General features: G+C 51.1%; 3 protein-coding genes, 2 long non-coding RNA genes and 1 pseudogene across 10 annotated transcripts in view; 5 read left to right on the top strand and 1 right to left on the bottom strand.

Moving 5' to 3' along the window:
* The window catches only part of CCM2L (CCM2 like scaffold protein), a 15823-nt gene extending 8712 nt beyond the window's left edge, over positions 1-7111 (top strand). The window contains exons 8-10 of the mRNA XM_017341701.4: positions 2885-3014; positions 3588-3726; positions 4510-7111. Of these exons, the coding sequence (XP_017197190.2) occupies positions 2885-3014; positions 3588-3726; positions 4510-4799 (559 nt within the window). The 3' untranslated portion in view covers positions 4800-7111. The remainder of the gene's footprint in view (positions 1-2884; positions 3015-3587; positions 3727-4509) is intronic.
* A 14583-nt stretch (positions 7112-21694) lies between these two features.
* On the top strand, positions 21695-63279 carry HCK (HCK proto-oncogene, Src family tyrosine kinase). Its single transcript, XM_008256153.5, has 13 exons — positions 21695-21916; positions 34631-34748; positions 37426-37468; positions 38184-38283; positions 39033-39131; positions 41897-42000; positions 44363-44512; positions 44837-44989; positions 46104-46283; positions 48764-48840; positions 56529-56682; positions 59073-59204; positions 62795-63279. The coding sequence occupies exons 2-13, from the start codon at positions 34632-34634 to the stop codon at positions 62995-62997; spliced, it is 1512 nt and encodes a 503-aa protein (XP_008254375.1). The 5' UTR covers positions 21695-21916; position 34631; the 3' UTR covers positions 62998-63279.
* Positions 47055-68966, bottom strand: LOC103348205 (uncharacterized). Of its 3 annotated transcripts, none has more exons than XR_016215884.1 (3): positions 68830-68966; positions 63690-63849; positions 47055-47248 (listed from the first exon to the last, which is right to left on the bottom strand). It is a non-coding gene; the product is annotated as an uncharacterized LOC103348205 (long non-coding RNA). The 3 variants fall into 3 exon arrangements; XR_016215885.1 differs by lacking the exon at positions 68830-68966 and adding an exon at positions 68662-68759; XR_007919331.3 differs by lacking the exon at positions 47055-47248 and adding an exon at positions 63091-63225.
* Positions 68967-68998: 32 nt separating this feature from the next.
* Positions 68999-122120, top strand: TM9SF4 (transmembrane 9 superfamily member 4). 3 transcript variants are annotated; one of them, XM_070051964.2, is made up of 18 exons: positions 68999-69040; positions 87451-87564; positions 88630-88729; positions 98266-98390; positions 98491-98620; positions 99662-99785; positions 101063-101181; positions 101265-101376; positions 102789-102859; positions 106658-106790; positions 107588-107669; positions 107758-107833; positions 110169-110252; positions 112338-112513; positions 112985-113048; positions 115938-116057; positions 116845-116934; positions 120205-122120. In XM_070051964.2, exons 4-18 carry the CDS (start codon positions 98272-98274, stop codon positions 120352-120354), a joined length of 1650 nt encoding a protein of 549 aa, XP_069908065.1. In that variant the 5' UTR covers positions 68999-69040; positions 87451-87564; positions 88630-88729; positions 98266-98271; the 3' UTR covers positions 120355-122120. The 3 variants fall into 3 exon arrangements, with proteins under 3 accessions (XP_069908065.1, XP_008254376.1, XP_069908064.1); XM_008256154.5 differs by having other exon boundaries at positions 98222-98390; XM_070051963.2 differs by having other exon boundaries at positions 68999-69091; positions 98222-98390.
* LOC149123384 (uncharacterized) lies at positions 71923-73708 on the top strand. The gene is made up of 2 exons (XR_016215886.1): positions 71923-72040; positions 73479-73708. It is a non-coding gene; the product is annotated as an uncharacterized LOC149123384 (long non-coding RNA).
* Positions 83976-85200, top strand: LOC127490961 (non-histone chromosomal protein HMG-14 pseudogene; annotated as a pseudogene). The gene has a single exon (XR_016215883.1). The product of XR_016215883.1 is annotated as a non-histone chromosomal protein HMG-14 pseudogene (transcript).
* Positions 122121-139992: the final 17872 nt, after the last annotated feature.

The raw sequence follows: 139992 nt of genomic DNA, 5'->3' as shown, positions 1-139992 counted from the left end.
GGGTAGCAGGGAAGGACCGAACTGGCCCTGTGCTGAGACGTGGGCACTGCGGGTGGGAGGTAAGCGGGGTCCCGGACTCTGGGGAGCTTCCAGACCCCTGAGAGACGGACGCAGGGGTCACCAGAACCCAGCCCTGGGTCCACATGGCCCAGTCATCCTGGCAAGGGGCCTGCAGAGTCCAAGTCGCAACTGACGTCAAAAAATTGCGCCGGTTGGCTCTTGTTTGGGTCCCATGTAATAGAAAACCATGGAAAAGGGTAGCTTATTCAAGAAAGGGCAGGCGTTCCGGGCCACTTTAAAGCGCTTTGCTGGAATTCCCACCACTGACGTCTGCTTCCACCTCATTGGTTGGAACTTGGTCACGTGCCCAGCATGTAGGGCTGGAAAATGTAGGATTTTTTTTTTTTTTTGGATGTGGTTTTTTTTTTTTTTTTTTTTTTTTTTTTTTTAATTTTTGACAGGCAGAGTGGACAGTGAGAGAGAGAGACAGAGAGAGAAAGGTCTTCCTTTGCCGTTGGTTCACCCTCCAATGGCCGCCGCTGCAGCCGGCACACCGTGCTGATCCGATGGCAGGAGCCAGGAGCCAGGTGCTTTTCCTGGTCTCCCATGGGGTGCAGGGCCCAAGCACCTGGGCCATCCTCCACTGCACTCCCTGGCCATAGCAGAGAGCTGGCCTGGAAGAGGGGCAACCGGGACAGAATCCGGCGCCCCAACCGGGACTAGAACCCGGTGTGCCGGCGCCGCAAGGCGGAGGATTAGCCTATTGAGCCACGGCGCCGGCTGAAAATGTAGGATTTTAAACTGTCCAGGTGGGAACATGGCCGGGCACTGGTTAGGTGACCATCCCCCTGGGCGGCGCAGGGCTTCCCGGGATGCAGGATTTTCTGTGCTAAACTAAAATGTCCAGGACAAATCAGCACAAGAGGTTACCCTTGTGGGTCTAAGGACTTGGGGTTGGAAAACAACCTACTCTGTCAGTGATATAAGCCCTATTATCTTTTTAGTGGCAACAGAATTACCCTTTTTTTAAAAAAAAAAAAAAGCATAAACATATATGTACGTATGTATTTGAAAAGCAGAAAGAGATCTTCCATCCACTGGTTCACTCCCCAAATGGCCACAGTGGCCAGGGCTGGGCCAGGCAGGAGCCGGGAGCTTCTTTCAGGTCCCTCACATGGGTGCAGGGGCCCAAGGACTTGAGCCATCCTCTGCTGCTTTCCCAGGCGCATTAGCAGGGAGTTGGATCAGAAGTGAAGCAGTGGGGACTCGAACCGGTGCTCATGCGAGACGCTGGCATCACAGGCAGCGGCTTAACCCGCTGCGCCACAACACCGCCCCTAGCCTTCCTTCTTAGTCCCATGTGCCCTAGTCTGTGAACAACCTGGTGCCTGTGGAGAGAGGGACGCCGTGAGGGGGCTGATGCCCAGCTTGTGTGTGCCGGGTGCTGCTCCTTAGGCACCGCGTTTCAGAAACCAACATGGCGGTGGCAGCAGCGGCAGCATGCCAGCGGTTCCCGTTTACTGCCTGCGTGGCAGGACTCCATGCGATTCCCAAAGATGAACGCTTCTCATTCCCACAGTGACACCAAGTTTTACCATCCGTTTTCAGATTGAGGAATAGAGAAACAAGCATTAAGTTTCCCTAGGACCAGTGGCTCGTGAGTTGTAGGATTGAACACAAACAGGCTGGCTTCAGGGCCCACACCCGGAATCACGAAGCTACATGGAGAGGGTTCTGGAACAACGCCGGCACCAGGAGGCGTGAGCCCACGGCGGACTCGTTTTCTTAAGATTTGTTTATTTATTTGAAAGAGAGAGACGGAGAGACAGAGACAGAGAAAGATCTTCTGTCCTCTGGTTCACTCCCCAGATGGCTGAAGCCAACAGCCAAGAACTCCTTCCCAGTCTCCCACGGGAAGGAACCCAAGCACTTGGGCCATCACCTGCTGCCTACCCTGGCACATGTGCAGGAAGCTGGATCAGAAGCAGAGCAGCTGGGACTCGAACCAGCAACTCTGGTATGGGAAGCCAGCGTCTCAAGTGGCGACTTAGCCCACTGTGCCACGATGACGCCTCCCCACCCCGCCCAGCTAAGGCTAATGTGTAACTAAGCAATATTTCTTGAGTTCCTTCTACCTGCCTGGCACTGAGCTGTGTGCCGGGGCTACAGCAGGAAAGACAGAGGCCAAGGCCTGTGCTTGGCACACAGTATGTTCTCAGGAAACAAAACTCTGTAGCCAAGTTCACCGTCTAGAGCAGGAAGCCACAAAGTCACTATTTAATGGTTACCAACCCTAATGGTCATGTGCACTCCAGAGAAGTTCGGGGTGCTGCCAGAGGGGCTGAGGGAGACCCCACCTCATCTGACACTTGAGCCAAGACCTGGAGGATGAAAGAGGGAAGAGCACTCCCGGCAGAGGGGACGGCATGGGCAAGGACCCGAGGCGTTTGACGCGCAGGCAGGTGGCCGCTGTGGCTGCGGCAGAGGCTGTTAGGGCCGGAGGGCCGGGAAGGCCTTGCATGTCGTGGGTTCCCTGCCAGGCTCCGTGAGCACACTGAGCCAGTCTCAGGGGGGTCAGGGAACGCTTTCCTGGGGAGAGGACGTTTAGGGGCAAATGATGAGCAAGGGTTGGCTTAAGCAAAAGGTGAGGGGAGAGCATGTGCAAAGGCCCAGAGGTGAGGAGGTGGGCGGAGTATTAGAGCGAAAAGGAGAAGGTGGCACCAGAGCAGGGGGAGGCCTGGGAGGTGGCCAGGGGCCAGTCATGCAGGGGTGCGGGAGGCCAGAATGGGAGCAGCAGTAGCCGTGGCCATCCACCTTCAGCTGGCTCAGGGCAGGGGGTGGGAGGGAGGGGCGAGTGAGGGCTCCTTTCCTCCTGTCCCCGCAGCAACGGCTCCCAGGACACGTTTGAAGCCTGTTACAGCGGCACGTCCACACCCTCCTTCCACGGCTCCCATTGCAGCAGCAGTGACCACAGCGGTCTGGGCCTGGAGCAGCTGCAGGATTACATGGTCACGGTGAGCTGGGGCAGGCAGTGGGAACAGCGTGGGCAAAGGCCCAGAGGTGGGAGTGCCCCTGGGCGCATCCAGGAGTCAGGCATCGTCCTGGACAAACCAGAGCGGAAGACTTCAGACAGAGCTCAGGGCAGAGATGAGGTGAGGCGGTCACCGAGCCCGCTGGGAGAGGACCTGAGATGGCTGCTGGGAGAGGACCCGAGGTGGCCGCTGGGAGGAGACCTGAGCGCTGGCCACTGGCATGGGCTGCATGCTTGCCGTCCAGCAGACCCTGTGCAAGCACCTTCCGTGCGTCCCCAGCAGCCCTATCACGGGCCCCACTTTGCAGCTGGGGCGGGCAGGGGCCAGGGAGGCCGTCACCTGCCCAGGAGTGCAGAGCTGGCTGATGACGGGCCAGGATCTGAACTAGGCAGCTTGAGTCCACACCCCAGCGCGTCTGGGTGTGCCTCGAGCCGGCTGTGTGGCGAGGAGGATCGGGCCAGAGCTGCCCCCTCGTGAGGGCTCCGGCCAGGTCTGGTGGGCAGAGGTCGGGCGTGGTGCCTCCCTGGGCTTGACTGCCAGTGGTGTCGTCTGCAGCTGCGGAGCAAGCTGGGGCCCCCCGAGATCCAGCAGTTTGCTGTGCTGCTGCGGGAGTACCGGCTGGGGCTGCCCATCCAGGACTACTGTGCCGGCCTGCTGAAGCTGTACGGGGACCGGCGCAAGTTCCTCCTCCTTGGTGAGCCCCCGCCCCCAGGGTCAGCAGAGGCCCCTCCTCCTCCTCCGGGCCTGTCCCAGCCAAGGTCCTTATCCTGCAGCCTGTGGTGAGGGCGAGAGCATATGATCCCTGGGGCAGGTGAGGCTGGGGTGCACAGAACCAGGCGGCTGAGAAAGCACCGGGCAGTCATTTCCTCTTCACAGCGAAGCCAGGAGACCAGGGATTCTCCCCATCTCACCCCACGAGGAAGCTGAGGCTCAGAGAGGCTGGGGAACTTGCCCGAGGTCACACAGCCAGCAACAGCAGGAACGCTAACGGTCCTAAGCTAGCGTGTGTGTGGCAGTCACTGCGTCATCTCACTGAGTGTCCCCAGTTCTGGGAAGCAGATGCGAGAATTGTCCCTTGACCCCCTTGTGCACCAGGAAACCGAGGCCTGGAGCAGTCACACAGCTGGGAAGCAGGGACAGAGAGAGCACCTACTGTGTATGGCTCCCCTGTGCTAGCACCTTGCTGTGTAATCCCCGGATGCCCTGCAGCCCTGCCCTCCTGGAACAGGTGCAGGTACCCTCACAGCTGCAGGCAGTGAGGCTCAAAGCAGTTCACAGAGCTAGAAAATGGGGCCAGGGCGGCCGTAGTTAATAACCCGTGGGCGCGAGTGAGCATTGACCGCCTGCCCAGCGCTTCCTCGCTGTCCACCGCTCCGACCGAGGGGCCCTGGGCAGAGCACACAGCAGCGGGGACTGGAACTGGGGGCTCGCGAGGGGCCGCAGGCCCCCGGGGAATCAGCCTGCCTTGTGGCTGCAGGGATGCGGCCCTTCATCCCCGACCAGGACATTGGCTACTTCGAGGGCTTCCTGGAGGGCGTGGGCATCCGCGAGGGCGGCATCCTCACCGACAGCTTCGGCCGCATCAAGCGCAGCATGAGCTCCACGTCGGCGTCGGCCGTGCGCAGCTACGACGAGGCGGCGCAGAGGCCCGAGGCGCAGGCCTTCCACCGGCTGCTGGTAGACATCACGCACGACATCGAGGCGCTGGCCCCCGACGACGACGACGCCCAGGGCGCGGGCGACGCGGCTGAAGACAACTACCTGTAGTCGCCTTCCAAGAAGAGAGCTCGCAAGGGGAGCGGCCCTGCAGCCTGCCTGTCCGAGTCGCAGTCATTATTGCCCTGGGGTCCCCGGCCCCAGGATCCCTCCCCTCAGTCCTACCCCGGCTGGCCGGGACCTCCGTCTCTGTGCTGGGACTCGGGTCCCTGCAGTACCGAGAGTGTCCTGCAGGGGGCGGACGAGGCCGGACTCTTAACGCCCAGGCGCGGGTCCCTCTGCCAACTTCGCCCTACTTTGGTCTTCACAGTCCCAGATCCCAGGAGCCCCCCTCCTCCCCGATACCCCCAGGGAGAGGGCTGAGGAGTGGGCTCCAGCTGCTGGCAGATGGAGAAAAGAATTTTCAGAGCCGAGGGCACCCTTGTCCTAATTTCAGGAGGGGACTTCAAAAAGTTTGTGGAAAATGGAATTAAAAGATATTTATTTTGGAGCAAAAGAATTTTGAGATTCATGAATGCTCTTTTAACAATGTGCATTTTCCCTGAACTCTTTGAAGACCTGTCACATGCACAGATTTTTTTTTTTTAATTTTGCACCAAAGTAAACTTAATCTTTTAATTCCATTTTCCATGTACTTTTTGAAGTTACCCTCATTATAGACTGGGAAACTCAGGTTCAAGAACAGAGAAACAGACATGAGGGAATCTCAGGATTGCCCTTAGATACTGCCCTAAACTGCCCAGCTAAATGGCGGGTCTTTATAAGGTGCTGGTAGCAGGCTCTCCCCTGGCTGCTGGCAGGAGTTGTCAGTGTGGAGCAGAGCTTTGCCTCCAGTGGGGCCTGACTCAGGGAGTGTGGGGTCCCCGTCTTGGCCCTGAGACTGAGCCAGTTGCTTGTTCAGATCTTGGATCTGGAGCCGGGATTTGGGGATTTGGGGATCTCAGGTTTGGAGCCAGGCAGGTCCAGGGCTCCTGTCCTCTGGGAGCTTCCTATTTCTTCATGTGTCCAGTGAGGGCAGCCCCACCTGCCACATGGGGTGGTCACGGGGGTTAATGAAGATTGAGACCACAGTGTTCAATAAATGTTGCTCCCTTCCACGTTGAACACTTTCAGACTCAGTTTACCTGATCTGCCCGGGAGAAATAGGATGGGAACTTGGGCATTAAGGAGATGGTCAGGGGAGAAGAAACAGAAGTCAGCCATCCTTACCGCCTGGCTCTGTGTCCAGCCCTAAGCTGAAAATCCCCAAGGCCCCACAGCCTGCTGCCCTGGGCCTAGGTAACCAAAGAAATCTGATGACGGGGTCGGAGAGGACGAAGCCAGGGCCAGGACAGCAGCTGCACAGCCAGAATAAAGCCTGGGAGGGTTAAAGGGACAAGACCTCGGAGGGGGCCAGACACACAGAGGAGACAGGATTCACCTGTAAAGCTGTGAGAGGCTTTCATGGCCAGGGGCGGGGTACTGGGCCTGAGGCAGGTCCTGTTCGCGTCGATTTTGCAAGAAGACTTCAGGTCCAACGAGTCCCACGAGTCATTCTCAGATTGTGGCAAGTGATCACCGCAGCATCGTTGGTCCATGCAAAGCCCTTCTGATGTTGTTTATTGTATGTCTGAAAGGCAGACAGAGACAGATGGAGCTCTTCCATCCACTGGTTCACTCCCCAAGTGTCCTCAACAGACAGGGCCGGGCCAGCCCAAAACCAGGAGCCAGCAGCTCAGTCTGGGTCTTCCATGTGGGTGGCAGCAACTTAGCTGTCTGAGCCAGCCCCCTCACATTATCAGGGAGCTGGATCGGAAGTCGAGACTTGAACCCAGGCCCTCCAGTGAGGGTATTCCAAGGGGTATATTTTCTTTAAAAATCTATTAAGTTGAAAGATTTACAGAGAAAAGGGGATATATACACACACACATGGTGTGGGGGAAGGGAGAGGGAGAGAGAGAATCTTCCCCAGATGGCCACAACAGCCAGTGCTGTACAGGCCAAAGCCAGGAGCCAGGAGCCTCATCCAAGTCTCCCACACAGGTAGCAGGGGCCCAAGTGCTTGGGCCATCTTCTGCTTTCCCAGGCCACTAGCAGAGAGCTGGATTGGAAGTGGAGCAGCCAGGACATGAACTGGCACCTGTATGGGACGCTAGTGTCACAGGCAGTGGCTTTACCCACCACACCACAAAGCCGGCCCCAACCAGGCGGCATCTTGAGTTGAGTGCATGTTGAGTGTCCACCAAATGCCTGCTACTGGTGCTTAGTCCACTGCCCCCTCCCGCTCACAGCTTCCTCACGCTCCTTCCCCCATCACCATAAGCACTCGCCCCTATGTGTTGATGGCTGTCCCTGCTCATAAAATACACGATGCTGTGTAAGAATTTCGTTCATTGCTTTTTTTCACTCTGTAATGTTTTTAAGATCTATCCACATCACTGTGGCAAAAATCTAGCTTATTGCATCCAACCTAGCAGAATGTTCTGTGTGGGCATTGGCTGCCAGCTCTCTCCATTTCTCCAGTGAAGGGCAACCAGGTTGCCTCCAACTCCCCGTTACCGCTGCCAACACTGTGATGGACATCCCTGCTCATGCCCTGTGGGCCTATGTGGAAATGTCACTGGGCTCTGTACCCAGGAGGGCATATGCATTGTACATTTCACTAAGTCCTTCCAGAATGGCACCTGCAGCCTGTGAAAGAGGCTGTTTCCCCGCAGCTTCGTCAGCTTTTGCGTCACCTGACTTTATAATGTTTGCCCATCAGTTCTGGTGTAAGGTGGCTTCGCAACATCAATTTAACTTACATTTCTCTGTTAATGCTGAAATTCGGTGCTTCCTCCTGTACTTGGCAGGCTTCTGGGGTTCCCCTGCTGTGAATTGCCTGTTCTTGTGTTTTGCTCAATTCCTATTGGGTTTCCTGATGAGTAGCTTAAAAAATCTCGATATTAATCCCTTGTGGGTGTTGACGTTCCAAGTATCTTCTCCCAACATGTTGCCCCTTCACTAGTTTACCTACAGAATAGGTTCTCACACATCAGCCTGCAGCAGAAACTCCTGGAAGGTTTGCTAAAACACAACTTCCTGAGCCCCGCCTCTGGTTTCTGGCTCAGCAGGACAGGAAGGGGTGGGGGCGAGAATTTGCATTTCTAACATGTATCCAGTTGATGCTGCTGGTCCAAGGACCACACTCTGAGAGCGACCAGTCCGTGGTGGCTTGCGTCGAACAAATCCCTTAATTTTCATGTTGTCCAGCTTGTCATCTTCTAGAGGAGAGAACTTGGGCTCAGGCAGGGGAGGCAGATGAGCCGAGGTGGAGCTGGGATTGGCACTCACACTGCCTAACTCCAGCGCCTCTGCATTCTCCTCTCACCCCACCTGGGGATGTAGTGGTCCTAAGTGGAGGCTGTAGGGAGGCTCAGCAAGTTCCCCGAGAAGGGGAACTGGGTTGGGTAGAGGCAGGTGCCAAAGAGCGAGGTCTGGGGGCTGTGCAAGAGAACCAAGCTCAGAAATGGCCCGCGGGCACGGGGATACCGCTGAGAAACACTGGGACGGTTCTTGCCCCACAGCTCTAGGGATGAGGCAATTTTTCTCAGACCGCAAGAAAGTCCCCACCCACCCCAGAACTACTGTCTTACCAAGGCCGTGTAACGCCTGGGCTTCTGAGGCCTGACGTGCTCTGGCTAGGGTGGCCCAGGCACTGAGCTTAGCAATTCTGGCCACACATCTTCCAGTAGCATCCAGAGACCCTGCCAGGGTCATTTCCCATCACAGTTTAGCTGCTGGCTGAACCTGCTGGGAAAACCCCCGGGTGTGGGCTGGCACAAGTGTGGGACTTCCTCATCAGCTGGTTCCCCCAGGGACAGGCCTGGCCCAACAGCTGCCCTCTGGGGCTCTCCCAGCTGTCAGCGGGAGCTTCTTAGTGGTCCTCTCCAGCTGTGTGCCCGGCGGGTGGGGTGGGGTGGGGGTGGGTGGGTCCTGGGACCCCAGTCATGCCATCAGCAAGCATCGCGAGAGCGCCCAGGCTGTGACCCGTCTTGTGCTGGACACTAGGGGGCAACACAGCACAATCCCTGACTTCCCGGGGCCGGGGAGGTGCAGGGGGCGGGGCGGGGGGAGGGGCCTGGGACAAGCAGGGCACAGCATTCTCAGTTGTAAAATCCAAGAGTCAGGAAGCAGTTCTTTCTGGGAATCTGGGACGGCTTCACAGAGGAGGGGCTCTATGAGCAAGAGCTTGAAGCGGGTTTGTGATCAGGCGCTCTGGCCAGGGGGTCCGTGAGTGAATCTGAATCCCAGCTCCATCATCTGTCAGCTGGGTGGGCCGCAGGCGAGCCCCTGATGGTGTGGGGCCTGGATTTCCTCCCGGGGATCATATCAGCATCACCCTCATAGACTCGTGGAACCTGGTGAGGGTTCAACACGGGGGGTCCACGCAGCAGTGCACGCAGTGAGCACGGGAGAGCCGTGAGCATCATCATCCCTGGAGGATGGGCCAAGCGGCTTGTGCGGGACTTGTAGGAGAGGAAACAGAGAAGTGAGCCTGTTGAGGAGACCCTCGAAGGAGCTGCGGGGGAGGAGGCTGAGGAGGGAGCGGGGGAGAGTCTGGGAACCCGCTGGAAGGAGAACCAGATGGGGGGTTGGGGAGCTGGCTCAGAGGGGAAGAGACAGCAAGAGGAGAGGTCAGGTGGCCAGGGAAGGGAGAGGAAGTTCACTGTCTCTCAGCTCAGAAACAGCAGCCTCTCCCATCCTTTCATCAGACTCATTCACTTATGCATTCATTCATTCCACCTACACCCCAGCCTCTTTTTTTATTTATTTTTTATTTTTTGACAGGCAGAGTGGACAGTGAGAGAGAGAGACAGAGAGAAAGGTCTTCCTTTGCCGTTGGTTCATCCTCCAATGGCTGCTGCGGCCGGCGAGCTGCAGCCAGTGCACCGTGCTGATCCGATGGCAGGAGCCAGGTGCTTCTCCTGGTCTCCCATGGGGTGCAGGGCCCAAGCACTTGGGCCATCCTCCACTGCACTCCCAGGCCACAGCAGAGGGCTGGCCTGGAAGAGGGGCAACTGGGACTAGAACCCGGTGTGCCAGCGCCGCAAGGCAGAGGATTAGCCTAGTGAGCCGCGGCGCCGGCCCACTCCAGCCTCTTAGAATTCATGATCTAGACATTTTCATTGCTGTTAAATAAGTTTCCTTGGAGCGTCCAGAGGCAGTGAGCACTCCAGCAGATCTCAGTGGCCGGAAGCTGATAGCCCTGCTGCCGGCTCCTCCCCGCTGGTATTTCGGAAGAGGGATAGAGAGGGGTCTTAGAGCCAGGCCAGCACATTTTGCCCACTTTCTACGAGGGAGGGAGTTCACTGACTTCTGTGGCAGCCCCTTCCATGTGGAGTAGGAGCTGACAAAGCCCTCCGCCCCTTCCACCTGGGTGGCAGGGACATGGGGGCAGCTTCTGGGACATTAGCAGGAAGCTGGATGGGAAGTGGAGCAGCTGGGACTCGAACTCGCCTTCCCACATGGGATGGCAGTATGGCAGGTGGTGGCTTAACCCACAGCACTACAACCCCAGCTCCCTCTCCACCCTCCTCGTTCTAGCTTCCCCTCCCAGAGTGCTGTGCAGCTCAGCCTCAGCCAGTGAGTACAAAATGGTGCAACCTGCAGAAATGCCTCATTGCTGTCTGAACGCAACCTGCTTATATGTTAAAAACTGGGGGCTACCCTGTGGTGCAGCAGGTAAAGCTGCCGCCTGCAGTATCAGCATCCCACATGGGCGCTGGTTTGAGTCCCAGTTGCTCCATTTCTGATCCAGCTCTCTGCTGTGGCCTGGAAAGGAAGTAGAAGATGGTGCAAGTCCTTAGGCCCCTGCACCCATGTGAGAGACCCAGAAGAAGCTCCTGGCTCCTGGCTTCAGATTGGCACAGCTCAAGCCTTTGCAGCCATTTGGGGAGTGAATCATTGGATGGAAGACCTCTCTCTCCATGCCTCTCCTTCTCTCTCTGTGTAACTCTGACTGTCAAGTAAATAAATAATCTTTTTTAAAAAAATTGGCCTTGAAGCTTATTATGCAAAGCAATGGTGCCTTTGGGGGATACTGATGATCTAGAAATAAACAAGAAGGACCCGCAGGCTCATAGGAAAAAAGGCACATTATTTGTAGAGTTCACAGAAGGGAAAATACAAGTGACAGTGACACAGTGACAAGATGTTCAACCTCATTCATAGCGAGAGGAATGCAAATTCACTCTACTCCTAGAAACCATTATTCAATGGCTAGATTGGCAGAGTTCAGGGAGTTTGCTATCTCACCGTGTGGGTGTAGGTGTGAGGAAACAGGCATCCTCACATATTCCGGGTGGGAGAGTGAGTGAGCGTAAATGCCACCGAGCAACGTGTACCAGGAGTTTAAATGCGTGGACCCTTTGAGGCGACGATTCCCCTGCCAGGAATTCCACCCACATTCAAACCCACACAAATAGCGGTGAGTGTACGAGGAGAATCATTGCAGCTTTGTCCCTAATAGCACGAGGTTAGAAGTGAACCCAAGGCAGGGTGACAGGGGACGGGTTAGCTGATCGCTGGCTTAGGCAAACAGTAGCATACCATCCGCAGCCACAAGTCAGGATGAGGTGGCTTTCTGTGGGCTGAGAGAGAATGATTTTCAGAGCTAGTAAATGAAAACAGAAAGAAAGAGAAGTGAGGTACGTGTCTTTGGATGGTGCTGTCTCTTTGCTTAAAGAGACAGGCAACATCTTTGTGTGTATGGATGGAACAGTTCTAGAAGGAGACACAAGGCAAGCCAGGGGTGCCGCCTGCAGCTGAGGGGATGTGTGTCTGTAGCCCCAGGGTAGAAGGAGACTTTTTTCCTGATGTGTCCCAGGGCGGTGCCATGATGATGGGTGACAGCAACGCAATCTTTTCCAAGCCGCTCCTCCACTATCGTGATATTTACCTAACTCTGAAGACAACATCTGTTTCCACATCTGTCTGACCCCCTCACGCCCACTCCCAGCACACACATGCACAGAACTTGTAGGGAGAGGGCTGGCTGTGACTCTTTCCTGTACTCCCTGCGACTCATCATGGCATCTAGCACCCAGCAGGTGCTGGGAAAATTGGAATGAATTTTCACCATGCTCACCCTCTCCAAGAAGGCCCCCAGGTCGTCCCCTCTGCGTACTCATGCTTCTGGGCAGACCCCTCCTACACGGAAGAGGGCGACCTGTGCAGTCACTGTGACGTGTCCCCTTGCCCTCCTAGGGGAAGCCAGCCACTGCGTCATAGCACACTCATGCAGTGCCCTGGGGTTCACCAGGCGAGGAACGGAGGCCTCCTGCCAACACCCATGCTGTGATCCACCTGGGAACAGATCCCGCAGTCCCAGCCAGGCCTTCGGAAGGCAGTGAGCATGGGAGAGTCGCCCCACCCCCACCAGCCAGAGCTGCTGAGCTAAACTCCTTCCCAGTTTGTGAACCACCAAGACTGTGAGCTAATAAATGCTCACAACATTTTCCATTGCTAACTCTGGAGTAATTGTGTGCACAGCAATGTATAATTAATATAATCAACAAATTAAGCACTTTCTGTATACCAGTTCTTCGGGGGAACACCAGAGAAAAGGCCAGGGTCCTTCCCTCAGTGGGGTAAGCCAAGTCCACGTTCATTCCCAGACTCATTCATTCCTTTAACCAGTGTTTTCTGAGCACTCGCTGCATACATACCTGGCCCTGTGCTGAGTACTGAGTCACGGCGTGTTGGCAGCCAAATGCACAGTAGGACGAAGGAGGACTCCCTGGATTATGTGCACTTCAGACAGTCAGCAAACGAACCTGTGCTCTTGTGGGTTCGCTGCATGGAAATCCCACGTGGAAAGAAAAGCACGGTAAACACTGGACCGCAGCCGGTGACACGCGTGCTGCGGTCGTCTGCTTGGAAATGCGTGTATAAAGATGAGTTGACAGAGAATTGTTAACAGCAGTGTGTCAGTGGTGAGTATAGCAATTTTGCTGTCAAATTCTTTCAAATGTGCTATGTGTTTGAAAATTTTCATGATAAAATGGAGGAAAAGGACACTGGATAACCATATACAACTAGTTCCATCTTTTATTATTATTGGAATCACACAAGCAAAAACAAATGCATTGGAGTTAAAAAAATATATAGAAAAACCACCCTTCCTCTCTCCCTTATTCTTATGTTCCTTTCCTCTTTAGGGACAAAGTAGCTTCCAGAACTTTCTCTACCCATTTACAAGTATGTGAGTCTAGCTAAATACAAAACTATGATTTGTGTGGTTTTTTAAAGGAATATACTCTCTGTACTATTCTGAAGCTATGTCTCAGGGATCTCTGTTAATCCACGCCCATCACCGCAGTCTTACAGTGCTGAGTATGTGCTTCTCCACACGTGAGGCGCAAGTGCAGGGGCTCAGCCCAGCCGGCAGGATGCTGATCAAGACTCCGCGTCCTCCACCCAAGTGCCTGGCTCTGACTCCGGCTCCAGCTCTGGCTCCGGCTCCAGCTTCCTACTAATGCAGACCCCAGGAGGCAGAGGTGGTGGTTCAAGTAGTTGGCTTCTTGCCACCCACATGGAAGGCCTGGATTGAGTTCCTGGCTCCGAGGAGGCAGGGCCTTGTTCAGGAACTGACAGCAGGTTGGAAGAGCTGGGGCTGGAAGCCACCCTCCCAGCCCCAGGCCCGGGTGGCCACTGCTGGAGTGCATGGCATCAGGGACTGAAGAGGCCCAACTGTGACCGCAGCACGGCCCAGGCCCCAGTGCTCCCGGGCCCAGGAGGAAGTCCACACAGCTTCCTCTTTTCTTGGCCTCCGGGGACTCCGGGGGAAGGGAGGGGTGTATTGTGAAATGGAACAGTTCCCTGACACCCTTAGGGGGACCATCAGCTGGAGGTGACCACACAGCTGGGGACAGAAAAACAGTTTGTTGGGTTCCCTCGGCATCCTCCAGTCCCACCCGGTCCCTGAACGAGAGGCCAGCCTCCCCCAGGGCTGCCTGGGGTAGGGAGTGTGTGGCCCCATCACCCACAATAGGAAGCCCCAGCTCCCTGTCAGCTGCTGCCAGCCACCTCCTCTGGCTCCGATCTCTCAAGCTGTCCAAGCCCAGGACTTCAGGCACCAGTGGCACGGAAACATTTGGGGTTCCTGGGGAGGGCCAGGCTGTTCCCCCTCAACCCTTTGTCCAGCTGCCCTTTCTGTCTGGGATGCCCTTTGCCCTGATCTTCTATCAGCAGCATCATTTAAGCCCCAACCTGTGTATCACCTCCCTCAAGAAGTCCTCCTTGATGCACCCTGGCTGGACACTGTGTTCTTCCTCCTTGGTCCTACAGCGTCACACGTCTCTTTCACTTTCTCCCTCTCCCTGTATCTGCCCCCACTTCCTCCTCTGTAATTTAATTAATAGCTTAAGTGTTTGCCTCCCTAAGTTTTCTTTAAGATATATTTTGTTTGAAAGGCCAAGTTAGAGAGAGAGAGAGAGAGAGAGAGAGATCTTTCATCCACCATCCACTGGTGCATTCCCCCAACAGCTGCAACAGCCAGGCTGAAGCCAGGAGCCAGGAGCTTCAGCCGAGTCTCTCAAGGACTTGTGCCATCTTCCGCTGCTTTCCCAGGCCCAACAGCAGGGAGCTGGATCGGAAGTGGAGCAGCCAGGACTTGAACCAGCGCCCATATGTGATGCCGGCATTGCAGGCAGCAGCTTTACCCACTACGCCACAGCACCAGCCCTGTTGCCTCCCTAATTGAATGGGAAGTTGTTTGAGAGCCAAGGCTATCTGTCTGCTTCTGTGTTCCCAGACTGTGTCAGAAATGTACACAGCAAACTCTTAACAAATATGAATAGAATTAGTCGAAGAACAAAGGGTCTGAATCTCAACACCTGCCTCACTGGCTGTCCTTAATCCTCAGGCCTCATTTCTTTATCTATATAATGGGCATGGGTATGGTACTTGCGTGGCACTGGCGAAAAAGCAGAAAAAACAATCAACTGGCTAAACACGAACCCTTGAACGTGCTTGTCCTGCAGCCCCTGGTGGGAACAAGTTCTCTGTGGAGAATGAAGGCCGCACGGGGCCTGGACGAGGGAGCACCCTCCTAGGACGGGACAGTCAGGGACCAGCAGGGGCTGAGGCACAGTCCCGAGGCTGCTCTGCTTGGGTTCTCATTGGCCTGTCTTGGACAAGGAAGGCAGCACTGGCCTGCCTGGGACCGCAGGGCTGTGATGCGAGCACTGGCTGTTTTGTACATGAAAGGGGAAATGTCTGAACCCTGAAATAATGCTGACTCTCTCCTGTTCCCCAGCCTGCTTTGAATATGGACCAGTCACAGTGGCCCCCGGAATCTGCAATCTGATAGGCAAACACCCCCACCCCCACCCCGAAATAGGAAAATGCATTCTGGAGGGATAGCATCTAACTCAGTGCCAAGCCAAGCCCCTCGTGTCTCCTTGCTCCCAGCCTCCCTCCAGCTCTGAGCCCCGCCCTCTCTCTCCTCCTCAGTCCCCACCAGGCCCTTACTCTGTGTGGTGAGGCACTGCGACGTGGGTTTTGAATGCCGGGCGTTACTTATTGCCTCTGTGACCTTGGGCAAGTGTCTTTACGATCCATTTATAATCATCTCTATTTTTTAATGTTCATCTATTTTCATCTACTTGAAAGGCGAGTGACAGAGAAAGAAGTGGCTTCTGGGCCGGCGGCACCGCGGCTTACTAGGCTAATCCTCTGCTTTGCGGCGCCAGCACACTGGGTTCTAGTCCCGGTCGGGGCGCTGGATTCTGTCCCGGTTGCCCCTCTTCCAGGCCAGCTCTCTGCTGTGGCCAGGGAAGTGCAGTGCCAGGGAAGTGCAGTGGAGGATGGCCCAAGTCCTTGGGCCCTGCACCCCATGGGAGACCAGGAGAAGCACCTGGCTCCTGCCTTCAGATCAGCGCGGTGCGCTGGCTGAAGCACGCCGGCCACGGCGGCCAATGGAGGGTGAACCAACGGCAAAGGAAGACCTTTCCCTCTGTCTCTCTCTCTCACTGTCCACTCTGCCTGTCAAAAAAAAAAAAAAAAAAAAAAAAAAGAAGTGGTTTCTATTCACTGGTTCACTCCCCATCCTATTTTATATGACGTAATGTCAGTGAAGGTAATGGCCTGATGAGGTAGATACTCTCTTCCACCCCGCAGAGAGGACTCAGCCAAAGTCACCTGGGTGACAGCCACCCACTTACTGAGCCAGCACCTGCTGCCTCTCAGAGCTGCATGGGTGGGAAGCTGGAATCCAGAGCCAGAGGCAGGAACTGAGCACACACCCCCGGGCATGAGAGGCAGCGTCTTAACCAGAGTCATTGTTGCTAGGACAAACACCTGCCCCACTTGTGGGGTTTTGATAGGGATTGTGTTGGGGCGCGGCATATAAAGCCACCACCCATGATGCCGGCATCCCATATAGGCACGGGTTCGAGTCCCGGCTGCTCCACTTCTGATCCAGTTCCCTGTTAATACACCTAGGAAAGTAATGGAAGATGGCTTAAGTCCTTGGGCCCCTGCTGCCATGTGAGAGACCCAGAAGAATCTCCTGGCTCCTGGCTTTGGCCTGACCCAGCCCTGGTCACTGTAGCCATTTGCAGAGTAAACCAGCAGATGTAAAATATCTCTCTCTCTCTCTCTCTCTCTGTAACTCTGCTTTCAAATAAGTTGATGAATCTTTATATATATATAAAATGTTTTGTACATTTCAGAGTATCTTGCACTTTTTGTTAAATCAACTATTTTTGCTGATATAAGTAGAATCGTTTTCATAACTTCATTTTCAGATCATGCATTGCTAGTATATAGAAATACTATTGATTTGTATATCTTCTTACTCTTTTAAAATATTTATTTATTTATTTGAGTGGCACAGAGAGAAGGAGAAACAGAGATGGGGGAGAGACAGAGACAGACAGAGAGAGAGGGAGAGACAGATAGAGAGAAAGAGAGAGAGAAAGAGAGAGAGAGAGAGAGAGAGAGAGAGAGAGAGAGACTTCCATCTGCTTACTCTCCCAAATGCCTGTAACACGCAAACCTGGCCAAGCCGAAGCCAGGAGCCAGGAACTCCATCTGGGTTTCCCCTGCGAGTGACAGGGACCCGGGCACTTGAGCCATCATCTGCTGGTCCCAGGGTGCATACTGGTGGATTGGAATGGAAGAAGAGGCAGGCTCCACCCCAGGCACTCCAGTGTGGGATGTGGCATCCCAATCGTGTCCTTACCGCTGTGCCACAGGCCTGCCCCTCCTTACTCTTTCTTTCTTTTTTTAAAATTTATTTTATTTATTTGAAAGATAGCATTACAGGGAGAGGTAGAGGACAGAAAGAGAGGTCTTCCATCTGCTGGTTCACTCCCCAGATGGCTGCAACAACTGGAGCTACGCCAATCCAAAGCCAGGAGCTTCTTCTGGGTCTCCCAGGTGGGTGCAGCGGTCCAAGCACTTGGGCCATCTTCTACTGCTTTCCCAGGCCACAACAGGGAGCTGGATCGGAAGTGGAGCAGCTGGGACTAGAACGGGTCCCATATGGGATGCCGGTGCTCCAGGCCAGGGCTTTGACCTGCTGCGCCACAGTGCTGACCCCCCTCCTTACTCTTTCTAACACTGCTTAATATTCCATTGTTGTCTTAATATTTACACTCCTATTCCTTCATTCATGGGCACTTGGGTTGTTTCCATCTTTCCCTGGTAGATGGTAAACAGCAGTGCCAGGGTGTGAGCTCCGGTTTGACCCCAAAGATGCAGTGCGCAGCACCCCTTCTGTGGTCAGCTCTGTTTCCCACGACAAAAGGCCTGTGACCTCAAGGCCTGGTAAAGCATTTCTTTAGAATAGAATGTGCGGTTGTAGATGTTCTCTCTGATGCACATATAAAAGTTGTTAAATAAAACATGGTAACACCAGACGTGGGCGAGGAAATCAGCCAGCACTGGAGACGTGCAAAGGAGCAAAACCACTCTGAAAGCCAGTGTGGCAGTTCACCGCACAGCTAACCATACACGACTCCAGTCCTAAGTATGTACCCAGGAGAAATAAAAACACATCCACGCAGAGACCTGTGCCTGAACGCCCGTAGCTGCTTTACTTACATGGCTGACAACTGAAAGTAACCCACACAGCCATCAACAAGTAGATGGATGAACAAATACTGGGACACGTGTGCAATGGAATAGTATTCAGCAGTGAGAAGGGATGGACCAATGGAACGTGTCATAACTTGTAAGAGAAGACAGCAAAAAAATACTGTATGATTGCACTTATGTGAAATTCCAGAAAATACAAGGCTAATCTGCAGTGACAAAAGGACAGCCCATGGTTACCAAGACCACCTAAGGGCAAAAAGATGAAATGCCAAAAACAGAACATAAGGGAATTGGGGGGTGGGGTGATAGAAATGCTCTTCATCTTGATGGGGGTGGCAGCCACACAAGTGCAGGCTCTATTTGCCCAAACTCATCAAGCTGACAATTGTAATATCACATTTTGTTTATCAAAGCATTCCACAGTGATGTTTGAGGCAGCTTTGGGTACACAAGGACTTTATCACAGTGTCACTCTAATAGCAGAAACATTGGTAGAGTAGAAGAATGCTTCAGCTCCCCAGGTATCAGAATGCTAAAGTTTTGCAAGGAGAGGGATTGCTACTGCTAATGGCCCTTTAAGGTGCCCTGGGCCTTTACCAAGACATGCATTTCTCTCCTTGGAGGCTCCTGGGTGGCTGGAACAAGTAGAGGGCAGGCCAGAGGTGCAGGAGGATTCACACCCTCCAGGGCATCCCTCTTCTAACTGGAGGACTTGGTGCACAGGTGTGCAAGGGTATGGTGCAGCTGCCTCCATAACCCCGTGGCAGACTTGAACTCCTGTTGCACACCGTGGTCACTTGATTGACAATGCTCCCCTCGCTGCTTCCTTCCTTCCCCCGTGTCATTCACCGGCTTCCCTACCAATGTTGTCTGCATCTCCTAAATGAGCTATTTTCACTGGAATCCATGTCCGTGGGCTGCTTCTGGGGAACTCGAATAACACTGGCAATGATGCTGAGGGACAGTAAAGATGCGGCAAGTGACAGAAGAGAGAGCAGGGTGATGACCATTCTGGAAACACCTGTCATTCTTGGCAAATGAAGTTTTTTTTAAAGATTTTATTTATTTATTTATTTATTTGTAAGGCAGAGTTACAGACAGAGAAAGGTTGTCCATCTGCTGGTTCACCCCCCAAATGGCCACAATGGCTGGAGCTGAGTTGATCCAAAGCCAGCAGCCAGGAGCTTCTTCCAGGTCTCCCACACAGGTGCAGGGGCCCAAGCACCTTGGCCATCTTCTACTGCTTTCCCAGGCCATAGCAGAGAGCTGGATCAGAAGAGGAGCAGCCAGGACTTGAACTGGCACCCATATGGAATGCTGGCACTGCAGGCAGAGGCTTAGTCCACTACACCACAGAGCCAGCCCCAAGATTTATTTATTTATTTGAAAGTCAGAGTTAAGGGGGGCGGGGGGGTCTTCCACACCCTGGTTCACTCCCAAGTGGCTGCACTGGTGATGGCTGAGCTATGCCAAATCAGAGTCAGGAGCTCCATCCAGGTCTCCCGTGTGGGCGGCAGGGGCCCAAGTACTTGGCCATCCTCCACTGCTTTTGTCCCAGGCCATTAGCAGAAAGCTGGATCAGATGTGGAGAAGCCAGGACTCAACCCAGCACCCGTGTGGGACGCTGGGGCCACAGGCAGCAGCTTCACCTGCTACACCACAGCGTCAGGCCTGAAGTCTTTATAACGGCCTCACACAAGTCCATAGGGAAGGTGCCTGAGGATGTCCATTGTGGTATTGTCGACAGTGGTGGGAAACTGTGCAGTCTAAATGTCCATGAACAAGAGAGTGAGAAATTAGAGGTGGAGGATATGAAAGATGACCGCATGGCAGTTACCTTCTGCAATCTGGCTACGGTGTCAGTTTTCTATACTATAATGAGCCTGAGGCAGGCTAGCTTTACAAGCAAAAGAGGCTTATCTTCACTCATGGTTCTGGAGGGTCAAGGTCCAGAGTAGACTGGCCCACTGGTTTGCCCTCTGATGATGGTGTCCTTGCTGGCAGGGTCCTGGAGCAGCACGTAGCAAGACAGGGAGCTCACTTGTCTCTGCATCTCCCCTCCTTGCAAAGCTACCGGTGCCCTAACGACCTAATCCAGTCTAATCAGGTCCCTGAGACCCCCGGCTCTGAACGCAATTGGATGAAGTCTCGAACCTCTTGGTGCAGTGCCATTAGTGTGCGACTTTGGCGAGTAAACTCCTGAAGCTTCCTTTTTCTCGGTTAGTGGGTGATATTCAAACTCTATATGTATTTTTTTAAAGATTTGTTTATTTAAAAGGCAGAGAGAGAGAGACAGAGAGACTCTTTCATCCTCTGCTTCACTTTCCAAATGACCACAAAGCCAGGAAGGAGCCTAGAACTCCTTCAGGTCTCCCATGTGGGTGGCAGGGGCTCAAGCACTTGGGCCATTTTCTGCTGCTTTCCCATGTGCATTAGCAGGGAGCTGGATCAGAAGCAGAGCAGCCAGGACTTGAACTGATGCTGTGTTATGGGATGCCGGCATTGCAGGCAGTGGCTGAACCTGCAGCACCACAACACCGACCCCAGCAGCCAGATTTTTAACAATAGCCATGGAATAAGAAAAAGAAAGTACAACACTGAAATGGTGCCATTCAAGTACATTAAACCCACAGCACACATAGTTGGAACACACCAACTATGGAAGGCCAGGTTCATTGTCTTTTTCATTCTTGGTTGCATGTCCCCCTCTCATGCCCCGGGGGGCACGGGGCTGTGTCAGGACACAGCTGCAGGTGTCTAGAGGGCAGAGCACAGCAATGCTGCTAGACATCCCAAACAGGACAGTCCAGGGCAAGGAACTATGCGGCCGACAGCCCCAGCACAGTGCCCGCCGGGAAAGGGCAAGTGTGGGGTGATGGCGTGAATGAGTGATGGCTGTGCTGAGCCTCAGGATGGGGTGCGGTAGGGATTCCGCAGAAGTCCAGGTCAGCCCCTGCGGGTTCCAGGAGCTGGCGTGCCTCGCCCTCACCCGTCCCGTGCTGGCCTTGGTCGCCTCCAGCCCGACTTCTCGCTGCTGCCCGGAAGCCGACCCAGGGCGAGCCAGGGAGATCCCCATGGGCCAGTGGATTTGCATGGTCAGTCCAGGGGAAACTGCTGACCATGACAGGGCAGAGGAGGTTCAGGACACAGTATGGGGGGATGGGCAGGGCATGGAGGCAGCGTGGGCTGGAAAAGGATCAGACTGGGAGAGAGGGGAGAGAGCCAGGGGACCCTTCCCGGCCTGTTTGGTTACTTGAAGGCGGCATGGATGCCCTGGAGGCCAGAAGTTGGCATTTTTGGTGTCTGCGATTGAAGTCCTGGGGGTTAAGCACTTGGAGTAGGAGGATGACCTAGGGGCAATGTGGGAACCCCGGGTTGGGGTTATAAATCTAGGAGTGGGGTCAGGGATAGAACCCTTTGAAGAGGGGTTGTTAGGACCCAGCAGGCTAAACACTGCTGGCAGTTCCAGTATCCCATATGGACACCTGTTTGAGCCCTGGCTGCTCCACTTCCGATCCAGCTCTCTGCTTGGGCCCCTGCACCCGTCCAGGAGACCTAGAAGAAGCTCCTGGCTCCTGGCTTCGGATCAGCCCAGCTCTTGCCATTGTGGCCATCTGGGGAGTGAACCAGCAAATGAAACTCTCTCTCTCTCTCTCTCCCCTCTTCCCTCCCTCTCTCTCCCTCTCTAATTCCACCTTTCGAATAAATCAATCTTAAAAAAAAAAAGAACGCATTGGGAAGGTGTTGGGGCAGTGGCAGGAGGGACGCGCCCCCAGGGATGGTGGATCCTGGGAAGAGCTGGAGGCCTCTGCCGGATGGTGACCGCGTTCAGGATGACCGGGGCGGTGTTCGGCCCCTTGGGGGCGGGGTTAGCCTCTCCCGAGCGCGGCCGGGGCGTCACTGCGCCCCCGGTGCCAGCAGGGGAGCTTGGCAGTGCTTTGCGCGCAGGAGGAGTCCTCGAAGACCGGCACGCCACCCAGAGGTCTCCCAAGTCCGTCTTCCTCTCTGCGGGCGGGCCCCCGAGGCCCGGGGGCTGCTGAGCTGGGGGGGCGCTCGAGCTGCGAGGATCCGGGCTGCCCGCCAAGCGAAGAGCGGGCGCCTAGGTGAGTACCGCGGGCGCGTCCTGGGGTCACCTGGCCAGGGAGGTGGAGGAGCTCCGGCTCGTGGGCAGGGCCGGCCGCAGATGGCAGCGAGGGGAGCAGGGGTGGGCAGTAGGTCCCCAGGGGACGAGCGGGAGTAGGGGGGCCGGGGAAGAACTCGTGCGGCGGAGGGAAGGGAGCCGCGCCCACGGAGACGCTGCTGGGGCTGCGCTTCTCTGCGCCGTCCGGGTTCCCCTTCTGCGGGGCAGGGGGAGTTATCACCCCGAGAAGGAAGGGACGCGGCCGCAGGGAGCGCGGGAGGGAAAAGCCCTTCGGGTTCCCGGTGCGGGTGTGTGACGGTCACGCCAGGCGGGCAGCGGCGCGGGCAGAGGGGCGGCTGGGCGGAGCGTGACGCGCGCCACACCCAGGCCAGCTGCAGCTGGGTCGCCGGCTGGGCTGGAGCCCGACCTTAGGAGGTCTGGGTCACCACCGGAAGCTCCTGGACAGCGACCAGGGGACGCGTGCCCAGTCCCGCGTGGCAGTCCTTGGGCAAGTCAGCCTCTCCAAAACGCGGCCACTGAGTCTTCCTTCCCAGGCCGCGCCGCTCTGTGAGACGTGACAGGGCAGTGCAATGGTTAGGGCCGGTGAGGCAGACTGCCTGCTGGGCCTTGGAGAAGAGGTCTGGCCTTTCTGTGCCTGGGTTTCCAAAACCCAGGATGGGGGCACACAGGGCAATCCAGGAGGAGCAACCTTCATCGAAACACACAGGATCAGACGGGATTTGGATTTCAGATTTTTTTGTTTAGGAATATTTGCGTTTACATATATGGGACGGAAGTCTGAGCACCAAGCTCATTTACATTTCATAAATACATTAAGAAAGCCGCCCACTTGGGGCAGGCGTTGGGCAGAGTGGTTCAGTCGTCCCTTGGGACAACCATGTCCCACATTCAAGTGTGTGGCTGAGTCTGGGTTCTGCTTCCAATCCCACTTCCTGATAATGTGGACCCTGGCAGGCAACAGTGATGGCACGAGTCCTTAAGTCCCTGTCACTTCTGCGGGAGACCTGGATTAAGTTCCTGGCTCCCAGCTTTGGCCTGATGCAGGCATCTGAGGGGTGAACCAGCAGATGAAAGATCTCTCTCTCTCTCTCTCTCTCTGCTTCTCAAATGACAAAAAAAAAAAAAAAAAAAAAAAAAAAACAAACCTAAAAATAAAAATAACAAATAAAACTGAAGCACCCCCCCACACACACACTTTGTCCTCTTTCTCTTTCTCTCCTTGCCCAGAAGGAAATGCTGTCATGGATTAATCCTTCCGTCTGTGTCTTTATTTTTTAAAAAGATTAATTTATTTATTTGAAAGAGTAACAGACAGAAAAAGAGAGGTCTTCCATCTGTTGGTTCACTCCACAAATGGCCACAACAGCCGAAGCTGGGCCAGTCCAAAGCCGGGAGCCAGAAGCTTCTTCTGGGTCTCCCACATGGGTGGCAGGGGCCCAAGCATTTGGGCCATCTTCCTCTGCTTTCCCAGGAGCATTAGCAGAGAGCTGGAGCAGAAGTGGGGCAGCCAGGACTCGAACCAGCACCCATGTGGGATCCTGGCACTGCAGGGGACAGCGTAACATGCTTCACCACGCCGCCGGCCCCCGGTCTGTGCCTTTATACATTTGGTGTACATCTCTGCATAAGCAATCCAGAGTGATTTCCAGTGTCTTCAAGAGCTACAGTATCTCCCCGTTACCCCCCGGAGTATGTTCTGAGGCCTAGGGGCTGCCTGAGCCTGCTTTCCTCATACCCAGCACTGTATGGCATCTCTCTGGCATCCCCAGACGCCAGCGCCATGCACCTGTGCTTGGAGGCCACAGTAAAATGTGAACATAAGCACTGTGATATCGTAGCAGTGTACCTGAGAGCCGAGACAGCTACCGAGTGGCAAGTCCGGTACACAGCCTGGACACGTTGGGTGATTCATATCCCAGGCAGGCTGGCGTGGGACAGACAAGGTGGGATTTCAACACGCTGCTCAGAACAGCTGGCAGTTTGAACCGTAAGACTTTCTTATTTCTAGAATTTTCCCATTTAGTACTTTCAGACCACGATTGACCATGGGTAACTGAAACCAGGCAAAGTGAGATCGTGGATAAGGGAGACTGCTGTACACGCCCTCCCGGTGAGAGCCTCCCACCCACACGCACTTCTCACGGCTGCGCTGTCCATGTCTTTCCAGGATGAGCCACAGAGGTGTCATTCTTCCCCTCTAACCACCGTGGCGCATCCAGCAGGCGGCCAGCTTACATGCTCATTCCCTGCAGATGGGCATTCAGGTCGCTCCCAGGTGTTCCCCACGACAAACAGCATTGCCGGGACTACCCTGGACAGGGGACCTGGGACCCTTGTGCAGCTGTTTCAGAGGAAAACACCAGGGCTCGGCGGCTTTCCACCCTTCCCATCACGTGAGAAGACCGAAGGCTCTGCCCCAGAGAGGGGGGAGAACCCGGCTCTGCTGGCCTCCCGCTGTCTCTAGACCCGTGGCCATGTGCCTGGCGTTTGGTAGGGACTCAAAAAATGGAAGCATGAGTTTTTTTTTGTGACAAACATGTTAGTATATAGTGCTGAATATATCATTTTTATCCTATGCATTTGCTTAGCGTTATATTGGAAGCATTTTTCTCCATCATTGAAATATTATTACATTTTAATGACTCTATAATATTCCATTGTTTGAAAACACCATAATTTGTTTAACCTTTCTAGCAGAGCACTCTTACGTAGTTTGTGATTTTAAAATATCCTAATTGAGCTGAAACGCACATATCTGTATTAAAATCAACCATTTAGTGCAGCACGTTAGGCCTCGCTTGTGACACTGGCATCTCATACTGGAGTACTTCCTATTAATGCACCTGGGAAAGCAGCAGAAGGCGGCCCAAGCACTTGGGCCCCTGCACCCACGCGGGAGACCAGGGATGCATTCCTGGCTCCTGGCCTCAGCCAGCTATGCCAGCTATAAGCTATGAAAAGAGCAGAGTGTGTGGGCATTGTGGCTTCAAGGACTCCATTTGTGGAGGACAGTTTTGGGGGCCGTTGAGCTTGGAGCACCCAGCAGGTCGGCATGGATGTTGCTTCAGCTGGCAACTGGCCCTGTCTCCTGTTCCTATATGCAGGCGGCTACCTCTGCACAGAGAAGCTTTGTGCCTCCAAGCATGAGCTACTCCAACGGCATCCCTCCCTTCGTTTTTTTTTTTTTTAATTTTTTTAAAGATTTATTTTATTTATTTGAAAGAATTACAGAGAGAGGTAGAGATGAGAGAGAGAGAGAGAGGTCTTCCATCCGCTGGTTCACTCCCCAATTGGCTGCAATGGCCAGAGCCGAGCTGATCTGAAGCCAGGAGCCAGGAGCTTCTTCCAGGTCTCCCACGTGGGTGGCCATCTTCCACTGCTTTCCTAGGCAACATCGGAGAGCTGGACTGGAAGTGGAGCAGCTGGGACCAGAACTGGTGCCCATACGGCATCCCTCCCTTTAAACACACGCTCCGGGGTGTCCAGGAGGCCAAAGGGCACTTCACTGAATTATTCAGCAGGAATTTATTGAGCAATTACTGTGTCCTGGTTTTACCCCCACGGATGGATCCGTGAGCAGAACAGAGTCCGCGCCGTCCTGTGTCTTAAACCGCAGTGGGGGAGATGAGCCATCAATCGATGGGGTGACATTCGGTGTGTTAGCTCAGGGCCTTTGAGAAGCAGACTCCCACAGATTAACTGCGCTAGAAATATATCACAGGAAGCCCCCAAGAGAATACGGGGAGAAACCACGAGAGGCTCGGAGAGCCGTCAGGTGGCAAGGCACAGCTGATGCCTGAAGAAGAGGAAACGGACAGAGAGAGTGGAGAAGGAGGGAGAGAAGGAAGAAAGGAGGTGTGGGGAGAGGGAAGGGGGAGGCACAAGTGTCCCAGGCCACGAGGGAGGTCTAAGGAGAGCCGGTCACAGACCCCTCCATGCGGGGCTGCCCCAGTGTCCCTGCCGTGCTCTGTGGCTGGCTGGAGCAGTCTGTGGGACAGTGCTGAGAGGGTCAGAGCACAGCTGTGGCCTCGGGTCGGTTATGCTCCCTGCAGTTGACCGCCGAGAGGTGCGGCCCCAGAAGGCCACAGTAAGATGCTGTGGGCCAAGAATGCGGGGAATGACGGGGACAGAAAGTAATGGGAGTGGGGGCAGCGGCTGAGGACAGGCCTCTAGGAAACTGAGATCTGCACAGAGATCCGCCGTGAACAAGCGTTTCTGGGTGAAGAATATTCCAGAAGGCAGCACATGCACTGGCCCTGCAGTAGAAGCGTGGTTCGCATGTTGGGAAAAAGCAAGGCGAGAGGTGTGCGTATGGAGAGGAATGATCTGGAGCGAGCTGGTGGGGACAGGTCTGCGAGGGTGAGCGGCCGTCTGAGCACAGAGGCCTGCCCCACTGGAGAGGGGTCGTGCTCAGGGGCCCAGCAAGGGTTCGAGCAGAGGGGTGTGGCCTGGTTGACATCTTTGAAGGTTCACTTATTTGTAGGAGGCAAAGTGTGGCTGCAAACCCAACTCCTTCAGACTTCAAAGTCACATCCCCTGTTCCCCAAACTGCCCTGGCCCCTGTCCACTCTAGAGAGAAAATTCTTCCCAGGAGGCTCACAGCTGCCCTGGAATTCTGGACTTGACTGGGTGGCCCCAGGGTAGTGAGCAGGCTAAGAATTCACTATGTGGTTGCAATCCTGCACCTCAGAGCTCACCTCCAGCTGAGCCAGGCAAATGGCCGGAGGCCTTGAGTTTGTCCTCAGTGTGTTGTTCTGTCATTCAGCGCCGTGTGAGCCCGGGCACACCCCTCCCCCTCCCTGGGGCTGTTCCTCCGTGTGTATAATGAAGGCAGTGATCGCCCGACTCTCCTGTTGTAAAATCAAAGTTCTGAGCCCTATAGAAAGAACGGAGGCCCCGAGAAGGGGAGGGCTGGGGTGGGAGTTCGGCATGAGAGCTAAGATATGAGATATAAGATATGAGAGCTTGGGATACTTGTGTCCCAAATCAGAGTTCCTGGGATTGAGTCCCAGCTCGGCTTCTGATCCAGCTTCCTGCTAACACACACCCTGGGAGGCAGCAGATGATGGTTCAGGTTGGGTTCCTGCCACCCACATGGGAGACCCAGATTCAGTTCTAACCTCCTGGCTTCGGCCTGGTCCAGGCCTGGCTATTGTGAGCCTATGGGGAGTGAACCAGTGGTATTAGGGACAACAGTCACTGGAGGAGGAGATGCTGTACTCAGAAGACGGGGAGCCGAGAAGAGCTGCAGTGCTCTGTACCCCGAAAGTGGTCTTGTTGGGGAAGACTCCCCCCCGGCCCCGCACGCCGTGGCTGAGCTGTTCTGAGAAGGGAAATTTCCTGTAACCCGACGGTCGTGAGCTGCAACAGTCTGCCTTCCTGAGCCTCCTGTTCCAGTTCCTCATTCCCCTTCCCCTTCATCGCCTGCAGCCTCTGGGGCTGACCCCAGGGCCTGCTGAGAGGCAGGAGAGCCGGTGGCCCACTCTGTGCCGTGGACCTCCATGCTCCCCTCTGAAAAATGGGATCATAACTCTGGTCTGCTCATTTCAGCCAGGCACGCTGAGGATTCTGGGAAGCAGAACCCAGTGTATTCCCTGCACAGATGTCTGTGGAGGGCCTGTGACGCGCTGGGCACCGGGTAGGCACAGCCACAGGACCACCGGCTTGACAGAACCCACCCGTCCCTGCCTACTAGAACGGCTCCAGTAGCATTTTTTTTAAAGAACTGTGCTATTTATTTGAAAGGCAGAGTTACAGAGAGAGAGATGCTCCATCTGCTGGTTCACTGCCCAAACGGCCACAACAGCCAGGACTGGGCCGATCTGAAGCCAGGAGCCAGGAGTCTCCTCCAGGTCTCCCACGTCAGTGCAGGGGCCCAAGCACTTGGGCCATCCTCCACTGCCCTCCCGGGCCACAGCAGAGAGCTGGACTGGAAGAGGGGCAACCGGGACAGAATCTGGCGCCCCAACCAGGACTAGAACCCGGGGTACCGGTGCTGCAGGCAGGGGATTAGCCAAGTGAGCCACGGCACTGGCTACCCATCACCATCTTAACCTCTTCTACCCATCGCTGTCATGGGGTAAGTGTTGCGGTGCAGCAGGTTAAGCCACATCCCTTATCAGAGTGCCTGGTTTGAGTTCTGACTGCTCCACTTCTGATTCACCTTCCTGCTAATGCATCCTGGGAGACAGTGGATGATGGCTCAACTGCTTGGGCCCCTGCCGTCCACATGGGAAACCCGGATAGAGTTCTTGTCTCCTGGCTTCAGCTTGACACAGTCCCAGCCATTGCAGGCATTTGGGGAGTGAACAGCAGATGGAAGAACTCTCTCCCTCTCTCTCCACTCTGCCTTTCAAGTAGATGAAAATAAATAAATAGACATTGTGTTAAACACCTGCCATCAAGGAAGTCTTTGTTATTAGTCATTTATGCTTAGGTATGAATTGCAGTCCCTCAGAGGAATCTCCTCTGCGTGGGACAGGACTCCTTGATGTTAAGGGGGCAGCAATCCAACTCAGACTGGCTCCAGCAGAGAGAACGGTTGTTGGAGAGTCCACGAGAGATCAGCGTCAGCCAGGCTGAGGTCTGGGTCTCTGATTCTGCGGTTCCTGGCTCTGCCTGGCTGCTGCAAGCCTCTTTGCTAGCCAAAGGCCAAGGGTGGAGTCTCATTGGCCAGGACTGAGTCACGTGCTCATCCCTGGTTCCATCACTGCAACCCTGGCTCACCCTACAGCCGGGGGTGCAATCGGTGCTACCCCGACCCGAAAACTGAGCCTGGGGAGGGAGCGTTCCCAAAGGACGACGGTGGCTGGTGGCACCGCAGGCGGAGACGTGGGAGTGGCAGCGAGGCGGGAAGAAGGGCAGCTGTCCCTTTCAGAGAGCGTCTCATCCCACATCCGACTTCACGTGTGGAGGCTGCAGGGCCCCACAGAGCCTGGGACTCGGCTGAGCTCACACAGTGAACTTGCGGCAGAGTGGAGCCCTGGATCCTATCCTTCACAGGCCTCGTGGAAGCTCCCAGAAAACCCTCTCGGGCCCACTCCACAGCTGCTCAGGCAGGCCCTGGCCTCTTCCCCTTGGACTTGACTATGACAGTGCAGGAGGAACCCTGGAGGCCTCCGCCGCCCGCATGGTGACCGTGGGAAGCAGCCAGGGCAGGCAAGCTGACCTTTCTCGTTTCCCTCCCACGCCGTGCCTGCAGAAGCCGGGGAGGCCAAGAAGAAGGTTTCGGGTTCTCAGAATCGCAGTGACCTGAGGAAGTGTCTTTACCCGTGCTCAGTAGTTCTGAACCCAGCAGCCAGAAGGGCTACTTCTGCCTTGGAGCCTGGTTTAGAACCACACAGGACAAACACGTGTGTGCAGATGATTCAAAAAGTCTTTCACATCCCTTGTTACACAGACTTCGGGCCAGGCCTGAGAAGCGAGCATCGCCTATCTTACAGGAAAGAAAAGGAGACCCCGAGAGGGGAGGTGACTTGCCCAAGGTCACGATGCCAGGAGGTGGCAGGACCAGGATCCAAACGCAGTATCTGACTGCCACATTCAGCCTTCATACCATTAGCTCGGTGGGTCTCAAATTTTGCGGTGCGTAAGAATTTCCTGCCAGACTGTAAGAGGTCCTCACTCGCAGAGCCGCTGGTGCATGCAGTCCAGAGTGTGGCTCAGGAATACAGAAGAGTCAGTGAAGTCGCTTTGGGTGCGAGTGGCAGAAACCCCGTTCAGGTTGGCTGGGGCAGAGTGAGAATGTATTTGCTCGGGAACTGGAAGCAGTCCCGGGGGTTTATAAGCTTCAGGCATAGCTGGATCCAGGTGCTCACACATACCTTCAGGAACTGCTTGGTCTGCATCCCGCAGCTCCGGTGTCTTCTGTGGTGGCCTCACTCTACAGCAGCCTCCTGCCTTCAAGATGTCAAGGCGGTGCCCAACAGCTCCAGGTTCCTGAATCTCAGTAACGGTTCTAGAAAGCTTTTTCCTAATGTTTCCAGAAAATTCCCAGGGCACAGACTCTGTGAGGCTCACACACCGTGCTTCCCTGTAGCTGAAGCAATCTTTGCGACCGGGGGTCGGGGGCCAGGACCCTCGGGTCAGCCAGGCCTGGATCCAGTTGCCAATCCTGCCCAGAAGGCTGGTTCCCCAAAGGAAAATCCAGGAGCTGGCACCAGAGGAGGGAAGGATGTCCCCTAGGCCGTGCCTCAGGCACCTGGAGACCTGGACGTCCCTGCCACCTGTTCTGGATTATTCCTCAGCGCGCTGTACTCGGCTGCCAGATCCAGCGGGAGAAACTGGATCCTGCCTGCCCTTCGGCCACCTTTTTATGAGAGCGTCCATGTAATAAGCCCTCTTCTGAATTTAGGGTTCAAAAATACTTGTTTCTGTCAACAAACTGCCATATTTCCTGGGATCTTATGGGGGTCGGTGTTCAAGTTTCCATTTTTAACTTTGCTACTAGGAGGCTCAGAGAGAAATCTGGTAGCAGGCCCACCCTGGGCTTGTGTTTGGGAATGTTTCCTTTCTGATTGGTAGAGTAACCCCTTCTGAGACTTGAAGGGCTCTGTCTGTGGTTTAAGGTTTTAGCTCCTTCAAATCCTTTTTGGAAATCAGATCTTGGAATGTTCTCGGGTCTCCCCAAATATTTATCTTTATTGGAAGCTCCCTCGTCTTCAAAAACCAACTTCTTATTCTTCTGCTGAATTGTTATAATCAGCAAGTTGCTTTGTCTATGAGCATATCAACAAGGATTTCAAGATGTTTTGCACTGAAATTAATCCTTTCATTCCATTTTCCATGAACTTGGCAAGCACCCTGCGAGACTCTCATGTGACAAAAACGAGTCGGTAGTCTTCGTGTTTGGCAGTTTGCTTTTTCACCCACTAAGAACCTCCACAACTGCTGCATGGCCCAGCTATCTCTCCTGTTCCCTTAGAACTTTCCATAGGACACAAAACGCACTACTGGGGCCACTGTTGAGGCCCAGCTCGGGAGAGTACGTGCACTCATAACACTGTGCGGCCGTCACCACCACCACCTGTCTCCACAGCTCTCATCTTGTAAAACTGAAGCTCCACCCATTAGGCAGTAGCTCCCCATTGCCCCTGCCCCCAGCTCCTGGTGACCGCCATTATACTTTCTTTCTTTTTTTTAATGTACTTATTTTATTGAAGGATATATATATATATATATAGAGAGAGAGAGAGAGAGAGAGAGAGAGATCACCCATCCATTGGTTCACTTCCCAAATGACTGCAATGCAAGGGCTAATCCAGGCAGAAACCAGGTGCCTGGAACTCCATCCTGGTCCCCCACACGGGTGGCAGGGACTCAAGCACTTGGGCCATCTTCTGATGTTTTCCCCGCATGTTAGCAGGGAGCTGGATCAGAAGTGGAGCAGCTGGGACTCGAACTGGCACTCTGATATTGGGTGCTGGCATCACAGGTGATTGCTTAGCTCACTGTGCCACAGCTCCGGCCTCTCACGATTCTACTTTCTGCACCTCCTAAGGGCCTCTTTGATTGTGGCTTTGGGAAGTAATTTCGTATGTCCAACCTTCCCTTCTCAACTTGGTCCCTGGAGCACAAACCACATGCTGACATTTTTACTTCCCAGCACAGTGGGAGTGGGCTGGGCGCGCATTCACCACCTCTCTGTGCGTGCGCTCCCACTGTGCACTGGGCCGGCACCAGGGGACATGGTCATGAGCAAAGTAGCCTTTCCCGTGCAGTGATGAGGGAGCCGTCCTGTGTCTGCACTGCCTGATCAGGAGCTTTGAGCCACACACTGCTACCACGCCTGCTTGGCGAGGCATAACGGCCATGGGCTGTATGTGTAAAATATGCTGCAGTGGGGTTTGAAGACCTGGGACCAAAAAAAATGCATTGGGAAAGGCTTTGGCCTAGCAGTTAGGATGGTTAAGGCTCCTGTGCCCATACTGGAGTACCTGAGTTCAATTCCCAGCTCCAACTCCTGGCTCCAGATTCCTGCTAATACAGCAGTGATGGCTCAAGTAATGGGATTCCTGCCATCCAGATGGGAGACCCGAATTGAGTTCCCAGCTTCTGGTTCCAGCCTGGCCTGGTTCCAGCCTGGCCCATCTCCAGCCATCGTGGGCATTTTGGGAATAAACCAGTGGATGGGTACACTCTCTCTCTCTCTCTCTCTCTGTTTCTCAAATAAACAAATTAATTAATAAGGTAAACAGAAATGGTTGTGGTCAACATTTATGTAGAGCTTCCTGTGTGCTGGGCACTTGGACATTCTGCAGCTCACCTGGTGCCCACCACCCCCTGGGATAGAACCACCACCACAAGGCCACTGGGAACATGTAATTCAGTAACAGACTGATACTTCATGGGTGCTCCATATGCATGGATTGGGAATCCTGTAGCTCACAGCTACAGATCAGTGGCTGCTCAGGGAGGCAGGTGAAGCTGCCCTACATCACAGAGCAATGCTCTTCCCAGAACACATTTCCATTGATAATTATAGATAGATAGAGAGAGAGAGAGATAAATAGAGAGATGGATTTATTTTATTTGAAAGGCAGAGTGGGGGTGGGATATGAGAATCTTGCATCCATTGGTGTGTTTTCCAAATGGCTGCAATGGTTGGGCCAGGCCAGAACCAGGAGCCAGGAACCCCATCTGGGTCTCCTATTTGGGTGGCAGGGGTCCAAGCACTTAGGTCGTCTTCCACTGCCTTCCCAGCGCATTAGTGAGGATCTGGCTCAGAAGCGAGGCAGCCAGGACTTGAGCTGGTGCTCCTACTCATATAGGATGCCAGCGTCACAGGCTGTGGTTTAACCCTCCGTGCCACAATGCTGGGGCCTGAGCAAATATATGAAGTGTGTTATAATCGTATGTCATGTAAACCTACACCAGATGTTATTTAATTTTCCCAGAACTGTGATACATATTTCATACAAATCAAAGGGAGATGTTGGTTTCAGATTCAAACGCAGGCAAGTACATTATGAAACAGTGGTTCATGGTGATAATGCCCAGATTAATGGACAGCACCCCAGCAGCCTGAGCGTGTCCCTTACTCTATTCACTAAGTGCAAGCGAAGCAAAGGCCACTCAAGTCTTGAGGTGGGAAATCATCCCGCTCCCTGCCAGGAAGCACAAATCCTGGCAAAGGAAAGGAATCCATTTTCTTCTTCCAAGTAACTCTCCTAAGCTTAGGAACTTGGGATTTTTTTTTTCTTAAACCATAAACACATGCTTTTTTAAATTTTTGAAACTTTACTTATTTGAAAGGCAGAGCGATAGTGTGCTCACACATGTGTGAGAGAGAGACTGATCAACCTTCCATCTACTGGTTCACTCCCCACATACCCATCGCAGCCAGGGCTTGGCCAGGCCAAAGCCAGGAACCAGGAACTCCACTAGGGTTTCCCATGTGAGTGTCAGGGGCTCAAATACTTGAATCATCATCCTCTGTCTTCCCAGGATCGCATTAGCAGGAAGCTGGATCAGAAGCAAAGGAGCCAGAACCTGAACCAGGCACTCCTACTAGGGACGTGGGCTTCTCAGGCAGTGTAACCCACCGTACCCTCCTGTGCTTTTCAGAAACAGGATAAGTATAGCTGAGTGGTAACTGCTTTAGGAGAACATGGCCGTCGTGCCGAGATGAGGGAAGCAGCCACCTCCTTACCTAGGTGCTCAGAACCTGCCTCCCCCGCCGATCCCTGCGCCTATCTGGAGGACAGACGTGAAACAGTTCTGCCGCTTTGGCAATGCGCTTTGACTCTCATCAGGCAAACGTGTTTTCCTTACGCATCTGAAGTTAGTGCAACTGCAGTGTGTGAGTTCCACCTGCACAACGTCCCCCAACCCACCCTCTTCCCGCCTCCTCTCACCGCCTGCACCAGGCCACTGTCATCTGACTCCTGGACAGCTGAGGCAGACACACACACACACACACACACACACACACACACGCTGCTGGGTTCTCTGCCTTGCTCCCTACAGTCTGTCCTTCCCCTGGCTACCAGCGGGATTAAAGTGCAAACTGAACCCTGTCATTCTCTGGCCAAAACCTTCCCATGCTTTTCCACTATCCTTAGGATAAAATCTACAGGCCAGCATTGTGGTGTAGCAGGTAAAGTCACCACCTGCAACACTGGCATCCCATATGGGTACAGGTTCGAGTCCCAGCTGTCCCAGTCCGATCCAGCACCCTGCTAATGCATCTGGAAAGGCAGCGGAGAATAGCCCAAGTGCTTGGGTTCCTGCACCCACTTGGGAGACCCCAAAGAAGCTCCTGACTCCTGGCTTCGGTCTGGCCCAGGCCTGGCCCTTGCAGCCATTTGAGGAGTGAACCAGTGGATGGAAGCCCTCTCTCTCTATCTCTCCCTCTCTCTCCCCTGGCTCTTTCCTGGTGTTTCCATCATCCTCATGACTTCTTCAAATAAACTCCCCTTCCCACAGGTCCTCATACCCATGGCTAGGACAATTTATCAGCTCTGGGCCAGCCCTGGGGCAGGTGTGGACATGGGGAAGCCTGGAGGGAGCCAGGGTGCATGAGCTCTGGGTGGGCGGAGTGTGTGTGTGTGTGTGTGTGTGCGTGCAGGGGGCTGGAAGGGGCAGTCAAGCCAGGGGCCTCCAGTGCCAGCCTCACAAGACTCCCGTGTGTGGGGCTCTGGGCAGCCAGGGCTCACTTCCCTTCTGTCTGCCACAGGATGGGGTGCATGAAGTCCAAGTTCCTCCAGGGTGGACGCAAAATCTCAAAAACCGAGCCCAGCACGAACCTGCACACAACTGTGTATGTGCCGGATCCCACATCCTCCATCAAGCCGGTGAGTAGAGGAGGAGCCTGGCGTCCTCCCCGGCCCTGACACTGCCCCAGCATTGCTCTTACAGCCTCTTGCCCGCCCACGCTGGGCAGGATGAAATGGAGCCAAGTAGCCACCGGCAGAGCCCTCACTCTCCAGGCAACATCTCCAGGATGCTTCCAGGGCCAGGAAGCCACTTCCCCTTGTCCTGCCTGCAGCCCAGGCCTTGGTCCATCTGCCTGGGCTCCACCAACTGGGTCTCAGGGAACATCACAGGCCTCCAGCTGGGGCAGTAGCAAAAGCGGTGCTTAGCGTAGAGAGTGGCCAGACAGGTGGAAACCACAGCTGAAATAACGGCGGTAATGGTAGCATCAGCATCACAGTGAGAACAGCAGCAGCTGCAGTGAGAGCAGTAACGACAGTAAGGAGACGCCATCAGTGGACTACCACACCGTGCGCTCTACATCAGCTTGGCAGCAGGTGCACGGCAAGAGCAGAAAATGAGATGTAGCGATGTTAGTAAAATTTCTTTGTGTTTTTATTTTTTTTAAAGATTTACTAGGGCCAGCTTTGTAGAGTAGTAAATGGGTAAAGCTGCCACCTGCTACGCTCCACTGACCATCTGGCCCCCTCCTGAGGCGCCTGGGAGGGCAGCGGAAGATGGCCCAAGTATTTGGGCCCCTGCCACCCATGTGGGAGACCCGGATGGGATTCCTGGCTCTTGGCTTTGGCCTGGCCCAGCCTTAGCCCCTGAGGCCACTTGAGGAGTGAACCAATGGGTAGAAGACCTCTCTCTCTTTCTCTCCTTTTCTTTCTCTCTCCTTTCTCTTCTCTCTCCTCTCTCTCAATCTCTCTCTCTGTCACTCTGACTTTCAAATAACTAAAATAATCCCCCTGCCCCCGTGTCCCCCGTGACCTGGGCTTCTGGCCTCTGATCTTCCTGCTCTCTCCTAGGTCTGATGCCTAAAACAGGACTAATTCTGGAGGACAAGGGAAAGGTCACCTCCTCCGTCTAACACTGGGCCTCTGGGAAGACGGCCTGAGATTCCTGACCGTCCCAGTGGGCGGTGTCCCGAGTGGGCTGCAGCCTGTGGACCTGCAGTCACTCTCTCTGCTCCACTACTCACCTCTGTGGCCCTGGGCCTTTCTGTGGTGGGGACCCCAGGTTCTCAGAGGTCCCCTGGTTAGTCACCAGGGGTTTCTTCCCTGTTTCTGTTTTTTTTTCTGAACATCCGATTGAAGTGATGTAGTTGTGTGCTCCTCAGAGAAAGGGATTCCAGACCAAATCCGTTTGAGAGGGGTGAGCTTTTAGCCCAGTGGTTATGACACTAGCTAAGATGTCTGCATCCCACACAGAGGACCTGGATTCCACTCCCGGCTCCAGCTCCTGACTCCAGCTTGCTGCTAATCCAGACCCTGGGAGGCAGCAGCTGATGGCTCAATTATTTGGGTCCCTGCCACCCACCAATGGCAATGTCATGGGAGACGCAACTGGAATTCTAGGTTCTTGGCTTCAGCCTGGCCAAGACCTGGCTGTTGCAAGTATTTAGGAGTGAACTAGCAGATGGAAGATATCGCTCTCACACTCTCTCTCCTCTCTCCCTTTCAAGTAAAATGAAATAATTCTTATTTCTTTAAAGACGTATTTATTTGAAAATAATTTTTAAATAAAAAATTCCAATTACAGTTAAAGCTACAGTATCCATTGACCGGTGCTTCCCTCCCCAAAGGCATCACCTGTTGTCAGTCTGGTGTGGACCCTTGCAAACCTTTCTCCGTAAATTTACACGTGAAAAATATTTAGGGCAGGTGTATGCGTGTTTTATGTAAATGTGTTGAACGTATCATTCTGTATAAGGTGCTTTCTTCACCCAACAGCGAGCCACTGGGGACAGCTGTGATGGCAATGAGCCTCAGCCTCCCCTTTACAGCAGCCACTTCAAGCGCCACTGTTGACATGGCCACTCCCATTTGGATGACATTTTGGTTCACGTACATGATGGAGTCTTTAGTCATGGCTCATGTGCATGGACCTACAGTTTCTTCAAACACACCTTAAAAACACTGGTCTGGCCCAACCCTCTCACTGTGTGTCGACGGAAAGGGTCCAGCCAGCATCTCCCAGGATGTCCAAGGCCAAAGGCAGAGGCCACTCCTCAAGAAAGCCAGATCCCGGGGGGTGGGGGGTGGGGGTGGTGTTTGGCTTGGGGTCCAGACACCAGCTAAGAAGCCCACGTTCCGCCTCCGAGTCCTCAGCGCTGGCTCCTGACTCCAGCTTCCTGCTAGTGGGGATCCTGGCAGGCGGTGGTGACAGTCAGGTAACAGAGCTCCTGCCACCCACGTGGGAGCCCTGGCCTGAGTTCCTGGCTCCCAGCTGTTGCAGGCACTTGGGGAGTGAACCCCTGAGTGGGAGTTCTCTTTGTCTCTGTGCCAGAAAGGAAGGGAAGAAGGGGAGAAGGAGGGGAGGTGGGGAGGGAGGAAAGGGGGAAGGAACAACCACAATCAGAGCTGCGTGGGTCTTTGGGCTGGCTCTTTCTTTAACTGTGCTGGGCAGCCTCAGGCATGTCCCCGGCCCTCTGTGAACCTCCCACCGAGGTGTGCAGGACCGGCGTAAGATGCCCCTGGGCTTCCTAGTCAACAGAGACCTTCCACGGCCTCTCACGTGGCCACGTTCACTCCCTGCCCCCTCTCTTCCCCGCAGGGGTCCAGCAGCAGCCATGACAAACCCCCGGGACTTGCAGAGGGTGAGTATCCAGGCCCCAGGAGCCATGCGGCTGCAGGGCGTTCACTCAAGTTCTTGGTCTGAGACCGAGGCAAACTCCCAGTCACAACCACCCCGAAGACCCCCCTAATTTATCCCTAACGTGCTTTGCACGGGCTACTGTGTGCCTATAACACGGTTTAGTCACATGAACAAAACACAGTTAACTCTTGGGCCGGTGCTGTGGCTCAACAGGCTAATCCTCTGCCTTGCGGCGCCGGCACACCGGGTTCTAGTCCCCGTCAGGGCACTGGATTCTGTCCCAATTGCCCCTCTTCCAGGCCAGCTCTCTGCTATGGCCCGGGAGTGCAGTGGAGGATGGCCCAAGTCCTTGGGCCCTGAACCTCATGGGAGACCAGGAAAAGCACCTGGCTCCTGCCATCGGATCAGCGTGATGCGCTGGCCGCAGTGGCCATTGGAGGGTGAACCAATGGCAAAAGGAAGAATGGCAAAAGGAAGACCTTTCTCTCTGTCTCTCTCTCTCTCTCTCTCACTGTCCACTCTGCCTGTCCAAAAAAAAAAAAAAAAAAAAAAAAAAAAAAAAAAAAAGCACACAGAACACACAGTTAACTCTCAATTCCACCCTCATGTCGAGTGTGGGGAAGCCTTCTGTGTCTGTGTACCAGTGGGTCCCGAGCTGGGTGCCAGGGACCGGGGTGCTGTGGGCTCACCATCCTATGTGTGTCCCTTGTCACCAGGTTCTGAGGACATCATTGTGGTTGCCTTGTTTGACTACGAGGCCATTCACCGCGAAGACCTCAGCTTCCAGAAGGGAGACCAGCTCGTGGTCCTGGAGGAGTGAGTCCCACCCCCCCACCACCACCACCAGGACACAGCCACCCCCAGGGCTCCACTACACTCCCTCTTGCACTTCAGTGGGGAACCTGGTGGACCGGCTGTCTTACTCTGGGTGTTGACGACCAACAAGAACCCAGTGAGACTGGAGGAGGAAAGGTCTGTGTGCGTACCAGGGGTGCGTCCAGGCAGGGAGGAAGAGTGAACGCACGTCCCCAGGATGTCTTCCCGAGGGCTCCATGGTCACGCTGCAGGTGCGCCTGCGAGCCGGGCGCTACCAGAGTGGCTGCGCAGTCAGACACCCTGGGATCTCTGAGTGTGCCACCTCCAGTCTCCCACAGCCCTCACCATCCGTGGGTTTCGTGTCCAGGAGCACTGGGGCCCAAGAATGGGAGTAGCCATGCCTGGCCCTTGAGCCCCCTCACCCCACTCCTACTCTGGGCTGAGCTGAACCACAGGTCTCCCACGGGCACAGGGCCCTGCCTTGGGTTTGGCTGGTAGGGCCAGAGCTGCAAGTACGGAGGATGGGACTGGGAGATCAGGGCCAGGGCTTGACCGCAGACCCTCTGGTGTGCAGATGGGGCTGCTGCTGAGACCCTGCCCCTGGTCGTGGGCACACACTGGGGCTGAGAAAGCCTTGGCCCTGCCCCTCACCCAGTGGCTTCCTGGGCATAGGTGGTTTTCTGGGCCCAGGCTATGGAACTGGAGAGGGCCCTTGGTCCCTGACCCTGTCTCTTCCTCCCGTCCCTCAGGTCTGGGGAGTGGTGGAAGGCTCGTTCCCTGGCCACCCAGGAAGAGGGCTACATCCCGAGCAACTACGTGGCCCGCGTTAACTCTCTGGAGACGGAGGAGTAAGTAGTGCACTTCCTGCCTTCCAGAAGCGTGAGCAAAGCCAGCCTTGTTCCCGCCTCAGGACCTTTGCACACACTGTCTGGGCACTCTTCCTATCCCAACGGGTGGTTCTCAAACTGGAGCAGGCGTCAGCGTCACTGGAGAGCTGGTCAAGACGCTGGTTTCCAGTGCTGCTGCCTGGTTGAGAAGGTGTGTTTCTAATGAGTCCTCGGGAGAGGCCGCTGGCCCAGGCCCTCGTCCTGGGAGCGGCTGACCTAAACGCACACGTCAGTCCTCACGATGCACACACAGCTCGGGGATCAGGGTGGGATGGACTCGCCCTGCCTCCCACCCTAAGAAATAGACAATACTTGCAAGTGTTCCTAAATAGGAGTGGCATGGAAGGACACAGGCTGAGGAGCGGAAGTCTTCCTCCCAGCCTGTCCCCAGCTGGCCACTTCCCCTCCCCAGAAGCGACCAGTTTCTAGAGCCCCCAAGTGCTGTATACTTGTACAAGAAGGTCAAGTTTGCACACGTGGTGGGCGCTGTCCACACCGCTGCCTCGCACCTCTGTGCAGCTCTCCCACACTGCACTTTTTCCTCTGCCTTCTGCAGTGTCCATCCCTGTGCTGGTCCCCGCGTCAGCCACTCCTGGTCCCGTGCTCCTTGTGTGCACGTTGTTTCTTCCCTGTGCTAGGCGTGTGAGATGATCTACTTCCTGGGGTGGGATTTCCAGGGGCACAGTTGTTCCTAGCTGAGGGGTCTTCAAAAAGTTCATGGAAAAGATGTATTGCATGGATTTCAAATTTTTTGCACCAAAATAAGTTTATATTTTAATTCCATCTTTCCACAAATTTTTAAATTCAGTTTTTAAATTGTTATTGATTGATTTGAGGGAAATAGAGGGAGAGTGGGAGAGAGTGGGACAGAGAGCAAGCTCCCATCCTCTGGTTAACAGGGCCAGGCCAAAGCCAGGTGCTGAGAACAGAACCCAGGTTTCCCACGTGCGTAACAGGTACCCGGCTACATACGTGAGCCTTCGCCGCTGCCTCCCGGAATCCAGTCAGCAGAAAGCTGGAGTCAGGAGCCAGTGCCAGGAGTCAAACCCAGGCACTCGGGCCTGACGTGAACATGGGAGTCTACTGTGCATCTCCACTAGGCCAGAGCAGCCCCCTCCACAAACTTTCCGAAGTAGTATTGTGTACTTTCACACCGCGGACTACTTTACCAGAGCAGGGATCACCTGACAACACGAAACCAAGGGTGGCAGGTGTGCAGCACAGCCCCGCGGTTGAGCTCGGGCTCCGAACTTAGCCTACCTAAACTTGAATCCTGCCTCTACGACTTCCCAGCTGTGTGGCTCCAGGCAGGTTACTTGTCCTCTCTGTTCTCAGCTCCCTCTCTATACAACGGGAATAACAAAGGTGACAATTCCCTGTTGTTGAGTGGATTAATGAGATCTTGATGGATAGTAGCTGTGTTTGTCTCCGTTTGATCACAGAGGAAGTAAGTGCTCTGGAGAGCAAGCGACTTGCTCAGAGTCACACAGCAGGCGGACAGACACCCAGACAGAACAAACGAAAGTTTCCAGGAGGGGCTGGCACTATGGTGTAGCAAAGCCGCGACCTGCAGCACTGGCATCCCATATGGGTGCCAGTTCGAGTCCCGGCTGCTCCACTTCCAACCTGGCTCTCTGCCACGGCCTGGGAATGCAGTGGAGGATGGCCCAAGCCCTTGGGCCCCTGTACCTGCATGGGAGACCTGGAAGAAGCTCCTGGCTCCTGGCTTCAGATCAGCGCGGCTGCAGCCATTGCAGCCAGTTGGGGAGTGACCCAGCAGATGGAAGATTCTCTCTCTCTCTCTCTCTCTCTCTCTCTCACTGCCTCTCTGTAACTCTGAGTTTCAGATACATAAATAAATCTTAAAAAAAAAGTGTCCAAGCATTTTTTATTAATTTTTTGAATATATAATTTTTATTTTTGTATTAATTTCTTTTCATTTTATTTGAAGACAGAGAGGCAGGAGAGAGAGAGAGAGAGATCTTCCATCTGCTGACTCACTCCCCAAATGCCTGCAGCAGCCAGGAGCTGAAGAAACCAGGAGCCTGGAACTCAGTCCTGGTCTCCCCCATGGGGGGCAGATAGCCAGCTGCTTGAGCCGTCACCTTCTGCCTTCCAGGGCGCACACTGGCCAGAAGCCAGATTGGAAGTGGAACTGAGACGTGAACCAGGCACTCTGAGGTCACCTAGGCAGTGACCTCACAGCTGCACCAAATGTCCACCACCCTCGCTCCCAAGGTTAAACTTCTTCGCAATCTTGCATTTTAGCTGAAATTCATGCCGACTTTTTCTTTGTCTTTGTGTGTGCAGGGGATCGATCGTGAGGCTAATGGAGCCCAGGCCTACACTCCCAGGGACCCCCAAGGCCCTGACATGGAGCCTTCTGGCCATGCATATGCTTGTGAAATTGGCAGCAGGTTTATGGCCACGTGTTGAGACCTCCATCTCTTCCTGTCTGTCTCCCTACTGCTCACCCTGAGCGGCACCCTGCCATTGTAATGCTGTGCTGTTCGTCTTAAGGACAGCCCTGCCCCTCAATCTGTGTAGGCTTCAGTTTCAGCCAACTGGATGTGCCTCTGCTACAACATCTGTTTCAATATGTAAAGAGTGGCTGTCTTCCCCAGTCACTTGGAGTTAAGTGATGCCTCGGGAAGCCGGGCCCCCAGTGCCCTGTGCCAGCTGCCCAGCCCTCGGCACCCCAAGTTAATGCCTGTGCTTGCCCCCAGGTGGTTCTTCAAGGGCATCAGCCGCAAGGATGCAGAGCGCCACCTCCTGGCTGCCGGTAACATGCTGGGCTCCTTCATGATCCGAGACAGTGAGACCACCAAAGGTGACAGCACCCGCCCGCCTCCTCCTGCCCCCTCCTACCCCCTCCCACCCAGAGAAGGCTAACAACTCCAGCAGGCTCCTGCTCTCACCGCCCTGACATTCTGTGCCTGGCATGGCTCTTCCCAGCTCCTGTAGCTGTTCTGGTTAACGGAAGCAGTCCCTGGACTGCTTGTGTTTTTCAAAAAGACCCATCACCATAGCTCTTGTCCGGCCGCCTGCTTCCTCCCTCCCTCCCTGAGGACACAGGGCGGGGTGAGGCTGCAGGAGGAGACCCACGCCAGCCCAGTCTCTGTGACTCTGCCTAAAGTGCTCCTGGGAGGCTTCTGGAAACTTGGCTGCCAGGGGACGCTTCCTGGAACTCCCAGGTGGCTTCATGCTGGGTGGCTGCACGGGAGGCAAGAGCAGGGCCTGAGAAGAGCACAGTGCACCCGGGTGTCGGCTGAGGCCTGCTGTACCGAGCGGTGGGCATCAGTGGGCTTCTGACCTCACAGGCAGAGTGCCCCATACCGAGATGTTTGGATGCAGACAAATCAGGGATGTTGTACAAAGTCTGACCTCCCAGCACCTTGAAGCGCACGGTCTGGGGGAGGTTGACTAGAGGCCTCTTTGGACCCCAGCCTTCCGATCTGGCAAAGCCTGCGTGTGGCCAGGATGATGCCACTCACAGCGAGTGTCGCAGGTCAGCGAATGCTCAGCCTTTACTTCCTCCCACCCAACAAGCCCCCGGGGAAAAGAAATGAGACAAAAAGGGGAAGCCACGCGCAGCCCAGCACTGGGGCAGCCTGGACACTGGGATGGAGAAACCACTGCAGCTCTATAGGGTGGGAGGGGCCCTGGTCCACCTCCGTGGCCCTCTGTGGTGGCAGGTGTGGCTGATTTCACAGCACTCGCTGTTGCGTCAGGTCCCTGCATGCCATCCTGCTGCTTCCCGGATTCTGCCTCACCCCCACCCAGCATCGGCTGCATCAGCCTCTCCTGGACCAGGGCTCAGTGGCAAAGGGGGCCCTGGAGCCAGCTGCCTGGGCTATAGGTGAACTACTCACCTCTCTGCCCCTCGGTTCCCTCGTCTAGAAAATGAGGGTAGTTATATTCTAAAGCCTCTACTTCATGAGGAAAGTCATTGTATAGAAGCAACCTATTTCCTACAATTATAATTCATTACGGTAAATATTAATGCTATTCACTCATTGTTCATTTGTGCAGGGTGCTCAGGACCGTGCCTGGCACAGTACTCATTCAACAATTTAAACCTCTCCCAAAGCCAGGGACATCTGCTAGTACAGTGGCCGAAACTGAGGGACAGAGGCTAGTAACTCGCCCGAGGACACACGGCCGTGGTCCCGGGTGGACAGATCCGTGTGCTGCTGGTCTGGGTGGTAGCAAGTGCACTGGGTTGCTGTCACCACTGGCTCAATGGAGTCAGACGGCGTATGTCTGTGATTTTACAGCGGCAGAGCTCAGCGGCCTGACCTCACAGGCTCAAGTCGAGGAGTCGGCAGGGCTGCTTCCTTCTGGAGGCTTCGGGAGAGAATCCATCCTTTGTCTTTGCAGCCCCCAGAGGCCACCTGCACACCTTGGCTTGTGCCCCCTTCCGGTTACTCCCACAACCCTTGTCTCCGGCTTCATATGTGCTATCTCTAACTTTGACCTTGCTCCTTCCAATAAAGGTTAGGTTCAGGATAGGCTCCCACCTCCAGATCCTTCATCCCATCTCACAGTCCCCTTGACCACGGGAGCTAACACAGTCTCAGTTCCGTGGGTTAGGGCACGGAACGGCCTTGGAGGACTGTTATGCAGCTGGCCACAGCACATCCACATTTCAGTAACTGGATTGGATTTGTTGTTGCTTATGTGTCTATTTGTTTCTGAATAGTCTGACTTTTTACCTAACTTGTGTGGTATCCTGGCTGTCTCTTAGATAGATGATGATGATAGATGATAGACAGATGATGGATCAATAGGTGGTAGATGGTGATGTTCATAATAATAATGAAAAAGATGATGATGATGGCTAACAGTTACCTAGAAGCTATGTCCCAACTACCTTCCATTCCTTCCATTACCTCTTTAATGATCGGGCAGTGTGACGGGTGTGGAGGCGTGATAATACCTACTCCCACTTCACAGATGAGGAAACTGGGCAGAGAAGGGACTTAGTCACGTGCCCGGAATCTCACAGGTGGACCCAGATGAGGACCCAAGAGCCCGACTCCTCAGCCACTCCTAGCTTCCTGCGCTCTTGCCCGGGTGCCCAGATGGCGGCGGCTGTGGCCGCCCGGGGTGTTGGGGGAGGGTGTCGAGCTCAGGCGAGATGGCAGGCCTCTCAGGTGCCACTCTGAAGGGCTTCTCCCGGTCCGCTGCAGGGAGCTACTCCTTGTCCGTGCGAGACTACGACCCGCAGCAAGGGGACACAGTGAAGCACTACAAGATCCGCACCCTGGACAGCGGGGGCTTCTACGTCTCCCCGCGGAGCACCTTCGGCACCCTGCAGGAGCTGGTGGCCCACTATCAGAGTGAGTGCGGCCCAGCCACATCCCCACACCGTGGGCCTGGCTCTCGGGGATCCCGGTGCCCCACGGCCACGAGGCCTGCTGAGCTCTTCCCAACCCTCCCTGAATGAAGAGTCACTTTGGCTTCTCCGGAAGGGAGTGGGGAGGCAGCCAGAGGCAGAGGCCGCCTCCCGTGATGCTCTGCTCTCTTGGAACTGGCCCTGATGGTGGCAGTCAGGGAACAGTGACAGATGTGGGGGACCAGACTCAGCAGCCTCGGCGGGGGGGAGGGGGGCCCTGCCTGGCTCGGAGCTCTCTGCCCGTAGCTGACCGGGGACTCTGTTGCAGAGCAGAGAGACGGGCTCTGCCAGCAGCTGTCAGTGCCCTGCGTGGCCGCAAAGCCACAGAAGCCATGGGAGAAAGACGCCTGGGAAATCCCACGGGACTCCCTCAAGCTGGAGAAGAAGCTTGGAGCTGGGCAGTTTGGGGAGGTCTGGATGGGTAAGGACCCAGGGCCAGAGCGGGAGGGGAGGGGAGGGAGGGGCTGTGGTACTGTGGAAGGCTGTGCAGGGCAGAAGGGGCCATCTGAGCCTAGCCACGGAGGCATCCAATAGCAAACCACCCAGTGTAGACCCTGATTGGCCTTTGAGGTCAGCCCAGCTGGGGTCAGATCCTCCTCTGGGAAGCTGGAGTCCCAGATGAGGAATCCTGTCCCGCACACGGCGTTGGAACCGTCCACCCGCTGGGGGTGCAGCTAACCAGAGGCCTCTGGGGATGATGCAAATACAGAGTGGGGGACAATGGCTTGGAGGCCTCCGGGTGAACTCAACGCTGGCAGCTGGTGGACAAGCTCCTCCGAGCCCCTGCCACGGGCCAGCACTGTGCTAGGACATTGTGGGCACCAGGAAGGCACTGTACACACCCACTGTCTGTCCCCTAATCTCTTGGGAACAGCAGTGTCTGCTTCCCAGGGTTGTGGGACAGACAGTGTGGCTGGTTTGGGCCTGGGGCTCCCCTCTGGGTTAATACTCCACTGGGCCCATATGGGAATGAAGACATTGCTTCCGGGGACACACAGTTTGGCCTCATAAAGTAAGCTTGAAACTCATGCCTTGACATTGAGAGAGCTCTCCCATGCGTTGGCTCACTCCTCGAGTGCCTGCAGCAGGTGGGGCTTAGCCAAGCTGCAGCCACCTTGATCTTCACACTGCTCTTGACATAACGCCAGACTCATTGTGCCCCGTAAGGTCCGACAAGGCCTGGCTTTGCCCGCTTTTCCACCTCTTCATCTACCTACCTCACCCTTGCAAGATCAAAGTGAGGGGAGGGGTGACTTAAGTGGTGTTTTGAGGTCATTTTTAGATCTGGCAACAGCCCCTCACAGGGAGCGCTTATCATCTCCACTGTGTAGATAAAGTGTGCGCAGCTAGGAGGTTGTGAACCAGCCTTCCAACCACATCTGTCCAAGCCAAAGCCCATCCGCCCTTCCCTCTCTAAGGCTGAGGTGGGCAAGGAAGGCTTCCTGGAGGAGGCGCGTCTGCAGCAGGGCCTTCCAGGGCTGTGGGAGGGGACCACTGGGCTCTGACCCCCTTTACCTGCTCCCTGCCCCCTCCAGCCACCTACAACAAGCACACCAAGGTGGCAGTGAAGACCATGAAGCCGGGGAGCATGTCGGTGGAGGCCTTCCTGGCAGAGGCCAACCTGATGAAAACTCTGCAGCATGACAAGCTGGTGAGGCTGCACGCGGTGGTCACCCAGGAGCCCATCTACATCATCACGGAGTTCATGGCCAAAGGTGCTGGGGCCGGGGGCTGGGGCTGGGGGCTGGCCCGCTGCAGGCCGAGGTGCCTTCGAGATGCCCCCAGCGTGGCTGGAGGCTTTTCTGACGAGGACTCAGTGAGCATTTGACTCTGCAGCATGGAGTGAAATCAGGCCATCGGCCCTGAGGGGCAGGGAGTACTGGGGCCCCAGGGGAAGGGGTCCCTCTGGAAGATGAGGGGAGAGGCCTCCAGGCTGCTCCCCGGGGCCATGGGCGCTTTCGTGGCCGGGGTGACTCTCTTCCTCTGCGGCCACCATCCCTGGGTGCACCAGTGCTCTGGGAAAGTCGCTGAGGCAGCAGGTCCAGGCCACCGCGCCCTCGCCACAATTCAGCCTGGCCCAGGGGTGGTTTTAGGAGCCCCCTCCACGTTCACCACTGTTTTCAACTCCTGCCCATTTTCAGATAAACAGAAACATCTCACACAGCCTCATTTAGTGTGATCTGAAATCTCAAAGCTTTTCTGCACCTTCCAAATGCAGCCGCCCTGTGTTCAGAACACCAGGGACGCCCCTGGTAGAGACCAAAACCCTCAGGGGCTCACGTCCCGCACACACAAGGATGTGGGATCCACCTGCTCATGACTCACACACATCCCTCTGCACACTTGAGCCACCTCTGGATGACCTGTAATGCCTAACACAATGGACATGCTATCTAGGTGAACAGTTGCTACCCCGGGTTGGTTAGGGAATTACGACAAGGAGAAAAGTCTGTACGTGTTCAGTACAGATGCAGCTTTTAAAACAATTTTCTTTTTAAAGATTTGTTTTATTTATGTGAAAGAGTTACGGGGTGGGGGTGGGGGAGAGAGTCTTGCATATGCTGGTTCACTCCTCAGATGACCGCAATGGCCAGATCCGAAGCCAGGAGCCAGGAGTTTCTTCTGGGTCTCCCACGTGGGTGCAGGGGCCCAGGGACTTGAGTCATCTTCTGCTGCTTTCCTAGGCCACAGCAGAGAGCTGGATTGAAAATGGAGCAGCTGGAACTAGAACCGGTGTCCATATGGGGTGCTGGCACTGCAGGCAGCTTCAAGGGCCACAGCACTGGCCCCTTAAAACTATTTTCCATCTGTAGTTTAGGAGAGCCAACAGCATACAATTTTTTTAAAGGTTTATTTCAAAGTCAGAGTTACACAGAGAGAGAAGGAGAGGCAGAGAGAAAGAGAGAGACAGAGAGAGAGGCCTTCTATCCGCTGGTTCACTCCCCAATTGGCCGCAACGGCCGGAGCTGCACAGATCCGAAGCCAGGAGCCAGGATCTTCCTCCAGGTCTCCTATGTGAGCGCAGCCATCTTCTACTGCTTTCCTAGGTCACAGCAGCCAGGACTCGAACCAGCACCCATATGTGATGCCAGCATTGTAGGCAGCAGCTTTACCCAACGGTATACAATTTTGTCAGCCTTCTAAAGCCATGGCTCCGGTCCTCAGGCTCACAGGCTGTTCCATCAAAAAAACCCCTCTGGTGACCAAAAACTCATTTTAAATAAAGACCCTCAAGAGGCTGGTGCTATGGCTCAGCAGGTTAAAGCCCTGGCCTGCAGCATAGGCATCACATATGGGTGCCAGTTTGTGTCCTGGCTGCTTCTCTTCTAGTTCAGCTCTCTGCTAATGTTGATGCACCTGGGAAAGCAGTGGAAGATGGCCCAACTACCTGGGCCCCTGCACCCACACGGGAGACCTGGAAGAAGCTCCTGGCTCCTGGCTTCAAATCGGCCCAACTCTGGTTGTTGCAGCCATCTGGGGAGTGAACCAGCAGATGGAAAATCCATCTCTCTCTCTCTCTCTCTCTCTCTCTTTCTCTCTCTCAGTTCGGGTCTCCCATGTGGGCAGCCAGGACCCAAGTATCTGAGCCATCACCTTCTGCCTCCCAGCTTGCACGTTAGCAGGAAGCTGGAATGAGGAGCAGAGCTGGGACTCGAACCCACACTCCCATGTAGAATGCAGAAGTCCCGGTCAGGGTTTTAACTGCTGTGCCAAAGGCCAGTCCTAACAGACCTTTTCATTAAACCTGTTGCTACGGAAAACTTTAACCACATACTGAAGCAGTAAGAGCAGGAATGTGCGCCTGGTGTGGTGATGCAGTGGACTGAGCTGCTGCTGGCGACATCCTGTATCAGAGGCCTGGATCGAGTCCCAGCTACTCTGCTTCTGGCCCAACTTCCCGCTGACAGACCCCAGGGGGCAGCAGGTGACGGGGCAAGGAGCTGAGACCCTGTCACCCACCGGGGAAACCCAAGTGGAGTTCCCAGCTCCTGGCTTCAGTGGCTCAGTCCTGGCTGTCGCAGCCATTCAGGGAGTGGACCAATGGGCGAAAGATTCTCCTCTCTCTCTCTCTCTCTCCCTCTCCCTCTCTCTCTACTTCTCTCTGTCACTCTACCTTTCAAATAAATAAAATCTTTCTTCTTCCTCTTCAAAAAAAAAAAAAAAAAAGTAGTAATCCTCCCCCCTTCCCCTGCAGGAAGCCTGCTGGACTTCCTGAAGAGTGAAGACGGCAGCCAGCAGCCCTTGCCGAAGCTCATTGACTTTGCAGCCCAGGTGAGAGCCGGGGGGAGAGATGAGGAAGCTGGGGGGAGGGGCACAGGCCTTCAGTTCCGAAGCCCAGAGGCAGGGATGGACCTCGTACTGTAACACTAGCAATGCTCATGGGGAGCCCAGTGTGAACGCACACCTTTGCACAAACCCTGTAGGTACCAACTTATTCAGTCCTCACTGGAGTGTCCCAGATGACCTGTCACCCTCTGGGTATCTGTCCACGTAACCTCTCATCACACAGGTATCCAACCAAGGGCGGGCGGTTGGCCCAGCAGTTAAGGTGGCCGCATCCGTATCAGAATGCCGGGGTTCAAGTCCTGGCTCCTTTCCCAATTCCAGCTTCCTGTTGTACACTCTAGGGGGCAGCACATGATGCCTAAGTAACTGGGTTGCTGACACCCACAGGGGAGGCCCAGGCTGAATTCTGGGCTCCTGGCTTCGATCTAGCCCAGCCTAGGCTGTTGGAGGCATTTGGGAAGTGAACCAGTGAATGGAAGCATACAAATAAAATGAGGAAAAAAGTAGCCTGACCAAACAGACTTCAGAGCATAGTGATGAGGTTTCAAGAAGAGCAGGCCTAAGTCTCAGCCTGCGTCATGCTAGCTGGTGTCCTTTTGGCCAAAGCAAGTCATGCGGCCACGCCCAGTCAGGTGGTTCATTGCACCCAATATTACAGCCTGGCCATAGCCGGGTAATCATGACCCCATTTTACAGACTAGGAAATTGAGGTATAGAGCTAAGTACAGGTGGGGACACAGGGCTAGTGAGCCTATAAATTGCTGCACTAATGACAGGGAATACAGCCATGTATGAAGTGGGAAACATTGCTGTCATGGAAGTGACTGTCCTGGTGGACAGACAGGTGTTAAACACCTGAGTCTCTTAGACAGCCGGGACCCAGGCAGCCTGGGCTCAGAGTCAGAAGAGGGGTAGGCATTCTGTGTGGCAGGCTAAGCCGCCACTTGGGATGCCCACATCCCCATGGGATTAGCAGGTCAAGTCCCAGTTGCTCTGCTTCCAATCCAAGTTCCTGCTAACGCATCATGGAGGCAGCAGATGGAGGCTCAAGTGCCTGGGCCCCTGCACCCCTGTGGGAGACCAGATGGAGTTCTGGGCTTCCGGCTTTGCTCGGGCCCAGCCCCAGCTGTTGCAGGCCTGTGGGGAGTGAACCAGGGGACAGAGACCTCTCTCTCTGTTTCTCTCTCTCTCTGGCTTGCTCACTCTTTCTCTTTCAAGTAGACGAAAATATTGGTTTTAAAAGAGCACAGAAACCTCTGAAGAACATAGTACAGAAGTCACAGAAATGCTTCTTTCAAACCCATTTTCTTCCCATTTCCCACTCACTGCCTGCAGTTCCTCACTCAGCCTGTTTTCCACTTTTGTCTTCCTGAGTATCTCTCCTATTTCTATGAAAACAGGGAGGACAGGGGTATTTCTGGGAGTGCACAGCTAGGACTTTTTTTTTTTTTTTTTTTGACAGGCAGAGTTAGACAGTGAGAGAGAGAGATAGAGAGAGACAGAGAGAAAGGTCTTCCTTCCGTTGGCTCACCCCCCAAATGGCCGCTACGCTATACTGCGCTGATCCGAAACCAGGAGCCAGGTGCTTCCTCCTGGTCTCCCATGTGGGTGCAGGGCCCAAGCACTTGGGCCATCCTCCACTGCCTTCCCGGGTCACAACATAGAGCTGGACTGGAAGAGGAGCAACCAGGACAGAACCGGCGCCCCAACCGGGACTAGAACCCGGGATGCTGGCGCCGCAGGCAGAGAATTAGCCTAGTGAGCTGCAGCACCAGCTGACAGCTGGAACTTTTATCCTGGTCCAGGAGCAATCAGAGAAGGCTTCCCAGAAGAGGTAGCCCCTGGGCTGAGCCCTGAGGATGGGTAGAATTCAGCAGATGAGGAGGAATGAGAAGGGTGTTCCACGCAGAAGGCACAGCCCGTGCACGCATCCAACAGTCCTGTCAGCTGGGCCTAGAGTGGGACATGGATGAAGGAGTAACGGTTTGCAGCCTGATGAGAGCAAGGGACACCTGTGGCTGGGGGGCCTGAGGCTGGGCCTCCAGAGCTGTGGTGGGCAGAGTTCCTTTCAATATGCAAATCCCAGAGGCCCAGAGACTGCTGACAGTGGGTAACGAAAGGCTCTGCTTTCAGAGCCTGGCATGCCAGGGGCAAGCGGAAACCAAGGCCTGGCGTCTCCAGTCCAGGGGACCCTGTCATCTGGCCCGGTGCTCTGGCTTGCTGCTGAATTCCAGCCGCTGGTCTGGCAGCAGCCTTGCTGGGCAGGGCCGTGCTCTGGGACAAGACCACGCTCCCATCTCCCATAAGGGGAGACAAACCCGAGGGGGGAAAGAGGTTCTGGGCCTCGGTACAGCCAGAAGCAGAGGTTGACTCTGAGCCCAGGGACTGGGTCCCACCTCCAGTCCTAGAGAGGCAGACGAGTGCAGTGGGGTGTGGGGGTGCCCCAGCCCTGTCGCTCTTAGACCTGGACCTATTCTGAGTCTGTCTCCCCATTCATCAAAGGAGGGGACTGGACCATGCCTGAGATTTCCAAACTTGAAAACTTTGTTTAGTGACAACTCTGTTGGTCAAAGGAAATTGTATATCGTAGCTAAATGTATAAAAATATAGATCACTACAGCTGCTCTGATTGAAGAGGACACAGCAGCCTTGTATGTGGTCTTTCTTTGTCTCTCTACCCCCAAATTTTAAAGATTTATGTATTTATCTGAAAGGTATTTACAAAAGCGAAGGAGACACACACACACACACACGCACACACACACACACACACACACAATCTTCCATCTGCTGGTTCACGCTCCACATGGCTGCAACAGTCAGGGCTGGGCCAGGCCAGCTGCTTTCCCAGGCACATTAGCAGCAGGGAGCTGGATGGGAAGTGGAGCAGCCGGGACTTGAACTGGCAGACTTGTGGGGTATGGGCATCACTGGCAGTGGCTTGACCCACTGCGCCACAGCACTGCCCCACACACCCTGCCCCACCTTGAGGCATCAGTAGGCTTCAATTGGAAAAGCCCTGGCCTGGAATGTCCCTACAAGTCCTTCCAGCTCGGATGCTGCGATGTTCTGATGCTCTTGGAAACAAACTCAAGCTCCAGGGCTTGACTTCCTGGCACCCACGTGGTGGACACCTTATCAAACCCCCATTCTTAGGCCAGTCCTGAGCTCAGTAAACCCGTCCATTATCCATTCACAAACCAAGTCCTTGAGAAGCACTCTCTGCAAGCACATGGACTTAGTAGTCACACAGAGTTTTGGTTTGGATCCCAGCTCTCCCTGTGTAGCATCAAGCAGTAGCTTAAGCTCTCTGCGTGCCACTTTCTTGAACTGGGAGCAGAGAGGCACCACTGAAGTGTATGCCATGTCCTTGGTGTAGGCTTAGAGGATTTCTCTTTGCAGGAGTCCTGGAGGCAGGTGCTACAGTTGTCCCACTTTACAGAGAAGACAAGAGAGGCACAGAGGGGTGCAGTAGCTTGCTTGAGGTCCCAGAGATATGAGGTTCAAGCTGAGTCAGTCCAACTCCAGAGCCATTTAACCATCACCCTCTACAGCCTCTCAGTCGCACCTCTCCCGTGGAGCGCCAGTGGGTGCTAAAAATGAAACCGCCCGCATGCCCACTCCATAAGAAATGCAAGCCTGGAAGGTCTGAAGGAGTAGAAGATAGGTGTGTGGACCCTGAGTAGGGCTGTTGGAGTTCCAGACCCGGCCCTGCAACCTGCAAGCTGTGCACTCAGGGGTCAAGTGTTTGTTTGTTTGATTTCAGTTTTCTCATGTGTGAAATAGGGCTGAGAGCAAAGTCACCTCCCCTTAGTGTCAGCTCACGATAAGCTGCTGTACCTGCCGTGCACTTAATAACTTTTGCTAACTGTTCATCTAAGGACTCCTTGTAAACTCCCCACACTCCTCAGACCAAGACACTGTCTCACCTTCCTCCGCTCCCCCCAGTAGGCACTCCATTCCCTCTAACCCCCCAAATAAAATCAGTCTTTGAAGTTTATGTTCAAAAGTCTGGATCTCGGTTCCAATGGCCTTGGATGCCCCCTGCTGTCCACTCCCTGCAAATGCACCATGCCTCACACCCAGAGCCAGCTGCTAAGGTCTGGTCTGATCAGAAGAACCCCGACCCCTCCTAAATCATCCTCAGCTTGGGCCCAGCTACCGTCCTCCATCGCGTGGGATTCTAGAGGCAGGAATCTAGAGACAGTTCGAGTGTGACATTCAGAATCGTCTTGGTGGTGTGGTCAGGAACCAGCGTCCTCTCCTGTGTAAGACCGAGATCTGACAATTTCGGCCTCAGAGGGCCCAGAGGAGTTTGCAGACTCTAAGAAGTGCTTTCTGGGAATCCGAGGGTTCATCTTGAACCTCCTTAGCTCAGACTCGTCTAAGTAAAACTGTCTCTAAGACACACACCCGACTGTTGCCATCAGAGGCTCCCAGGCCCTCACAGTGAGAACCACCACTGCAGCAGACGGCTACTCAGTCATCTAACGTGAGGGTGCTCCAAAACCTTAGTGCACACGGAGTTAAAAAGTAAGTGTACTTTGGTGCACGCATTTGAAATCCACACATAGTGGTTCATAATATGCATTTTCCACGTGCTCGCTGAAGATCCCACATATCTTTCCATTATATTCAAAAGAAAATCCAGCCTCCTGTCCCTGCCTACGAGGTTGCTTGTAACTCATGGCCTCCCTCAACCAGCTCTCCCCATCTTCCGCTCAGCCACCCTGGCCTCTGGGCTGTCTCGTGAGCTCCTGGGCTCATTCCTACTCCTGGGCATTGGCTCCTGACATCCTCCCTGCCTTTTTTTTTTTTTTTTAAACATACTTGCTATAATCATCATTCCAAACTTTGCTGAAATTTCACCTTTTTTTAAGATTTATTTATTTGCATACATTTCATAAATACAACTTTAGGAACACAGTAATTCTTCCCACTGTACCCGCCCTCCCATCTCTCTTCCTCCTCCCTCGCCTATTCCCAGTCTTATTTTTTACTAAGATCTATTTTCAATTAACTTTAAAGATTTACTTATTTATTGGAAAGGCAGAGTTAGAGAGAGAGAGAGGTCTTCCATCTGCTGGTTCACTCCCCAGATGGCTGCAATGGCAGGCGCTGGGCCTATCAGAAGCCAGGAGCCAGGAGCTTCTTCCAGGTCTCCCACAGGGGTGCAGGGGCCCAAGGACTTGGGCCATCTTCTTCTGCTTTCCCAGGCTATAGCAGGGAGCTGGATCAAAAGTGGAGCAGCTGGGTCTCAAACTGGCATCCATATGAGAGCAGGCAGCAACTTTACTCCCTATGCCATGGCACCAGCCCCTCAGCTAACTTTATACACAGAAGGTTAACTCTATTCTAGGTAAAGAGTTTAATACTTTGTATGTGAAAGAAAAAGAAAAAAAACAAAACTATTCCTCAACAGTCCAGACAAGGACTGTTCAAAGTCACTGCATCTTGAAGTTAATTTTGCTTTTTTTAATAGCATTTTTTGAGAAACTTAATTATCTTTAAAGATGAACCCAAGAATGATATATCTTTTGTGAGAACTTAGACATGACTATAACTCATGACACATATAAGAATATACTCCACTTATTATTCTAAAATGAAGTAATTCTTTGAGAACAAGTTTTACTAATTAACTCTCATAATCATATGTGTATAAAGTTATTTTTAATTGAAAATAGATCTTAGGGGCCAGCGCTGTGGCGTAGCATGTAAAGCTGCAGCCTGCTATGCTGGCATCCCATAATGGGCACCGGTTCTTGTCCCAGCTGCTCCACTTCCAATCTGGCTCTCTGCTATGGTCTGGAAAAGCAGAAGAAGATGTCCCAAGTTCTTGGGCCCCTGCACCCACATGGGAGACCTGGAAGAAACTCCTGGCTCCTGGCTTCGGATCAGTGCAGTTCCAACCATTGTGGCCAACTAGGGAGTGAACCAGCGGATGGAAGAACTCTCTCTCTCTCTCTCTCTCTCTCTCTCTCTCTGCCTCTCCTTCTCTTTCTGTGTAACTGACTTTCAAATAAATAAATAAATAAATATTTATTAAAAAAAAGAAGAAGAAAAGGCCAGCACTGTGGTGCAATGGGTTAACGCCCTGGCCTGAAGTGCCAGCATCCCATATGGGCGCCGGTTCGAGACTTGGCTATCCCACTTCTGATCCAGCTCTCTGCTGTGGCCTGGGAAAGCAGTGGAAGATGGCTCAAGTTCTTGGGCCCCTGCACCCCTGGCTTCAGATCAGTGCAGCTCTGGCCATTGTGGCCAATTGGGGAGTGAACCATCAGATGGAAGACCTCTCTCTCTCTCTCTCTCTCTCTCTGCCTCTCCTCTCCCTGTGTAACTCTTTCAAATAAATAAATAAATCTTTAAAAAAAGAAAATAGGTCTTAGTAAAAAATAAGAGTGAGAATACGAGAGGGAGGAGGAAGAGGGGTGGGAGTGTGGGTGGGAGGGCGGGCACGGTGGGAAGAATCACCATGTTCCTAAAGTAGTAATTGTGAAATTTATGAGGTTTGCAACTGTAAAGCAGTATAGTTCTGCCTTTATTCCTACAGACTTACTTCTATAGGCACAGCTTAAAACCTTGCCATGGGACCCCAAATCTCCTTCAGCTGGGCAGTTAAAAATAGCATTTTAAGGCCGGCGCCGCGGCTCACTAGGCTAATCCTCCGCCTAGCGGCGCCGGCACACCGGGTTCTAGTCCCGGTCGGGGCGCCGGATTCTGTCCCGGTTGCCCCTCTTCCAGGCCAGCCCTCTGCTGTGGCCAGGGAGTGCAGTGGAGGATGGCCCAGGTGCTTGGGCCCTGCACCCCATGGGAGACCAGGAAAAGCACCTGGCTCCTGGCTCCTGCCATCGGATCAGCGCGGTGCGCCGGCTGCGGCGGCCATTGGAGGGTGAACCAACGGCAAAGGAAGACCTTTCTCTCTGTCTCTCTCTCTCACTGTCCACTCTGCCTGTCAAAAAATAAAAAAAATAAAAAATAAAATAAAAAATAAAAATAGCATTTTAAGTGATACAGTGATCATATGGACAGGATTGTGTTAAAGTGATCATACAAATAGGACTGAGTGTTTGGTAATAATAATCATAGATATAATTAAAAGGGAGTGAAGGCTCCAACATGGGAAGCAGTACATACAGCAGACTCAGAAAACTTTACCTTCTCAGAGCAGCCCTTCCCTGACCACCCGAATAGCCCTAAACACTTCGTGTACTGTCATCTGCTCTGTCTTCTCTTTCCGGAACTTACTGCTACCTGTAAGGGCTTTCCCTGGCTCACCACCTGTCCAGGGAACACATCTTGCTTTTGTTGAATGAGTAAACGAATTTTTCCTGCCCAGACTTAAGGATGAAGAAAATGTAAAGAGATACAGCAGAGGATGGCATGAGCCTAGGTTGTCCTGAGAAAGAAGACTGGGGATAAACGCTCTTCACAGTATGCTGGTGTGGGGTGTGTGTGTGTGTGTGTGTGTGTGTGTGTGTGTGAAGGTTTCTGTTTCTGTTGCTTTTTCCCTGAGAACATTTCAAAGTGCCTTCTGGAAGTTCTGGAACCCTGAGAGGCCCCCAGAATGATCCAGGCCTTGCGGACCCCCCTGACCTAGGTGAGAGACAGAGAAATGCCAGGCTGGGGCTGGGCCAGGTCTGAGGAGGAGGGCGCCTCTGTTTCGGGTGCAGATTGCAGAAGGCATGGCCTACATCGAGCAGAGGAACTACATCCACCGAGACCTCCGAGCTGCCAACATCCTGGTGTCTGCGTCACTGGTGTGTAAGATTGCTGACTTCGGCCTGGCACGGGTCATCGAGGACACGGAGTACACGGCTCGGGAAGGTAGGGAACACCGCTGCAGGCCCGCACGCCCACGGGGGCTGTGAGCGCGGAAAACCGACACCTGTGAGAGGGACTGGGGAAAGGGGAAGGTCTGTCCAGCACCAAGCTTGGCGGAGTCCTGCTGAATGGCACCCGAGACTTCCGAATGAGAGGGAAATCTGAGACCAGGTAGAGAAGGGTCGATTGCTTTAAGACTTAGGCGAGTACCACTGAAATGAAGGTGGAGGAACTTTGTGTGTAACAGGCAAAAACTGGGGGGACTCAAAACGTCCACAAACGGCAAGATGGAGGTAAGCTGTGATCTGTTCACACAATATCATATCACACAGCAGCGAGAAAGCACAGCCCAGCACAAGTCTGCACGGAATGGTGACTCTTGCAGCACAATATCCCAATGAAAGAAGCTGGACAGAAAAGCATAGATGTTGAATGGTTCCGTTTATTTGGAATTCAAAAACAGACAGAAGCAAGCATCTGGCCTAGCAGTTAAGCCACCCATCAGGATACGCCTGTCCCGCACTGGAGTGCAGGTCTGGGTCCTCACTGCTCCTGATTCCTGCTCCCTAGTGCATGCCTTGGGAGGCAGCCAGTGGCGGCTCAAGTGGCTGGGCTCCTGCCACTCACAAGAGTGATCTGGGCTGGGCATCTGGCTCCTGGCTTTGACCTGGCCCAGACTTGGGAAGGGAACCAGTGGACGGCAATGCACACGCTCTCTCTCTCAAACAAATTTTTTAATTTAGAAGCACACAAATATATATAGAAGAAAGTTTATAGTATTATTCATGATAGCCTAAAAATGGAAACGACCCACGTGTCCATCAACTGATGAACTGAGAAACAAAACGTGGTGCACAGGAATGTTTTTCAGCCACAACACTGACCATATCTGATGTGGATGAGCCTTGAAAATATGTTAAAAGAAAGCCAGATGCAAAGCCCCATGCTGTACAACTCCCTTTTTTTTTTTTTTTTTGACAGGCAGAGTGGACAGTGAGAGAGAGAGACAAAGAGAAAGGTCTTTCTTTGCCGTTGGTTCACCCCCCAACGGCCGCTGCGGCCGGCACGCTGCCACTGGCGTGCTGTAGCCAGCACACCGCACTGATCTGAAGCCAGGAGCCAGGTGCTTCTCCTGGTCTCCCATGGGGTGCAGGGCCCAAGCACTTGGGCCATCCTCCACTGCACTCCCGGGCCACAGCAGAGAGCTGGACAGGAAGAGGAGCAACCGGGACAGAATCTGGCACCCTGACCGGGACTAGAACCCGGTATGCCAGCGCCGCAGGCAGAGGATTAGCCTAGTGAGCCACGGCACCAGCCTACAACTCCCTTTTCATGAAAAGGTGGATGGGATGTGGCAAAAAACATTCTGAAGTTCACAACTTTGTGAATACTCTAAAACTCATTGAAATGTACACTCTGTAAGTGGGTGAATTGTTTGGTCAGTGAGTCATATCTCAAAGCTGTTGGAAAAACAGACAAAATTCATTTATAACCATAGAGATGAGAATGGTGGTTGTCTACATGAGGAGGCACGGAGTGAGTGGGAGCAGGAGGGAACCCTCTGCAGAGGCGAAAACGTCCTCTATCTTGGTCCCACAGCGAGTCCAAGGGCAACTATGTAGCCACAGGTGCATCCAGTTGTACATTAACGATTTGCACACTCTGTTTCATGTTTATGACTCAATGAAAAAATTTAAACTCAAGATTTAAACCACTGAAAGAATAAATGTACAGTGCATAAGAGGATAAGCAGGAAATAAAGAAAACTCTCTAGAGCCAAAAGAAAGACGGGAAAGAGAAAAACACACACCCACCAAGAACACTGTTAAAACCTGACCTTACAAAGGCCTCAGCAGATGCCAGTGAACATAGATTCTTGTAGACCTTGTGGGCTAGCCATAATACAATGACTGTAAACACTATCAAAGGCTAACTAGCCAGGGGAGGGGAGGAGAGAAGGGAAGCAGAGACCCCCACTCCTCTAGGGGCCAGGAGCCCAACTGCCCCCCAAGACACAAGCTGCCAACCTGGACTCCAAGCCTCTGAAGCCCTTTTGCTCCAGTCTCTGTGACCTCTCGGACCCCATTCTCCAGGGCTGGACTTCCCTGGCTATCAGCTGAGTTGGGGTGGGGGTGGCTCCCAGAATGAGCTCCCACACCACAGCCCAGGCCTCTGTGCCCACTCCTCCCCAACACACACCCCAACTTCTGCCATCTGTCCTAGGATGGGTGTCCCTTGCTTCTACTAGGAGGCCACAGTCCGGGAAGCTGCAGTTCTGCAGGGGCCAGATGTTGGCGGCTGTGGCCCCTGGCATGTTCCCGCACCTGAGCCAGGAAGCAGGCCTGCCTGTTCTCCAACCCCTCACCCCAACTCTGCTCTGTCCAACCGCACAGGGGCGAAGTTCCCCATCAAGTGGACGGCTCCCGAAGCCATCAACTTTGGCTCCTTCACCATCAAGTCTGACGTCTGGTCCTTTGGCATCCTGCTGATGGAGATCATCACCTACGGCCGCATCCCTTACCCAGGTAAGGAAGGCGGCACCAGCCTGGGGCTGCTCCCGGAAGCAGCCTGCTGAGGGGTCCAGCTTGTCCGTGTGTCCATTCAAAGGGTGCTCCTGACCATCGCCCCAGCCTTCTCTTGTTGCTCCCATCTCCGTTACAGTCACTGCCACTGCCCAGCAGGCTGCAGGCTTCCCTGGCCCCCTCTTCTCCCACACCCCTTACCACATCCCAGTGGTCACGAGCTTCTAGCTACTCAACTCCACGTCTCCCAAGTCTGCACACTTCTCACCGCACAGCCTCCACCCAGGTCCAGGCCACTGCCGGTGCCCACGGGGCTGTGCACGGCCTCGGCATCAGCCTCAGCGCTGCCTGCCATCTCTCTCCTGTGGGCTGGTTTCCTAAATTGTGAATCAGGGTTCATCACTTCTCCACTCCTCTTGAGTGATCTCCCATTACAAGCAAGATAGATTCCCAAACTCCTCATCTGGCCTGATGGTGCCAGGCGATCCAGCCCCTGCCTAATTCTCCAGCTGTAACTCCTGCTGCACCCCTCACCCCATCACCTAAAGCTCCAGGCTCCTGCCCCGTGAGTCTCTTCCTAACAGCCTATCCCGCTTCTTTGGTAGCACTCACCCACTTGACAACTGTGTATCTGCTTCCTATTTTCTCCATCAGACTCAGGTTCCAGGGGGCCAGAAATCATGTCTGTATTCCTCACTCGTGCGTCCGCACTGCCCACCTCTGACTTGGCATGTAGTGCGTACTTAACAATTATTTGTTGAGTGGCTGGACGTATCCTTGTGTCCATGAGCAGTACTCTACACTGAGTGGGCCATGTGGATATTCAAAGATGTATCCAGCGTATAGATGGCCTGGTACTCAGTACATAATGTTGTTCTCTGTTCCTTTTTCCATTGGGTTGTCTCTGGGTGTCTATAGTCAGAACACTGGGACAACACTGATAGAAAGAGTCCCCATGGCCGGCGCCACAGCTCACTTGGCTAGTCCTCCACCTGTGGTGTCGGCACACCAGTTCTAGTCCTAGTTGGGGCGCCAGATTATGTCCCGGTTGTCCCTCTTCCAGGCCAGCTCTCTGCTGTGGCCCGGGAGTGCAGTGGAGGATGGCCCAAGTGCTTGGGCCCTGCACCCGCATGGGAGACCAGAAGGAAGTACCTGGCTCCTGGCTTCAGATTGGCGCAGCACGCTGGCTGTAGCAGCCATTTGGGGGGGGGGGGGTGAACCAATGGAAGGAAGACCTTTCTCTCTGTCTCTCTCTCTCACTGTCTAACTCTGCCTGTCAAAAAAAAAAGCCCCTGACTTTCTCTATAAATAGTACTGAATTTGAATCTTCTCACCATCAGCTATTAAATTATGATAAATTCACTGCACTCCTCCTGCCCCAGGGTCTTCACCTTTAAAATACACAGGTAATGATGTCTACCTTCAGTGGTGGTTGTAGGTATCAGCAATAAAAGAGGTAGACACTGGGTTCCTTCAGGAATATTTACCGAATTCCTACCGTGTGCCAGGCACCGCAGGTACCGTGAGAGACATGACCCCTGCTCATCCAGAGCACCTGTCATCAGGAGCCCACATTCTAGCCGGAGGAACACACACGGAGCAACCACTGTCGGATGGAGGGAGAGAAGGCAGGGGGTGTGAGAGGGAGCGGTGTGGGCTCCTGCAGACAGACCAGCTCTCAGAGCAGGTCATAGCTGAGCCGGGAGCTGAGGGACTATCTGGAGAAGGGATTCTGGGCAGATGGCACTGCTGGCTTGCAGGGCCTTTAGGTGTGTCTGCATACTAGCAAGGAAGCCAAGTAATCAGAGACAAGGAACGAAAGCAGATGCAGATGATATGGTCAGCAGGGCCGACAGCCATGGTGAAGAGTGTGGGTGTTGGTCTAACTGTGCAGGAAACCACTGGAGAATTTGAGGCTGGGAAGTAACATTATGCAGTTTCCACTTTTTAATTTATTTTTATAAAGATCTTTAAAAATTTATTTGAGGGGCTGGCACTGTGGTGTAGCAGGTAAAGCTGCCGCCTGCAGAGCCAGCATCCCATATGGGCACTGGTTCAAGTCCCAGCTGCTCCGCTTCTGATCTAGCTCCCTGCTAATGTGCCTGGGAAAGCAGCAGAAGATGGCCCAAGTGCTTTCACCCACATGAGAGACTCAGAAGAAGAGCCCGACTCCTGGCTTTGGCCTGGCTCAGCCATGACCATTGCAGCCATTTGGAGAGTGAACCAGCAGAACCAGCAGATGAAAGATCTCTCTCTCTCTCTCTCTGCTTCTGCCTCTCTGTAATTCTGATTTCAAATAAATAAATAAATCTTTTAAAAAATTATTTGAAAGGCAGAGTTACAGAGAGGGAGTGGGAGAGAAAGAGGGGGAGAGCTTCCATCTGCAATGGCCAGGGCTGGGCCAGACTGAAGCCAGGAGCTTCTTCCAGGTCTCCCATGTGGGTGAGGGGCCCAAGCACTTGGGCCATACTATGCTACTTTTCCAGGCACATTAGCAGGGAGCTGGATTGAAAGTAGAGCAGCCAGGATACAAACTGCTGCCCGTATGGGATGCCAGCATTGCAGGTGGCGGCCTAACCCACCGCTCTACAATGCTGGCCCCTGGTTTTAAGGGGAGTGTGTGGGAGGGAAGGGGAATAGGGTGGCAGCCTGTGAGGCAGCTACAGCAATGGCCCAGACAGAGGTGGTGACGGCCAGAACAGAGTGGCTTCACTGGCAACACAGAAGAAGTTGATGAGGTGGTATTATCTTCCAAAGGAGAAACTATATGACTTGCTGCTGCAGAGGTGAAGGAGGGAGAACCAAGGATGATTATCTTGGCTTTAACTGAGCAACAGGTGGGTAAGGGTTTGGGAGCAGAAATTCAAGGTATGTTTTAGCCCTGTTAAACTTGAGTGATTCAGACAGCCAAGCAAGGATGTTTAATGGAGCACTGAAATATGAATTTGGCATTCCAGACCGATCATATAAAATTTGTGATCATAGACATTCAATGACTATTCTGATGTATAATTAATATAAACATTGAACAAGGAAATGGTCCCACTCATAAGGTGGCATTGAGTATGGCCACCTGGCTGTTTTGTCTCAAGTGTACACCAGTAAAAACCACGCAATGGTTTATAGGATGCATTAGGCTGTCAGTAACAAGACGACAGCCTGAGGACAGCTGGAACAACAGACAAGTTATCCTCCCATCACAGGAAGCTGGCACTAGGGCTGGTTAGGCAGGGGCCCAGCGGCGATCAGGACTCTGGGCTAGTTTCTCTCTCATGGTTACATGACTGCTGCAGCTGCCAGTGCTCTCCTGCCGTGGAGAGTCAGAGGAAGGGAGGGAGGCAGTGCATGACCTTCCCCAAAGTCTCTCTTCCATCAGGGAGGAAATCTCCCAGCAGCTCCCATTGGCCAAAACTGGGGCCCGGGCCCATGCCTTAGCTGCAAGGGAGGCTGGGAAACAGAATGAATGGCTTTCACAGGCGGAGAAGCGCAGCTCGCAAGAGGAGATGGGGAGGGACGGCTGTCATGGAAACCACTGTCTACCCTGGGCCCCATTTCCTAAGCCTTCCCTTTTTACCTCCCCGGCTCCTTCTCAGGGATGTCCAACCCCGAGGTGATCCGGGCGCTGGAACACGGGTACCGGATGCCGCGACCAGAGCACTGCCCCGAGGAGCTCTACAGCATCATGATGCGCTGCTGGAAGAACCGCCCGGAGGAGCGGCCCACCTTCGAGTACATCCAGAGTGTGCTGGATGACTTCTACACGGCCACAGAGAGCCAGTACCAGCAGCAGCCGTGACGGGCGGCACCGGGGCAGAGCCACCGCCCCCCAGGGCCCACTCACCCGCCCCAGGCCCATTCACCCGCCCCGGGCCCACTCTTCCTCGCTCCAGCCAGGTTCTTCACCTGCCAAGTGCAGGGCTGGACTGCACAATGTCTTTCCACTCCAGTGATGCACAATCTGCCATTCTCAGGAGACCCCACGTTGATATTTCTATTGCCAGGGGCTCGGGGAGTCCAGTTACAGCTATGGTTGGGATGGGAAAAGGTTGAAAATAAAGAAATAAATATTTAAATAAAAGATATGGGTGCCTGTCCTTGCAGTGCCTGAGTATCTGTTTGCTTTCTTGCTGTACGAGTCAGAAGAACTCCCCAGCGAGCGAATGCGTGAAGAGGTGCAGAGTTCCACGCTCACTGAAACAGTCACTACCTGCATTCGTGTCCAGAGGCGGCTGTAACAGACTACCACACACTTGGCGGCACAGAACAACACACACAGCCACCTCGCGCTTCCGGAGGCCACAAGTGGGAAGCGGCCGGCAGGGTTTTTCCTCCTTCTCTGCTCACCTTTCCCAGCACCCGCAGCCTGCCCGCACTCTGCACATGGCTCCACACTCTGCCTGCCCGCACTCTGCACATGGCTCCACACTCTGCCTGCACCATGGAATCTCTGACCCACCTGTAAGGAACCTGTCATTACCTCGAACCCACCTGAATAATCCAGAGTCACCTTTCCACCTCGAGAGCCTCGAGCACATTGCCAAATTCCTCTTTCCACAGCAGGTGACGTGTTCATGGGTCCTCAGGGTAAGGACATGTACATCTTGGGGGACGCGTTATTCTTCCAACCATTGCTGTCCGGTTGCCGGGCCTGCCAGGGAGCAAACAAGGACTTCTCATGATCCAAGATGCTCACTCTCCTCCCAGACCATGTTGCTATGAGGGTTGGTTGGTGATTTCCCCCAGGACTGGGGGCTGCCTGAAGCCTGGCATTTCCCACTGCCAAGCAACCATCATGGTTATTAAGGTGGTCTCCACCATTGCAAGAATGCTGGGGACTGGAGATTTGGTTGCATGGGAAGCTGTCGGTGGAGGGCAAGGGAGAGAGAAGACAAGGAGGGGATGGGCATGTCCTACATGTTGTCTCAGCAGACAGTGCCTGATGCTTAGCTTTTGCCACAAGCAACAAGGTAAGAGGTGCACAGTGCCAGGGAGAGAGGCGGAGGATGATACTTTTATGTAAGAGTGTTACTGTAGCCTCTGAGGCATCTACATCATAGAGCCTCACACTGAATTAATTCTGTATCCCTGAGTAGCACAGAGGTCTCATCTAGCTGCCTACTCAGTAATTTCTCTCTGGACCATGTCTGAGTACCTGAGAGCAAAGCCTAGGCTCCTGTGACAGCAATTCGCCCTTGTGACTCATGGTACACGGGATGGCTATTCAGTGATCCACGGGAAAAGCACAAACCCCTGCCACCTTGATGTCGTCTGAGGATATGTGGAACAGATCAAGACCCAACCAAGGGGCCAGTGCTGTGGCGTAGTAGGTTAAGCCTCAGCCTGTGGTGCCAGCATCCCATAGGGCACCAGTTCCGAGTCCCAGCTGCTTCACGTCCCATTCAGCTCCCTGTTAATGTCCTGGGGAAGCAGCGGAAGATGGCCCAAGTGCCTGGGCCCCTGCACCCGCATAGGAGACTCAGAAGAAGCTCCTTGCTCCTGGCTTCGGATTGGCTCAGCTCTAGCCATTGTGACCATTTGGAGAGTGAACAAGCAGATGGAAGACCTCTCTGTCTCTCCCTCTCTCTCTCTCTCACTCTCTGTCTGTAACTCTGTCTCTCAAATAAATAAATAAATCTTAAAAAAGGGCGGGGGGACTCAACCTGTAGGTAGAGCTAAACCCTGCTGAGCCCAGCGTAGGTCAGCTGAGTCCCAGCTGACTTGTGGACATGTGGAGTTACATTCTATGGTTGTTACACAGAACTATTATAGCAATAGCTAACTGAGACCTTATCTCAGGGGAGTCTATTACTATATGGACAAGGTCAAGAGGTCAATTCCCACTCTCCTGATCCTCTAAACCCCATTACCTAACACCCTACTTTATCCCTCCAGTCCCAGGAAACAGAGATGAAAACGGATAAAGAGACAACACCAAAAGCATAATCCATGAAAGAAATAGCTGATAAAGTGAGGCTGGCATTGTGGCACAGTGGTCTGAGCCATAGCCTGCAATGCCAGCATCCCATAAAAGTGCCAATTTGAGTCCCAGCTGCTCCACTTCCAATCCAGCTCCCTGCTTATGCACCTGGAAAAGCAGCAGAAGATAGCCCAAGTGCTTGGCCCCTGTACCCACATGGGAAACCAGGATGGACCTTCTGGCTCCTGGTTTTAGGCTGAACCAACTCTGGCTATTGGCCACTTGGAGAGTGAACCAGCAGATGGAAGATCTCTCTCTCTCTCTCTCTCTCTCTCTCTGCATTTCAAATGAATAAATAAATCTTTTTTAAAGTTAATAAATTGATCTTCATTAAAATTTACACCTCTGTTCTGCAAAGATGCTGTTAAGATGCTGAGAAAACGAGCCTCAGTTTTGGAGAAAATATTTGCAAACATACTCAGTTAACCTTTCGTATCTATGGGGTCTGCATCTGTGGATTCAACAAACCATGGATCAAAAATATTTGAAAAAAAAAAAAACCTTAGTACTAAACTCACACATTTTTTTCTTGTCATCATTGCCTAAGCAATACAGACTGACTTATTTGCATGGCATTCACATTGCACTTGGAGTGGTAAGTAACAGAGATGATTTAGAGCATAGATCCTATGCAAATCTCACACCATTACATTAGGGACTGGAGCACCTGCAGATTTTGGTATGCTTGAGGAGGAGGTGTCCTGGAACCAATCTCCTGAAATACTGAGGAGCCGTAATCAAGCTAATTCATACATCCATCACCTCACATGATTATAATTTTGTGTGTGTGCTAAGAGAACTCAAGGCCAACTCTCTCGGTAAATTTCAAGCAGAGAATACAGTGCAGCTGACGACAGTAATTCTGCTGTACAGTTTACTAAATCTCCATAGCTTCTCCATCCCACAGAACTGAACCTTTGTCCTCCTCAACCAGTACCTTCCACCCCTTCCTCCCCTCCAGTCCCAGAGACCCCCATTCCACTCTGAGATGATGCAGCGTTTGTCTGTCTGTGTCTGACTTAACTTCCCTTAGCATAATGCCCTCCAGATTCAGCCATGTTGTGGCAAATCGTAGGATTTTCATATTTTTTAAGTTGAATAATATTCCACTGTGTATAAGAGCTAAGGAATAATGGAAATAGGATCAGAACCCAAGCTGCTTAGCTGCAGGATTCTGACTTATGTCAGCCAAGGAGACTGGAACGTATCACCCAAGCAGACCAGGCAAACATACAAAGCATGAGCACAGGGAAAACAAAAATACTGAGGAATGATCTGCCGTTGGTGGAGCTTTGCACAGCAAAACTGGTGGGAAACTTCCAGGACCCAAGCTCCAGGAGAAGTGATGGCAAGTCTGGAACCCAGTTCCACCGTCTGTGAGAATCTAGCAAACCTTCTGGCTCTCTCAAGTGTTCTTGCCCTTGGTAATAATATCGGATCTGCTCTTGAGCGTGGGGGTGTGGTCACAAGAGCTGAAGGCTATGTCAGTGATCCACTGCCTGACAAGTCACCCGAACTACAAGTCACCGAACTACAACACCTGGGCCGTTATTTCCCCACGTGGCGCTGATGAGGTTACTCACAAGGCTACGTTTGGCCGGCAATTCAGCGAGAGTTAGATTGTCCCCAACGGCTGTGCTTACATGGAAAGCGCTCAGCTGGAGTTTCCAGAACACCCTGAGGAGCTGCCTGGGCCTCCCTCTCTCCGTGCAGCTCTCCAGCAGGGTAATCAAACTTCTTTACCTCCAATGGAGTGGAAACAGAAGCTGCTACGTCTCTCAACCCATCATGTCCTGATATTCTAAATATAGGACACTGTAAAAATTTAATTTGGGCAATAAGTAAATGATGTATGGTAACTTTGAAATAAATATTATGTCACTGAAATATTCACAAAATTGAAAACTTGGGACTTAATGGGTTAAGGCCCAGACTTAGAACTGAAAGTTAGTTTTCCCACATTCTACTAGTCAAAGCAAGTGATGTGACCAGCCAGTTTCAACAGGAGAAACAGTCTACTCTCTGCAGGAAAAATGTTCCTGCAAACATGGGAGTAGTTGTGGGCAGCTATCTTCACAGAAAATCCACCACAAGGGCGTCCATAGTTGGAGATCAGAGCTCAACTGTCCCCTGCCAAGAGGCAGAATTAGGTAAGACTCTTATGAGGGGGCCGGTGCTGTGGCGTAGCAGGTAAAGCCGCCTTCTGCGGTGCTAGCATCCCATATGAGAGCTGGTTCAAGTCCCGGCTGCCCCACTTCTGATCCAGCTCTCTGCTATGGCCTGGGAAAGCAGAAGACGGCCCAAGTCCTTGGGCCCCTGCACCCTGTGGGAGACCCAGAAGCTCCTGTCTCCTGGCTTTGGATCAGCTAGCTCTGGCTGCCGCAGCCACCTTGGGAATGAACCAGTGGATGGAAGATCTCTCTTTCCCTCTCTGCCTCTGCCTCTTTAATAAATAAATCTTTTTATAAAAAAAGACTCTTATAAACTGTTTTAGCACAATGCTACATGTTGTAGCACACAGCAAACACTGATTATTATTGTTAGTAATCATTGTTCCCTTAACAACCTTTTTTTTAAAAAAATTGATTTATTTATTTGAAAGTCAGAGTTACACAGAGAGAGGAGAGGCAGAGATAGAGAGGTCTTCCATCTATTGGTTCACTCCTATTTGGCTGCAGTGGCCGGAGCTGTGCAGATCCAAAGCCAGGAGCCAGGAGCTTCTTCCAGGTCTCCCACATGGGTGAGGGTCCCAAGGACTTGGGCCATCTTCTACTGCTTTCCCAGGCCATAACAAAGAGCTGGATAGGAAGTGGAGCAGCCAGGACTTGAACTAGCGCCCATATGGGATACCAGCACTGCAGGCAGTGGCCCTACTTGCTAGCCAGCCCCCCTTAACAACCTTTTGAAACACACTAAGACAGCTTAGCCTGGTACTGAATCTAGCTTAAAGCAACATACATACAGCAAGTGACCTTTGAAGTCTTCTCATCTTAGTACTGTGATTCTTTGGGGTCTTTCTATATATATTGGAAACTAAGGCTTAGGAAGTTTGAGAGACTTGTCTCCACTCACACACCCAGCTTCCTAGCACAGGATGAAGGCCACATTCAAAGATGTCTCCCTCCACCCCACATGCAGTTTCCTTCATTGGCTTGATAAACAGAGTGTCCTATTGGGCACCTACCATATGCTTGGAGTACACATAAGGATACAGTGGCTGTGACTTACTGGATACATCCTATGTTGTTAGACGTACACCCTATGTTAGGGACTCCTCATGGTAAGCCTACACTCAAGTACAAAAGCTCCCTTCCCATTATGTAGATAAAAGTGAGGCAGAGCAAGGTTAAATAAAAGCCAACTTCCTACCCTCATAAGAATTAAAGTCCATCAGCTAGTATATAAGATAGTTAAGTAAATAATTAAATACGTAATTACAAATCATTCTCGGAGTGGGGCTGCTTTTGGAGCCCAGGTGCTAACCTCATCCGTCCAAATCGAAGTCGCAGGTAACCCTGGTAACGGGTCGTCCCGCCAATAATAAAGATGGCGCCCACAGAGCCAGCGCGTTTCCACACGCCCCTATGGCCCACAATGCAGCGGGAGAGGGGAGTAGCTTCCGCCAGGAGCTAATATGGTTCCCTTACTTACACAGCCTTCTCTCTTCGCCTAAACAGCCACTTGTACCCACATCAGGCTGCCGAGCTGGGGCTAAGCTTACTATGCCACTCCGCTGACCGCGACCACAGAGTGGACTGAAACCGGGAGATCGCCTCACTGAGTTAAATTCTGTAACCCGGGGAACACCACTTCCGCCGACGTCATCACGGCGACACGTGGATCCAAGATGGCGGTGGCGATGGTGAGTGAAGGAGACTCCGGGAGCCGGAGCTGGAGCAGGGCTTTCCAAAGGGTACCTCGGGACCTTCCGGCGCCCCATGCCTGGCCCAAAGCCACGCCCGGAACCCCTGGCTCAGGTTACCCCTGAGTGGGGTTGCCTCCCAGAAAATCTTCCTCCCGCGGCTGAGCCCCGCCGTCAGGCTTGTCAAGGCCCCGAGTTTTGGGGGAGGCGCCGTTTCGGAGGGAGTCCTCGTCTACTGCCTCCGCCTGTACCCATTCCTACTTTGGTCCCCGCGGCTGCACCCTCCTGCTCCGACTCCTCCAAAGAACTCCCCATTATCTCCACACTCGCTTCTCCCCCTCACATGCAGACCCTGCTCTCCCCGCCTGCCCACCATCCTGACCTGTCGGCGCAAGAATCCGCGCCTGTCACCAGCCTCCCAGCCGGAGCCCTGGCCTCACCTTCGGCCTCAGCTGTCCCGACTGCCACTATCCCAGAGCAAATGCCCTCACCTGTAGCACCCCCGTCTTCCATCCCTCGTTCCCCCCCGCCCCTCCTGTCTTTTCCCAGTTAGCTGTTTCTCTCCTAGGGATCTTTCATCCCACTGCTTCCCAAACTTTACTACGCCTGCGAATCCGGGGGGGGGGGGGGGGGGGGAGGCATGTTATAAATGCAGGCTCCTGAGTCCCACTGCCAGTGCCGGTGCTGTGGTGGTGGCTGGGGATGCCCGGGCATCTGCTCTTGTACAAGCGGTTCAGTGAACCTGCGAACGCCTCTGGCACCTGCGGGCTGCCACTCTCATTCGCTTGTGGAGGGACCAGAACTAACATTGCAGTTGCTTAGTGCAGAGTGGTTTATTTCCTGGGTGCTCCAGCATGTCGCTTCCACAGCAGATAATTCCATTCTGGGAGGAAGTGACGGGGGAGCGTCAGAGGCCAGGAAGTGACATTTGGCTTTAGCAAAGGAAGACTCTTGCTTAAATTCTTGCGTGTTGGTTGTCTCCAAGTCTGTTTCTGGTGACGGGTTTCCCTCCTGTTAACTGACTGGGAACTGGGCTTTCTTGTTCAAGGAAGAATTTCTTATATACAGCTTCAGAGGTCAGGCTGCTGTGGTCTTAGCTGAACCAAGTGTGGGGCAAATCCCCAAAGTGGCGTTTGAAGCCCATTTTTTTCTGTGCCACATTCGGAACAAGGATGGGGTAAGAACGTAACAGGAAGTCACACCCTCTCTTGCCATAGGGAAAAAGTACAATACAGAGAGGTATTTATAACATTGCACTAGGGAATTTTATGCCCGGTTCCGAGGTTTTAAAGAGGTTATAATTTAGCAATGCATGTTTCGTTACACGTTTATTTAATGAACAAATATTTGAATGCCTACTCCGTGCCAGGAACTCGGATATAGTGGTGAATTACAGGGTCAAGGCCTTCCCCTTTGGAGCTTTTGTGAGCAAGTGAATACACGAACGAGATGTCAGAGAGCAGTGAGTGCTGAGAGGACAGCAAGATGAGGGCCAGGGCTTGGGGTGACTGGGTGTTTAGAGAAGGCGCCTCGGGCTGCTGTGAGCAGAGACTTCACTGAGAGTGTTCCACACAGAGGAGGTAGCAGGTGTGAGGGATGGCGCGGGAGAGATTGGAGGGTTTGAGGAACACACACAGGAGGCTGGAGGGGCTGTAGCCTGGGGAGGGCTGGCAGTAGGAGAGGATAATACCGGATGGAACTGGAGAGTGGCCAGAGCAACTGTTTCTAGAAGCATGCCTGTAACTGGGGTGGATGTAGTCTGCAGTGGCTAGTCTCTGGGCTGCATTCTGAACGGACTGCTCTGCCAGGCTGCTTGTCCTGACCACCCCCTCCAGAACAATGCATCAGGGGAGCCAGCTTGTGCTCAGTCCGCAGAGAGGCCGGGGAGAGGGGTGTGGAGTTTAGTCTAAGCACAGAGGCAAGCACAGTGAGTGTTTGTTATGCCACCTGGGCGTATCCCACTGTGCTTCCATTCTGGAAACAGTAACTGATTTCAAGCAACTATGTAGTAGACACAGGGACCCACTGAGGCCAGTGTAGGTGGTGTGCGTGAGAAACTTGATGTTTGGTGTAACAGTGAACAAGGGGTGGGAGCAGGTTTTGTACAGGTATATATGAGTAACAGGTAAACTAGAGTCACAGGAAGGCCTAATTCATCTGTATCGGGCACTTTGACACTGAGGTTGGAACAGACCCACGTGTGGAAATAGCACGTGTGGGCTGTTTCACAAGCATTGGGGGTGGGGTTGTGTAAATGCAATCTGGAGTGTATGGGATTCTGAGATAAGTCTTAAAGAGGAACTGAGCGCGTGGCTTCAGTGGCTGTGGGAATTGCCTGGGTTTTTAGTTTGTTTTTCGGTTTTGAAAGGGTTTTGTGTACAAGTTTAGGTGATGTTCATGGACTCCCTTCCTTCTCTTTCGTTGGAGAATGGCTTTTCCCCAGGGTTAGGCTGCCACCTCCCAGGTCTGGGGGCACAGCGGGTGTTTCTGAACCTGCAGGGCCAGGCTTCTCCCGCTGTAGACAGCTGGTGTAGATAACGTTCTCTGCTTTTCCTGCCTGCCTTCTGCCTTGGAGTTAGACGACAGGGACAGGGACAGGGAAGAGGCATCTGAATTGAGAAGCAGGCTCATGGCACACTTTTTATCGAAAATGTCTCTTGGGACTGTTTTGGTGGCACTTGAGAAATGGTCATTGAGTACGTTAACAGGCATCTTAACAGTCTGGAAACTTCAATTTAGAGAATAAAGCCTTGTAATTCTCTCACAGGTATCTTCATTCACATTGTTTTGATTTGGGTTTGGTTTTTCATATAGCCTAAAAACCATCCGGTGAAAGCGTGTGTTTCAGTATTTGCAAGATTCTGCTGCATTCGCCACTGCCTAGCTCCACAGCATTCCCATCACCCCAGGAAGAAACACTGGGAGGAGCTCCTCACCTCTCCTTCCCCAGCCCCTGCAACCACTGATTGACCTTCTGTCTCAGTCGATTTGCCTCTTTTGGTAATTTTACATAAAGGGAATTTTATAGTATGTGGTCTTTTGTGTTTAGCTTTTTTTTTTTTTTAAGTGTTTGTTTGCAAGTCAGAGACAGACAAACAGCTCTGTCTGCTAGTTCCCTCCGTGAAGGCCCGCAGTGCTGGGTCTGGACTGTGCTGAAGCCAGGTATTGGGAGCTCAGTCCAGGTCTCCCAGGTGAGTGGCAGAGACCATCACCTGCTGACTCCCAGGTGTGCATTGGGAAGAAGCTGGAATCCAGAGCAGGGCCAAGAATCCAGTCACAGTGATACAGGGTGCAGGCACCTCAGCCAGTGGGTTACCCGCTGGGCCACACACCTGCCTTGCACTTCTTTTACTTAGCATATTGTTTTCAGAATTCATTCATGTTGCATGTATGAGTACTTCATTCCTTTGTGTTGCCAAATAAAATTCCATTGTGTGGATACACCGCAGTTTATTTACGCGTATACCAGCTGATGGACGTTTGAGATTGTTTCCACTCTGGGGCTGTTATGTACAAGACAGTGCTGATATGAACATTGGTCTTTGTGTGAACATGTTTTCACTTGTCTTGGGTATATACCCAGGAGGGCACTTGCTGGATCGGTCCATACTGTTTTGAGGTTCCTTGGGTTTTGATCCAGTCCAGAAGGAGAGGAATTGACTGAGTGTTATCAGGTCTCCTTCGGGTGATGGAGGCAGTGCTAAGCGGGGCCCAGCCCCAGTTAGAAGCACAGGAACTGTTTTTAGTTGGAAATTGGTGCCAGCTTTAGGATAGCTGTATGGTGTGGTCCTGGAACAGAAGGCAGGACTCTGCCACTCGTCTTAGACTTAGGAAGTTTCTAGCTTCTCTGGTCCTGGTGCATGTTGAGCATCCTCTTATTCAGAGGAGCACTGGGAGCAGGAGTCAGCAGCTTGGGCTTGGCCCCAGCACTGTCCTGATTCACTCCGTGGCCTAGCTCACATTACTTTGGCTTTGTCGGTGTATTTTCCACATGTGTCATCTGTGAATAAATAAAATTTGGACTTGATGAACTCTAAATTCCAAGCTGAAAATTCTGTGATTTAGAATCCTTTTGCTAGGACCGGTGCTGTGGCACAGCGGGTTAAAGCCCTGGCCTGAAGCGCCAGCATTCCATATGGGCACCGGTTCTAATCCCGGAATGAAGTTCTTGTGTATTTTATGAGCAGGGACAGCCATCAACACGTAGGGGTGAGTGCTTATGGTGATGGGGGAAGGAGTGTGAGGAAGCTGTGAGCGGGAGGGGGCAGTAGACAAAGCACCAATAGCAGGCATTTGGTGGACACTCAACATGCACTCAACTCAAGATGCCGCCTGGTTGGGGCTGGCTTTGTTGTATGGTGGGTAAAGCCACTGCCTGTGACACCAGTGTCCCATACAGGTGCCAGTTCATGTCCTGATTGCGCGTCTTCCGATCCAGCTCTCTGCTATGGCCTGGGATAGCAGTAGAAGATGGCTCAAGTCCTTGGGCCCCTGCACCCACATGGGAGACCCAGAAGAGGCTCCTGACTCCTGGCTTCGGATCGGCGCAGCTCCGGCTGTTGCGGCCATCTGGGGAGTGAGCCAGTGGATGGAAGACCTCTCTCTGTCTTTACCTCTCTCTGTAACTCTGTATTTCAAATAAATAAAATAAATCTTTTTTAAAAAATACTTTTGCTAATATCGAATCATATTTTTTGCCTATCAAATCATATTCTATTTTTTTAAAGATTTATTTTTATTTATTTATTTATTTGAAAGGCAGAGTTACAGAGAGGCAGAGAGAGGTCTTCCATCCGCTGATTCACTCCCCAAATGGCTGCAATTGCTGGGCCAATCCAAAGCCAAGCACCCGGAGCTTCCTCCAGGTCGCAGGTGCAGGCCCAAGAATTTAGGTCGTCTTCCACTGCTCTCCCAGGCAATAGCAGAGAGCTGGATCAGAAGTGGAGCAGCTAGGACTTGAACCAGCGCCCATATGGGATGCCAGCACTGCAGGCAGTGGCTTTACCCACTACGCCACAGCGCCAGCCCCTAACTATTTTTTATATTATCGTAGTCTCTTGTGATCTTCCTAGCTGTTACCTTGGGTTGGTTGTGTTGTCTCTCTGTCCCCTTGAGTGGTCCCACGTGGCACATATTCTGCAAGAGCCACTGGGTCCTTGGAGCTGAGACATGGACACAGGCCTTGATTAGATGTATTTCTCTGAGGAGTCCCACTAAAGGAATGCCCTTAATCCCGTCAGCAAGTAGAAAGTGGGCAGAGACTGCATTAAGTTGTGACTTAATTTCTCTTTTACAACTTGGAGAAAAGTTCCTCTTTGATCTTTGCATTAAAGGAACAGGTTGCAGGTATGTTGGAAAAGGTTGAGTGTTGGGCTCTGAATATTGCCATGGTGGTGGGAAGGACCCGGATGAGCAGGGCCATCTGGCCACAGATGAATGATAGGAGCCAAGCCTGTCCAAACTCGCTTTGACCCCTGAACTTTTTGGCTGACACTAGTGTTTCCCAAGTGAGACCTGGATGGGGGTTCCCAGGACTTCATAAGATTTATTTATTTACTTGAGAGGTAGAGTTACAGACACAGAGAGGGGTATTCCAACTGCTGATTCACTCCCCCAAACAGCCACAATGGCTGGAGCTGCACCAGTCCGAAGCCAGGAGCTTCTTCTGGGTCTCTCATGAGGGTGCAGGGGCCCAAGCGCTTAGGCCAAGCACCCAGGCCATAGCAGATAGCTGGATTGGAAGTAGAACAGCGGGGACTCGAGCTGGTACCCATATAGGATGCCCACACCAAAGGCAGATGCTTAACCTACTACGCCACAGCAGTGGCTCCTGTTCATTGCTTCTTTCCTTCTTCATTGCCTTCCTAATGTGGTTTCTCACCAATGCCTGATGCCTTAAACTGCATTAATTCACCTATGGTCCATGTGGAAAACAGACCAACAAAGCCAGAGTAACTTGAGCCAGGCCACAGATCAGGCCGCTGACTCCTGTTCCAGGGGCTTCTTCCTGGGTCCATTGATGTTCACCCATACATGAGGTCCATTAAGCTGCCATAGTTGGACAGACCTCCCAGGCTTTGAAATCCCATTCTAAGGTTTGGGGTACGAACCTGGGCTAGAATCCCAGTCTGACACTGATTATGTTTGTGACTTTGACCTGGTATAGTGACTTTGGGCAAACTATTTACTTCTTTAAGCTTCACTAATCTTATTTTATACGTATAATAAAATTCACCATTGTAACCATTGTTAAAGGTGCAGTTCAGTGGCACTAAGTGCATTCAGATTCTTGTGTAACCATCACCATCCATCTCCAGAACTTTTCTTACCATCTGTTAGGGAATCGATTTCCTTACTCTTAAAATGGGGACGCTACTCTTCCTCAGAGGGCTGACGTGGTTAAGTAAATGGATGTGAGACCACAGTGCCCAGCACAGAGGTGGTGCTCTGTCACTTTACGCCAGAGTCTGGAATGTTCCTGGGTGAACTCTCCAGGCCTGTTGCTGGCCCAGCGGAGAGTTCTTTAGAAGTACTCAAGAGGAAGAGCGAAGGAGAGTGCGTGCCTGTGCTTGCTGGCCTCAGGATTTCAGTTGCTGGAGCCCGGTTGCCTGTGGATGCTAGTTTCCCCAGGACCTCATGCTGCCTGTTTTTCCTACTCTCAAATACCAGTTTCTGGGTGTTTTGTGTGTCTCTGCACAACAGCTCTTCCAGCGTCCAGGAGCTCTGAAATTAATGCTGCTTTTCTCAGTCTCCAGCAGATGATTTGGTCTTGGGCTTTTTCCTCCCCATCTTGGAGTTCATTAGCTCCACGGGGCTGCTTTAGCTGCCAGTAGCCTTCATTCTGTGCCTGTGTGGCTGAATTCTTAGGGAGCGTTAACTAGTTGGGTAATAGATTTCCGTTAATTGTTGGCAAATTCTGCCCCAAAGCCTTGGTTCTCTGTTCTTTCTCTCTATCCCTCCTTCTTAGTCTGGGGAACAGTTACTGACGGTCTTAAAATGGTGATTGTATCTTTGAGGAAGGAAAAGAAAAATCTAGCCGTCTGTTAAGGAGGTGCTATTGCTTCAAAGGCATGAACAGGAAGCAAAAGGGCCATTCGGATTGGCCAGACTGGATTGCCAGCGGGTGCTAGGGCTCCTGAAAATAAACAGTTAACCCTGGTCACAGAGAAATGTGAGTGAATGAAGTAATTTCAGTTGTCAGGGGGAAGTTCCTATTTTTTTTAGAGGAAGTTAATTGTTCACACCTTTCAAACTGGGTGGGGCCAGTGTCCCAGGGCAAGGGGTGCTTTGTAGTCCTGGCAGCCTGTCATTAGGCGGCTGTTTGGCAGAGGCTTTTTTTCTGAATGTGCAGCCCTCAAGAATAAAACACAGAGGGAGGGAAAGACCTTGATTCTTGGGTATCTTGAGCCCTCTAACTTTCCAGGTCACCAGTCCTTTGCCAGTGATGGAGTGTCAGATGACGGCACACGGGCTTCTAGATTGCCATCAGCTTTTGCTTGACTTGATGCCTTTGCAGTCTTGTGACTTGGAAGCCAGTGGAAGCAAAATGATGTCAAATGAGCTGGTACTCACCTCTTAGGACACCCACTCCTTTTATGGCTCTGAACATGCCAAAGGTGCTTGCTGAACACTTACCTCTCTTTTCCTACTGAACTTCATATGGGAGTTCCTGAAGTGATCAATTAAAAATTAAAGAGAGGGGGCCAGCAGTGTGGTGCAGTGGGTTAGAGCTGCGGCCTTCAGCGCCGGCATCTCATATGGGCTCCACTTTGAGTCCCGGCTGCTCCCCTTCCGATCCAGCTCTCTGCTATGGCCTGGAAAAGCAGTAGAAGATGGCCCAAGTCCTTGGACCCCTGCACCCACATGGGAGACCTGGAAGAAGCTCCTGGCTCCTGGCTTTGGATCAGCTCAGCTCTGGCCATTGTGGTCATTTGGGGAGTGAACCAGCAGATGGAAGACCTCTCTCTCTCTCTCTCTCTCTCTCTCTCTCTCTGGCTCTACCTCTGTAACTCTGACTTTCAAATAAATAAAAATAAATCTTTAAAAAAAATTAAAGAGAGATAGGTAGGAATTTTCCAATAAGCAGGTACTTTGTGACTTCCTAGCTTCCTTACAGAAATGAACTCCTTGACAAACATCCTCTGTCATGCTGGCAGGGCTGTTGAGGGGGCAATGAAGTCACAGAATCACAAAAGGTTGGATCAGGCGTCTGATCAGGGACCCAAGCCCCTTCGGTCTTTGATCCTCCTGGAATCATGTCGCATTCTGTGTACTGGAACTTGTTCCAGGTGTCAGGAAATTCTCAGGGGTTCTGACAGTCTCTCTGACGTCAAGAATTGCTGATCTGGGGCCGGTGCTGTAGTGTAGGTTGAGCCTCCGTCTGCAGTGCCGGCATCCCGTATGGGCACCAGTTTGAGTCCTGGCTGTTCCATTTCCAATCCAGCTCCCTTCTAATACGCCTGGGAAGGCAGTGGAAGATGGCCCAAGTACTTAGGCCTCTGCTAGCCATGTGGGAAACCCAGAAGAACATCCTGGCTTCAGCCTGACCCAGTCCCAGCTGTTGTGACCATTTTGGGAGTGAACCAGTGGATGGAAGGTCTCTCTCCCCCCTCCCTTTCTCTCTCTCCCCTCTTTTTCTCCCCTTCTCTCTCTGTATCTCTGCCTTTCAAATAAATCTTAAAAAAAAAAAAAAAAGGCATTTCTGATCTGTTTGGTTACGTACAAAGCTGGAGCCAGAATCCCTCTGCATCGCTCTTGCCTCTCTCCCCCACTTTGTGTATACCTTCAGTGGAACCCATCCACATATTTTCAGAGGCAACTCATTTCTTTCCTGCCTTAAAATATAAATGCATTTCATTTGAATAAGTATGATTCATGTACATGGAAAAAAGTATGCACAGCATGTTGTATATCATATACAGCTTTTATCCATTTTATTTTATTTATTTTTTAAAGATTCTTTTAAAGATTTATTTATTTGATAGAGTTACAGAGAGAGAGAGAGGGAGAGAGAGAGAGGTTTTCCATCCGCTGGTTCACTCCCCAGATGGCTGCAACGGCCAGAGCTGCGCTGATCCGAAGCCAGGAGCTTCTTCTGGGTCTCCCACATGGGTGCAGGGGCCCAAAGACTTGGGCCATCTTGTACTGCTATCTTAAAGATTTATTTATTTATTTATTTGAAAGTCAGAGTTACACAGAGAGAGAAGGAGAGCCAGAGGCAGAGAGAGGTCTTCCATCCTCTGGTTCACTCCCCAATTGGCTGCAATGGCTGGAGCTGTGCAGATCCAAAGCCAGGAGCCAGGAGCTTCTTCCAGGTCTCCCACATGGGTGAGGGTCCCAAGGACTTGGGCCATCTTCTACTGCTTTCCCAGGCCACAGCAGAGAACTGAGTTGGAAGTGGAGCAACCAGGACTCGAACTGGCACCCATATGGGATGCCAGCACTGCAGGCGCTGGCTTTACCTGCTATGCCATAGTGCTGGCCTTTGTCCATTTTAAAAAGTTACAGAATGATAATGCATTTATCAGAGGTATATAGTCTGTTTTAGTATCTCTAACAAATGTTTTTATTTATAAAGTCTTTAAAAACTTTTATAAACATTTTCAATATATACAAAAGTAGCAGAAATAGTATAATCCCTATTACCCATCACCCAGCTTCAACAATTACCATTGTATTTGCCAAGCTCATTTTATCTGCACCTTCTGCTAGCTAGTTATTTTTTTCTTCAAGCTTATTAAGGTATAATTTAATACTGTAAAGTCACCCATTGTGATTATACAGTTCAGTGAGTTTGGGGTATGTGTGTACTTATGCAGCCATCCCCACAGTGGCACGAGGTTTTAGAGCATTTGTATTACCCCAACAAATTCCCTCACAGGCAGAGGATTGATATACTGCTGGTCCCTGTTCCCACAGGCAGCCAGCTGCTGAGCTGCTTCTGTCCCTTTGGAGTTGCCTTTTCTGGATATTTCCTGTAGCTTGAGTCATGCGGTGTATAGACCTTTGCATCTGCCTTCTTTTTCTTAGCACAATATGTTGTTTTATTTTGCTAAGATTTTCTATGTCTTCATTTTCTAAAAACTCCCCAAATGCCTGCAACAGCCAATGGTAGACCAGGCTGAAGCCAGGAGCCTAGAACTCCATCCGGTCTGCAACAGCCAATGCTGGGCCAGGTTGAAGCCAGGAGCCTAGAACTCCATCCGGTCTGCAACAGCCGATGCTGGGCCAGGTTGAAGCCAGGAGCCTAGAACTCCATCGGGTCTTCCCACATAGGGGGCAGGGACCCAGTTACTTCAGCTGTCATGACTGCCTCCCAGGGTGCACATTAGCAGGAAGATAGAATGGGGATGGGGTAAATAGTCAGGACTCAAACCCAGGTACCCTAATGTGGACCAGGATCATCCTCACCTGTGTCTTAACCATTCCTGGTGTATCATCAGCATTCAGTAAATGCTTCCTGCTGTTTTTATCAGTATCATCATTACATTCTCATCATCCTGCAGTGCAGCTCACCTGCCTCAGAAAAATGTCCCTGTTCCTCCACGTTCTGGCTGGATGACCATGGACAAGTTGTTTACACTTCTGGCTCTCAGTTTTACTGTAATGGTCATCTGCAAAATGGTGACAGAAATTTCAAAGTAGCTGTCATTGTGAGGATGGCACAGTCAGTTTCTGTAAGGTGTTCAGCACAAAGCAAAGGGCTCTGTAAATAGTACATGGAAGGAAGGGACTGTGCCCACCAGATCACCTTGTGCTAAGGAGGTGTGATGGCTTATCACTTTTCTGGAGTTGTTTTCCTGCTAGGATGGGTATTGCCCTATTTTTGTGTCTTGTTTGGTGTGTGAGTCTACCTGCTCCATTGGTTTGAGACTTTGAAACAAAAGTGTTTTGAAGTCATTCAGGATTTGTTTTTCGTTTCCCTGCAACCTGAGCTCGCAGGGAGCCCATGAGATCCCCAGGGTGGTGTATCAGCTAAATGTGGAGGATTCTGTTTCAGAAGAAGGTTAGAACAGAAGTTAACTTCTTAGATTTAATTGCCTTGATAATCAGAGGAGATTGTAATCCTCTGCCCTGGCTTCAAATCTCATATCAAGTAGGGCTGAGTGGTCTGGTGCAGGCTTCGTAGAGGAACACAAGTTTTTGATTAGCAAGAAATAATGGTAATTTTACACAGAAGGGTAGTGGCTTACTGATTATTGTTTTCCAGTCTGTGTTCTCTGAAGCGCCCCCTTCTGCCACATGGAGCTATCCTTATAAACAAGGACACAGGGCCCAGCAAAGTTGTTTGCCCAAAGCATACAGCCAAGGTGGGCAGTATAACCCCCATCCTTACCTTGGGATCCAAGCTCAGTGTTTTCCCCTCTATATGACAGCTGCCTCTCTATTGTCATTGTGTAGGTTTAAACCTGGTCAGAATGAAATACAGACCCAGCACCTTCCTTCTGAGAGGTGTGTTCCACCTAGGGCAGCCTTTTATACCTTGACCCTGACTGCACTTTAGGATCACCTGAAGTGGTGCTTCCTAAACTTTAACTTGTGGAATCTGCAGAAAGATAGGTTCTGATTCACTGCTTCTCATCAGGGCCTGGAATTCTGTAGGGCTTTAGTTTTTTATTACTGTTGGTTTGTTTTCAAGATTTGTTTATTTTCTTTATTTGGTAAGGTTGAGTGGAAGAGCGACAGCTCTCCCGTCCACTGGCTCATTCTCCCAGTTGGCCATAACAGGCAGGGCTGGGCCAGGCTGAAGCCAGGAGTCCAGAACGCCATCTGCTGCTTCCCAGCTGCATTAGCAGACAGCTGGATTGGGAGCTGCATAGCTGGGATTTGAACTGATAACTCTGCTATGGGATGCAGGTGTTCCAAGTGGCTTTGCCTGCTATGCCTAGTGCCTGCTTGGAGAGATTCCGTGTCTCTAACACGCTTCCAGACAATAGTGATGCTGCTTTCCACAGATCTCACTTTGAGTAGTGAGGATCTAGAAACTTCAAAAATGCTGATTCCAGGGACCAGTCTCTCAGAGATTCTGTCTTTTAATTGGTCAGGATGACCAGTAATCTGGGACAAAAACCTTAGCACTGGTATTTTTTAAAGCTCCTAGGCTGTTCTGTGTGCATTCGTTTAGAGGGTACGGGGTGACAGATGTTCTCAAGGATTCTCAGCCTAGGTCCTTTGTCAGACGGAAAGGTGGGAGGTATCAAGAACTCCTTAAATGTGAGAATATTTAAAAAAAATCAGATTCTTGGCTGGCACCGCAGCTCACTAGGCTAATCCTCCCCTTGTGGTGCTGGCACCCCGGGTTCTAGTCCCGGTCGGGGCACCGGATTCTGTCTCAGTTGCTCCTCTTCCAGTCCAGCTCTCTGCTGTGGCCCGGGAAGGCAGTGGAGGATGGTCCAAGTGCTTGGCCCTGCACCCTCATGGGAGACCAGTAGGAAGCACTTGGCTCCTGGCTTTGGATCGGCATAGCGCGCCGGCCGTGGCGGCCATTTGGGGGGTGAACCAACGGAAGGAAGACTTTTCTGTCTCTCTCTCACTGTCTATAACTCTCTCTCTCTCTCTCTCTCTCTCTCTCTCTCTCTTTTACTAACTCTGCTCCTGGCCAAAAAAAAAAAAAAAAAAAATCAGATTCTTGGGGCTGGCACTGCAGCATAGTGGGTAAAGCCATCATCTGCAGTGCCAGCATCCCATATGGGCACTTTGTGTCCCCGCAGCTCCACCTCCAGTCTGGCTCTCTGTTGTGGCCTGGGAAAGCAGAAGAAGATACAGCAAAGTTTAAAAATCATAGCACTGGGGCTGGCATTGTGGTGTCGTGTATAAGGCTGCCATCTGCAATGCTGGCATCCCGTGTGGGCACCATTTTGAGTCCCAGTTGCTCCACTTCCAATCCAGCTCTCTGCTAATGTGTCTGGGAAAGCAGGAGAGGAAGGCCCAAGTACTTGGGCCCCTGCACCCACATGGGAGCCCCGGAAGAAGTTCTTGGTTCTTGGCTTTGGACCAGCCCAGATCCGGCCGTTGCAGCCATTTGGGGGGTGAACCAGAGGATGGAAGGTCTCTCTCTTCTCTTTCCTCTCTCCTCTCTCCTCCTCCCCCACTCTCTTCCTCCATCCCTCTCTCCCCCTCTCCTTCGCTCCCTCCCTCTCTTTGTAACTCTGCCTTTCAAATAAATAATTTTTTAAAAAAAGTTTAAAGAAAAGGAGTCATAGTGTTCCACTCATGTGTGAATGTTTCGGATTTTTATCATCAGAGGTTAGTGGTGCTTCCTTTAGTAAGGATTTATTGGGTACCTCTATCAACAAAGCTAAGTAAGCGATTAGTACAGGTGGGGAAATAGCATAGCAGGTATGTAAACAGCCACAACTCAGTACGCAAAGTGCTGTAGTGGGGCCTTAAACAAGCACAGACTAAAGTATTTGTCAGACAATTTAAGCAACAGTTTTCAAACATGACAGGTATGAACGTTTACTCGTGTACTAGATAATGTTTTCATTCTCTTGCTTCCAGTATTGTCAATCACTTAGTACCTTGAAAAGGCAGGAGGGAAGAGAATACTTCCCCCTGTGAGTGTCCAAGGGGTTCTTGAAGGAAGAAGCATTGCACCCGGACCTGGAAAATGTAGGTAGGACTTGCACAAGGCAGGTCAGGTGTCAAAAAACAACCTGAACAAGTCTGCTTACAGGGACCACCTCTGTGTCTCCTCTGAGCTCCTGTTTTTCCTACTTACATCTAAACTTTAAAACATCCCCACTCAAGAAATATATCGTCATTTTTAATGACTACTTAAATGAATAAATAAATATAACCTATGCCACTAGTACTGAGCATCTTACTATTAAACAGTGAACTATTTCAGGACTTTAAATAATGCCATTGTGAAAGCAGTTTCGTGTATATTTTGATATGCTTGCCATATTTTTCTTAACATGACTACAAAGTAGAATGACAGGGTCAAAGACTGCACTTGTAGGAAGGGCCTTATTTTTTTCTTTTAAAAATTTGTAAGGGACTTGCCTGGCATAGCAGGAATGCCTGTGACACCAGCATTCTATATGGGCAGTGGTTCATGTTCTAGCTGTTCTACTTCCAATCCACCTCCCTGCTTAAGTGCCTGGGAAAGCAGCTAAAGATGACGCAGGTACTTGGGCCCCTGCCACTCACGTGGGAGACCCAGACAAAGCTCCTGGCTCCTGGTTTTGGCCCAGCTCATCCCTGGCCATTGTAGCCATTTGGGGATGGAAGATCTCCCTTTATCTCTCTCTCCTCCCCCCCCCCCCCGCCCTCTCTCTCTGTAACTCTGCCTTTCAAATAAATTAAATATTTTTTAAAAAATTTAATTTATTTGTCTGAGAGAGGAGAGCTCTCAACCACTGGTTCACTTCCCTTACCCACAGTGGTCAGGACTGGGGCTATGCCAGAGGCAGGAACTTAATCCAGATCACCCATGTAGGTGGCAGGGACCCAATTACTTGAACTATCACTGGCTGCCTCCCAGGCTGTACATTAGCAGGAAGCTGGAATTGGGAGCAGAGCTGGTACTTAAACCCAGGTACTTTGATATCCATCAGCATCTGAACCACTCAGCCAAACACTCACCCTTGGGAGGCCCTTTTTTTTTTTTTTTTTTGACAGGCAGAGTGGACAGTGAGAGAGAGAGACAGAGAGAAAGGTCTTCCTTTTGCCGTTGGTTCACCCTCCAATGGCCGCCGCGGCCGGTGCACTGCACTGATCCGATGACAGGAGCCAGGTACTATCCTGGTCTCCCATGGGGTGCAGGGCCCAAGCACTTGGGCCATCCTCCACTGCACTCCCTGGCCACAGCAGAGAGCTGGCCTGGAAGAGGGGCAACCGGGACAGAATCCGGCACCCCAACCGAGACTAGAACCCGGTGTGCCGGCGCCACAAGGCAGAGGATTAGCCTAGTGAGCCGCGGCGCTGGCTGGGAGGCTTTTTAATACACAGACCAACCTGCCTCTCAGAAGTGATTCATGGAGTGGCCAGGCAGCCCAGCTCCGCGAAGGCTCTCAGCGCGCCGCGGCACGCAGGCACCCGGCATGCGCCCTCCGCGCCGCCAGGATGCCCAAGAGGAAGGTCAGCTCTGACGAGGGGGCGGCCAAGGAGGAGCCCAAGAGGAGGTCGGCGCGCTTGTCAGTGAAGCCGGCCCCCACGAAGGTGGAAGCGAAGCCCAAGAAGGCCGCCGGGAAGGATAAGTCATCAGACAAGAAAGTGCAAGCAAAGGGGAAGAGAGGAGCAAAGGGAAAACAGGCCGAGGTGGCTAACCAAGAAGCTAAAGAAGACCTGCCTGCAGAAAACGGACAGACGAAAAACGAGGAGAGTCCAGCCTCTGATGAAGCAGAAGAGAAAGAAGCCAAGTCTGATTAATACCGTGACACATATCAGTGGTCCCTGTCTCCCTTCTTGTACAATCCAGAGGAATATTTTTATCAACTATTTTGTAAATGCAAGTTTTTTAGTAGCTCTAGAAACATTTTTAAGAAGGAGGGAAGCCCACCTCATGCCATTTTTTAAGTGTAAATGATTTTTTTTAAGAGGTGAAATCATTTGCTGGTTGTTTATTTTTTGGTACAACCAGAAAATAGTGGCATGTTGAATTCTGGGAGGCTTTGACTGTCTTGGATGTCAGCTTAACATTCCATAGGTGGGGGTGGTTTTTATATCCTACAGTACAGCGCATACTAAATGGCAATTTGGAGTCTCAATTGTGCATTTAATCTGTCTTGAATATTTTCAGTTACTTCTCCCATGTTTTGTAGAATTGTTTCCTACAGAAAACCACTCCTAGTTCTGTCAGAACCATGTGCACTCTGTAACATCTTTGGTTGTGGTAGTCCAGTTTTCCTAATGATTTTGTTAATGTGCCATGAAAGATTGAAAATTTGAGTGTCGTGTATATGCTATTATATTGTGAATGGGTGGGATTTATGTAACAGCAACATTTGAAGATACTTGTACTTGATAGCCTCTTAAGGAAGAGTTGCCTCCAGATTTGAAGCTGGAAAGTCACTGGAATAACTTTTAAAAAATGAATGACAATTCATGGCTTTTTAGATTTTTGGTACGTATGTTAAGAATTGTGTACAAATTAAAATGTATGTGCTGATTCTCAACACCAATAAAATCTCAATTATGGACAAAAAAAAAAAAAAGAAGTGATTCATAGCCGGCGCCATGGCAGGGTCCCATGCACTTGGGCCATCTTCCCCAGCTTTTCCCAGGCCATTAGCAGGGAGCTGGCTCAGAAGTGGAGCAGCTGGGACTCAAACTTGTACTAATATGGTTGCTGGCATCGCAGGTAGCAGCTTTACCCACTACACCACAGTACTGGCCTCAAGGATTATCTGGTTTTCTAGATTATTTTTCAAAACGTCAGGGTTGATATTTCCCCCCTAGACTTTTGGAATTATCATACCAACAATGCAGGATTTGTCTCTTATTTGGAGTATCTAGAACATTGGAATGGAGGAGAATTAGAGGAAAGAGGGCAGGGTTTGTTGTTCTCGCGTGAAGCCCTCGCAGTCTAGCAGTTGACAGAGGAGTGTTAGCAGAGGGTTCCCAGAAGCAGGTCCCGACTCTTCAGATGACTGGTCAAGTGAGGAGGTTCTCTAACGGAGAGGAAATCAGATGCTGTCACTGAGCACAGTCAGGCTTTCCATTGCTGTCCAAATGAAAGGAGGAAAAGCTCCTTGGTGGTCGTGTGTGGAAGGGCGTCCCATAGTGTAGAGCCTTCCCTCGGGCGTGCAGGAACGTCTGAGGAGGGCTTTCCAAGGAAGTGGTCAGAAGCCCTGGAGAGCTGGAGGGGGCAGAACTGTTTCTCATTTGCAGTGTTTGAACTATTGACTATGTACACTTCATTGTTTCAAAAAATTTTGAGCTGTTTTTTTTTAATATTTTATTTTATTTATTTGAAAAGGTTACAGAGAGAGGCAGGTAGAGAGAAATGTCTTCCATCTACCTGTTCACTCCTCAAATGACTAAAATAGCTGGAGCTGAGCTGATGCGAAGCCAGGAACCAGGAGCTTTTTCCTGGTCTCCCATGTGGGTGTAGGGGCCTAAGCACTTGGGTCGTCTTCTACTGCTTTCCCAGATGCATCAGCAGGGAGCTGGATGGGAAGTGGAGCAGCCAGGACTCAAACCGGCACCCATATGAGAAGCCAATGCTGCAGGCCAAGGCTTTAACCCGTTGCACCACAGCGCCAGACCCAAGCTGGTGTTTTTTAAAAAGCCTTACTTGTCCATGGCTATGTAACATGTTAACATTAGGAGAAACTGGGTGAAAGGTATATAGGATCTTGGTTGTATCTTTGCAAGTCTTTTGCAAATCCAGATTCACTTAAAAATAAAAAGATTAAGTGTAAAAGACTAAAGGGAAAAAATGTCTTCCTGTAAGGAATCCTTCCCCGTGAGGCAATTTTCTACCTTCTAATCTTGTCTCCTTCCTTCCTTCCTTCCTTCCTTCCTTCCTTCCTTCCTTCCTTCCTTCCTTCCTTCCTTCCTTCCTCTTTCTCTCCCTTCCTTCCTTTTCTTTTTCTTTCTTTCTCTCTCTCTTTCTCTCTCTCTCTCCCTTCCTTCTGTCCTTCCTCCCTTCCTTTTCTTTCTTTCTTTCTTTCTTTCTTTCTTTCTTTCTTTCTTTCTTTCTTTCTTTCTTTCTTTCTTTCTCTCTCTCTCTCTCTCTCTCTCCTTTTTTTTTTTTTTTTTTTTTTTTTGAGAGATGGAGAGTTCCCATCTGCCAGTTCACTCCTCAAATGCCTGCAACAACTTGGGCTGGGGCCAGGAGCACGAACTCAGTTCTGATCTCCTCTCCCACAAGGGTGACAGGAACCTAATGATTTGAGTTGCCTCCCAGCATCTGCGTTAGCAGGAAGCTGGAGTCAGGAGCCAGAGCCAGGAACTGGAGCCAGGCACTCCACTGTGGGAGACAGCCCTCTTAGCCGCTAGGCCAAATGGCCGTTCCAAAGCCAGTATCAGTTTGGAGAAGGCTCATAGGAAAAAATATTGGTGACACAGGAGCTTCCTGACCATGAGCGTGTTGCTATAAAGAGAAATGGGCGTTAATGCATTACTGTGGAGCTTTATTTCCTCCTAGCGATACGCTGTGAAGTGGTTAAAAGAACAGTGATCCAGAAGGGAGGGGATGTGGCTGCTGTGTGGCAGCCTTCCATGTTGCCCAGATGTTAATTACTTGACCCATTTTGTGACTCATTTCTGAAAGTGCAGAATTGTTGCCTTGTAGAACTCTTGAGGACACTGGGGAGGCAGCATTTAAAGGTAGCTCAGGCTTCTCAGCTGGGAGTGACACTAGGTCTGTTGAAACAGCAGGTGGTGTGACTTGCTCTACCCCCTACAGGATGTTCATTTCTTCTCCCCGGTTCCAATTGTGGCTCTCTTCTCCTGAGCAGGATTGGTTGCCGTGGTCCTTGCTGCTTCTCTCGCTCATGTGTGAAACAAGCGCCTTCTATGTTCCTGGGGTTGCACCAATCAACTTCCATCAGAATGATCCTGTAGAAATCAAGGTAAGTGTGCCCTAGGCAGTTGGAGTCTCTGTTAGGCAGCCTGGCTGGAGGACCATGGTGAACTGTTTATTCCATCCTGTGGTTGCAGGAAGCAGTTGTGCCAGTTACCCTGGGACAAGGAGGGTTCATTGCACGTGTTACAGGCTGAAGTATAGCACTCTTGGGAAACCCAGAGTTCCAGGAACTTGGCCTCTGCTTCTTCATCTTTCTGTGCTGCTAGCTGTCTGCACCTCTCCTGTGGGGATGTGTCCTTGCTCCCCGTTCTGGTCCTTTCTGTATATGTGTGCATGTACATCTCCGTCTTCTCTCACTTTTGCTGTCTGCTGTTCCGGGGTGGGTGAGTGGGGGGGTGTGTGTGTGCGCGTCCATCTCTTTTTGTGTCTCTGTCTCGCTCCATTTGCCTCCCTCTTTCATGTACTCCATTCTCCTCTCTGTTACCAGCATTCTATGCATAACTCATAGCATCTGCTCATATTGTTTGTGTTGTAAGCATCTCTCTTCCTTGGCAGTCAGACATGCGAGCTGCAGGAACCATAATTAAAATAGCATTTACTGGAGTTATTTGTGTGCCAGGCATTATGCATGGCTTGGCTCATGATGCCCCCAAGAATCCTCTAAGACAAAATCTGTATCTGTGTTTTAATGAGGGCTTCTTGTGAATTTAATGGATAAGGGAACTGAGGCCCAGGGAAGTGAACCGAGTTGCCCAAGGTCCCACCTTGAGGAAGACGTCGGGTTAGGGCAGAGCCCCATCTCTTTCCCGCTGCGGTGCCTTTCCTTCCATTGCCTCTGCCCAGGCGCCCTCAGAACCACTTGTGGCAACATATGTCGAATTCGGTGTGCTTTTAAATCTGCAGCACGTTCTAAAACTAAGGAAATGCGAAGTAACTCAGAACTGTCAGCAGTACACTCAAGTGGTGTGCTACAGTTTTATCTGCCACAATTAGTTTGCCTGTTGGGTAGTATTACCAAGTATGCTAAAACTATGGGGCAACAGGGAGCATTATTGGATTAGTCCCCTTGCTGTGTGCTGGGCTGAGGAATAACCGACTCTCTTTCCACCAGGCTGTGAAGCTTACCAGCTCTCGAACCCAACTCCCTTATGAATACTACTCATTGCCCTTCTGCCAGCCCAGCAAAATAACCTACAAGGCAGAGAATCTGGGTAAGTCCCTCTCTCAGACTGCTTCAGCCTGCCTCAAAAGGGGACCCAGCGTGGTTTTCATCATGATAGCAGTTAACCCTTATCTAGCACCTACTATGTGCTGTACACATGATTCCCTGTAGTTACATGCCTGCTAACTTACTTAACCTCAAGGTCACCCTGGAGAGGTCATTACTGTGTTGATTCCCATCTTGCAGGTGAAATGACTTGCCCATAGTTGTACTGTTAGTTAATGGCTGTGCTGGGCTTTGAAGGAACACATGGCTTCTACTCTGGCCTGCTCCTCCTTGATTTCTAGATACCCTCTTCTCTCTTGAGGCTTTTGTTAACCTGCCCTGCTTTTCATTGTAAGAGCAAGTGATCGCTTCTGCTTCAAAGCAAGCAGAGACAGCACTGTACTGGTTAAGCTGTGCAAGGTTTGCCTCAGATGATGTGAGAAGCACCCAGCGCAGTGTCTGGCACAAGTGTTCCGTAAATAGGAGCCATTTTAATTTAGATTCTGCACTTGGCAGAGTTCCAGACAGAAAGGCATCTGAAGGCATCTGTTCGGAGCACAGTTATTGATGCTTCTGCTCTGCTTCTCTCTATTAAGTCATGAAGATAGAAGCATGGGAAGAAACCCTCCCTGACCTCAAGAAACGATTCCTCCTCTCTCATACCTGGAGAAGAGAAGTGGCTCTTCTGTGTCAGAGAAGGCTAACATGTTTCTGGAATTCTTAACCAACAGTTCTATCTACTGCCAGATACTAGGGGTACTGGACCAGATGGAGGCAGTTCCTTGGAGCTAGTTTAACCAGAAGCAGGCAGGTCTGAGTCTTGTCCTGTGGTTTTGAATATACATTGGCCTTAGAGCCTGGGCTGGCTCATACTGATAGTCCGGGCTCCTCCTCCTGCCTACCATTATCCTTCTTTCCACCCCATGCCGAGCTCCAGCCACCTTGTCTCTGCCTGGGTGCCTGACCACTTGGTCCCAGGACCCTAACACCAGGCCCCTCGCCAGCTGCTCCGCTCTTCCTGTGGGACCTGGTGTGGGTTCTTTGCAGCCCCAGGCTCTGCTGTTAGGCACACCTCAGTGTGCTACTGGATGACCTTAACCTCCCTTTACCTCTGTATTCCTGCCTCATGGAAACAGACTTCTGTGTACAGAAGTTACCCTGCCCTGTTTTCCCCTTCTGTCTTTGTGAAGTGCCTCCCTTCATGGCCTGGGGGCCCTTGGGCTGGCAGGAACATGTGTGACATCCCTTCCTCTTCTCAGCTCCTGGCCAGCACCTGGCACTTAGTAAGCATCCAGTAAAGAATAGCGTACCACCTGAGGGAAGCAGAGACACCCAGACTAGAGGCCTTCTGGGTTGCAAGCCTTTTGTCTTCATCATCACCCTTACCATTGCTGTCAACGTGTAGAGGGTTGTGCTTCAACCCTGTGAGCAGAGTCTCATTATAGATAAGCAAGTGAACCACAAGGAGGTGAAGTCGCTTGCCTGAGTCCGTCACTGAGCAGGTGCCAGTACCCCAGGAACTTTGGCTGCAGGGTCTGTATCCTTCACACTACATCTGTCACTCTCTTCCTCGATGTTTATAGCAACTCTGCAAGCCTAGTGATTGCCCTCGTTTCAGAGCTGAAGAGCAGCAGCTTCAAAGATTTCAAAGACCTGATCAGGGGCACGTGACCAGTAGGTGGAGAAAGTGAGGGTTTTACCCAGGTTCTTTGATTCTAAAACCAGAGTTCTTTCTGTTGTCCCAGGCTAACATCTGCAGAAAGGCTCATTTGGGCTGTGTGCACATCACCGTCCCATCAGTGGCAATTCCTGTCATGGTGTATATGTTGGAGCAGCTGTGGCAGATGTCTTAGAGGGTTCACCTTCATAGCTTACAGCTTCTTGTGAAAAGGAATAATTCCACATTAACAATGAGCTACTCCAGACCAGAATGTATGTGCCCTCTTTCCTGGTTTAATTTTAGCTTCTCAGTATCCAGAAGTGATTGCACCTTACTTGGTCTGCAGCCTGTTCCTCTGTCCCTGTAGTTCTTTCTGTCCTCAGGCAAGGTCCTTGTTCATCTGGAAGGAAGTGGGCAGTAGGATGTGGTGGAGATAAATGAACCCCAGAGATTAGCACTACAACAGTGTCTTCATGATTGGGGGCAAGTCACTGACCCTCTCTGCTCCTTGGCTTCTAATCATTAAAGCACTGATTCACAGTGAGCCATACAGATGTCCTGTTGATGGCCTTACTGTCTACTCATCAATGCAGCCATGGATTTTGCAAGCTTGCATGCATTTCCGGGCTTCCAAAATGAGGTAGAGTGGGGAGAGGACTTCATGCAGGCCCCACTTCACCTTCTCCTTCCTGGTGGCCTCTCGTACACCTGAGGCATCACTTGGCAGGGCGCAACTCTGGAGTAGTGTAGCTTGCCCTTACCACTTGCCATTTATAAGCCAACATCTCTGTCCTCACCTCTCCTCTCAACCTTAATTCTTTTTTTCTTATTAAAGATTTATTTTTATTTTTTGAGTTTTTTTTTTAAGATATATTATTTTATTTATTTGAAAGGCAGAGTTAGAGATTGAGAGGGAGAGAGAGCTTCACTCTACTAGTTTACTCCTCAGATGGCAAGAGCCAGGGCTGGGCCAGGCTGAAGCCAGGAGCCTGGAACTCCATCTGGCTCTTCCACATGGGTGGCTGAGACCCTGGTACTTGGCTGCTGCTTTCCCAGGTGCATAAGCAGGTAGCTCTATCAGAAGTGGAGCAACTAGGACTCTAGCCGACCCTGTGCTCATATGGGATGCTGGCATCTCTAACAGCTTACTTAACAGACCCAAACTGAAAATGGGCTTCTATCTAAATTTTTTCTTCTAGTTGTTTTTCCACCTAGAACCTGATTCTAGAAACCTCATAATTTTCCTAACATGCACTACTCCTCATGTATCACTAGTATCCAGTGAAAACCAGCTCCCCTAGATTTCACCTTGTCAGTAGCTCCTAGTTCAGGGTGCTGTTCACCTGCCCAAACCCTTGGTTCCAGTCACCACACCACCCATTTGCATCCCTCCAGCCAGTTACCTGCAGCCTCTGTTTTCTACCAAAACAGCCAGAGTGATGTTTTTCTCTAACTAGAATCAGATAACATCTCCCATCTATGTTAGAAACTCCTTATTGGGTTCTGTCTTTAAAGATAAAGGTCATACTGTGTGTGGCCCACATACCCCCTGAGGTCCAGGTCTGGCCCATCTCTCCAGTTTACCCCAGTCACTCTTCTCCAGGCTTTCTGCACTGCAGCCACACAGGTCTCTCAAGTTCATGACACTTCCCCCAGCCCCAAGGGTCCTGTCATGTGTCACTTAATGATGGAATACATTCTGAGAAATGCAGCACGTGGGAGCTGGCGCTGTGGCGTAGTGGATTAAGTTGCTGTCCGTGGCACTGGCATCCCATATGGGTGCCAGTCTGAGTCCCAGCTGTTCCACTTATGATCCAACTCCCTGCTAATGCACCAGGGAAAGCAGTAGAAGATGGTCCAAGTCCTTGGGCCCCTGTACCAACATTGGGGACCCAGAAAAAGCTCCTGGCTTCAGATTGGCCTAGTGGCCATTTGGGGAGTGAACCAGCAGATGGAAAATATCTCTCTCTGTCTCTCTGTAATTCTACCTTACAAGTAAATAAATCATTTTTTAAAGATTTATTTTATTTATTTTGAAAGACAGAGTTACAGAGAGAGGTAGAGACAGAGAGAGGTCTTCTATCTGCTGGTTCACTCCCCAGATGGATGCTACATCTTCTACTGCTTTCCCAGACCATAGCAGAGAGCTGGATGGGAAGAGGAGCAGCCAGGACCAGAACCAGCACCCATGTGGGATGCCGGTGCTTCAGGCCAGGGCTTTAACCCGCTGCGCCACAGCGCCGGCCCCATAAATAAATCTTTAAAAAAAAAAAATGTGTTATGTGGACATCATTGGGTGCCCATACACACACCAAGACGCCTGTGACATCATGAGGCAGTATAATCTAATGGGAGCATCATAATATAAGCAGTTCATTGTTGACTGAAATGTTATGTGGCACATTGACTATACTTTGCTTTTGTCTAGAATATTCTTCCCTTATCTCTTTGGTTAACTTCTCTCCTCCTTTGGAGTTCACTTCAAGCACCACTTCCTCAGGAACACCTTCCTAGACTTACTCCCCCATGTCTACAGCATGTTATACAACATACTCTCTTTGTACTGATTATTTAATCAAAATCTGCCTTACCACTAGACCATATGCTCTATGAGTGTGCCTGTTCAGCGTTGTATCCTCAGGGCCTGGTGTGTAGGCAGTACCTAGTGCTTGTTTATGAACGGACGGATGTTCATAAGTACAACTTTAGGAATATAGTTATTCTTCCCACCATATTAGCCCTCCCACCTACACTCCCACCCCTCCTCCTCCTCCCTCTCCCTTTGCCAGTCCCATTCTCCATTAAGATTCACTTTCAATTAACTTTGGACACAGAAAACCAACTCTATACTAAGTAAAGGCTTCAATAATTTGCACACACACAAAACTGAGAACTAGTTTTGCAGTTAACTCTCAGTACAACTCATTGAGGACAGAGGTCCTGCATGAGGAGTTAGTATACAGTGACTCTTGTTAACTTATCAAGTAATACTCTTATGTATGACATCAGTGACCACTTGAGGCTCTTGAAATGAGCCTTTTAAGTCCATAATCTCTGTCAGTATTTGGACAAGGCCATAAGCAAAGTGGAAGTTCTCTCTTCCCTTTAGATAAAAGTTATTCTTTAGAGGCCACTTCTTTGCACTGGGATGTCTCTCACAGAGATCCTTCATGTAGAACATTTTTTGCCACAATGTCTTGGTTTTCCATGCCTGAAACGCTCTCTTGGGTTTTTCAGCCAGACCAGGAAGCCTTAAGGGCTGATTCTGAGGTCAGAGTGTTACTTTTTTTTTTTTTTTTTTTTTTTTGACAGGCAGAGTGGACAGTGAGAGAGACAGAGAGAAAGGTCTTCCTTTGCCGTTGGTTCACTCTCCAATGGCCTCCGCGGCCGGCACACTGCACTGATCCGAAAGCAGGAGCCAGGTGCTTCTCCTGGTCTCCCATGGGGTGCAGGGCCCAAGCACTTGGGCTGTCCTCCACTGCATTCCCTGGCCACAGCAGAGAGCTGGCCTGGAAGAGGGGCAACCGGGACAGAATCTGGCACCCCGACCGGGACTAGGGGGTGCCTAGGGCTTTAACCCGCCGCAAGGTGTGCCGGCGCCGCAAGGCGGAGGATTAGCCTGTTGAGCCTCGGTGCCGGCTCAGAGTGTTACTTAAAGCGATTGTCATTCTATGAGTCTGCTGTGTAGGTATTCTCTCCTTTTGAATTCTATTTATTATTATTACAGTACTTGATACTATTTATATGATCTCTTTAATGCCTAATCCTACCTATATATTCACTTTAACACTTAATATGGTCACTTTAACAATTAAGATGGCATTTTTATCACCAAGTTTAATGGGATTTGGAGTCCCATGACAAGTTTTTAAATTGTACCCTTAGAAGTAAGTCTATAGGAATGTATGCAGAACAATACAGCTTTACAGTTACAAACTTCCTCCTCCCTCTCTTATTCCCATTATTATTTTTTAATGAGATCTATTTTCAATTGACTTTATACAGATATGATTAACTCTATGTTAAGTAAAGAGTTCAACAAATAGTATGGAAGGAAAAAAAGATGAAAAAAAAAAGAAAACGAAACCGTTCCTTGATAGTCAAGACAAGGGCAGCTCAAGTCATCCCTTGTCGAAGTGTCAATTTCACTAATACAGATTTCGTTTTAGGTGCTCTATTAGTTCTCAGATCAGGGAGAACATAGGGTACTTTTCCCTTTAGGACTGGCTTATTTCACTAAGTATGATGTTTTCCAGATGCATCTGTTTTGTTGCAAATGATTTCCTTTTTTTTTTTTTTTTTTTACTGCTGTGTAGTATTCCATAATACATATCTCATAATTTCTCTATCCAGTCTTTGGTTGATGAGCATTTAGGTTGATTCCATGTCTTAGCTATTGTAAATTGAGCTGCAATAAACATGGAGGTGCAAATAGCTGTTTGGTTTACTGATTCAGTTGCTCTTGGGTAAATTCCCAGGAGTGGGATGGCTGGGTCTTATGGTAGGTCTATATTCAGATTTTTGAGATATCTAAACTGTCTTCCATAGTGGCTTTACCAGTTTACATTCCCACCAACAGTGTATTAGGGTACCTTTCTACCCACATGGCTGGGTCTTAGTCCACCCGAACGAGGATGGACTGGGTCCGAAGAAAGGCAAGTGTGCCACTCGCCCGTTCCCCAGCCTCCCGATACCAGAGACAGTCAGACGCAGCAGGGAGTCATGTCAAGCAAGCAAAAACTTGGTTTATTGCACATGTAGCAGAGCCTTTTAAAGCACAAGACCGCAGGATTACTGGGGCAGGGCATAAGGACCAACCAGTTACTTAAAAGGTCATTTTACAGGGTGACTTTTTACAGGACCAGCCAAATGTTTGTACACTCATCATCAGTTGTCACCTCCCCTGATGCTGCGTGGCCAGTCAGCTTTGATGGTAAATGGCTTTTGGTACCGCCCACCTTACTTCCTTTGGGTGCCATCTTTGAATTGCCACGTGTGCCTAATTTCCCTGCAGGCGCCATCTTTGAATTGCCTCCTGTGCCTAATTTCCCCACACCCACATCCTTGCCAGCATTTGTTGTTTGTTGATTTCTATATGAAAGCCATTCTAACTGGGATGAGGTAAAAGTTCATTGTGATTTTGATTTGCATTTCCCTGACAGCTAGTGATCTTAAACATTTTTTCATGTGTCTGTTGACCATTTGGATTTCCTCTTTTGAAAAATGCCTGTTTAAATCCTTTGCCCATCTCTTAACTGGGTTGTTTGTTATGTTGCTGTGGAGTTTCTTGATCTCTTTGTAGATTCTGGTTAATCCTTTATCAATTGCATAGTTTGCAAATAATTTCTCCCATTCTGTCGGTTGCCTCTTCACTTTGCTGAGTGTTTCTTTTGCTGTACAGAAACTTCTCGATTTGAAGTATTCCCATTAGTTAATTTTGGCTCTGACTGCCTGTGCCTCTGGGTTCTTTTTTTTTTTTTTTTTTTTTTTTTTTTTTTTTTTTTTTTTTTTTTTTGACAGGCAGAGTGGACAGTGAGAGAGACAGAGAGAAAGGTCTTCCTTTTGCCGTTGGTTCACCCTCCAACGGCCACCACGGCTGGTGCGCTGCGGCCGGCGCGCTGCGCTGATCCGAAGGCAGGAGCCAGGTGCTTCTCCTGGTCTCCCATGGGGTGCAGGGCCCAAGCACTTGGGCCATCCTCCACTGCACTCCCTGGCCACATCAGGGAGCTGGCCTGAAGAGGGGCAGCCGGGACAGAATCCGGCGCCTCTGGGGTCTTTTCTAAGAACTCTTTGCTTGTGCTAATGTCTTGTTGGATTTCTCTGATGTTCTCTAATAATTCGATGATGTTGGGTCGTAGATTTAGATCTTTAATCCATGTTGAGTGGATTTTTGTGTAAGGTGTAAGGTAGGGGTCTTGCTTCATACTTCTGCATGTGGAAATCCAGTTTTCCCAGCACTGTTTGTTGAAGAGACTATCCTTGCTCCAGGAATTGGTTTTAGCTCCTTGGTCAAATATAAATTGGTTGTAGATGTTTGGATTGATTTCTGGTGTTTCTGTTCTGTTCCATTGGCCTGTCCATCTATTTTTGTACCAGTACCAGGCTGTTTTGATTATTACTGCCTTGTGGTATGTCTTGAAGTCTGGTATTGTGATGCCTCCAGCTTTTTGTTTATAAGATTGCCTTAGCTATTTGGGGTCTCATGTGGCTCCATATGAATTTCAGCATCATTTTTTCTAGATCTGAGAAGAATGTCTTTGGTATTTTGATTGGTATCACGTTGAATCTGTGATTCCATTCAGAAGAATGGATATTTTGATATTATTCTTCCAATCATGAATATGGAAGATTTTTTTCATTTTTTTGTATTTTTCTTCTGTTTCTTTCTTTAATGTTTTGTAATTCTCATTGTAGAGATCTTTGACTTCCTTGGTTAAGTTTATTTCAAGGTATCTTAGAAGTTCTTTCTCAGCTGTGGCATTGTCTGTGTATACAAAGGCTTTTGATTTTTGTATATTGACTTTATATCCTGCTACTTTTCCAAACTCTTCTATGAGTTCCAGTAGTCTCTTAGTGGAGTCTTTTGGATCCCCTATATATAGAATCATGTCATCTGCAAATAGGGATAGTTTGACTTCCTCCTTCCCAATTTGTATCCCTTTGATGTCTTTTTCTTGCCTAATGGCTCTGGCTAAAACTTCCATGGTCAGATGGAAAGCCAAAATAGATGAGGGTACTTCAAAAAATTTGTGGAAAATAGAATTAAAAGATAAACTTAGCATTGGGCATTTGGCATTGCAGTTAAGATACCACTTGGGCTACTCACACTCCATATTAGAGTGCCCGGGGTTGAGTTCTGGCTCCATTCCTGATCTCTGTTCCTGTTAATGTGTATCCTGTGAGGCAGCAGGTAATTGCTCGAGTAGTTGGATCCCTGCTACCCATGTAGGAGACCAGATTGAGTTCCTGGCTCCTGACTTTGGCCTTGTCCAACCCCAGCTGTTGTTGGCATTTGAATGGGAGAGGTCTGTTTGTCTTTCAAATAAAAAAGTGGATGAAATTTTAAAAATGAAAGATAAATTTATTTTGATGCAAAAGAATTTTTGAAATGCATGCATACATGTCAACATATTGTATAAAACAATATCACTGACCTGAAAAAGTGCAGAGGTGATGCTGATGATAAAAGTAGTATTTGTTGCCTGCATACTCTGTGCCTGATATTTCACTTGGATTAATTCCTTTATTTCTCATGTAACTCTGTAAAGTGAATACTGTCATCACCCCATTTTATGGATGAGGAATCAAGGCTCAGTGAGGTTAAGTGATTTTACTGCTCAGTTAATGAGAGGCAGAGGCAGGATGCGATAGTAGGTGGCCTGGTGTCAGAACCCTTTCTCACTGTATGCTGTTGCTCTGTGCAGAAGGAAATCAGTAGGCAGTGGCTAGTTCTGTGCTCCATAGGTCGGGAAGGGCTTCCAGGGAGAGCGAGTAGAAGCTGAGCTTGAAGCCAGGTGTGCGGGATGGGAAGTGGCACTTGCGGTGAAGGAAGCGATGTGAGGCCCAGAGGCAGGGGAGAGCGTGCTATGTTTGATGGGCTCGGAGGGGTTGGAGGTGATGGAGCGCAGAGGACGAGGGGAGATTGACGGGGGAGGTTGGGGAGGGCAAGCCGGGCATGAGTGAACATCTGGGCAGAGTGTTGACTGCTGGCCTGAGGCACTGCTGAAGTTCCTGGAAGTCCGTTTGCCCTGCTGTCCTGTCCTACATCTCTGTCTCTGCTGACCTCAGCAACCTCAGGGCTGAAGCTCTGAGCTCGATCTGTCTCTCTTACGGCAGGAGAGGTGCTGAGAGGGGACCGGATTGTCAACACCCCTTTCCAGGTTCTCATGAACAGTGAGAAGAAGTGTGAAGTTCTGTGCAGCCAGTCCAACAAGCCAGTGACCCTGACAGTGGAGCAGAGCCGTCTTGTGGCCGAGCGCATCACTGAGGACTACTACGTCCACCTGTAAGTTGTCCTGTGCTCCCTGCCAGCCTCCAGTTCAGGAGGGGAGGGCACTGGTGGGTGAGGTGGTCCAGAGGAACTGAGCAGGGCCTTGGGTTTCCAGCATTGCTGACAACCTGCCTGTGGCCACCCGGCTGGAGCTCTACTCCAACCGTGACAACGATGACAAGAAGAAGGAAAAAGATGTGCAGTTTGAACATGGCTACCGGCTCGGCTTCACGGATGTCAACAAGGTAGAGTGTCTGGCGCACTCACAGGGCAAGGGAGCCACAACTCTTAAGTCACGAGCACTTGGGGCCATGAAGAAGGGGAAGCCATTCAACTCTAGGCTTACAGCGTATAAAAGATAGGGATTGTGCTTTTACAAGATTGTTATTAAAAAAAATAACCTGCAACATCATCATATGGGAAAGAAGGCTAAAAAATGACAAAGACCCTGCAAATTCCCTGGCTTTGAATCCTGCCTCCACCACTTAGGGTTGTCTGAGTGACCTCGGGCCTGTGTCTTTCCATCAGTAAACCATGTAGAATAATCACACTCGCCTCTGGGGTGATTTGCAGAATAAGTCCAATAACAAGTACTTCACAGCATGGCCCCTGACTTGGCTCTTAGTGGCGATTGTCACTGTGACTGTCTTTTCTTATCTCTCTAATTCTCTAAACCGAACACAGGAATGAAGAAAAAAAAAATTTCTTTTGGGGCACAGCCCCTGTCCTCAGAGAGCTTCCATCCTAATTGGGAAGAGAACTGGCAGTGTGTGGCCCTGGGTTGAGTCTCGGTTGCCTTCCAGTGGAATTCAGAAAGAGCTCTTTGTGCGTTCAGGTTGTCATGGGAAGGTGGGCCTTGTGAGATAGATAGAGCTAAGTGGAGTTGGAAATGGATTCAAGGTGGAGTTGGGGGTGGATTATCAGAGTGAAGCCAAGAACAGAGAGAGATGCACCATAGGGACTTGATGGGGCAGGGAGGAGTAGGGGGTGGAGCAGGTGAACTAATTTGTCGTTGAAGGTGACGGCCAAATATTTTAGGGTCAAATGACACAAGGCCTTGAAAGCCGGGCTAAGAGAATTAGGCTTGTATCTGATTTAGGTTTTTTCTGATCTTGAAAGCCAGGGAGCCCTTGAAGATTTCTGAGTAGGAGAGTGATAGCAAAGTGGTGCTTTGGGAAGGTTGGCTTGGCCAGGCATGTTGGGTGGGGACTGGGACCTGTTGCCTGGGGTGGTGTCCCTGGGTGATGCTCAGATGACTTCTTGGCGTCTCTGTTGCTCCACTTTAGATCTACCTGCACAATCACCTCTCATTCATCCTTTACTACCACCGGGAGGACATGGAAGAGGACCAGGAGCACACATACCGTGTCGTCCGCTTCGAGGTGATTCCCCAGAGCATCAGGCTGGAGGGTGAGTGGGGAGGCATGACCAGAGGGCAGGGCTGGGTGGGCCTGGGCTTCTCACCTTCTCATTCCCGAACTGGCTGATAGGCCCGGCAGCCCCAGCCCAGGTGGTGCTGCTGTGTTCCCCATAGAGAAGGTGGGGTGAGGGGAGATTCGACATCCTTGCTGTGGGCTGGGTACCTTAGCAGCTTACCAGCCCTGGAAGGTATGTAGTAGTGACTGAGAGGAACCCTAGAGGTTCAGAGGGGTTAGTAACTTGGCCGAGACCAAACAGCAAACTGGGGCAGCGTTTGGTTTGAAGAATAAGGGGCAGGAGTACAGACAGCTGTTGAGAAACAGATTTTATCTTTATTTCTCTCTTTTTGTGTGAATAATTGGCAGACTAAAATTTGCCCAGAGCCAATGTTGGTGCAGGAGTTTGAGAGCCCAGCCCAGTCCTGATGGGCCTCCCAGCATCTGGCCCTATTTCACCTCACCTGCCAGCCCTGCTCACCCAGGGGCCCTTCATTTCAGCAGCAGGTCTTTCCTTTTTCCATTTGTGATTTTTCTGGTCTTAAAAAAAAAAAAAAAAACTATAGAACCTAGTTTTCAAACAAAATCATATACAGAATTCTCATAGAAAACATAGATTCCATACTTTAAAAGCATGGTGCTGCATCTCCTTCTGTGAGTGTCAGCGTAGTTTTCTGTTGATGTATGTGATCATTTGGAGGTCGTCCCTCCTTCACTGGCTTTTTCAGCTTAGAGTCTGTGTCTTGTTTTCCTGCTACCATGATTCCCAGCACCTAGCACAGTGCCTGGCAAACAGTGCTTGTTATATGTGTGTGGGATAAATGAATGGACATACAGCAGGACAAGCAAATAAATGAATGGAGAGAGCACTGAGTGATTGGATCACTGCAGTACTGGGGCTTTGGAGGGAGTAAACATGAGTAAAGCCATCCTGTTCAACAAACAGAACAAGAAGGCATCGGTGTGGTTTTGTGTGTTGAACAGGCTGAATGAGAAAATATTTGAACTGAGTGATGGAGGTTGATTGATCACAAGAGGAATTCAGACCCAGTTGCCTTCCATGCCCCCATGCCCACCATGCACATATCTCTCTGCAGCCCTGTAGAATCTAATATTTAAGGAAACCCCTGTTGCCTGCTGTGCCCCTAACCTGCACTCAGACAGACCTGGAGGCAGAGTTCAGCAGCAGGATGCTTTGGGGGCAACCCTAGAGCAGCCTTAGGGTAGTGGCACTGGGAGCGCAGGAACAGACTAAATCTCTGTCTCTCACAGACCTCAAAGCAGACGAGAAGAGCTCATGCACCCTGCCCGAAGGCACCAACTCTTCACCCCAGGAAATCGATCCCACCAAGGAGAATCAGCTGCACTTCACCTACTCTGTACACTGGGAGGTAAGAAGGGCAGGCAGGGGAGGAGGCTGAGCCGAGACTCCCCAGTAGGAGGCCTGACTTTAGTGCTCCCTCTCACCTACCAGGAAAGTGACATCAAATGGGCCTCTCGCTGGGACACTTACCTGACCATGAGTGACGTGCAGATCCACTGGTTTTCTATCATTAACTCTGTTGTGGTGGTCTTCTTCCTGTCAGGTGAGAGATCTGGGGGTTGAAAGGTAGAGGACAGGGTGGGGGTTGAGGGACCGAAGCATCATACATTACAGGGGGCTTCCAAGGTGTTCTTAGGGCCAAGTGTGGGTCAAAACAGACATCAGGGGTGTGTGCCAGGCTTCTGTGTGCAGGTAAACAAGCTTCAGTCTCTCCCCTGAGGAGGTCGCTAGGGGAAGACATCTGTTCGTGCACACAGCCATTGATTCAGTCAGCACCGCTCTGTTGTTGCGCATTGCGTGCTGGGCACTGTGCCAGAAGCTGGGGATAGCCTCTGCCCTTGCTGCCCAGTCCTGAAACTAGGGTGAGAGAGACGAAGCAGCAAGTGATAGTGGTGCTGCAGATTGTCAGTGCCGTGGAGCAGATCCACAGCAGCTGAGCAAGGGCAGAGGCAGGCCTCTGTGAATGAGGGGGGAGAGCCACCGTGACCCAAGGAGAAATTGCTGCAGCAGAGTTCACAGCCTGCTGTGAGACAAGCCTGGCAAGAAGTTAGCAGTCAAGAGGGTGCTAGGCAGAGATGGAATGCGCTGATGGGCTCAGTACCACATGAGAAGAAAGGTAGTGCGCACTGCTGTATATGAAACTTCTATTGGGACCAGCTGCTGTCCCAGCACTTTACCAACACCTCAATCCTTGAGGCCCCATGAGCTAAGCCTGAAAACATTAGTGAGCTCAGGATCATACAGCCCATTCTCTTAACCATTGCACTGTTGCTAGAGAGGCAAACAGGCAAAAGTAGGGATGTGCGGCAGGGTCTCTGAACTGTTTTGGGTGCTGAGAGGTGAATATACTCAGGGTAAGGGGGTTGTTTGTTTGTTTGTTTTTAAGATGTCTTTATTTGAAAGGCAGAGTGACAGAGAGAGAGAGGAACAGAGATATCTTCCATTGGCTGGTTCACTCCCCAAATGGCCATAATGGCTAGCCTAAAGCCAGGAGCCTGGAACTCCATCCGGGTCTCCCACCTGGGTAGCCAGGGCCTAAACACTTGGGCCATTCAGGGTGAGTCTTGAGACATGAGTAGGAGACGGGACAGAGGAAGTACTGACACAGGGATTAGCCTGGGTGAAGGCATGGAGGCAAGAAAAAGATGAGGCCGTGATCACATAACTAAAAGCAGCAGGTAACCAGAGGTGGAGAGAGAATGAGCCTGGGAGAGGTTGGGCTGGAGAAGCTGAAGGGATCAGGCCATAGAGGAGTGGGGAGCAGTGTCCTGTGGCTGTCCCCGCTTACCTAGCAGCCCTTTCATTTTCCTGCCTGGGGAGTGACCCTCTATGCACCTCTTTCCAGACAAGATCCGAGGTGGCTGCATAGCCAGTTCCTACTGGGGGAAGGCACAGAGCACAGAACCTCTGTTAGCACCGCTGATGACCCCTCCTCCCCATCCTCCTCTGTTTCAGGTATCCTCAGCATGATTATCATTCGGACCCTCCGGAAGGACATCGCCAACTATAACAAGGAGGATGACATTGTACGAGGTGTTGGCTGGGGAGGGATGGACTTGAAGAGGGCAGGAGGGCCCCCACCAGATTGGGGTGGATGTGTGTGATCATAGGGTAAACCTCAAAAATATTGAAGAAGAATTTTTTAAAAGACTTATTTATTTATTTGAAAGGCAGTTGCAGAGAGAAAGAGGTCATCAGTCTACTGGTTCACTCCTCAGATGGCCATAACAGCCAGGGCTGGCCCCGGCCACAAGCAGGAGCCCAAGTACTTGGGCCATCTTCTGCTGCCTTCCAGATTCGTTAGCAGGGAGCTGGATCTGAAGTGAAGCATCTGGGACTTGAACTGGTACTCCAGCATGGGTTACTGGCATCACAGGCTGCAGCTTGACCTGCTGTGCCACAATGCTGGCCCTTTGAGAAAGAATTGAAAAATTTATTATAGGGGGGGGGGGAGTACTTAGTTATCCAGAATATTAACTTGAAAAATGTGGTACAGTTGAAAAACTTTGTATAAAATCTTTTAGAAAACCAAGAACAAGGGCTTGGCTATTACAGGGCCTTGAAGCAGGAGAGTGGCCAGCAAATGGATGATCTTGCTATGTCACTCTACCGTAAAGGGAAAAACAGGTATTAGCCTAGCAGTTTAGATGCCAGTAAACAGGGGGCCAATGTTATGGCATAGCAGGTAAAGCCTGTGATGCTGGCATCCCATATGGGCACTGGTTTGTGTCCTCACTGCTCAATTTTCAGATCTAGCTCCCTGATAACAACCTGAGAAAAGCAGTAGAAAATGGTCCAAGTGCTTGGTCCCCTGCACCTATGTGGGAGACCCAGATGAAGCTCCTGGGTTTGATCTGGGGAATGAACCAGTAAATGAAACATTTCTCTCTCTCTCTCCCCCCTCCTCCTCCTCCTCCTCCTCCTCTTCCTCTTCCTCTTCCTCCTGCTCCTCCTCCTCCTCCTCCTCCTCCAGGGAATGAACCAGTAAATGAAACATTCTCTCTCTCTCTCTCTCTCTCTCTCTCTCCTCTGTTTCTCCCTCTCTCTCTTTGTAACTCCGACTTTCAAATAAAAAATTTTACAAAAAAATCTATTAATATGGCCAATTCCCAGTTCTAGCTTCTGACTCCAGGTCCTGGTTAATGCCAACTCTGGCAGGCAACAGTGGTGACTGAAGTAACTGGGTTCCGGTCACCCACCTGGGAGACTTGGATTTAGTTCCTGGCTCCCAGCCTCAGCTCAGCCACAGCCCTAAATTAGCCATTGCAGGCATTTGAGGAGTGAACCAGCAGGTGGGGCCTCTGTGGCTTGCTATGCCTCTCTCTACCTCTCAACTAAAAAGTCACAATTAAACAAATCAGAAAACATCTAAAGTCTCTAATGAAATGATGAACAGAAAATTTACAGGCAAGGAACTACATATAGCCAATAAACACTCATTATGAAAAAACTGGGGGATAATCCCCAAAAACCCAGATCTAGACAATCCTAAGACAGTTTGGGAACATGAAGTTTACATGGTTGTATTAACTGTTTGGCAAGATTAACATGAGACGAGTATCTTGGAGGGTTTTAAGTTCATCATTTTCAGGAAAGTAATGGTTAGTTCATGTTAGGCTCTGTAAAATGGGTAACTTGCTTTGACATGGTAATTCTAGAATTTTCTAAAGGAAAGGATCAAAAACAAATTCTTCAACTAGAAGTATTTATTACAACTTTGAAATTAATTTCAGAGAGTATCTATTGACACGAGGAAATGCTTCTAACAAGGAACATTGTGATCCCAATTTGATTATTTAAAGCATACATATACCTAAGTGAGGGCGTTTCAGAAAGTTCATAGAGGGGCTTGCATTGTGGTGCAGTGAGTTAAGTTGCCGCCTATGACACCAGTATCCTGGCTGCTCTAATTCTGATCAAGCTTACTCACTCCCTCTCTCCCTCTCTCTAACTCTTTCAAATACATTTAAAAAAAAAGTTCATTGGGCTGGTGCCGTGGCTCAATAGGCTAATCCTCCACCTGCGGCGCCGGCACACCGGGTTCTAGTCCCAGTCGGGGCACAGGATTCTATCCCGGTTGCTCCTCTTCCTGTCTAGCTCTCTGCTATGGCCAGGGAGTGCAGTGGAGGATGGCCCAAGTCCTTGGGTCCTGCACCCGCATGGGAGACCAGGAGAAGCACCTGGCTTCTGGCTTCGGATCAGCACGGTGCGCCAGCCGCAGTGGCCATTGGGAGGTGAACCAATGGAAAAAAAAGGAAGACCTTTCTCTCTGGCTCTCTTTCTCACTGTCCACTCTTCCTGTCAGGGGAAAAAAAAAAAAAAGTTCATTGAAAATGCACACTATAGAGAATTACCCACTGTTTTATGGCTCAGATTCCTGCAGTGGCCAGGACTGGGCCGTGCTGAAGACAGGAGCCAGGAACACAATCCAGGTCCCCCCAGCAGTGGCAGGGTCCAATCACCTGAGATATCGTCGGCCGCCTCCCAGGTTCTACAGTGACAAGAAGCTAGAATTGGGAGCCTGAGCCTGGCGTCAAACCCAGGGCTTAACTAGGCTCAGTGCCCACTCCTGTGTTATCTTTCAGTTCTATTTTCCACAACCTTCTTATTGAAACCCCCTTACATACATGGATGAGTACATATGTAAAAGACTAAAAGAAATAGAGGGAACCATTGGTATCACTGTTTTGTTAATGTATAGACATTATTTAAGCATATGTCTTTTTATTATGTCTTTCTGTTCTGTATTTTCAATTTTTTTCTATACTTAACATTGCTTTTAGTTCTTTTGAATTTCATACCATATGCCAAAATTTTTAAAAATTTTTTTAAAGATTTTATTTATTTATTTGAGAAAGAGAGTTACAGAGAGAGAGAGGGAGAGAAGAAGGTTTTCTGTCCCCTGGTTCACTCCCCAAATGGTCACAATGGCCAGAGCTGAACCGATTTGGAGCCAGGAGCTTCCTCCGGGTCTGCCATGTGGGTGTAGGGGCCCAACCATTTGGGAAGAAAGCATCTTCCACTGCTTTCCCAGGCCATAAGCAGAGAGCTGGATAAGAAGAGGAGCAGCCAGGACATGAACAGGCACCCAGATGGAATGCCAGGGCTGCAGGTGGAGGCTTAGGCTATTATAGCACAGTGCTAACCCCTTTTTAAACTTTTTATTTCTTTTATAATCAGAAAAAAATACTTTGAAATCTCACTATCCAGGAACTCTTGCCATTAACATATTAGTGTGTCTGTTGTTTTTCCACATACTGTGTTTGTGGAATTACCCTATTTTCCTCTTATGCAGCTATAAGCATCATGTTTTGTTTGTCTTTTTAAACATTTATTTTATTATTTGAAAGGCTGAGAGAGAAGGAGAGACAAAAAGAGAAAGAAATCTTCCTTCTGTTGGTTCACTCCCCTAGGTGGCCACAATAGCCGGGGCCATGCCAGGTGGAAGCTAGGAGCCTAGAACTCCATCCGTGTCTCCCACGTGGGTGGCAGAGGCCCAAGCATTTGAGCCATCTGCTACTGCTTTCCCAGGTGCACTAGCAGGGAGCTGGATTGAAAGCAGATAAGCCAGCACTTGAACCGGTACTCCAGTATGGAATGCTGGCATCACAGGCAGCGTCTTAACTTGACCACAAGTCAGGCATCATGTTTGTAGCCTGTTTTCCCAGCATGATGGTTTTCTTATCACTTATACTTCTGTGTCAGAGCAGAGCTGGTTGACACCTGTGGGACTCTCAGCTCTGGTCAGGGAGACTGGGGGAGTTCCCTGTGGGATTTGTCACTGTCCTCAAGAAATAGCCTCACTCTCTGGCTCTTTGCTGCAGGAAGACACCATGGAGGAGTCTGGGTGGAAGTTGGTGCACGGTGATGTCTTCAGGCCTCCCCAGTACCCCATGATCCTCAGCTCCCTGTTGGGCTCAGGCATTCAGCTCTTCTGTATGATTCTCATCGTCATCTGTGAGTGAGCCGGGAGGCCTATGTGTGGGCTCCTGTCCCCACATGAGCCTGGGCCTTGGTCAGAGGCATGGCTCCCTCTTCCATGTGCCATAAGGAGAAAAGATTGGGTTTCCCTCCTGGAGAAGGGGGCCTAGCACTCAGCACTAGGGGGCATGTCAGTGTCTCTGCGCCAGACAGCCGCCTGTATCTGCCACCGCCCCAGGCCCTTGGCGCGGTGAGTGTCCTCCTAGCTGCCAGCTCCATTTATGGAGCCCACCTGTCAGTGAACCTGCACAGCAGCGCTGGGATGTTGTCCTGTATTCAGAGGCTCAGTGGCTTACACAGAGTCAGCACCAAAATTAGGACTAGAATCAAATCTTTTTTCTTAAACAAGGGAAAACACTTGTACTTACAGACAACTCTGAAGTCAGTCTGCCTTAATTTGTATCTCAGTCTCATGCCTCCAAGCATTATTACCTTGAACAAGCCATTTAACCTTGGTGAGCATCAGTTCCTTGTCTGAGAAATGGGGGAATGGGTGTCTACCTTCCAGAGTTGACAAACGGATTCAATGAGCTGGTATTTGTAATTAGTACTTTCTAGTCTGGAAGCTACAGCTGAGATGTAGCCAGTCAAGGCCCGACAACTGCTACAGCCACCTGGATCCCAGCTAAGACCCTGGCTTCTCCTGTAGAGGGGAAAGGACTATACTGTTGAGAGGGCCAAGAGAGAAAGGGGCCTATGAGTATGACCGGGGTGGGAGCCAGGGACCTAGCGATCAGCCATCCTGACTCTCTGCCGCCTGCCTCCCTCCACAGTTGTGGCCATGCTCGGGATGCTGTCACCCTCCAGCCGGGGAGCTCTCATGACCACAGCCTGCTTCCTCTTCATGTTCATGGGGTAGGTGTGTCAGAAGGGGTCCCAGGGGCTGGCACAAGCTCTTCCCTGCACTAACAGTCCCCCGGTATGGATCTGTATTTCCCCACAGGGTGTTTGGCGGATTTTCTGCCGGCCGTCTCTACCGCACGCTCAAAGGCCATCGGTGGAAGAAGGGAGCCTTTTGTGTAAGTGTCTCTGGCCTCCTGCCAGTTTCTTGGGGATCTGAGGATCCTCTTCCTGGGCTCCTCAGAAGTATAGCCAGGTCTGGTGAGGAATGTTGGGCTGGAGGCCAAGCAGGAACACTGGGGAGCAGAGCCTCTTGGGGCCATAGTTGCACTATCTAAAACAAGGGGGTTGAGTTTAGGTGACTTTTAGACTACATTGTCTGATGGCTCAAGCAAGAGAAGAGATAGGGGATCAGAATGACATTTGAGCCCAGCTGCTGGGGGAACAGCCAGCCTGGCAGAGTGAAGAGAATCACCTCCCCGGGCACCAGACTTTGGTACCTCCATTGCTCTTCAGTGAGGATGACTCCTTTTCATTCTCTTCGCCGGGGAGTGCGGCCTTGTTTGCAGAGAAGACCTTAGAAGCTGGGGGGAGCCTGGGGGTCATTCCCTTAGAGGACCAGGAACACTTCTGGGTGCCCAAACTCAAAGCAGCCTCTAGTTCCAGTGTCTGAAACCATTCTTGCAGCTGTCAGGAGCTCAAAGGGAGCTCAAGTGTCTGTTCCTGTTGCCACCCCTCTGGCATGGAGCAAACCCCCCCACACACTAAAGAGGAGCTGCAATGGTGAAGGCCCCCGTGTGCTGAGAGCAAGGGACCTAGAGAAGAATAAAGCCCACCACTCACCGCCGCTGGTGATGTTCTTTCCTGGTGAGGTCTCCTACCAGAAACCAGCCAGGATCTTCCTCAGTGGGGCCTCCGCCAAACCCAGTCTCTTACCCAAAATGTCCCCTTGCATCATTCGCCCCCAAACCAGAAACATGAGAAAAGGCCTTTTCTCCTCCTCCTCCTCCTCCTGATACCTTATGTCTTAAGACATCAGGTGTTGAAGGTTTTCCTGCCAGATATACTACGGATCCCCTTCATGTCTTCATGGTCAAGGCTCTGGCCCATGTTCAGTTGTCTTTGCCCCTTGAACTTCCTTGGCCCTCCACAGTCTCCTGGCAAGACTCTGACCCTCCCCTGGTGTCCCACCCTCCCACCACAGATGGACATCTGTAGTCCACAGCAGTTTTGAGAGTACAACTTCCCTTCTCTCCTCCAGCCTTGCCTGGGCCCTGCCCCTCTCCCTTCCCCTGGCTGGCATCGCCTCATCCCTTAGGTCTTAGCTCCACCATCATCCTATAGAAGCCTCCTCCCACCATTCGGACCTCTGAGTCCTCCCTGGTGCCCCAGAGGAGCTGGGCAAGGCCTTGTGCCTGCACATTCTGCCTTTCTGTATTGCTTTCCGTGTATGTGTCTGTCTTTTTCTTGGAATTTTTTCTTCCTGTTCATACCCCTATGTCTAAGATGGTGCCCAGCCCATAAATTTCAGCCAGGAAGGCAGGTGAGGAATTGCCTGCCATGCAGAGAATAAAGCAGGAACACACAGGAAGGGAAGAAGTGACACCTGAGGGTCACCTTTCAGGTGGAAGGAAGCAGCCTGCAGAAGGGCCTGACCCTAGAATTGCCTGAATCCCAGTCTGTTCTGCTGGCTTGATAACCTTACACACTCTGAGCCTCAGCGTCCTCATTTCTCCGATGGGGATCGTTGTATCCAGCTTTTAGGGTTGTGTAGATGGAAGGAGACTGAGAGCATGCAGGAGCAGTGGGCGGGGAGGCAGGTGGCGGCAGGCCAGAGATGAAACTGGTAGCAGATGTTGCGCATCAGGTTTCGGAGGGCCTTGGTCGTTGAAGTTGTGACTCGCCTAGATGCTCAGGCAGCCACAGCGGTCTCTGGCCTGATTGCTGCAGTGTAGCGAGGAGGAGGCTCAACTCTAAGTCTAGGGCTTGGTTCCCTGTGCCTGTACCCCAGCCCAAGAGGTTCTGGCTGACTAGACTATTCTGTACTGGGTCTGGAGCATGGGCACTAGGGTCAGACTGCCCAGGTTTGACTCTCTGTTCCACCCTTGATGGAACAGAGTTCTTTGATGCTCTTCGATTTCCAAAGGGGTTATGTCCCAGTAAACCTGTTGTAAGTTGAAAATATGCTAAGTTGAAAATGCTTTGAATAAACCTAATCTACCAAATATCACATTATGGTTTCTACTGAATGGGCATCATTTTCCACGCCATCATAAAGTTGAAAAATCTTAAGTCGAATTTTCATTAAGTTGGGAACTTAATTATGTCTTCCTGGGAGGAGAGCAAGGAAGGGGCCGTTTCAGGGATGGAAGAGGCCATGGTGTGGAAGTCCTGCCTGTGTCCGCCGTGTGGAAGGAATGATACTTGAGCTGAGTTTTGGAGGAGATGAGTTTGTAACTTTGGTCTCAGAGCTTCCTGGATGCAGCTCCCCAACCTGGCCCCTCTTGCTCCCAGACAGCGACACTGTACCCTGGCGTGGTGTTTGGCATCTGCTTTATATTGAATTGCTTCATCTGGGGAAAGCACTCATCGGGAGCGGTAAGTGCCCTTCCTCTCGCCCTCCCGGCCCCTCCCACCCCACTCCGCCGAGTCACTTCCTGCTTTTCCCTTCCGACTGCTGACTTCCCAAAATTCTGTTCCCAGGCCTGAGGGCTGGGGACTGGCTGGTCTTTCCCCAGTGCTGTCTGTGCCCTGGCCCTGGCCTTTCTGTGGACTCTGAGACAACTAACCAAGCTCACTTCTCAAAAGGGAGGTGTCTGTGGTCCAGCGGCCACGTAGGGAACTTCCCTTTGTCTTGGTTAAGGAGCAGCTGCCTGATGGGAGACTGTTAGGGCAGCAACCAAAAGCAGGTCTCTCCCAGCATCCCTGCACTCACCACCAGCCCCTGCAGGTGGAAGCAGAGGAAGGGGAGAAGGACGCTGTCTTCTCCTTACAATGGGTATTCTGCCAGCTCCAGTCTGTTGTGTGGCTAGCAGCTGCCCCGGTTGCATTGGGTAGGATTTTGAACCCTGAGGGTAGAGGAGATGGGATCTTGGGGTAGCAGGGCTGTGGTAGAGGTGGGCGGGCATTTGGCATCCCAGCCTGAGCAGTGGTGCCACCTGTTAAAGGTTCTCCAGTGAGGCGGAGGAGTCCAGGCAGCCGGACGGCTGGGTTCTGCAGCAGCTTGAGAAGCTGCCCCTGGGAAAGGCGTGCTCTGCCTTCCACTTCCGCTTCCCTTGTGTCTCTGTTCCTCCTTCCTTTCAACATTTCCACCCATCTACCAACAGCGCCATCAGTGCTCACTGTGCAAATTTTGGGAAATTCAGAGAAGTTAAATTAAAATAACTTTGAACCCAACCACCCAGAGATGAAGACTATATGGATCTTTAATGTGTATCTCTTCAGTCTTCCGTTTTATAGACACATCTGAAATAGAATTATGGAATTCTAAAATTAAAAAAGCAAACATTTATATGAAGTTAACTTTGTAATAAGTACATGCATACATACATTGTAATAAGTACATACATTAATTTCTTCCTTTTTGCATTATTTGTATGAAAAATTAGTTCTTATCCTTGTATCTCCCCTAGGGAAGTACTGCTCGCTTTTTGGTGTAGGCCTTTCCAGGCACATATACATAAATGTGGTTTTTTTTAAATAGTTATTTATTTGAAAGTCAGAGTTATTTATTTATTTATATATTTTTTATATTTTATGTTTATATAAATAAATATTTATATAAACTGTGTGTTTATGTGTTCATATTTATATATTCATATTATATTTATATGAATATAATTTAATACCAATCTATAAATATTGTATTTATAATTTATATAATTATATGAATTATAATTTATATTACATAAATATTTATATTTATGTGTTTATTTGAAAGTCAGAGCCCCTCCCTCACCCTCAACACAGAGAGAGAAGGAAAGGCAGAGAGAGAGGTCTTCCATCTGCTGGTTCACTCCCCAGTTGGCCACTATGGCCGGAGCTGTGCTGATCCAAAGCCAGAAGCTTCCTCCAGGTCTTCCCATGTAGGTGCAGGGACCCAAGGACTTGGGCCATCTTCCACTGCTTTCCCAGGCCATAGCAGAGAGCTGGATCAGAAATGGAGCAGCCAGGACTTGAACAGGCACCCATATGGGATGATGACTCTGCAGGCAGTGGCTTTACCTGCTATGCACAGCATCAGCCCCAAACTAAAATGGGATCTATGTATACATAAGTTTTCTTCTTTCTTTGCTTAATTACCACATGTAATTTCCATCCTGACCATTTCCTCTCCCCTGCATGTTCTCGGTTCCCTCTTTCCCTATTCTTCCCCACTCCCTCCCTGGATGCTGGGCTCCTCTGGGATGCTGGAGTTCCTTCTTCACTGGAAGCCCGAATGGCCCCCAACTGTACTCTCTGTCTCCACGGCTGGGATCAGTCCCAAGAGATTCTGACCAGGAGCACTGTGGTGGCCGGGGGCAGGGGCGTGTGTGGTACATGTGCAGGACTTTCCTACCACGGTGGCCCTGCTGTGCACATGGACTCTCCTTCCCTGGATCCCGAAAGGTCCGTCCTGCCCTTGCAGAGCCCCCATCCCGGGCCTCGGGGCTTGTTGAGAGTCACATGGCACTGGGTCCGCAGGTGCCCTTCCCCACTATGGTGGCTCTGCTGTGCATGTGGTTCGGGATCTCCCTGCCGCTCGTCTACTTGGGCTACTACTTCGGCTTCCGCAAGCAGCCATATGACAACCCTGTGCGCACCAACCAGATCCCCCGGCAGATCCCTGAGCAGCGGTGGTACATGAACCGATTTGTGGGGTAAGTCTTCTGGCAGGGGCGAAAGTGGATGAGGCCAGTACTCCCCTGCACCATCTTGTTAGGAGGACGTGGAAGAGGGTTCCCTGTGTCAGGGTGCTCTGACCAGTGTTCAGGCAGCTCTAGTGGCTCTGTAGGTGTCATGAACGCTCAGTTTTACTCCAGAGTAAAGAGGACAAGGTTGAGGCCAGACTTGGTGTTGGCCAGTGAACAAGGATGGTGGGATGGGTTGAGAGGAGAATGCTCAACCGGCTAACACTGTTTAACTTGGACCTCGGGCAAGTCACCCCACCTCTCTGAACTTCAGTTTCCCATCTGTGAAATGGGGAGAATGATGCCTGCCCTGCCTACTTGTCAAGAGGCAGCAATAGTGTTAGAACGTCATGTGGCCACTCAGGCTCTGGTTCAGGAGGGAGCGTGGGGCTTCCTGGGAGCCTGGTCTCGGGCAGCAGTGACCTTCTTTTTCTGCGGCAGCATCCTCATGGCTGGAATCCTGCCCTTTGGCGCCATGTTCATCGAGCTCTTCTTCATCTTCAGTGTGAGTACTGCTGCCTGTGCTCTGCCCTACAGTGTGAGTACTGCTGCCTGTGCTCTGCCCCACAGTGTGAGTACTGCTGCCTGTGCTCTGCCCCACAGTGTGAGTACTGCTGCCTGTGCTCTGCCCCACAGTGTGAGTACTGCTGCCTGTGCTCTGCCCCACAGTGTGAGTACTGCTGCCTGTGCTCTGCCCTTCAGTGTGAGTACTGCTGCCTGTGCTCTGCCCTTCAGTGTGAGTACTGCTGCCTGTGCTCTGCCCCGCAGTGTGAGTACTGCTGCCTGTGCTCTGCCCCGCAGTGTGAGTACTGCTGCCTGTGCTCTGCCCCACAGTGTGAGTACTGCTGCCTGTGCTCTGCCCCACAGTGTGAGTACTGCTGCCTGTGCTCTGCCCTACAGTGTGAGTACTGCTGCCTGTGCTCTGCCCTACAGTGTGAGTACTGCTGCCTGTGCTCTGCCCCACAGTGTGAGTACTGCTGCCTGTGCTCTGCCCTACAGTGTGAGTACTGCTGCCTGTGCTCTGCCCTACAGTGTGAGTACTGCTGCCTGTGCTCTGCCCCACAGTGTGAGTACTGCTGCCTGTGCTCTGCCCTACATGTGCAGCCCCAGCCGCGCAGGCCCGGGCTCTCCCTCCACTGGGTGCTCTGCTCTCACCGCTGTGAGGTGACAGAGCCCCTCCCTCTCCCTCGACTCAGGCAACAGTGCTGCCGCCCAGGAGAGCTGGGGAGTGAAGTGAGCTGTGCAGGGTCTGGTGTACGTGTGGTCCAGACCTGGTGCCCAAAAGCTGTTCTGTACTACCCAATTATTCGCCTTGTGATTTGCAGTCTTGCTGCATCAGCTTTGATTGGTTTTTTTTGTTTGTTTGTTTTTGTTTTTTTTTAAGATTTATTTGAGAGGCAGAGTTACAGACAGCAGAGAGAGGTCTTCCATTCACTAGTTCACTCCCCAGATGGTCAGGAGCCAGGAGCTTCTTCCAGGTCTCCCACATGTGTACAGGGGCCCAATCACTTGGGCCATCTTCCACTGCTTTCCCAGGTCATTAACAGGGAGCTGGACTGGAAAGAGAACTGCCGGGACTCCAACTGGCACCCATATGGGATGCCAGCACTGCTGGCGGAGGCTTAACTTACTATACCACAAAGCCCCCAGCTTTGATTTCTGGGTCCTACCTCATATCTAACAGTCCACATACTCACAGCTCGCAGGAAAGAGATGTCTGTGGCGGGGATAAAGTAATACCTGCCAGGGTGCTTGGCATTCAGGAAATGCTATTGCTGCGATGATGACTCCTCCTGCCAAGAGTGCCGAGATGAGAGCTGACAGGAGGGCTCTTCAGAACCATGCAAGTTTGGCTCGCCCAGCTCAGTGCGCAGCACATGCGGTCCCCTGCAGCAAGTCAGCACACGGCAAGTGTCTGCTATTCCAGAGAGCAGGGGAGCCTCCCTGCACACTCCCCTGCCCACCCAGGCCTGCCTGGAAGCTGGTCAGAGGGTTGTTGGCTGCCCTTTGCCTGCTGTGCACCCCCCAGGGAGGACCTTCCATGTGTCCCTGTGACTCTGGGCCGGTCGCTAGCCACTCTAAGCCTTCACTTCTCAGCTAGCAAAGGCCAAGTTTTAAACTCGCATGTGGAGAGGAATAAAGTCATGTAGCACAACACCTGGCATGTGACAAGCTGCCCCTAAGTGGTGGTGGCTCCTGTGTACGGTTAACTTTTGAACACCAACATGGTCAAAAAATCCACGTAAAGGGACAGCGCTGTAACGTAGCGGGTAAAGCCACCGCCTGCAGTGCCGGCTCCCACGTGGGTGCCGGTTCAAGTCCCAGCTACTCCATTTCCAATCCAGCTCTCTGCTGTAGCCCAGGAAAGCAGCAGATGGCCTCCGTCCTTGGGCCCCTGCACCCACGTGGGAGACCTGGAAGAAGCTCCTGGCTCCTGGCTTCGGATCAGTGCAGCTCCAGCCGTTGCAGCCATTTGGGGAATGAACCAGCAGATGGAAGACTCTCTCTGTCTCTCTCTGTCTCTTTCTGTCTCTCTCTCTCTCTCTCTCTCTCTGCCTTTCTGTAACTCTGCTTTCAAATAAATAAGTGAATCTTTAAAAAGAAAAAAAAATGTAAAACTTTTGCCTCCCCAAAACATTGCTAATGGTCTGCTGTTGACAGAAAACCTCACTGATGAAGTCAATGAGTACATTTGGGATTTATTGGTATTATATACATGAGCAACATGCGGGATCGGTGCAAGGCCACTTTTTGCTGCAGTTCGCACTTTAGTTGCACGGCGTTTACATGATACGTGGAACTCTTGAGCCCCGCGGAGCCGTGGGAAGTGGCTGCCAAGTCACTCCAGTCATACAGTGTGCAGTGTGATTAATACTGTGCTTAGGATTGTTTACACTTCTTCCACCACAAAGGGTGCCTTGTGTAGGCTGTATGAAAGTTTTGATACACTTTAACTTTTTACAATAAATTTGCACATATTTAATGGGAGTAAATGATAACCCCATTATCTACATATATTATGTATTCATGGCGTTCCTTTTTCTCAATTTTATGATAAAATTCCTGGACTACACAGTTCATCTGCAAGTTTTTCAAATTATCTCAGATCTTCTCAAAAATCCACATATGAGTGTACCAATAATTCAAACTCATGTTGTTATTGAGTCAGCTGTAATTTTGATTGGAATGAGTTCAGGCTGAGGTACACCCACAGTACACAGTAGGCTCAGCCTTACCCCAGTCCTTTTCTGAATGTCTCTGGTTCATCTGCTACTCTAGGGAAGAGAACTTGTATGCCAGGCCACAGGCATGCCCTTGGGACAAGTGATGTGCCACGGGAGGGGCAGCTTGGGGGATGCAGGCTGGCTGAAGACTCTGTCTGATGTCTCCACAGGCAATCTGGGAGAATCAATTCTATTATCTTTTTGGTTTCCTGTTCCTTGTTTTCATCATCCTGGTGGTGTCCTGTTCACAAATCAGCATCGTCATGGTGTACTTCCAGCTGTGTGCAGAGGTGAGGACGGTGGAGCTGGGGCAGGGGTAGGGGCACTAGGTCCTGCACTGGCTCACGGGCTGTCCAAAGAGGCTGAGGCTCTTGTGCCCTTCCCCCTTTCTGGTGACAAGCTCTTGGGCCAGCACATAACTTCCCTCTCCAAACCTCCGTGTACTCAGCCGTCCGTTGAGGTTAGAAAGCTGCCTGAGCACATTGTGTGGGAGTACCCACCATGACCTGAGAAGACAGCACATCTGTCAGCAGTGTGTCCACTCAGAAGCAGTTTCTGCAGTCTGCTGCAGCTGGTGACTGCTCATGCACAGTGGGTGTGCGAGGGCCAGGAGACAAACAGCCTAGGCCGGAATCGTGGTTCCTCTCTTAGCAACTGTGTGTCCTGAGCAAGTTGCTTAGCCTCTGTGCCTTCCATCCCTCCTCAGTGTGACAGGGATACTAATAGGATGCAGCTCAGATAGCTGCCTAGGGACTAAATGAGCTGATTCACAGGTGCCACCTAGAATGGTGCCTGGCATGTGTTAAGCTTTGCTGAAGAAATGTTAATTATTCACTTTTGTTGGTTTTGTTAAAAAATTGAAGTATAATTTGTGAAGTTTATACTTTGTAGTGTACAACTGTGTAATTGACAGAAATACATGTAGTTGTGTAACCACCATCACAGGCAAGTGATAAAACATTTCTGTCACCCAAGTATTACTGCTGTCACCCTGAGTCTTCAGCCCCTTGGGCAACTGTGAAATTTGGCAAGAAGTTCTGCCTGAGGCAGCAGTGACTCTTCCTGTTTCCCCCTCAGGATTACCGCTGGTGGTGGAGGAATTTCCTAGTCTCCGGGGGATCCGCGTTCTACGTTCTGGTCTATGCCATCTTTTATTTTGTAAACAAGGTACTGCCCTCCTTGAGGAAGTCCCCTTGGTCCTCTTTAGGCAGGGTGGTTGTGAGGAGAACGCTGGGAGAAAAGCTTGTGTGTCTGAATTGTACTTCCTGTCCTGAAGGGGGTGGACCAGTGTCATCCAGAACTATTTCTACTCTAGAACATGGTATTTTTTTGAGAGATGGACACCCTTCTTGTATGCTATCTGCAATGACTGGGTCTAGGTCAAAGCCAAAGCCAGGAAGCAGTAATTCAATCTTGGGTGGCAGGAACCCCATTACTGAGCTGTCCTTGCTGCCTCCCAGGATTTGCATTGGCAGGAAGCTGGAGTCAGGAACCAGGAGTCAAAACTCAGGTACTCCAGTGGGGGACATGGGCATCTTAACCACAAGGCCAGATGCCTGCCCTGGAACGGTGATCTTTTTAGAAAGGAGAGAATCAATGTTCTGAATATTTGAGAGACAAAAGCTTTCAGGATAAATGACAATAAGAATCCTGCATGCAAAACCTATGCATGCAGCCAAAGCAGTACCTAAAGTCAGTATGTCAGCTTCATTGCTTAGAATAGGAAATAAAAGAGACTGATCAAACAGTATTTACCTCAAGAAACTGGAAAAAAGAAACAGTAGCATCAAAGGATCGAGAAGATGAAAGAATTAATAAAGACGAAAACACAGGAGGCTGAGATACCATCAGAACTAAACCTAGGACCTGAGGCGGGGGTCTCTGTCCCTGGAGGCTTCCTCATCTTCACTCCAAGTACTGTTCAGTCCTGCAGTCAGAAGAGAGTGGCAAGGCCTCTGCTTGCGTCTCCCACGTCTTGCTGTGTGAGGCCCCTGGGTCATGTGGGCTCATGACAAGCAGGAGGCTGGCTTGCTGTCCCCAGAGAGTGGCATGAGGAAGAACGCAGCCAGATCCCGTGACAAGTCTGATAGATGCGTATATGACATGTGAACCAGATGGTCCAATGCGAGGAGTTTGGGGGAGCAGTGATGAGCTCCTCACCTCCAAGACTGACACTGAAGACTTGATCTCACCTGTTGTACCTTGGTCTCCAAAACTCAAAAGCAAGCAGTCATCCTTTTGTAACCAAGGTGTATTTGTATTTGCAAACTGAGTCACAGGTCAGTGGGTTGAAACTTGGCAATGCCCTTTCTCAAACATCAAGTTGGACAGGATTCTTAAGACTGTCTCAGTGCAGTGCTCCATGCCTGTTTCCAGTCTGATCACCATGTCTCACTTCCACAGTCCCGTCCCTGTAAATGATTGGAGGTCAGCAAACTGTGTGGACCAGCAGGCCTGTTTTTGTTAATAAAGTTTTATTGGAACACAGCCATATTCGTTCGTTTCCATAATGGCTGTGTCTGCTTTCACACTGCCTTGGCAGAGATAAGTAGTTGCCACAAAGACCATTTGGCATGCAGAACTTAAAATATTTATATAATCTAGCCCTTCAAGAAGAGGTTTGCTGACCCATGCCACAGCACATCAAGTGACAGAGAAGATACTTCTTCCTGACACTCACATTCTCTCTAGGCAGCTCCTGTCATTATCGAGGTCTTTCTTGATTTACACTGCAGTCTGCCTCCCTGTAACTTCTGTCTTTGGACTTTAGTCTCATTCCTGCATCACTCAGAACAAATGTCTCCCTCCTCTACAGCTCACATTATTCAGAATTCTTGTGAGTGGCAAGTGACCAAAACCCAGTTCAAACTGGCTTGAGGAAAAACAGTTTGTTGTCTGAATTAACTGAAAGTTTAAGAAATTGGAGTTCTGGCTCCAGACATGGTTAGATCTGGGGTCTCAGAAGATGTTAGGGCTCTGAATCCATACCTTCATTGTGTGCGTCGTCTTTTGGCTTCATTCTGCAGACAAAATCTTTCCATGATGTAGGAGGTGGACAGTGGCAGCACTGCCACCAAGAGAGTATCTTTCCTGTACCATTGCATAGCAGTCCCTGGAAGACCTCACTGGTGTGCATAGGCTGTACACTGTTGTTCAGTGCTATACCAGAATTGATGGCCCCAGGAGGACCACACAGTAGCCAGTGTGTTCTGCAAAACACCTGGAAGCTGAACGACAGAAAATAGCGTTGGACAAACAAAAACTAGAGGTGGTATCTCAGCCTCCTGTCCTTCCTCCCTCCTGCCCAGTCTTCCTTCTCTAAAGTTGTCTGCACCACGGCCAAGGGCCCCCTGACCTGAGAGCCTTCCTGTCTCTGGCCTTTGCTCATCCTTTGCTGGTTTGACCACTGCTCTGCCCCTTGTTCTCCATCCCCTCACCCTGTCTCTAGCCACAAGAATGCTCATAAAGAGAGACGAGGTGTTGAGCTTGAAAGTGTGGCCTTCGTCCCTTGGGCTCAGGAGAGAGCCTCAGATGGTGGCCCATATTGCTTTTTTTATTGTTCGCGTCTGGGCTCCTGGAATTTTGTGGCCATGAGTCCCAGTGCACTGGTGATTTGAAAGGCAGAGTTACAGAGAAAGAGAAAGGGAGAGACACAGAGAAAAGAGAGGTCTTCTATCCATTGGTTCACTCTCCTACATGGCCACAACAGCTGGGGCTGGGCCAGACCACAGCCAGAAGCCAGGAGCTTCTTCTGAGTCTCCCACATGGGTGAAGGGGCCCAAGCCCTTAGGCCATCTTGCGCTGCTTTTCCAGGCCTTTAGCAGCGAGCTGGATTGGAAGTGAAGCAGCCGGACTCAAACCAGCACCTGTATGCAATGCCAGTATCACAAGTGGTAGCTTTACCCGCTGTGCCACAATATGGGCCCCACACTGGTGATCTTGATTACAGGGTTCCAGATAAGCTCCATTTGTCCCACAAATACCATCACAACAGAGGTTTCTAGCCTTTCTGCCCAGACCTCTGAACCCTACCCCGTCTAGAGTAGGCCATCTAAGACCCTGCAAGATAAGAACCACTGGGAGTTGTTAACAAAAATGAAAACCCTCTGGGGAGGAGGCAGGTTGATGGTGGCTCACTGGTCCTTCAAGTAGGAACCTTGAACAAAACCTTCCTCACCTGCCCACCCCCTTTCTGCTGCTCGGGCCACCCAGGAGTGCTGCTGCATTGCTTTGGTTACTGGAAGAAAGTGGTATTCTGGCCCTGGCTCCCATGAGGTCATGAGCATGCAAGGCAACACAGGCCCTGGTCTACTTGTGGAGTAGCCATGGGCCTTTACCCACCTGTGAGATCAGTGAGAGGGTGGGGTTCCCAGGTTGGCTGAAATTGACTGGCACTAAGCATCCGCCCCTCTCTTCTCTCTCTGCTCACTGCCCCAGCTGGACATCGTTGAGTTCATCCCCTCTCTCCTGTACTTTGGATACACGGCCCTCATGGTTCTCTCCTTCTGGCTGCTCACGGGCACCATCGGCTTCTATGCAGCCTACATGTTTGTCCGCAAGATCTACGCTGCCGTGAAGATAGACTGATGGGGTGGACCGTGGCCAGGCCCGCTTCGTCCTTGGACAGGAGGCCACCCTGCGTGGGGGACTGCAGGCACACAAAATAAAGTAACTCCTGCTCATTTGGAATGTACCTCCTGGCACGGTGTTCCTGGATCCGGGCTGTGTGGGGGCGGGAGGGCCTGTAGATAAATCTTGCATTTTCTTCATCTTATTCCAGTTCTGTGGGGGATGAGTTTTTCTGGATTGTTTTTTCATCAGTGCTAAGAAAGTTCCCTCCAACAGGAACTCTCTGACCTGTTTATTCAGGTTTATTTTCGGTTTGGGTTTTTTTCCCCCTTAGTTTTTTAAACAAATGGATCCAAGATGGATAAATCCACGGAGATAGTGGGTTCTGGTCAGTGTCTCCATCTCAGTTCCTCAGAGCTGCTGGCAACTCCGTGACTAACTGGAAGAGGAAACACTGGGCCCTCAGTGAGGGCTTTGAGTCTCTTGCCGCTCATCTTCACCCGTGATGCCACCACCAAGCACAGCTCTAGCCTGGACAGCGCCCCAGTGCCATCGGCCTCTGCCAGCCCCTCTTGCTCCCGCTTCTCTCCTCCCCAGCCTCCTTCCAGGGCTACCCACGGCCAGGTTCCAGCCAGACCTCTGGGTCCTCTCACCAGGAACATGAGCAAGTCTTGGCTGCTACAAGGAAACCCCCGGAAGTACAGGGGCCAGGTTCCCCGAGACAGCAGGAGCCACCTCTGTTCAGAGCGGCTGGAGTTTGCTGGACCAACAAGGACGAAGAGAAGAGACCTGCAACAAACGGATTGTGTGCCAAGAAACCGGACCTGGGGCCATGTATTTCTAGAGCCAAGTGTCCATGGGGCTATGTCCGGGAAGGTTTGCTCCCCAGCTCTTTCCAGTGTGCTAGTGGTGGACCCTCTTCTCCCCCACTTCAGGGCAGAGCATGGAGGCCCAGAGACCTCAGGTCCTCTGCTTTGGGTGGCTGGGCCGAGGCACTCTCTCCCTAACATCTCCCGGCCTCGATGTTCACACTCAGTTCTTTCAGACAGACCCATCCCCTCCGCCTGATTTCCTGGCTCCTCATTTTTGGGATACCCAGAAAACCCCTTTTGAGAAGGAAGGTGGAAGGTAAGTTCTGTCATTCCTTCCCCTGGTCCCGGGAGTGGACAAGAAGCCCAGGGTCCCCAAGTTAGAAAGAAGGGGCTCGGTGGCTGACCTGGCTCCTCCATACATTCCCGGTCCTCCCATCTCCCATCACTCCCTGCGCATGGCAGACATTTGTTCCTAAGTTGTAAGAGACCAAATCACCCTGGGATTAGGCCCCAGTTCCAGCCACTCACCCTGCTCCAGGCCTTGTGGGACTTGCACCAGGAGACAAAGCTCAGAATGCTGGTTATCTAGGAACACACCTCTGCCCCTCTCTCCCACACTCCCAGCGGCCTCCCAGGCCGCATCAGTCAAGCCAGTCAACTTCTCGATCTTGCCTCACAGTAACTGCAGCGCCAAGTGGTGGCCCCGGAATCAGGTTGGAGAAAAGGAACCTAAGAGTAGAGAATGATATTGGAATATTTTGTTCATTAAAATTTTTTATTCTTTTTTTTTCCCCTAAGAGATTTCTGTTTTGGGGGTGGGGGGCAGGGAGGAATGAACTCTTCCTAAAGGTTTCAAACATCGTCGATTTTTCTGACTTTTTAAATCATCATCATTATTATTTTTAACTAAAAAAAAAATGCCTGTATGCCTTTTTTTGGTCCAGTTGTAAATAAAAATGCCATTGTCCTGTTGTTGAATCTCCTGCAGGGATTGGGGTCTGAAGTGAGACCAGCCCCACCCCACCCCCCTCAATAGGCTGTTGAGTGGTTTCTGTCAAAGCTCGGTCTTCTGTCACTGTAGGGCTCAGGCAACACTGTTCCCTGCCAGATCCAAGTTCCCTCTGCTCCGCCCCTCCACACCAGCGAGCACACATTGGCCCCTGTGGTGCCATAGGCAGGCAATGGCAGTCAGGTGTGAGCTTTGGTAGCAGTGAGACCTGGCTTTGGATTCCCAGCTCCAATATTTTACTGTCAGTTCGCTTCATCCTCTCATGCAGGACTCCTTCTGCTGAAGCAACAGAAACAGTCCAACTGGCTTAAGTCTGAAAGGGAACGGATTGATCCAGAAGTCATCAGGACAGTGTTGGTTTCATTTCAGGTCTGGCTGGATCCAGGGGTTCAGAGGATAATGCGGTTTCTAAGAGCGTTAGGTCTCTGCTCTTCTGCACCGTTGTGTTCTCGCCTCATTCTGTCTCCTCATCGCCTGTCTGCTTCTCTCGGGGCAGTCGTGGAAGGCCGGTGCAGATCACTGGGCCTTGGTTATCTGGTTTGGTATGCCTCCTTGTTTCACTGTGTTCAGTACATGTTCATTCAGTATAGGTAGGCCCCAGGAAAGGCTGCTGGGTGGCCCAACGTGGATTACTGTTTGCACATCTTGCATGAATCGTCACGTCCAGGGCATATGGGTGTTGCAGGCCACCGTCCCCAAGGGTATGTCAGCCCCGCCAGAGTCATTTGGTTTGGTAAGGAAAGGACAGTTCCCCCACGTTAAGGATGTGAAGCAAACAGGAGCAGCAGTTGCCTGTTAGCCCCACCCGTCCTCCTCAGCTTCAGGTCACCCCACTGTGCAGTGAGAAGAGTGCCGCCCACATTTCCAGAGTGCTTCTGTGTTCCAAACACTGGGCCTTTGTCAGCCATTTCATCCTGGACATGATCCGAGGTGACAGCTTCTCGTCATCCTCAAGAAACCACTGAGCTGTGTCTGTCACTGCCTACTAAGTGACATTTCCCCAAGCTTTGGATGAATGGACTCAGGCCACGCACTACTCTGTCTTCATTCAACCTACTGATCTTGAGGTTCATCTGTGTTGTTGTTTATAATATTGATTGATTGATTGATTTGAAAGAGTTGCATAGAGGCTGAGATAGAGCGAGGTCACACTCCTACATGACCACAACAGCTGGAGCTGGGCCAGTCAGGAGCCATGAGCTTCTGGGTCTCCCACAGAGGTGCAGGAGCCCACACACTTGGGCCATTTTCCACTGTTTTCCCAGGCCATAGCAGAAACTGGATCTGAAATGGAGCAGCCAGAACTCTTCAGCGCCTGTATGGGATGCCAGCACCACAGGTGGCGGTTTTACCTGCTATACCACAGCGCCAGCCCCTCATCTGTGTTTTTATGTGGATCAATAGTCCATTCCTTTCTTAAATTTCGAGTAGTATTCCTACCAGTATTTGTAGGAATTTTTGTATTTGTCAGCAAGCTGTTTATCTACTTACTATGTGCCCCCTTTTACAGAAGAGGTAACTGAGACACCAAGCAGATGAGGTAACACTGAAGGCTCCATGACAGGTATGTGGCTGCTCCTGTCCTTCCAAACATGAAGCTGTAGCTTTAAAATTTATTTACTTATTTATTTATGTATTGTTTTCTCCATTGAACTTTTATTTGTATGCGTATGTTACATGCCTAGAAAAAGAATCCCAGGATTTTCCCTCCTATTTTTTTTTTTAAATTTATTTGAGAGGTAGACAGACATTGAGAGGGAGAGACAGAGAAAAAGGTCTTCCATCATTGGTTCACTCCCCAAATGACCGCAACGAGCAGAACTGCGCCAATCCGAAGTCAGGAGCCAGGTGCTTCTTCTGGTCTCCCACGCGGGTGCAGGGGCCCAAGGACTTGGGCCATCTTCTTCTGCTTTCCCAGGCCACAGCAGAGAGCTGGATTGGGAGAGGAGCAGCCAGGACTAGAACTGGCACCTATATGGGATGCCAGTGCCACAGGCGGGGGATTAACCTACCCCAACCTCCTATGTTTTTGTCATGCTTCTTCATGGTCCATGATGCCAGCTGAGGATGTCAGTACAATGAAACCAAACTGGTGGGATGGAAGCAGATTATTCTGCCATTTTTCTAGATGTTTCAACTGCACATCAAATCTGGGGCTGATCACTCCACACTTGTTTAACCTGCCCATGAGATTGACAACAATCTTCCCAGCTCTGTGCTCATCAATGATTTCAAATCCACCACTGCAACCGTGCTTCCTCATCAGTTAGAGACCTGGCGATAACTTTGGAGCACGGCCTAATCAGAACCTGGTGTTTGCCTCTCTTCTCAGCTTTGTTGATACTCTTGAGAGCATCCGCCAGGGCGTTCATGGAGGCACGGAAAGAGGACAGGAGGGGCGAGAGCATATGGGGTAACTGCGTTTTTTTAAAAGATTTATTTATTTGACAGAGTTAGAGAGATGAGAGGCAGAGAGAGAGAGAACAGTCTTCCATCCACTGGTTCACTCCACAATTGGCCACAACTGCCGGAGCCGCACCCGCACAGCTCTGGCCCCCAGGGACAGCTGTATTTAAAGTGATGTGTTTAACCAGGGGCCTTCAAGAAGTTCATGGAAAATGCATGTTACACCCCCCCCCAAAAAAAAAAAAGGATTTCAAACTTTACAGCAAAATAAACTTTTCCTTTTTAAAAACTATTTGAGGGGTTGGCGCTGTGGCGCAGTAGGTTAATCCTCTGCCTGCAGCGCCAGCATCCCATATGGGCACTGGTTCTAGTCCCGGCTGCTCCTCTTCCCATCCAGCTCTCTGGTATGGCCTGGGAAAGCAGTGGAAGATGGCCCAAGTCCTTGGGCCCCTGTACCCGCGTGGGAGACTGGGAGGAAGCGCCTGGCTCCTGGCTCGGATTGGTGCAGCTCCAGCCATTGCAACCATCTGGGGGGTGAACCAACGGAAGGAAGATCTTTCTCTCTGTCTCTCCCTCTCACTGCTGTAACTCTACCTTTCAAATAAATAAATAAATAAATAAAATCTTTAAAAAAAAAAAAACTTTATTTGAAAGGCAGAGAGACAGAAAAGATCTATCTACTGATTCACCCCTCAGATTTCCATAGCAGTCAGAACTGGGCCAGGAACCAGGAATTCAGTGGGTGGCAGGGACTCAAGTACCTGGGCCCGTACCTGCTGTCTACAGGGTGCATATTAGCAGGAAATTAGAATGGGGGAGGGGGGCACACTGTGGTACAGCGTGTTAAGCCATCATCTGTAGCTCCAGCATCCTATATGAGCATCGATTCCAATCTAGCTTCTTGCTAGTGCACCTGGGAAAGCAGCGGAAGATGACCCAAGTGTTTGTGCTCCTGTACTGATGTGGGAATCCCAAAAGAAGCTCCTGGCTCCTGGCTTCAGATTGGCCCAGCTCTGGCCATTGCTGCCATTTGGAGAGTGATCCAGTGGATGGAAGATTCTCTCTGACTTTGAAATAAGTAAATAAATCTTTTACAAAAAGAAAAGCAGTGGAGCCGGGACTTGCCCATGGACACTCTTAGATGGATGTGCGTATCCCTAGTGGTATCTTAACCACTGCGCTGAATGCTGCCCCCTAAACTAATCTCAATTCCATTTTTCACCACCTGTGAGACTGTCACCAAAAGCAAAATATTGAAAACATACCAAGTTTCCCCTATGCCACTTTCTAATTCAGCCTTCCAGCTTCTCATCCCCAGGAAACCACTGATCTGGGTGCTGTCACTGCCCTTAACTGGCCTTTCCTAGGGCTTTAGAGGAGTGGACTCAGACACTACTTTGTCTTTTTTCATTCAGCCTACTGATTTTGAGATTCATCTGTGTTTTTATGTGTATTGATAGTCCATTCCTTTCTTAAATTTTGAGTAGTATTCCATTGTATTTATCAGCAATTTGTTTATCTACTTATCTGCTGATGGACATGAGTTTGGGCTAATGCAAATTAAATTGCCCTGGGCAAATGAAGCAATGAAATAACTAGACCAATTGATAGGTGTATCTCACCTAAACTGCCAGGCTCTCTTCTTAAAAAAAAAAAAAAAAAAAAAATAGGGGCCAGCGCTGTGGCATAGTAGGTTAAGCCTCTGCCTGCAGTGCTGGCATCCCCTATAGGTGCCAGTTCATCTCTCGGCTGCTGCTCTTCTGATCCAGCTCTGTGCTGGTGGTCTGGGAAAGCAGCGAAAGATGGCCCAGGTGCTTGGGCCACTGCGCCCGTGTGGGAGACCCAGAAGAAGCTCCTGGCTCCTGGCTTTGGATCAGCCCAGCTTCAGCTGTTGCAGCCATTTGTGGAGTGCACCAGTGAATGGGAGTCCCCTCTCTCTGTCTCTCCTTCCCTGTGTCTGTAACTCTGCCTCCCAAATAAATAAAAATTTAAAAGGTTTTTTTTAAAGATTTGAGATTTATTTGTTTGAAAGGCAGAGTTGCAGCAGGACGTGGAGGGAGATCTTCCATCCACTGGTGTGCTCTCCAGGACTTCCTCCAGGTCTCCCGTGTGGGTGGCAAGGCCCAAACACTTGGGCCGTCTGCAGCTGCTTTTCCCAAGCCATTAGGCAGGAGCTAGCTGAGAAGTGGAGAGCTGGGACCCAAGCCAGCACCCACATGGGGCACTGGCATAGACCACAGTGCCAGCCCCTGTCCATCTCCTGAGGCACCGGCATCACCCTGTGTGCCCATGAGCTGTGTAGAGCTCCGGCTTCCCTGCATTCTAACACTTGGTAATTTTAGACATTTAACGTGTAATATCTCAGGATGATTTTATTTTACATTTCTCTGATAATAAGTGATGTTGAGCATCTTGCATGTGCTGATTTGTCATCCAGATGTCTTGTGTGGTAAACTACCTGTTTTTGCCCGTTTTTTATTGGGTGGTTTGGGGCTTTTAAAAATCATTTCATTTTATTTGAAAAAAATAGATCTATCCACTAGTTCACTCCCCAAATGCCCATAAATACCCCAACTACCCTGGGCTGAGCCAGGCCAAAGCCAGGAGCCCAGAACTCAATGTGGGCCACCAAGGGTGCACATCAACAGAGAGCAGGATCTGAACTGAGACTTGAACCAGGCACTTGAACACAGGGTGTGGGCATCCCAGGCAGCGACTTGACCGCTGCAGCACACACCTACCTCTGGTTTGGTCATTTTATTGTTAAGTTTGGAGTGTTCTTGAGGTACTCTGCAGGCAAGACCCTTATTGGCAGAATGCTTTGCAAAGATTTTCTCTGTGGCTTGTGATGGCATTTTGAAGAGCAGAAGTTTGAAATTTTGAAGAAGTCAAGTTTATAAATTTGTTCTTTTATGAATTTCTTTTTTTTTTTTTTAATTTCTTTTGACAGAGTTATAGACAGAGAGAGAGAGAGAGAAAGGTCTTCGTTCCATTGGTTCACTCCCCTAACGGCTGCTACGGCCAGCTCTACGCTGATCCGAAGCCAGGAGCCGGGTACTTCCTCCCAGTCTCCCAGGGGGTGCAGGGCCCAAGCACTTGGGCCATCCTCCACTGCCATCCCGGGCCACAGCAGAGAGCTGGATTAGAAGAGGAGCACCCCAACGGGGACTAGAACCCGGGGTGCCGGCACTGCAGGCGGAGGATTAGCCTAGTGAGCCAAGGCGCCAGCCTTATGAATTTCTATTTGGTGTCATATCAGACATCTCTGCCTAACTCAAGGTCACAGTGATCGTCTCCTGCATTTCCTTTTAGAAGCTTACTAGTCTTCAGTTTGCATTTAGGTCTGTGGTCCATTTTGAGGTGGTTTTAGTTTATGTTACTGAACTATGGATCTAGGTTCATTTTTTTTCACACCTGGATTTCTGGTTGTTCAGTACCATTTGTTGAAAAGGCTATGCTTTCTCCTTGCACCTTTCACAAAAATCAGTTGTGCATATATGTGTGAGCTTTTTGGAATTGCAATTCTGTTCCATTGATCTATTTGCCTAATTTTATGCCAACACCACACTTTTTATTACTTTTGACTATACTCTAATTGCTTTTTTTAAAAAAATTATTTATTTTACTTAAAAGTCAGAGTTACACAGAGAAGGAGAGGTAGAGACACAGAGAGAGGTCTTCCATCCGTTGGTTCACTCCCCAGGCGGCCACAACGGCCGGAGCTGCACCAATCCAAAGCCAGGAGCTTCTTTGGGGTCTGCCACATAGTTGCAGGGGCCCAAGGGTTTGAGCCATCTTCCACTGCTTTCTCAGGCCATAGCAGAGAGCTGGATAAGAAGTAGAGCAGCCGAGACTCAAACCAGCACCCATGTCAGATGCTGGCGCTGCAGGCAGCGGCTTTACCTACTACGCCACAGCACTGGCCCCAATACTAATCATTTAGAACAAGTGTTAGCCCTTTTGGTTGTTTTAGGACCTTTGTGTTTCATATGCATTTTTTAAGTCATCGTGTCAATTTCTACAAAAAGCCTGCTGAAGTTTCAGTTAGGATTGTGGCCAGGGAGTGCAGTGGAGGATGGCCCAAGTGCTTGGGCCCTGCACCCCATGGGAGACCAGGAGAAGTACCTGGCTCCTGCCATCAGATCAGCACGGTGCGCAGGCCACAGCGCGCCGCCCGCGGCGGCCATTGGAGGGTGAACCAACGGCAAAGGAAGACCTTTCTCTCTCTCTCTCTCTCTCTCTCTCATTGTCCACTCTGCCTGTCAAAAAACAAAAAAGAAAGAAAAGAATTGATAACAATGTTGAGTCTTCCAACCCATGAAAAATTTATATTTCTGTATTCCTTTAAGTCACCAGTAGTTTAATATTAATCTTATATCCCAAAATCTTGCTAAAGTTCACTTTTTAGTTCTAGTAGCTGTTTTGTAGATTCCATGGTTTTCCGCACAGATGATCATTTGTCTATGAATAAAGAGGCTCTACTTCTTTCCAGGTGCTTGGTTACGCTGGGCACAGCTTCCTGTCCCATGCTGAATGGTGAGAGTGCACATCCCTGTCTCTGTTCTCTTCTGCCGTCTGAAAGTAGTGACTGAGGTCGTTTATTTTAGGCGCTTCTTTCCAAATACAGGGATGTAGTGCTATGAACTTCTTTTTTAAAAAGATCGATTGATTGATTTACAAAAGCAGAGTGACAGAGAAAGGGAGGGAGGTCAATCTTCCATCCCTTTGTTCATTTCCCAAATTCCCCGTGTTAGGCCAGGTCAAAGCCAGGAGCCGGGAGCTCCATCAGGATCTCCCACACGGCAGCAGAGCCCAAGTGCTTGGCCTTGGCCCGCCGTCTGCTGCCTCCCAGGCGCACAGCAGGAGCTGCAAGCAGAAGTGGGTCTCAGTCCAGGCGATGGGAGGTGAAGGCCCCAGATGGCAGCTTAGCCTGCTCTTCCACACCTGACCCTGCCACTGCTGCCTATTAATTAATATTATTAATTGTTTAGATCACCTACATTAATGTAATTATGGATTTGGCTAGATTCGAGTCTATAGTCTTGCAGCTTGTTTCTTACCCCATGTGGTGTTTACTTTTTCTGCCTTTTGGATATGGAGTATACTTTGTAATCCCTTTTTTTTTTTTTTTTTTTTTTTTTTTTTTTTTTTTTTTTGACAGGCAGAGTGGACAGTGAGAGAGAGAGAGACAGAGAGAAAGGTCTTCCTTTGCCGTTGGTTCACCCTCCAATGGCCGCCGTGGCCGGCGCGCTGCGGCCGGCGCACTGCGCTGATCCGATGGCAAGAGCCAGGAGCCAGGTGCTTTTCCTGGTCTCCCATGGGGTGCAGGGCCCAAGCACCTGGGCCATCCTCCACTGCACTCCCTGGCCACAGCAGAGAGCTGGCCTGGAAGAGGGGCAACCGGGACAGAATCCGGCGCCCCAACCGGGACTAGAACCCGGTGTGCCGGTGCCGCTAGGCGGAGGATTAGCCTAGTGAGCCGCGGCGCCGGCTTTTTTTTTTTTTTTTTTTTTTTTTTTTTTTGACAGGCAGAGTGGACAGTGAGAGAGAGAGACAGAGAGAAAGGTCTTCCTTTTGCCGTTGGTTCACCCTCCAATGGCCGCCGCAGCCGGCGCGCTGCAGCCGGCGCACCGCGCTGATCCGATGGCAGGAGCCAGGAGCCAGGTGCTTTTCCTGGTCTCCCATGGGGTGCAGGGCCCAAGCACCTGGGCCATCCTCCACTGCATTCCCTGGCCACAGCAGAGAGCTGGCCTGGAAGAGGGGCAACCGGGACAGAATCCGGCGTCCCAACCGGGACTAGAACCCGGTGTGCCGGCGCCGCTAGGCGGAGGATTAGCCTAGTGAGCCGCGGCGCCGGCCTATAATCCCATTTTAATCTCCTTCGTTAGTCTATTAACTTCGGTGTTTTGTCACTTCAGTAGTTGCTTTAGGGTTTATGGTATACTCCTATATCTTCAGCTAATTACTGTCTGCCTTTAAGTGATATCCTACCACTTTGCATATAGTACAAGAGCCTTATAACGGGGCCAGTCTTGTGGCACAGTAGGTAAAGCTGCTGTCTGTGATGCTGGCATCCCATATGGGTGCTGGTTTGTATCCTGACTGCTCCACTTCCAATCTAGCTCCTTGCTAACGACCGGGAAAAAAACAGTGGAAGTGTTTGGGCCCCTGCCACCCACATGGGAGACCTGCACGAAGCTACCTAGCTTCTGGCTTCAGCCTGGTCCAGCCCTGGCTGTCGCAGCCATCTGGGGACTGAACCAGCAGATGGAATCTCTCTCTCTCTCTCTCTCTCTCTGACTTTCAAATAAATAAGTTTTTTTTAATGAAAGACGTCTTATAGTATACTCCATCTCTGCCCTCCAAGCCTTTATATTATGGTTGTCACACATTTTACTTTTTACCTGAATGAAAGTCAGATTCCAGATGCAGTCACCTTTGTTAAACTCCTAGGAAGGAGCCCAGGGAGGCCATGAAGGTAAGTGTCTCATGCATGATTTGCCTGATAAGGGGAACTGCCAGAAGGACAGCTAACCACCCTCACGGACACTGCTCTGACACGCTCTCTTGTAAACTCAACCCAGCAGCAAAACCCAGCCTGCTGTGACTCGGAGACTACTTTTCCGTAGTAACAGAGCCACTCAGCAATCAGCTCCTGCCAGCTCAGGCATGAGGCCACAGGGCCAAGGAGCTCTTTGTAACAGCTTAAATAGCTTTGCTCGTGTACCAGTAAAACCCAAGGCTTCCCGCTGTTCTCAGACCTTCCAGAGGACACCTGGCCTGGGTGTGTGTCCCAGATGGCAGTCCTATTGCTTTCATTCCCAAAATAAAGCCTTTCCTGCATGGAGACCCACCTTTATTTATTCGACTTCAACACAGGTTACAAACCCCACAGTACGTTGTTATTATCTTTCCAGTTGTCTCTAAAGAATTTTAAGTAATGAGAAAAACAGCTGTACCCAGGTAATGAGCTTTTCCAGGGGTCTTTAGGCCTTTGTGGAGATCCAGACTCCCTGCAGTGTCATTTCCCATCTGCCCGAAGTGGCCTTTAACACGTCTTTCGGGCCGGCGCTGTGGTGTAGCAGGTAAAGCTGCCACCTGCATTGCCAGCATCCCGTGTGGGCGTCAGTTCGTGTGCCGGCTGCTGCACTCCTTTCCAGCTGCCTGCTAATGGCCCGGGAAAAACTGCAGAGGATGGCCCAGAGGCTCGGGCCACTACCACCCATGTGGGAGACCCAGAAGAAGCTCCTGGTTCAGCTTGGCCCAGTGCTGGCTGTTGTAGCCACCTGGGGAGTAAACCAGAGAATGGAAGATCAATCTCTCTCTCTCTCCTTCTTTTCTCTCTCTCTCTAACTGACTTTCAAATGAATAAGTACATCTTTTTGGAAAAATAATATCACATTCTCTCAGCTTTCCCATGTCTACCACATCTCGGCTTTGCCTCCGTTCCTGAAAGATGTCCTTGCTGGATGCAGAATTCCAGCTGACAGTTTTGTCGCTGCTCTGCCTGGTTCATCAGAGATGTTTCTCCACTGCCTTACTCACTCCATGGCCTCCAGCAGCCAGTCTGATGCTGCCTTATCCTTGATCTGCAAATACAAGTCTTTGCTCTGTGTTGCTGGTGGTGTCATTTTCTTCTTGTGTCTTTTTTTTTTTTTTTTTTTTTTTTTTTGACAGGCAGAGTGGACAGTGAGAGAGAGAGACAGAGAGAAAGGTCTTCCTTTCGCCGTTGGTTCACCCTCCAATGGCCGCCGCGGCCGGCGCACCATGCTGATCCGATGGCAGGAGCCAGGTACTTCTCCTGGTCTCCCATGGGGTGCAGGGCCCAAGCACTTGGGCCATCCTCCACTGCATTCCCTGGCCACAGCAGAGAGCTGGCCTGGAAGAGGGGCAACCAGGACAGAATCCGGCGCCCCAACTGGGACTAGAACCCGGTATGCCGGCGCCGCAAGGCGGAGGATTAGCCTAGTGAGCCACGGCACTGGCTTCTTGTGTCTTTTTTTTTTTTTTTTTTAAGATTTATTTATTTCAAAGGCAGAGTTACAGAGGGAGAGAGAGGGTGAGATAAAGATCTTCCATCCACTGGTTCACTTCCCAAATGGCCTCAACAGCTGGAGCCGGGCCAATCTGAAGCCAGGAGTCAGGAGCTTCTTCTGGGTCTCCCACATGGGTGCAGAGGCCCAAATCCTTGGGCCATCTTCCACCACTTTGCCAGGCACATTAGCAGAGAGCTGGATCAGAAGAGGAGCAGAGGGGACTTGAACTGGTGCCCATATGGGATGCCAGCACTGCGGATAGCGTCTTTACCCGCTACGCCACAGCGCCGGCCCCCTTCGTGGGTCTTGTGCTTAGGACTCAGTGAGCCGCTTGGATCTGTGCATTTGTAGTTTTCATTAAATTGTGAAAGGTTTAGGCCATCATTTTGTCAGATGTTCTCTCTCTGCACTCTCTCCTTTCCATCAGTGATTCTGATTGCCCTTATGTTAAACGGCTGCTTGAAGTTGTCCTACCACTAATGTCATACTCACTGAGGAGCTTTGCTTTTCTTCTTTCCTTTCTTTTTCTTTCTTTCTCTTTTGTAGGAGGGTGGGGGCCGGAGAGAGTGGATTTCTTATTCGGGTTTCATTTGGAATAGTTTCTATCCCTATGCCTTTGCATTCACTTACCGTTTGCCATGGTTAATCTTCCATTAATCATATCCAGTGTTTTTTCATCTCTAGATATTTTTCATATCACCCATGTCTCTATAATGGTAAAATGTACATAAAATATTCTAACTTTTTAAAAAATATTTACTAATTTATTTGAAAGGCAGAATTATGGAGAGGGAGGGGGAGGGAGGGAGGGAGAGAGAGATCTTCCATCTGCTGGTTCACTTCCCAGATGGCCACAATTGTAAGAGCTGCACCAGGCTAAAGACAGGAGCCTGGAACTCCGTCTAGGGTCTCCTGAATGGGTGCAGGGGCCCAAGCACTCGAGCCGTCTTGCACTGCTTTCCCAGGTGCATTGGCAGGGAACTGGAGCAGCTGGGACTCGAACTGGTGCTCATACAAGATGCTGGCGTTGCGGGTGGTGGCTCAACCAGTGCACCACAACACAAGCCCCTCTGTTTTAACTATTTTAAAGTGTCCAATTCAGTGGCGTTAAATACATTAGCAATGTTGTGAACCATCACCGCTGTCCTTTTCCAGAACTTTTTATCGCCCCAGATTAAAGCTCTGTATTAAGTAATCGCTCCCCATTTCCCCTTCCCCTAATCCCTGGTGACTGCTATTCTGCTTTCTGTCTCAGCGAACTTGACTACTCAAGGTCCCTCATCTGAGTGGACTCCAATGTTTGCCCTTTTGTGCCTGCCTTCTTTTACTTAGCATAATGTCTTTCAGTTTAATCCATATTGTGTGTATATTAGAAATTTATTCCTTTTATAAGGCTGAATAATAGTACATTGTGGGGGCCAGTGCCGTGGCTCACTTGGTTAATGCTCTGCCTGCGGTGCCAGCATCCCATATGGGCGCTGGTTTCTAGTCCCGGTTGCTCCTCTTCCAGTCCAGCTCTCTGCTGTGGCCCGGGAGGGCAGTGGAGGATGGCCCAAGTGCTTGGGCCTTGTGCCCACATGGGAGACCAGGAGGAAGCACCTGGCTCCTGGCTTTGGATCAGCGCAGCACCGGTCATAGTGGCCATTTGGGGAGTGAACCAACAGAAGGAAGACCTTTCTCTCTCTCTCTCTCTCTCTCTCTCTCTCTCTCTCTCTCTCTCTCATACTGTCTAACTCTATCTGTCAAATAAAAAAATAAAAATAGTACATTATGTGTGTGTGTGTATAAAATCATATTTTGTTTAACCATCCATCAGTGGACACCTGATGGACACTTTTTGGCTGTTGTAAGTAGTGCTGCTGTAAACACTGATGTACAAATATCTGAGTCCCTTCTTTAAAAACCTTAGGTAGGGGCCAGCATTGTGTTGCAGCAGATTAAGCTGCCACTACCATGCCAGCATCCCGTATGGATGCCATTTCTAATCCCAGCTGCTCCACTTCCGATTCAGCTCCCTGCTAATGTGTACGGGAAACAGTGGAAGGTGGCCCAAGTGCTTGTGCCCCTGCCACTCAAGTGGGAGACTGGATGGAGTTCTAGATTCCTGGCTTCTGCCTGGCCCAGCCCCAGCCACTGTGGCCATTTGCGGAGTAAACCAGTGGATAGAAGTCCTCTCTCTGTCTCTCTGCCTTTCAAATAAATAAATAAATAAATATTAAGGGGGTGGGGGACGTAGGAACCAGTGTTGTGGCACAGCAGATTAAGCCACTGCGTGGGAAGCCTGCATCTCCTACCAGAGCGCCTCAGATCAAGTCCTTCCTCCACTTCCAGTCCAGCTCCCTGCAAATGCACCTGGGAAGCAGTAGATGATGGTTCAAGTACTTGGGTTCCTGCCACCCTGTGAGAGACCTGGATGGAGTCCCTGACTCCTGCTTTGGCCTGGCCCAGCCCTGGCTGTGGCAGGCATTGGGGGAGTGAACCAGCAATAGATAGATAAATAGATAGATAAAGTGTTGCCATCTCTACCTGGCAGTGGGAGTGCTGAACCACATGCTGGCTCTTTAACATCCAGTTCTTCCATTTTCCAAGTGGCTCCACCATTTTACATCCCCCTCAGCAGTTTTTCTACGTCCTGGCCAATACATGCTATTTTCTGTTTTATTGATAAAACCCATCCTAGTGGGTGTGATTTTTTTTTTTTTTTAATTTTTATTGATTTAAGAGGCTGAGAGAGGGAAAAAGAGAATGCTCTCATCCACTGGTTCTACAAATGCTCACAACAGCCAGGGGCCAGGAATTCAATCCAGGTCTCCCCTATGGGTGACAGGAACCCACCCAATCACTTAAGCCATCACCACTGCCTCCCAGGGTCTGCATTAGCAAGAAGCTGGAGTCAGGAGCCAGAGCCGGGAGGTGACCCCACACATTCCACTGTGGGATAAGAGCATCCTAACAGGCATCCTCAGTGCTGTGGTTTTGACTTGCATCTACCTAATGTTAGTGACGTTGAGTATCTTCTCATGTACTGATTGGCCACTTGTATGTCATCTTTGGAGAAATGCCCATTCAAGTTCTTTGGCTATTTTATTTTATTTTTTTTTACTAATAACTTCAACAAACTTTTTTATAAATGAGTGAAATGAAAATATGTCTTTTTTACTTATTTACAGTAAATTTTAAAATAATCAAAGGTCATTGAAACTATTATTCTAATTTAAAGATTTAAAACAAAGTTTGATAGAACACTATGTTTGCAGGAAAACTGATACATTTCTTTTTTATTTTTAATTTTAGCTCCCACATATAAGGGGAAACATGCAGTATTTGTGTTTCTGTGTCTGACTTATTTCACTTAACATGTCTCCCATTTGCAACTGTTTTGATGCAAATGATAGAATTTCATTTTTATGGCTGCATTATATTCCATTCCATTATATTCCATATATATATATATATATATATATATCACATTTTCTTTATCCATTCATCTGATGATGGACATGTACATTTTTAAATTGCTTTTTGTTGTTGAGTTATAGAAATTCTTAATATATTCTAGATATTAATCCCTTACCAGGTAGATCTGGTTGTAAACATTTTTTCTCATTCTGTGAGTCATCTTTTCATTCTGTTATTTGTAATCTGATGCACAAAAGTTTAATTCTGATAAAATCCAATTCATTTACTTTTTTCTTTTGCTACCTCTGTTTTTGGTGTTATTTCCAAATCCGATGTCACAAATCTTTTCTTTTTGTTTTAAGAGTTTTCTAGTTTTAGCTATGAGGTCTTTGATTCGTTTTGAGTTAACTTTTGTATGTGGTAGAATGTAATGGTCCAAATCCATTCTTTTGCATGTGGTTAACCAGTTTCCCCCACCTTTCCCCCACTGAATGCTTTTGGCACCTTTGTCAAAAATATTTTTGTTAAGATTTTTTTTTTTTTAATTTGAAAGAGTGACAGAGAGAGAGAGAACAAGTGAGCTTCCTTCCATACCAGTTCACTCCCCAAATGGCCACATGTCTGGAAGTTGACAAGGCTGAAGCCAAGAACCAGAAACTCCATCCAGTTCTTCTTCCATCGGTGGCAGGGGCCCTGGTACTTGGGCCATCTTCTGCTTTCCTGGGCACATGAGCAGGAAGTTCAGTCAGGAGCAGAGCTTCTGGGACTCAAACTGGCGCTCCACACGGGAAGCCCACATTGCAAGCACAGCTGAACCCCCTGTGCCACAACAGCAGCAGCTGTCAAAAATGTTTCCACCAGGGGCCTGGCTGTGGCATAGCAGATTAAGCCACTGCACCAGTTCAAGTCCCAGCTGCTCCACTTGTGATCCAGCTCCCTGTTAATGGCCTGGGAAAATGGTGGAGGTGGCCCAAGTGCTTGGGCCCCTTCACCCATGTGGGAGACCTGGAAGAAGCTCCTGGTTCCTGGCTTCATCCTGGCCCAGCCATTTCGGGAATGAACTTAGCAGATAGAAGATTCATTCTCCCTCTCCCCTTCCTCTTCTCCAAGACTGATTTCCAAGTAAATAAATAACTCTTAAAAAAAATCTTTGACCATATGTGAGACAGTATGTGGTGGAGTGAGAAGACCATGCCAAGATGGCCGCTGGCAAGCGAGCATCAGTTACTCAGGAAATGGCTTCGAAACCTGCCTGGTAATGGAACCTACCTGGCAACATGCTGTGATTGGTTAGGGCATAGACCGCCCCTTGACTGGATTGGCTGCCTTGGCTATATAAGCTGCTGTACCAACTGAAATAAACGAGTCTGCAGGCTGCTCACCTCTGGCCCACTGTCACCTGACTCCCGGGGTCTGTGTGGTGACTCCACACCTCTTGCCCCTGCCGCGCTCTTCCTCTCAGAACAAATCCACAGCAACAAAAGTCTACTTAACTCTTTGAACGTAAGGAATAAAATGAGGATCCCTGGGCGTGTTCTCGTGCTGCGGTGTTAATGCTCCTGTTGTGGCTTCTCTGGGCTGCCCTTTTCCTTGTTCGGGGTTGAGCTGCCTGCCATTTCAGAGGCCAGGGCATGTTTGCTTGAACACCAAACACTGGGGCTTCACCTTGTTGGGCGCTGGCTATATTTGTCATCCTGTTCATCCTCTTCAGCCTTGTTCCGGGACAGTCTCAGTTACTTGGAAACAGCTAATCCTTCAGGTCTTGCTCACAAAGGCAAATCCAGACCAGTGCTCACTATAGAGCTGGTTGTTTGCCACTACTGAGACAACACCCCCCGAGACTGCCCAGTGCCAGTGCCACAGACGCCATTCCCGAGCTGGGGGAGCAGCAGGCAGTGTCCCGCTGAGCCTCACGTGTGCTCATGCGCCTTCTGCGGGTACCCACAGGGACCCTCTGCTGTGCAGGCTCCCACTCTGTCCTGGGCACAGGACATCTGCTCATGACCCTGCACCCCCTCTCTTCAACTGCTGGCGTTCACTGGTTCCGCCTCAATTTCCCCTTCCCCAGGCTCAGCCTGCAGCCCCTCTCTCGCAGCGCACGGGGGCAGTCACAGGGCTACCTTTGTTTCCCATTCGTCTGGAGTTCTGTCCTTGATCATTCAGTGTCCAGCTCCCCACAAAGCACCGTCTTCGGTATTGTGTGTGGTATTTCTGCTTGCTTCAAGTGGGCAGGTAGAGCCCACGCTGCTACTTGGAATCGCTAGAAACAAGTCTCTCGGGCTGCCTTTTCCCTGTGTGATCACAGGGTCCCTGGGAGGACCTGTCTGTGTTCTGCGAAGAGAAAGGGCGGCTCGCACAGTGGGTGCTCCGTTACTCCCACCTTCCCCAGCGCGGGGGACTCTCCAAGGCCTGCTTCCTAAGAATTCTAGTCTGGCAGGGACTTCACAGCTTAAGGAACTTCCCGCTTGCACAAACATTGTACGGGAGTCTGTGCACCCCCGTAGCCCTGATGCTCTGCCCAGTGCCAGTGTCAGAGGGTGGAGGTGCCAGGAGGGTGGTGACCTGCAGAAGGGCCACGTTGTGAGTGGGAGCTCAGCCACCGCACTGGCACATGCACACGCCCCTCTCCCCGGCACGCGGTCTAAGCCAGCCGTGGCATCCTGCTGCCTCTGCCGAGGACTAACTCAAGCGTGGCCATGGGACCCGGTTCCAGCCAGGAGACATGGAGTACAGGGCTGTCTCCAGTGGCTTCTGGAAAGGGTGTTCTCCACTAAAGGGGAGTGATGGGCAGACGCGTGTGCCTTCTGTGGAGTGGCCATATCCCAGTGTGACTTGCAGCTACCCCTACCATCGTGGCACTGACCTGAGGATGGTGGCAGGTGAGAGGAGGCCCAAGACATCCAGAACTGGTGACTCAGAGCCCCGAGCCTGGAGATTCAGGTTGGTGGAAAACAAATCCATCTGTTAGATGCGACCCAAAGCACTGCCCCTGGGCCAGCCTCCTGGAGGGCTGACGGTGCTGGTAGGGGAGGAAGTCCCCTGAAGGGACATTTTCCTCCTTTGGACGAGAAATCAGGCTGTGACAAGACAGGTCTGAGGCCACGCGGTGGCTGCCGGCAGCTTGTAGCTTTCCACCACAATCTGCGTCCAGGAGCCTGAGTCAGCCTTGCTGGGCAAGGGCAGACAGACACCGTGAACTTGTATGAATTTTTGTGCTGAAATCGTGTCCTTGGCAAAGATAGCAAAGTCCCCCAAGCTGCCAGCAGGGCAGGTGCAGACTGCATGAGATTGCCCAGTGTCGGGACAGACTTTCCTCCCACGGGAAAGAATTTGTCCCAAGTTCCTTCTCAGGTTCACGGAATAGGGCAGATGCTACGTGAGCAAAGCCCTGGGCCCTGGGCTGCTGTTTGCTCTACGTGCCACAGAGGAAGCTCTCCTTGCTTACCTGGCCGCCGCCCTCCACCCTGGGAGCCGTCTCCCAGCTGGACGGGCAGGAACAGGGTGGGGGCGCTTATTGCCTCCGCTCCCAGCTGCCTGGAGAAGGGCTGCCTTGGGATAGAGTCCCTATCCCTGGACTCGCCCCAGAAGGACTCTCAGCGCCCCTGTGCCTTTTACCTGCTGTCCCCTTGTCCACTTGGAAGACCCTCCGAGACCTCCTTCTCTCCATTACTAATCCACCAGCTGTGCCAGGCATACTCCAGGTAAGAGGGACTCAGCTGTGAATAAAACAGGGTCCCCAAGAGTAGAAAGCAAAGGGCAGATAGGAGCCAGCTCTGTGGCACCGTGGGTTTAGTTGTCACCTGGGATGCTGGCATCCCATATGAGCACCAGTTCATATTGGATTCATACTGGTTTCTCTTTTGTGCCCAACACCTGCCCCTGACACTCCCAGTGGCATGAGGGCGAGCCTCTAAGTACCCTGGCAACGCCGGAAGCTGGTGACCGCTCTGCCTGACCTGCACCTGGTGGCTGGCAGGTGCACTTTGATTCCTGC

Source organism: Oryctolagus cuniculus, chromosome 11, assembly GCF_051225735.1.
Source record: "Oryctolagus cuniculus isolate XC-2025 breed Fujian yellow rabbit chromosome 11, ASM5122573v1, whole genome shotgun sequence".
Taxonomy (NCBI): Eukaryota; Metazoa; Chordata; class Mammalia; order Lagomorpha; family Leporidae; genus Oryctolagus; species Oryctolagus cuniculus.
This window is presented reverse-complemented; position numbering and strand designations above follow the sequence as displayed.

What these genes read in the sequence shown, in the direction of transcription:
- HCK (XM_008256153.5), top strand. Translation starts at nt 34,632, where the DNA reads ATGGGGTGCATGAAGTCCAAGTTCCTCCAGGGTGGACGCAAAATCTCA. An exon ending in GTTTGGGGAGGTCTGGATGG is followed by an intron (nt 44,990 to 46,103) that starts GTAAGGACCCAG and finishes TGCCCCCTCCAG; the next exon opens with CCACCTACAACAAGCACACC. An exon ending in CGGCCGCATCCCTTACCCAG is followed by an intron (nt 59,205 to 62,794) that starts GTAAGGAAGGCG and finishes GCTCCTTCTCAG; the next exon opens with GGATGTCCAACCCCGAGGTG.
- TM9SF4 (XM_070051963.2), top strand. Translation starts at nt 69,026, where the DNA reads ATGGCGGTGGCGATGGTGAGTGAAGGAGACTCCGGGAGCCGGAGCTGG. An exon ending in ATGATCCTGTAGAAATCAAG is followed by an intron (nt 87,565 to 88,629) that starts GTAAGTGTGCCC and finishes TCTTTCCACCAG; the next exon opens with GCTGTGAAGCTTACCAGCTC. An exon ending in AGCTCTTCTTCATCTTCAGT is followed by an intron (nt 113,049 to 115,937) that starts GTGAGTACTGCT and finishes ATGTCTCCACAG; the next exon opens with GCAATCTGGGAGAATCAATT.